This window comes from Castor canadensis, chromosome 5, assembly GCF_047511655.1.
Source record: "Castor canadensis chromosome 5, mCasCan1.hap1v2, whole genome shotgun sequence".
Taxonomy (NCBI): Eukaryota; Metazoa; Chordata; class Mammalia; order Rodentia; family Castoridae; genus Castor; species Castor canadensis.
The window spans coordinates 51,162,746-51,306,924 of NC_133390.1; the positions used below are offsets into that span (position 1 = coordinate 51,162,746).

Sequence of the window (144,179 nt, forward strand, 5' to 3'; positions counted from 1 at the left end):
AAAAAGGAAGGAACATTAGCAATACAGGGTTTAACCCTTGGAATTACTTTTATCACAGTAATTGATAGAACTATATGAGTCAATGCTATTCTTCCCTAATGTTACTGAAATTAACAGGAGTTAGGTGGAGACCTCTGATACGCCTTTTATCTCTTGAGTACAGTCTCCAGTACCTGTTGACATCAAACCCAGAAAGTTAACTCACAATTTTGGCCACAGAATCATTTGGGTTGAACTCAGTCCTGACACAATCTCTTTTCCCTGCAAAATGGCATTAGCAGAGTGAAAATTTCATGGTCATTTGACTTTGAGCATGTCATTCCATCTGTCAAGCCTTTGTGCTCTCATCTGTGAAATGTTACCTCCTGTAACTTAAATTGATTGATAATACAAATGTAAAATTTGTATTATCTGGTATACAATAGAGACAAAGCTACATATTTTTTTCTGGGGGAAATTACATTTTCATGATGATATTAAAAGTATTCTCCATCACTAATTGAATTCTTCCAAAATATGATAGACAGGAGACTTGACTTAATAGAGATCACTGAGAAGGAAAAACATAATAGGGCAGTATAGGCAAAGGTTGTTAAAAGACAACAACCTGGGGCAACTCTTTGAGAGCATTCTGTTTGCACTCTGGCAAAAGCATGTGTGGACAAGCAAATATCTTGTTTGACATTGTCCTACGAAGGTCAGGCTCCAAAAATAATGTTTGTTTGGGGGAGTGGAAAACACTCCCCCAAATGATACGTTCTTTAAAACATGTAGACACAAATTGTTATGTTTTGTGCAAACTGAGTTTTAAGTAAGTACATTTAACTTATATTTTCTTCACACAACTCTTCAGGTCCATGGTATTGCCTCTCTAGCTCTTTTTTCCCAGCCTAAATTTTACCCCTTACCTATTTGCCCCTCAATCCTTTCTACAACTTGGACAGTGCTTCCCTTTCTCTCCTCATTCTCCAGACTTCCACAGTATGTGTATTTTTGGAAGGCTATCCAGAGTTAGTCACGTCCCACTGTAATCATAACAATAGCACTTATACAAACTTCTTTATGTACTGATTTCACAGGCATGATTTGGTTTATCCCTCCTACTAATCCTGTGTGGTGGGTTATATCACTTTGGAGAATGGAGAAATTGAGGTTGAAAGAGGTAGCAAAGCAAATAAGATCACATCATGGCATTATTCCTTTCATCTTTTATTAATCATCTACTTTACTATCTTACAACATTGTCTCCTTTGCAAAGAAAAAATCTTGTATTGACCAGTTGGTCTTGTAATCTGTGTTAAAAAAATCTTGATTCTAGGCACTGTTTTAATTAGGATAGTACTTTGTAGAGACTCATATTCTATTTATATCTGTTAAGACGGTCAGAAAAGAGAAATTGTCTTGGTAGCTAAGAAATTGCTGACTATCAAAAAAAGGAGAAGGAAATATATTATTCAACACAAAAGAAAGAACATTTGTGTTACTAAAACAAAGCATGATTTGAATAATTATGAGTCTATAATCCACATGAGTTTACAATCTTGCTATTGAGATTCCCTGAAGGCTATTCTAGAACCTTGCTCAGCAACTAGCAGAAAAAAAAAATAGCTGAAAAACCGAAGACTATTTTGTCAGTTCCTTATTGTGGCTGTGAGATGAATTTTATGTAATAAAGTCCTATTTAAAGTATGAGCTGCAGTTTTATACAGCTGACTTTACATAATTCTAAAGAAAGAACATTGAATACTTTGGTTGAATCTTAAGGAACTACTATAGCTTTAGTCATATAAATTATTTAAATCTCACAAAGTCCCTAAGAGATTGGCAAATATTTTTCTTTTTATGACACAGAAGGCCAGATATGAATAATAATAATAAAAATGGTACTCTATAAAATCTTTACTTCTCCATAGTATTCTTTACAATTGGAATTCATTCCTCATATTAATAGAATTGAGTTGGAGAGGCAGTGAGGGCAAAGGCAGACTATATAGTGCTTCATTATTATTTCAAAAGTTTTAAATCACCACTCTGGTGTTAGTTGGTGACTGAATGAAACTCTTTTATCTGAAGTATATGAGGCTAGATTGCCAATGGAAAGCTATGAAAACTTTAGCACTTAACACTGTCTTTCTGCTCTCTTATCTCTATTTGACATTTATACATTTTCCCAAAGATTCATACACATTTTTACCTACCCATTATTGACTCTGAAGTAACGTGATTTCCTTTTTGACAAACACACCTAAACTAAATGAAAGCATTTAGTTCTGTATTATGTGATTTCCAATCTGTTGGGATTTCAGTTTTCTGGGAACTTTTTTTCATGAGTGTTAAGTTTTGTTTCTTAGAGTAGATTTGACTTTGAGAAACAGCTGAACAGTATTGGAAGCCAAATAACTAGATGACTGAGTAACATAAGCTGTGGCAAAACATAAGTGGAGAACATGAGCAATCCTGACTGAAAAGTTTGTTTCTTCTTGCTCTTATTTCTTTCACTGAAAGTTGCCAGAGTCAACTTTAAAAACTGAGCTCCAGTGAAGACAGTTTCTGCTTCTTACACCTCTTCTTTGTGAGCCAAAATGTCAAGGCCCTCTCTGATTGAACTCAATCTAACTTTACATACTCTTTCCCCATGATACTACCATCATTTTGGGTAACTTACTCCAAATCACTTGACTTTCATTATTTACCAACTCTGTGCTTTTGTCTATAACATTCCATATTGGACAGGCCTTCTTTATTCCAAATGACTTATATTTACTGCCTCTTTATTTCAGAAAAACTTTTAATGTGGTCTTCTTCGTTCTTGATGAATTCTTATTCATCTTTAAGGATGCATATAATGACAGCTCTCATATCTGCCTGATTGTAAATTAATTGCTGTTAACACCCATAGTATTCTGTATTGCCTTATATCTTACAGTATTGCTACTAGACTCTAAGCTATTAAGTGCCTTTGATTTTACAGAACTCACATCTATTGGTGGCTTGTACATGGTTCAATATTGTTTTTAGTATCAATCATGAAGAGCATTTCAAAAGGGCTTACAAAAGTAATTTTGAGTAATGGATATAGTTTTCTAAGAATGCTTTAAAGACAGTACTCATTGGGTGTATACATTATATATTCAAATTTCTTTTTTTAATTCCACAACTTTAGAAATCATTTAGTGGTAGATTATTTTCCCACTTGCCCATCTTACCATGTGACTTTGAAAATCCTACATATAGAAGTAAAAGCTATATTTCCTACCTTCACATTTGGACAAAGAAGTGATGCTGCATGATGTTTCTGTCTGGTTTTCTTGAGGCACTTAGGACTTTTTACCATTCTGTGAAGAAGCTGAAGTAACTGTGAAAAAGACCATGTAAAGAAAAACCAAGGCACCTGGCCCATAGTCCTGGCTGAATTCCTGATTGACAACCAGCCCAACATGTTGGTCATATGACTGAGCCATTTTGAAAGTGGATCCTTCAGTCTCTAGTTGAACCACCCCATCCAATGCACCATGGAGCAGAGATGAGGTGTTCCCTCTTGACTTGTTCAAATTATACATTTTTGAGCACACCAAGTATTCATTTTTTATTTTTAACACACTGATTTTTATTTTGAGCCATTAAATTTTGGAGTGGTATGTTATACAACAATAAATAAGCAATCCCTGTTGTACATAGCTCACAGATCACAAAGTTTTGATTTATAAATCTTATCCTCCTTGCTTTAAAGATGAGAAATGAATAGTTCACAGTTGAAGTTGTTTTCAGCTAAACTATTACTGTGTTCATCTGGTTGGAGGAAGGTGGTTGGAAGGAAAGACCCCTGGATCTGAAATTAGAAGGCATGGACTTGAGGTCTACTTCTGCCACTTACATGGCAGAAGACTTAATTTCCCTGAATCCAACTCATTCTCTTTTAAAATAGGAATTAAAATAAGAGCTGTATTGATGTTTCTTTTCCCATTCATTCATTTACTTGTTTAACAATGGACTAACATTATAATTAATTATAATGGTTTAAAGATTAACTATGTAATCAACGAGCATATAAAGACATGATAAATTTGTTGTTTTCATGGAGTTTGTAGTTTTTTAGGAGAGCCAGTGACATAATGAAGCTATTGTAAAACAGCTTAGTAGTGCCACTATAGAAATGAGGACAAGGTTAAGTTGTGACAAGAGGAAAGAGTGTCAATTCTGCCTTTGGGTGGCAGGGGATTGTTCAATAGAACAGGAGATACTAGATCTGTCTCGCAAAAGATGAATAGGTATAATCAAGTTGACAAAGATCAAAAGGGCATTTTAGAGAAGGAAAGATATACAAAGTCATAAATATATAGAAGACATTACATCTTTAATCAACTACAAAACCTTGATTTGTAGAAGGTAAGAAATAAATTACAGATAGGCCAGGGACAGATTTTTTATAGTGCCTTATGCACTATAGAAAGGAGTTCAGACTTTGTGTCTTGGGTGGGAACTGCCAACTTAATTAAAATCACAGAAGTAACATGAATGAAGATCAAAGATCTACATGTAATACCTGAAACTTTGAAACTATTAGAGGAAAACATAGGGAAAGCCCTTGAAGATATAGGCATAGCGAGGCCTTTCTGAATAGGACTCCAACTGCTCAGGAAATAAGAGCAGGAGTTAATAAATGGGATTGCTTCAAATTAAGAAAGATTCTGTACATCAAAGGAAACAATTACCAGAATTAAGAGACAACCCACATCATGGGAGAAAATCTTTGCCATTTATTCATTGAATTAAGTATTAATATCTAGACCATATAAAGAGCTCCAAAAGCTAAATGACAAAGAACAAATAATCTAGTTAACTAATGGGCAAATGAATTGACCAGACAGTTCTCAAAATGGAGAAGTACAAATGGCCAATAAATATTTGAAGACATGTTTAACATTCTTAGCTATAAAGGAAATGCAAATCAAAATTATATTGAGATTACAGTCTATCCTAGTTAGAATGACTACCATCAAGAAAATAAATAACAAATGCTGGCAAGGATCTGTGTGTGGGGAGTAGGAAGCCTTGTACACTGTTGGGGGGAATGTAGACTAGTGAAACTACTATGGAAATCTGTATGGAGGTTCCTCAAAAAATTAAAATTAGCTGGGCACTGGTGGCTCACGCCTGTAATCTTAGCTACTCAGGAGGCAGAGATCAGGAGGATTGTGGTTCAAAGCCAGCCTAGGCAAATAATTCATGAGACCCTGTCTCAAAAAAACCCTTCACAAAAAAAAAGGGCTGGTGGAGTGGCTCAAGGTGTACTCTTTGAGTTCAAGCCCCAGTACCACAAGAAAAACAAATTTATAGTCAGCCAAACTATGGACTCAGACTAGGGGTCTACCAACTGATGAATAGATAAAGAAAATTTAGTATATATACACAATGCAGCCATAAAGAAGAATGAAATTATGTTGTTTGCAGGAAAATGTATGGAACTGAAAACCAACATTTTTTTTTACCAATATAAATATTCGTAATGACACAGGTTTACAAAAAAATGCTCACTTCTATGAAATAGACTATTTAAAAGGAATTTCACAAAGATTAAAAAATAAAAAGAATTGTATGAATAATATAATTACAGAGTTGATAGGATTTTTGTGTGTGGAAGAATTCTTTTATTTGTCTATTTTTATTAGCACATATTAGTTGTACAAAGGAGTTTCATTGTGATGTTTTCATATATGCATGCAATGTACCAGATCAAACCCATTCTCTCTATCACTCCCCTTATCCTTCCTTCTCCTCTTCTTGGAAAAAATTCAACAGGTTCCATTGTTCTATTTTCATACATGTGTATAGGATAATCCAATCATATTTGATCCCCCACTATCTCCTTTCTCCTCCCCTCTCCTGATTGTACCTACCCCAAACAGTATCTGTTTTACATTCCTGCCATTCAGTAAATCATCATGTTAAGCAAAATGAGCCAGGCTGACAAAGACAAATATCATATGTCCTCTCTCATATGTGAAATCTAGACCTAAAAAAAAGTACTACATGAGTGTAAAATGTGGGGAATGTATGGGGGGGGGTGAGAGTCAATGGGGTGAGGGAGAGTGAAAGGAGAGAGTGAAGAGGGGTGAATACTTCATGAATGTTTTCATGTTTGAAAATAGAATAATGGAACATGTTGAAGTTATGTTAAAAGGGAGGAAGAAGGGAGGCAAGAAACAGTAATAGAGGCGGTGATTTTGATCAAAGTACTTTATGAACATGTATAGAAATATCACAATGAAACCCTTTTGTATTATTAATATATGCTAGTAAAAGAAGTAAAGGATTGAGTTATAATTTAGAAAAGATTGGATCTGTGTAGAATAGACTTTGCAGGAAGGTAATGGTGAAGGAGGAAAAAGCAAAATAGCATGCAGGCTGTCTGTGTGTTTAAGATGCTAACATGGAAGCCCAGGAGAGGATTGATGAAGGCCTGAACTAAGGTAGAGGCAGAAGGGTAAGGGGAAGTGGAGGGAGGTCTGAGAGATAAGTAGAGTACAGAACAGACAGAATTTTTGACTGGGTTTTTGGACCAGAACAAGGATCTGATGTAGTTTTCTATGTTTGAATACAAAATGCACATTTTACAAAGGTGAGGAATTATCAAATAATTAGTGATAGAATATGTAATATAAAACTTCTTACATATTACCTGGAAGAAATTTTTGCCAATATATTGGAAATCTGAATGTAACCTGCATTAGTCAGATTTCTATTGCTGTGACAAAATACCTGAGAAAACTGACTTAAAAGGAAGAAATATTTATTTTGGCTCACTGTTTCAGAGCTTTTAGTCCATGGTTGCTTGGCCCCATTGTTGTGGGCTTGCAGTGAGGTAGAGCACTGTGGCAAGGCAGAACATCATGATGGGAAGGGGGTGATGGAGCAAAGCTGCTCATTTTATGGCAGCCAGAATGGAAAAGGGACTGGGGACAAAATATATGCCCCAAGTTACATCTCCAAGGACTGGTTTCTTCTGACTAGGTCCCACCTCCTAAGTTTCCACCATCTCTCAATAGCCTATCAAAATATGAGCCCATCAATGGTCCAGTCTATTGAGTTCAGAGCCCTTATGATCCAATCACCTTCCAAAGGCCCCACTTCTGAACACTGCTGCGTTGGGAACAAGGCCTTCAACACATGAGACTTTGGGGGGATATTTCATATCCAAACTGTAACTATAACATGACACTAATGAAAATATGTGGAGAAAAATATTTAAATTATTTACAATTTTTAAAAAAAATTAAAAAATTTTTTTTGGTGGGACTGGGGTTTGAGATCAGGGCTTCATGCTTGCAAAACAGGCACTCTACTGCTTAAGCCAAGCCTCCAGTCCATTTTGTTTTGGTTATTTTGGGGATGGAGTCTTTGCAAACTGTTTACCTGGACTGGCCTCAAACAATGATCCTTCCCGTTTTAGCCTCCCAAGTACCTAGGATTACAGGCATGAGCCACCTGTGCTTGGCTTCGAGTTAAATCTTTAATGCAAGTCTAGTGGCCAGTAAACACTAATCTTGGGAGAAATGGTAGAGGAGAAGTGGAAAGGCAAAAAGGGAGGAAGTAATATCAGCATAGAACTCTCACAGTCCCCTGCTCTACAGTCATCTTCAGTAGGGTGGGTTCCTTTGCTATCTAAAACCTTCTGAGAAGAAAGTTCAGGAACATTAAGGAAAAGCACCATCTTAAATTTTCTATTATCTTCCTCTAGGCATATAGGGCTGACTATGATAGTTTGGAAAGAGGTGTTGCTTTATTCATTCTCCACAAAAATGAGATCTGGAGTAGCCTGTTAAGTTGGTTGCACATGACAACATTAAAATAAACAAAAACTTGCCTGTCCCTCATGGCTTCATTTACATGCCTCTGGGGAATTAGTCTGTCTTTGATCTAGGCTCAGGAAAACCCTCAGATTGGCCACACCTTCAGATAGTATTGGGCTCATCAGGGAGCCAACCCAACATTAGACATGTATGTTCAAAAGGCACAGATACAAGACAGAATTTTGTGTTGACTTTTTTGTAAGCATTTGAGATGTGGTATGATAGGAAATGAGACTGGAGAGCAAAATAAGGGCTGGATATTGGAGAGCCTTGTTTTTCAGATGAGTTAGGATGTGGGAGAGAGGGATCCCTCGAAATAACTCAGTCAAGGAAGACTGAGAATCTAGTTCAGAAAGACCTGAAATCTGTGTGGAAGATGGGTTATGGTCCACACCAATCTTGGGGAAAGGGAAAGGCAAGATTTCAAGTCTCTGCTTCCCCAGCAATAACACGCGGGATCTGATAAGGGTGTGTGTCTTACAATGCTGTCCAGGTTTGAGAGTTTGAGAATTGGTAACTCAGGGATCCCACCATAAGGAAGACAAACCTTCATGCTGACTTTTCCTCTCAGTTCTAGCCTGAGAATTATTGGTATTTGCCCCAGGTAGATACCAGGAGGTAGATTACCAGGAGGAGAGAACAGAAAGTTCCTGCAGAGCTGCATTAATCACCAAGGAGAGCCAGCTGGCTATAAAAACTCACATGGAGTGTGAGTTATGTTAAGTTTATAAGTGTGGCTGAAACCCAACAAACACTTCACTCTAATTTTGCCCTCCCAACCCCTGGGTGAAAATGAGTCAACCAAAGGAGTACCCAGGCAGAACATTGGAGCAGTCTGGTTCTTTACAGAGAAGGAGGCCCCATTGTCATTATTAGGGAGAAAAGAAGATTGCTAGGGGGTTCTGAGATTTTCTTATTTTTTCATTTTTTTCTGGTTATATGCTCAGTTCTTTAGCTTTGTTTCTAATTTAATTCTCTACACAATAAATTGGCTCCTGCAGAAAATCTACCCATTTTGAGTACTTAATAAATCCTGAAAATTTGCCAATGACTTTTTAAAAAGGTTATGTAAGAACAAGGAAGCAGGATTCAGATGTAGATGAGTTGATAACTGGAGGTAGAAGGACAATGTCAATAATCTATGATGCTATAATCATTGAGTCTCTGGTCTAAAAGGCATCTCTTGAAAACCCAATTTCTCTGACTTGATATCTCTTTAACTATAAGCAGCAGTTAGTCTGCCTTTGAGTAGTTGTACTGTAGCGATCGCCTTGCGTTTTTGTCCAGGTCTCTCACAGTCAGAACTGCTTTCCATAGTGGTCACCCTCTGCTCATAGTCCCACTCATCTACATGAAACAACTTTTACCTTTTGCTCATAGTAGAGAAGGGGGACAAACACTGGGGTTGAAATCACAGAGCACAGCAAACATTGTGGCAAAAACCAGGACCAGTACCATGTTTTGCAATAACAAAACATTTGAATTTGCTGCCGTTGGCAAATGGGTTGCCTTGTCTCCTCTTTGCTCTGGTATTTCCTTGCCTTTACACACTCCTACGCACTCTTACACGCTACACTATCCTGTGCTTCAGGTTAAGGCTGAGTTTTTAAGAATTGAATTTTGGAGAAATTTTTTTTCCAGATGAAACTGCAGCTTTGCTGAGGATGTAGTGGAGAGAAAATATTCAGACTTCTTGTCTCCTGACAGCAGAAGATTCTGAGAATCTTTGACAAACTCTGTTTGGATCTTTAGAATGTAATCTCCTTACAACTAAGGTGTCTGTCCAAATTATTTTAAAGCAGCAGCAAGTCCGTTGTGATTCAAAATGCAGTTTTTAAGGATTACCTCTCTTTGTGACCTCCCATCCTCTTTCTGTGGAACAAAGTGGTGGCTGGGTGGATGTGTACAGCCAAACATGGGAGGAAAAGGTGGGCTGGGTGGATTGAATTGTTTCTTAGTGTGGTTGAGCCTCATGTTTTTTCAGGGCTGTTTTGCTTCTACCTGTCTAGCTCTCTTGTGACCAACTAATTCCCCGCCTCTTCACCCTCAACTCCCCAAAAACCACAACTGCAGTTAAATAATTAAGTAGATGAAACAAATAAAACTGCCTCTGTGTGAATATGCCTCTCTTGGTCACGCCATCCCTGTGAGAGGTGCTTTCCTTGTAAACAGTAACAGGCAGAATTTCTCCAGTGGGGCAGGTATACAACTGACACTGCACCATGGAAGCAGCTGGGGGAGGGAGGCCCATCGCCTCTGGGCCAAGGCCTGTTGATTCTTGGAAGCCAGGGGAGGGTGGGGCAGAGGCACTCCCAAGAATCCTGGCAAACTCAGAAGGCAGAGGAAGAACAATCTCATGTTCACAGACTGCAGAACCATCTGTTCGTTCAACAGAATTTATGACTTGGTTGGTGTCTTGGGCTCTTGGCTGAGAGAAGGTGAGAGAAATTTCCTGGGGTCAGAGCACTGGTAGGACCATAAATGAAGCCTTTTAAAACAACTTTCTAGTGCAAACTTTTAAGGGAACCTTTAAAATTTAATTTGTCTCAGAATCCTAAAGCCCTCCCTTAAGTCTAACTAAAGAGTTAAGTTCTAAAATGATGTTTATAACTTATGCAAATTTCCTGTCCTTAGCACGAAGTGACAAGGTTACTGGTCAGCACTAAAACTGAAGTGGGAAATTTGGTTTTTCTTTGTGGTACTGGAGTTTGAACTCAGAGCCTACATCCTGAGCCACTCCACCAGCCCTTTATTGTGATGGGTTTTTGTGAGATAGGGTATTGAGAACTATTTGCCCCAGGCTTGGCTTCGAACCCTGATCCTCCTGATCTCAGCCTCTTGAGTAGTTAGGATTACAGGTGTTAGTGACCAGCGTCAAGCAGGGAATCTTTATTTTATTTTATTTATCTTATTTGATGGTACTGGAGTTTGAACTCAGGGGCCCATGCTTGCTAGGCAGGCATTCTACAGCGAGAGCCATTCTGCCAGCACAAGTGGGGAATTTTTAGAAAATACTTTTTTTCCAGAATCTGCCCACGACCAATGAAATTGGAACTACCATCAGATGTGTTTAACGTTTCCAGTGAACTTAATGAACAGCCAGAGTTGAGAATCACTGCATTAAATGAACCAAATCTATCAATCAGTATTTCTAGAGGTTTACTCAGTGTTAGTCTTTTGCTTCATTTTGGGACTAGAGATGAAGAGGTGATGTGGCCTCCCAGTGAGAGGAAATTACAGTAGTTATTAGACTCTAAGGAGGGGTCAGTGTGAGGAAGAAGGAAAACTAAGAGAGAACAGAGTCAAGGAAGGCAAAGGCAGATGAACGGTTCAGGGACCATAGCTGGTCAACAGGGCCTGTGCTATGGAGCAGCCCCATAACATAATTCTTTAGAATGTCTCTCTACTGGATGATAAAGGTATTTTTGATGACCTTGTTGACATCACTTTCACCAAGATTTCAATAAGCTGAGGCAATCAGAAAATGAACAAAAATAAAATTTTAACAATTCTGACTGTGAAGTGACAGTCTTAAAAGGGTTATAGGGTTTAGGAGTGCTTATTTTATTTTGCATTTATTATGTTATGGATGATATCTGAGTATACCTGCAAGCTAAGGGGAGGGGAATGGATGAAGATATATAGAGAGGGAAGGAACAGTTGCTGAGAACGTGGAAGAGATGGCACCCAGAGTATAGACTAGCCTTGGACAGAAAGAAAGAAGAGACTACACTGCCATGGACTTGGTGGTATACATGCAGATAAATGTTTAGGCATGGGCATTGATAGGGATATGAGATGTTTGCCTAATGGTTCTAATTCACTGAGAAGTAGAGGGGAGGTTGGTTATAGGATTTCTTAGTAAGCCATTTCCTCTGGAACCATTGACATAGATAGAAGGACAGCTAGAGTTGGGCACTGAGGTGGGGACAGTATGAGATCCTTAGTCCTAGTTGGATGACCATTTCCATCTCCTATCACCCCTTGCCTCCACCCTCAGGCATTTCTTCTGCCTCCTGCAAATGTAGAGCTATTCTGTTTTTTTATTTCTTCCTTGTTCCCTTTTCCCTTCCACTATGTCACAATATGGCCACCACCGCTGCTTTCCTCAAATATCTTTTTGGTTTTTTTTTTTTGTTATGAACACTGAAATTCTGAGACTTTACTAACATCATGGCTTAATCAGAGGATTTCTTTTCTTCCAAGAGGTTGACTCGTTGTGTGTTGGAGGTTGTTACACACAGAAACATTTTTAGCTTTCTTAACAATGGAGGCCCAAATTAAATGACGAGTAGATACAAATTATGAAGAGCTGAGTTTCTAGCCAATGATCTTTCATCTCATTTTACTGTTTCTGTCTTTGCTTCTCAAAGCTCAAGCCTGGTGAAGTTGTGGTGAAAGCCTTCAAAGATGGATTTAAACTATAGTATGCAATAGCTATCAAAGGGCAATTTGATATCAGTTTTCTTCTTTTCCTCCTTCTCCTTTTGGTGGTATTGGGGTTTAAACTCAGGACCTCACGGGCATGCACTCTACTTGAGCCACACCACCAACCCTCAATTTTTTTTTTTTTTTTTGGTGGTATTGGAGTTTGAATTCAGGGCCTCGAGTAAGTGCCTAGACACCTACACTTGAGCCACATCCCCAGCCTTTCAGTTTTCTTCTTAATAAGCTACAGGTTTGACTTACTTCCTGCTAGAATCAGGCAGTCTGTGGACTTGGTTCCAGGATGGCAATTATAATTGCTGGTTGACACAATGGTTTGCTTAATGGAGAAATCAAGAACAATAATATATTCACTTTTTTGTACAATCAATCTCCAGAACTCTTTTCATCTTGTAAACTAAACTCCGTACCCATTAAACAACTTCCCATTCCTTCCTCACCCCTACCTCCTGGCAACCACCATTCTACTTTCTGTATGACTTTGATGACCCTAGGTACATTATGTAGTATCTATATAGTATTTGTCTTTTTGTGATTGGCTTATTTCATTTAGTATAATGTCTTTAAGTTTCATCTATGTTGTAGCATGTGTCAGAATTCCCTTCCCTTTTAATCTGAATAATCTTTCATTGGACGTACATGTTACATTTTGTTTATCCAGCTGTCTGCTTGAGGGCATGTGGAATGCTTTCCACCTTTTGTTTATAATCAATAATGCTGCTATGAACATGGATATACAAATACCTATTTGAATATCTGCTTTCAATTCTTTAGGCTATATAGCAGAAGTTACATTGCTGGATAACATGGTAACTATTTTTAATTTTTTAAGTAACCACCATACTGTTTGCCATAGTGACTGCACCATTTTACTTTCCTATCAATAGTGCACAAGTTTCAATCTCTCTCTCTCTTTTCAACACTTGCTATTTTCTACTTTTGATAATAGCCATCCTGATGGCTATAAGGGGGTATTTCATTGTAGTTTTTGTTTGTTTTCCACACAGGATCTTGCTATGTATCCCAGGCTGACATCGAACTCATGATCCTCCTGCCTCAGCCTCCTAAATGCTGGGATTATGGGTTTGAGCTACCACACCCAGGTCATTGTGGTTATTATTTACATTTCCCTAATGCTTAGTGATGCTGAGGATTTTTTTCATGTGCTTATTATCCAGTAGTATATTTTCTTTGGAAAATGTGTATTCAAGTTCTTTGCCTATTTTTAATCAGGTTTTTTTTGTTGTTGTTAATTTAAGATCTTTGCAACATGCACTTAGACTAACATTGCAGGGTCTTAAGACTTTTAATTTTGTGAGTGGACTCTTTGAGGTTAATTCCATTCCTAAATAGCATTACATGTGGCTATCCCAGTTTTTAAATTCTAACCTATGATATTTGTGTTAGCTTTTTAAAAGGCAAATCAGATGCTATGTCTCTTGATATAGGTAACAGGAAGACATCTATTATCCTCTTTGCTCATGACATGGTCCTATACTGTAGGGTTGGTATCTATCAGCAGACAGAGCTCAGTATCATATGTACTATTTTTAGGATGTATTTTGTTAGAGTCACACAACTCTATTGAACACATAAGCATAGTTATGTTTTAGGGGTTTTGGGTAGTGGTAGGCATTTTGGGACCAACAGCATCCATTAGAGGATTAGGGATACATCTGCTTCAAATTAATGGCTCCAAGGAGTCACATTAAAGTTCATAAATGGCAGGTACAGAAGGTGACTAGCTTCCACCCTGAAAATCTTTCAGGACAAGGGTATCTCTTAAGTGCAACAGGTTCGGAAGTTTAGGGCTTGACTATACTTGGGGTCAGATTCAAAGTTGCTTTTTGCCTTTTGAGGATAGTCTTATTTACCTTTAGGTATTCTTAGTCCATTCCATTTAAGGCCATACTACTGGCAACAGCATAAATCAGACAAATTTCCTTAATGGTCTACATGTCTGGAGTTTCCTTTCAATGAAATATAAAAATTATAAGCTCACTAGTAAACTCAATTTTGGATTGTCTTTTGTGGAAACCTTATTAAAGCCCCAATGAGAAAAATGTTATGTGAGAGGTACAGCCAAAGAGAAACGAGATGCTGAACACTTATTCCTTCAGCTTCTCTGAGCTCTTTCCCGAATTGAGTTACTGTACCCTGACTCAGTTCTATAGTATGTTACCCCAACTCCACAGAATATTCTGAGTCCAAATTAAGAGCTAGCTGCATTCTCTCAACTTTTATAGAGGCTCTCTACTCTCTACAATGCATGGAACATGTAGTGTTTTTCCTCCCTTCCCTTCCTCTCTCTTTCCCCACCATTCCTTCTTCTTTCTTTGTTTTTGTTAGAGGTCATAGCCAGGAAAAAAAAAGTTTCTTTTGGAAGGAAGTTTTTCTTTCTTTCTTTCTTTTTTTAAAGGGAAGGTAAAGTTATGTAGCTCTATGAATTTGTTTGCCCCGTCAGAAAATCAGTTTTAAATTCAATCATTCATTACGATCCAATATGTTTTGATACTGATATTTGCTGAACTTTTTACTGGCCTTTTGTATTTTTTAAATAGATTTATTGATGAGATACAACTTATATACCACAAAAATCAGTTTTAATCAATCAATGATTTTTAGGAGTTCTATTGCCATCGACACAGTTCAATTTTAGACTATTTTCATTATTCCCAAAAGATCTCTTCTCTTAGCCCTAGGCAACCATGAATTTACTTTCTGTATCTGTAGATTTGTCAATTCTGGATATCTTTATTTTTTTGGGAGTACTGGCGTTTGAACTTAGGGTTTGCATTTGCAAGGCAGGTACTCTACCACTTGAGCTACACATCCAGTCCTGGATATTTCCTACAACACATAGCCTTTTGTGACTGGCTTCTTTCACTGAGCATAATGTTTTCAAGAAAAATCGATGTACTACAAAGAATCAGTACTTTAATCCTTCTTATTGATGAATAATATTCCATCATAGGATATGCCACATCACCGTTTATCCACTCACTAGTTGATGGGCAAGCAGATTATTTCCAGGTTTTGGTCTTTTTTAATATTGTTCCTATGAACACTCATGTACACATCTTACGTGGGTGTATACTTTTGTTTCTATTAGTAGATACTCAGAATTTCTGGGTCTTATTGTTAATTTATGCTTAACTTTTAAAGAAATTGCCTGTTTTCCAAAGTAGCCACACGATTTTATATTTCTACCAACAATGTATGAGGATTCCAGTTTCTCCTATGTCTTTGCCAATTCTTGCTGTTGTCTGCCTTTGTATGGTAGTCATCTTAGTGAGTGTGCAATGATATCTCATTTTGGCTTCATTTGCATTTCCCCAGTGATAAATGCTATTGTCTTTTCATGTGATTGCTGGCCATCTTCTTTAGTGAATTCTTTTTCAAATTCTTTGCATCTTATAAAAATTGGGCTATTTCTCTTCTTACACTGAATTATAATGCTTCTTTATATATTTTAGGTATTATGCCCTTATCAGGTGTATGATTTGCAAATGTTTTCTCCCAGTTTGTGATTCGTATTTTTCTTTTCTTTTTTGACTGTACTGGGGTTTGAATTCAGGGCCTCATGCTTGCTAGGCAGGCACTTTCTACCACTTGAGCCACTCTGCTAGCTCACCAATTCTCATATTTTTATTTTCTTAATGGTATCTTTTGCACTGTTTTTAATTTTGATGAAGTCCAACTCATCAATTTTTTTCTTTTATGAATTGTGCTTTAGCTAAGAAATTTTAACTTAAGCCAAGGGCACTAAGATTTTATCTTAGGCTTTCTTCTGAAGATTGTCTAGTTTTTTTCTTTTACATGTAGGCAAAAGCTATTAGGTCTGTGGTTCACTTTGAGTTATTTTGAGTTAATTTTTGTGTATAATGTGAGGTAAACGCTTGCATTATCCTTTTTCTTATGGATATCTAATTATTCCAGCACAATTTATTTTTAAAAAAATGACTTGTGTATTATTGCCTTGGCTTTAAAGTTTTTTGGGGCCTTTAAGGAAAAAGAAGGAGTATGTACAGCATAAAGAATTAATTTATGAACAAAGATAAAGATGCTCTTCTGTGTTGAAATTTTAAACACATGAGAGACTAAGCATCTGAGTAATGTTTAGAAGAATAACTTTAGCCACAATTTTGTTTCCTTCATCCCCCTCATGCCCTCCCCAGGCATGCACTGAACATCTGCTTCTCTCTTGTGAGAGGAAGTGAAAGATTTAGGTCAGGCATAAAAATAAACTATCTTTGCTGCACTGTTCCCTTTTAAGAAAAAAAAAAAAAACTCATCCTGCTATGTTAATTTAGCACTGAATTACCTTAAATCAACAGTTCTATAGTAATTTTTAGAAGTTAGCTTTTCCCAGGAAGAAGAACTGCTGTTGCTTGTTCTGGGTGTTATGAAATCAATCTAGCTGGTCGGTTTCAAGCAGACTGAGAGTCAAGAAAGACCATCCCTAGGTATCACAGGACTTTCCCTTATATGTGCTTTACTGATGAATTTCTAACAAGAAAATACCTTAAGAGAGAATCACTTGAACTGAGAACCCTCCATATTCAGATCATACCTATATCTATGGTGCTGGGTAGAGGTAGCCCCCAATGAAAATAGGTTCATTTGGCTAATATAATAGCATTCTTGGGGAAGTCTGTCTTTAAAAAAATTATCCATTCTGCTCAAGTCTTTGTAAAGAACAGAATTATTTCATCTTCCTTCATGGAAATTTCCTGGGTTCTTCAGCTTTATCATGCTGACTTAGCAGCTCCAACTAGAGTACTTTTCTGTTCTGGCTTTGCAAAGTTTCCTTACATTAAGGACCATGGCATTATCATCATCACGGTCGTAATTGTCACCTTTTTCAATAAAGTAATTGCTAATATGTATGTACATAGCTCTTAAATGCCACATGGTCTTTCCCACTTTACTTACGTTAACTCATTTGATTGTGCTGTGGGTGCATAAATTAAAGTGCATTCTTGGGGAAATTGAGTGTAGAGCAATTGAGCCGGTATTTGGAGTAAGGGAGACTCCTTTTCAGAAAGTTACCAGGTTTGCGACCAAAAGAGTTTTGAAGCCAGAAGGAAAACCTTACGATGATACTTGAGGAATAAAACTGAACAGCAAAGACCTTTTCTAGGCTTCATTTTTCTTCCATTTCTACAGTGCATCTAAGAGAGTCAGATTAGTACACATGGGAGTGAGCAGGGTGGGGCCTGGCGATACTGTGAAAACATACCTAGGTGGCTACCTCATTCATCAATGCAGTAATGCTGATGCTGCGGGTTCACTTTAGACTTTGAATGCCCTCCCCGCCAAAAATCCATGTGTAAGGGCTTCAGCACCAGCCTTTCATGTGACTGGGAGGTGGTGGAACCTTTAAGAGGTGGGGCCTCTTAAAGTGGTAGAGGTTAGCAGGCTTGTGCCCTTGAAGAGGGTAGTGGGGCTCAGACGCTTCCTATATCACTCTGCTCCTGGTTGCTATAAGGTAAATAGGCCTCCTGTGCCACGCTTTCCTGCCATGATGTACCATGCCACCAAAGGCCCAAAGCAACTGGGTCAAATGACTGAAACCTCTGAAACTGTACTGAAATAAACCTTTCCTTTCCTAGAGCTGATTATCTTAGGTATTTTGTCATAGTGTTGGAAAGCTGACTAACACATTAATCTGGATATATAGCCCAGGTGGCCTTAAAGTTTCTCTTAGCTTGACTAAAATTTAGGCAGACTTCTTTCTGAATACAGGCCCCTTCCTGACCTTTTTCTAGAATATGTACTTCAGAAAATTTGCAATTGTAAATTATTTCTCTGCCCCTTTGTGACATAAATCTTGTCCCAATTTTACAAGAGATTTTACAATCAAGAATATCTTTCTGTAGGGCCCCAGGAGGAGCTGAGCCTGGAGGCACATACCTATAATCCCAAAACTTGGGAGGCTGAGGCAGGAAGATTGCAAGTTAGAGGGTGGACTATGCAGTGAGACTGTGTTTCAAAAAATCCCAAAGAAAAAAGAGCCACTCCCTCTCCCAAAAGGGCAAGGAGGGGTCTTCTACTTGAAATGTGAATATTAAGAAAGAGAAGTAAGGCCTCTATCTCTGAATCTCTGTGGGAGGCTTGGAGGCTAATTTCAAATGAGTGCCAACCAGCAAACGTAGATGGCCAACTCATTTATTAATCTCCCCCAACCCAGGGTCCTCAGTATTTTTTCACTAGGTTAAAAACTCCAAAGCTCTCCTGCCTTTTGTTTGAAGGGAATAGAATTCTATCATTCTTCCTTATTGCAACAGATTTGATCCTTCTTGCAGTAGTCTTGAATAAAGTCTTTCTGTCCAATGCAGCTTTTTTTTTTTTTGATGTATGGAAATTTGCCCAGTATTTTACCTAAACTGATTCCCAGTCAGTTAAAAAAGTCATTAACACAGGACATTGGATAACTGTCACAGTATATTGTTAGTTGAACTCATTACTGTGGTTTTGCCACATAAAATATCTCACATGCTCCTAGTCACTTTTAATAAATTCAATACCAAAATGCTTCACATATTTCCTTTTCATGAAATATACAAGATCCAAATACACATATGCAATTTTATACATATAGACACATACACATATATACACAATTAGTAAATAGCTATCATTTTTGTAGGCCCAGGTACTGTTTACTTTCTGTACATAGTATTTTATAAACATTTCCTCATTTAATATTTATAGCATCCCTGTGAGTTAGGTGCCATTACTTATTTCATGGACAAGGAAGCTGAGGCTTAGGGAGGTTACATAACCACTATAACTCATACAACTGGTACATGTCAGAAGGGGGATATTAAGACAATCACTTAGTCTTTAAATTGTGACATCAGGCTTTAAATGGTTATCCTTCAAGGATATGCTGAGCTACTTCATTAGGATTCTTTCCAGAGGGAAATAATTATGTCCAAAGGGATCAAGAAAAGTTTTGGGAGCCAGTGGAGTGTCTTAAGTGGTAGAGTGCCTATTTAGCAAGCAGAAGGTGCTTAGTTCAACCCCCAGTACTGCCAAAAAAAAAAAAAAAAAGGAAGTCTTACTATTCCTTGGAGGAGTTCATCTCATTCATTCTCCTCCTTCCCTGTTTCTTCTTCTTTGTCACCTGTAATTCTGCTTCATGGCCTGGCCCAAGTTCTTGGAGAAGCCATTCTGATTTTGGTTCAGGGTTGCTCAGACTAGTACAGCTGGGATTCTCCCCTGATGCTTCCAGTATTTGGTATGTATTTCCTCAGTGGAGCTTGAAGATGGTAGTAGTTTCCTCTCTGACTCATGTATAGGAGGAAATTCCAACATGTTTCTTTCATTCTCAACCACTTGTCCTCTCAGCTGCACTTGAGTAATGAATACAACTCAAATAATGCACTATGATGTCATCAACTCACATCTGATGACTTCACAAGGCACAGTAATAACAAGAGCATCAGGAAGTAGACAGAGCAATGGTTTCTACTTATTTCAAAATATTGGCAATGACAGAGAAATCAATCAGTGTTTAAAAAACTTAAGTCATTTTAGCTTCTAAGTTTTAATTTTTTCCTAAGATGGAAATATTTCTATGCTAATTTCAGGAGCTTTTATAACAACCAACAGTTAAAAGCATTACAGACAAAATTTCAGAACTATCACAACTGCCCAAACAAACAAAGAACATCTGTGGAACTACAAACAGCTCCATGCACCAAAATAGGTGATAAACTATGTTACAGAGCCAAGCCCCTGCCATGTAGGGTGCTGGGAGGTTTTATCCCGGAAACCTGTGGAGAGCACTCTGAGGGTTTGTGAACCTGGGCCATTTGAATTCAGGGAAGCAATGAAAGGTGGCTAAGATGTACTGCCTCCAACGTTTCTGTTGTTGCCCTATTGAAATGACTCCCTATCACTAGGTCTCTAACACATACAACAAGATTTTATGTCTTGCATAAAATCTAATATCACTTCTATTTCTACTGATGTCACTGATATTTCAGTGTTAAGATGTTTTATAGAAATCATCAGATACTGTCCTAGACAAGACAGTTCAAAGATGTTAAAGAATGCTTTCCCCTCAATTATAAGCATTTTGTGGAAAATTTAGAAAGTAAGGAAAAACTTACATAGAATCTCATCAACCTAGAAGCAAACATTGCTAACTATTTATTTATTTATTGACAGTATTGGGGGTTGAACTCAGGGCATTGCACTTGAGCCACTCCACCAGCCCTTTTTGTGTTGCTTATTTTTGAGTTAGGGTCTCATGCCTGGTCTTGCTTGGACTGAGATCATCCTATTTGTGCTTCCCATGTAGCTGGGATGACAGGTGATGCTAATGCCTGTGCCCAGATATTGGTTGCAATGGTCTCATGAACTTTTTGCCTGGTTTGGAATGGTAATCCTCCTTATTTCTGTCTCCCAAGTAGCTTGAATTATAGGCTTGAGCCGCTGCAACTAACAGTTTTATATTTCTGAAGCTGTATTGTTTTCAAGTAAAGAGATATAACCCCTTGTCTCAAAAGAACTTGCAACTTTAATTGCCACACAAATAAGAAAAATTAAGGCAAAATAATATTGAAAACCAGATAACATGTATAATAATAATAATAATAATAATAATATTAATAATAGAATTCTGATCCTTCTATGGACATATCTAATTAGTTTTATTTTAAAATGAGAAGTTATAAAAATCCTCATGTAGAGTCAATTTTGAAAAATAAGGGAGTCTTTTTCAGAGACCCCCCAAGGGGGACAAGCTACAGTTAATTAGCAACTACACATTAATATGTGGATAAACTGAATGAAACAGCTTATGACTAAATTGGAGATTAGTTATGAGGCTAGGAAGTCAGAAAATAAATCTGAGATAATTTAGCAAATATTGCACTTTTGGTAGGTTTGCTTTCTAAAAGTTCCATCGAGACCCACATGGCCTAGAGTGAATCGATCACTGTGTATCAGTAGGCAAGTTACTTAACTGCTCTAATGTTGTTTTATCATCTATAAAATAGAGAAAACAGGATTTGTATAAGTGAAATAATCCATCTAATGTGTTCAATATATTTCCTGTTGCATAAGTGCTTAAAAATATTAAGGACTGTTATAGCAGTTAAGAGACTAAATGATGACCACAACACCTCTCCATTCTTGTGGCTGTTTTTCTATTTGTTGGTTGGATCAAATCATCTACCTTTATCTGAATTAAAAGATGAATCAGTTTGAATTGTTTTAAGATAATCATGGCATTATCAATCAAAAAAGGCATTTACCAAGTGCTTCTGGGAAGTCCAGGTTTTTCTGATGAGGACCTTTTTGCCATGAAAAACTCTTATAGGGCAGAAGATATTGACTTTAAAAAAAATCTTTTACAATTTTGTTATTTCACATCAGAATTAATTTTACTTCAATTATTAAGGATTTTTAAAAATGAGATTCAAAGTTTATGACCTTCTGAAATACGATGTGATAAACAATATTAGCAACACCATGAACAACAAGTGTTGGCGAGGATGCGGGGAAAAAGGAACCCTCATACACTGTTGGTGGGAATGTAAACTAGTACAACCACTCTGGAAAAAAATTTGGAGGCTACTTAAAAAGCTAAACATTGATCTACCATTTGATCCAGCAATACCACTCTTGGGGATATACCCAAAAGACTGTGACACAGGTTACTCCAGAGGCACCTGCACACTCATGTTTATTGTAGCACTATTCACAATAGCCAAGTTATGGAAACAGCCAAGATGCCCCACCACTGACGAATGGATTAAGACAATGTGGTATCTATACACAATGAAGAAGAACGAAATGTTATCATTCGTTGGTAAATGGATGGAATTGGAGAACATCATTCTGAGTGAGGTTAGCCTGGCCCAAAAGACCAAAAATCGTATTTTCTCCCTCATATGTGGACATTAGATCAAGGGCAAACACAACAAGGGGATTGGACTTTGAGCACATGATAAAAGCAAGAGCACACAAGGGAGGGATGAGGATAGGTAAGACACCTAAAAATTAGCTAGCATTTGTTGCCCTTAACACAGAGAAACTAAAGTAGATCCTTAAAAACAACTGAGGCCAATAGGAAAAGGGGACCAGGAACTACAGAAAGGTTAGATCAAAAAGAATTAACCTAGAAGGTTAACACATACGCACAGGAAATCAACGTGAGTCAATGCCCTGTATAGCTATCCTTATCTCAACCAGCAAAAACACTTGTTCCTTCCTATTATTGCTTATATTCACTCCTCAACAAAATTAGAGATAAGGGCAAAATAGTTTCTGCTGGGTACTGAGGGGGTGGGGGGAGAGGGAGGGGGCAGAGTGGGTGGTAAGGGAGGGGGTGGGGGCAGGGGGGAGAAATGACCCAAGCCTTGTATGCACATATGAATAATAAAACAATTAAAAAAAAATAAAAAAAATAAAACCCCTTCACATGTCTGTCAAAAAAAATGAATAGATTGTATCAAAATATATTATAATGTTTTCATTACATCACTTTGAATTTAATCCTATATACCATAATGGCCATTGATGTTATTTTAAATTAATTCTTTTTCCCAATTTTTATCAGGATATATTTGTTGTTCAGGGGAATTCCATTGTGACAATTCCTGGCAACCACCCTTCTGCTGTTTCTGTAAGTTTGACTTTTTTAAGATTCCATCTATTAATGAAACCATTCAGTGTTTGTCTTTCTGAGCCTGGCTTATTTCATTCAGCGTAGTGTCCTCCAGGTTCATCAATGTTGTCTCAAATGGCAGGATTTACTTCCTTTTTAAGACCAACTAATATTTCACATGTTTTTTTATCTTCATTTTTTATTAAGATGTATTCTTTGTACAGGGGGATTCATTGAGACAATTCTGAATAGCCTTACATTATATATTGGTTAGATCATCCCCACCATCTCCCCCTTGGCCCTTCCCCACACCACTTAAAGCAATAGCAAGAGTTTTCATTGTTCTGTTTCATACATGTATATGAAGTCCATCAACAATATTCCCTTACCTTCATCTCCTCCATCACCCTCCTCCCTCTCACCAGTATCCCCCTCCATTTTATAGCCTATATCTTTTACTATTAATTACAAAGTCAGTGTTCAAAGGGGTTTCTCAAAGTATCCCCAACTGTGAGTATACTTTACTTTGGTCAGTTCAGTTCAACCCCTTCTGTTACTCTCCCTTACTCCTTCCCTTCCACCCCCCTGATTATCCAACAGTTTTTAGTATATATCACTATATCCTCTGCCTGCACACGTGTTAGGTATTTTGATATTGTTGACTATTATTCTCTTTTTCTTTATCTCCTCCCTTGAGTTCCATAGATTAGTTCCACTACTACAAACACGTTCTATATATAAATTTGCACATGATGATGTTTATTTTGGATCTATCTTCCACATATGAGAGGATACATTCACAGGTTCTTCATCCATTCATTGTCAATATACACAAGTTCTTTCCATACCCTGGCTATTGTAAAAATGTTGAAATTGAACATGGTAGGGCATATAGCAGACATCTCTTCAAGACAGTGATATTTATATACATATACATATGCATATACATGTGTATAAAGTTGGGGTTGCTGGATTATATAGTAGTTATATTTTTAATTTTTTGAGACCCCTCCATACTGTTTTACATATGGCTGTGCCAATTTATATTCTTACCAACAGTGTACAAGTTTTCCTTTTTTTCCACATTCTTGCCAATTCTTATCTTTTGACTTTTTGATAATAGCCATCTTAAGGTGTGAGGTGATATCTCATTATGATTTTGATTTGCATTTCTCTGATGTTTAGTGATGTTGACAATTTTTCTATACTTCTTGACCATTTACATGTCTTCTGTGGAAAATTGTCTATGCCAGTCCTTGGCCCATTTTCAATTGGGCCATTTCATTTTTTGCTGTTGAGTTGTTTGAGTTCCTTATACATTTTGGGTATTAGCTCCTTATCAGATATATAATTTGTGAATATTTTCTCACATTCTGTAGGTTGCCTTTCCATATTGTTGATTATTTCCTTTGCTATACAAAAACTTTCTAGTTTAGTTCACTCCCATTTGTTTATTTTTGCTTTTATCACATGTGTCTTGGTGTTAAATTCCCCAAATCATTGCCAATAGCTTTTCAAATTGGTTATATTAATGAATTCTTCTGCCTTTTCTTTGATTTTTAAATGTTGATTCAGTTCCCTAAGTAATTATCAAAATTCTCTTACCTATAGTTATATGGAGAACTGTGGTATGAATTTTACTCTTAGGGTTTTTGGGTCAAAATGATGGATGATAACATTTATTTTTCTTCCTCCAAACTTCTCATCAAATGGTAATAAAGGGATTTTTGGGAGAAAGGTATAAACTTAAAAGGACAAAGAAAATGAGAGAGAAGGCCACATCAGCACAATTTAGAATACTTAAGAAAGCTGAATCTTATGCTAGTTTCTAAAAGCTTGAGGAACTGGCACATAGATCATTCTTGAAAGAAGAGAGGCAGTACTAAAAAGGACAGCAATAATTTAAAGTCTATATAAAAAGCATTTTGGGATCATTTTTCTCTTCCCCCATAGTCCCTCCTGCTCTTCATTGCCAACATGGACCTGGCAGAATGACTCCCATAGTGTAGAGAAGGGCCATTCTGCCATCTATGAGGAGGTGGGATGAGAGTACACTATGCTATTCATAAGTGCACCCATGGAGTAGGCTTCAAGAAGCTGCCTCTCTGGCACTTAAAGGGATCTACGTATTTGCCATGAAGGAGATGGAGGCTCCATGTATGTACACTCAACAAATCTGTCTAGGCCAAAGGAACAAGGAGTGCCCCATATTATATTCCTGTGTGGACTGAAATGAGGATGAAGAGCCACTAAACAAACTATACTTTTGAAACCCATGTCTCTGTTATCATTTTCAAAAATCTACAGTCAGTGTGTTTGAGAGCTAACCTATGATTGTCGAATAGTTATAAAGCTGAAAAAGAAAGAAAGAATATAAACAAGTGGTTTGATTCACTCTCCCAATCCACAGTCTTATAATTGGTTTCCACCTTAATCCATTGCTCGTTAGAGACATAGAGTACAGGGTCTCCATGCTAAGATTTGTTAGTCACAGTTATGGTGGAGCTACTGTACTGAAAATAGGGATTAACCACATATTTACATTCTGAATACTGAGTCCTCTGTCTGCCTCTCTAATCATGCAGCTCCCCAAATGTTGGCAGGCAGACTTAAATCTTCTAGATAGGAGACTGGAAAATCCTTCTGTAGGAACTTTTCCAGACCAAGTAGAAAGAACAAATAGTATTGACAGTAGGGGAGGGGACTCTACAAGGAAATGGGCCGGTTAGATCAATAAGTACAGTGAGGTTAATGGTAGATAAGCCCCAACTATAGGCTTAGAACTTCCAATCAGTTCCTTTAGGGCCCCAATCTTAAATATGAATTGGCAAGCAAGGTCCTCAGCTAGCTGACCAAAGATTTTACCATGAAACATAGAGACTCAAACAAACACAGGAAAAAAAGTAACTTAGAAGAAATGAGTGATTTTTAAAAACTACTTAAAAGTCATTAGTGTCTTCCAAGAGATAAAAGATTTATATTCATGAAAAGATCAGGATGCTCTAAAAAAAAAAAAAAAGGGCTAATGGGAACTAGAGGTTAAAAATATAACAGAAACAAAAACTCAACAGAACAGTGGGGTGATGAAATTGAGGACATTTCTGAGAAAGTTGAGTAAAAAGGAAAGATAGAAAATAGAAAAGAAAATATAATAATAAAACTAATGAATCAGATCATGAGATTCAATGCTTTTATAAGAGGAGTTCAAAGGGAGGGAAAGAAAAGAGGAGGAAGTAGGAGGAATCAGGGAGCTGGCTCACACATCCAGCTATTCAGGAGGCAGAGACTGGAAGGATTGAAGTTTGAGGTCAGCTTGGGGAAAAACATAGTGAGATACCATCTCAACCAGTAAGCTGGGTATGGTGGTCATGCCTGTCATCCCAGGGATCTCAAAAATGTGAGAACCTATCTGCAAAATAAACTAAAGCAATAGAGAGGTAGGAACTTGGCTCCAGTGGGAGATCTCCTGCCTAGCAAGCATGAGGTCCTCAGTTTAAACCTCAGTATTGCCAAAAAGAAACATAAAAGGAGGAAATAGCCACCTACATAATTAAAGAAAATTTGTAGAACTGAAGGTTAGGTTGAAAGGAGCCATGGGGTACCTCTCAAAGACAATTATAAAAATTCATTCTAAAGTGTGTCATTTTATAATTTTGCAATACTGAGGAGTTCAAGAAGTTCTTCAAACTTCCAGAAATGGAAAACCAAAATCAAAGACCCAAACAAGTCATATACAAAAGGTGAGTAATCATAGAACTTCTGAGTTTTTCATAGCAACCACAGAGGCTAGAATACTGCTTCAAAATTTTTTGAGGAAAAGTGACTCCTAACATAAAATTCTGCAGTCAGCCAAATTCATAAGCAAATATGAAGATAGAATTAAAAAATCAGATAAAGTCTGAATAATTTTGATCTCCCACTAACTTTCTCAGAGATCTACTGCTGGATCTGATCCAACAAAATGAAGTAAACAAACAAACAGAAACACATAGCATTAAGAAACGGGATTTAAACAAAAGGTTGGAAAGGAATCTTAGATTGAATGAAGCCCCCTTCACCACAGTTGAATGCTGTAGAGGACAGTGTCCAGAGTTAAGCAAAAGGATACTGAAGAGATTTTCTTAAGAAGATGATATTAGTGTACTGGCACTGACACTCTACTGATGGGAGTTCTAGCTGTTTAACAGTTTGGGATTGAATTGGTGATTAGTGAATGGAAACCATGCATATGAGCAAGTGAGAAAAAAAATCTAGCAGTTATTTTCTTCTCACCTGACTTTTGCCATCCTTCAACCCTCATTTGGCTTGTGAAGAAAATGAAAATAATTTGTAATGGACTGTAGGTCTCAGCTGTGAATGAGATTTACTTTGTCAAAATGTAAATGTGCAACAATGATTACATTACATTACATTAATGTACAATGTAAGCAATGAATGGTAATCAACCCTAAATTTCAATATGCTCTTTGAGGGATGAAAGGATGGTGGTCACTATTTACAATAGCCAAGTTATGGAAACAGCCAAGATGCCCCACTACTGACAAATGGATTAAGAAAATGTGGTATTTATACACAATGGAATTTTATGCAGTCATGAAGAAGAATAAAATCTTATCATTTGCAAATAAATGGATGGAACTGGAGAACATCATCTTAAATGAAGTTAGCCAAGCTCAGAAAGCCAAAAATTGGATGTTCTCCCTCATATGCGGACTTTAGATGTAAAACAAATGCAATAATACTATTGGACATGGGTCACACGCTAAGGGGAAAACACATACAGGAGGAATAGGAAAGATAGGAAACCCAAAACTTGAAAGTGGGTGACGTGCCCACTGCAGAGGAGCTAACACAGTAACCTTAAACTGACAGAGGCCACTATGGGAAGGTGTCCAGGAAGTAGTGAAGGCGTCTGGTAGAGATGAATCAATTCAGGTTGTAATACACATATACATGGAAGCAATGCTAGGAATCGCTCTGTATAGCTATCCTTATCTCAAACTATCAAAAATGCTATGTCTTTCTTATTATTGCTTATGTCTTCTCTTCAACAAAATTGGAGAATAGGGCAGAACAGGTTCTGCCTGGAAGTGAGGAGGGTAGAGGGGAGAGATGGCCCAAATAATGTATGTAAATGTGAATAAATGAATAAACCAAAAAAAAAAGAAGAAGAAAGGATGGTGGTGGTAATGAGAAGATATGTTTGAGGTAAGAGTAGAGGACTAAGCCTCATCTTCCCCAGCAGAAAATCAATAGATAATGACTAAAATTGAAAAATATGTGTATGCTATTTAGAGAAATAGTATAAATTCCAAGAGCATCATCTGAAGGAGAGGAAAAGTGTTGTCTTGAGGAGGAGGCTGCTATTTTTAATATTTTAAAATAAGTATATAGCTCTTCAAATCGGGTGAACATACACATCTGGTAAAAATAAAATGAATAAATTCTATTTTGATGGTATTGCTATAGCTATTTAACTTTCTTAAGGCTTATTTTGTTCATCTATAAAATGAACATTTTGATAATTAAAATACGTCTGATTTTGATCAGGTGTTCTGGTCTTTATTCTCACAGTGACATTTGCAGGTATCCTGAGGAACCTACTTGACAAGAGCGACTTTCCATTGTTTTTTTATCTGTATAGAAAGGTCTGGGGATCAGTAACAAGAACAAAAGAGAGATGAGAGGTGGCAGGAAGGAAGTGGACCTTTGGTTATCCCCTCAAGGGGATGATTAGTCTCTGAATTAAAGAGAGTCCTTGTTCCTGGACAATTCCAAATGAACATACTTCCCCTTCACTCAGAGCAAGAACAATGAGTTTCCTCTGGGTGGCTTACACAGTGACCAGTGTGGAGAAAGAATCTTGTAACATAAGTAAAGAGTCCTGGCCCTATAGTTGACACAGATGTTTAGGTATGAGTCATTGAAAAATGATCATCCTTACTATGAAATAAGACTTATCCAGGTGAGGCTGGTCCTGCAAAGAAGGAAAAGCCAACATGGTGCAAGATGTGCTACAGGTAAGGCAGTGGGTGTAATTTTGGGCACCAAGTTGCCTCTGGCTCAAGTTCCCTTGGGTTCAAGTCCCAGCCTGTTGCTTGTGAGTCTTCTATTTCTGGTGACTCTTACATAGAGCAGAGCTTCAATTTGAGCCACTGAATAATGTGAAGGGCTTGTTAAAGCAGCTATTATGAGTCTTATGTCCAGAAATCCTGAGTCAGTAGGTCTGTAGCAGGACCCAGAATATTCATTTTTAACCCATTTGCATGTGCTAGTGAGTGTGTTAGATCATACTTTGCATAGTATCAACTACAGAATTTTGAAAGGTTTGGGTGAAAAGCAGATGAGTTTAGTGAAAAGCAGATGAGTTTAGTGGGAAAGAGTATGTGTGTCAGATGTTCTTAGGGATTAGCTGGTTTTTAAAATCAACACACTTTAAAGACAGAAGTGTACAAAATGACAAAATGTATTTAAAGAAATATGTATGTGTTCAGTTCAAAAGGTAAAAGTTAAAAAAACCCAATGTACCCACAGCCAGGTCAAGAAATAGAATATTTATTATTTAATATTTAATATTAAGTACATTAGAGAACCTTCTGGAGTTCTCTGGAATTGATTGACATATTTTGTTTGGCTTTTGGTATCCATGTTCTTGTTTGAAACTGACCAGTAAATTTCCTTACTTGTACTTCTTTCTTCAGTGTTTGAAATAAACATTATGTGAGACTCAGAAACAGAGTTGAGGAATATTTTTCCTCTCTTCTAAGTGTTTTAAAATTATAATTGAATCAAAATAATCAGTTTATAGTCCTTCAGTTGTCAAGTATTATTGCACTAGAAGAGGAACAAATGTCTAGGGCTAAGGGTGTATTGCATGCATGAGGACATGGGTTCCATCCTTAGCACCTCTCTGCCAAAAGGAACAAATGTCATAGAAGCCTACACAAGTGGCTAAACTGTCAGATGGCTATAGAACTATTAAAGTTATCCTCTACTTGAATTTTTGCAAGTGACATTTTCTATAAAAATTTACATTGTAAGTTTTCAAATATGTTTTACTCTTTTAAATTCCTGATACTGGGCTGGAGGCATGGCTTAAGCCACAGAACGCCTGCTTAGCAAGTGTGAAGCCCCGAGTTCAAACTCCAGTATCACGTCCCTGCCAAAAAAATTAAATTCATGGTATTTTTTGCACTTTGCCTTTTTTCTTAATCCATTTTTACCAGAGGTTGGGCAGTTGTCTTAGTTTTTTTAATTAAAAAATTTTGGTTTTGTCAATTGTGTCTATCACGTATTGTCAGTTTGCCCACTTGTATTTAATTGTTCGATATTTCTCTTATCAGGAAGTGGGGTCTAAGCCTCCCACACTTGAATCTCAGTGGGCATGGTGAATGTTCTAACCAGTAGGGCCTACGGAAGTGATAGTAGGTGATATGTGACTCCTGAGCCTTGGTCACAAAAGGCAATGTGGTTTCTTCCTTGTTCACGCTAACGCTTGCTCGTGGAGACCTGAAACATCGCGGAAGAAGTCTGATTACCCAGAGACTGCCATGCTGGAACTCTGGTCAGCCTCGATTGAGCTTGTCCTTCATTCACTCTGGGCCAAGGGCCAGTGATGTGATTAAAGAAAGTGAGATTGACTGCATGTTCCTGTCACTACTATTCCAGACATACCCTTCAAGTCACTTCCCAGCTTTGGAGTCATTGTGGCTGGGGCCTGGATGTTACTGAGCCGAGATAAATCACCTTCTCTGTGTCCTGTTAAAATTTCAACCACCAGAATGGAGGAACACAATACACATTGCTGTTATAAGCCACTGTGCTTTCAGTGTAGCTAGATATGTAAGGAAATAATGCTGACTTTTCTTAGTCTATCACTGTCTCTTGATTTATTCATAGCCACTCATCTGCAAAGATCAAGAAATATAGTTGGCTAGAGAAAGGTGTAGACAGTAACCAGTATTCTCACTTTGACTTGAGTTTGGTTTAGGATCTTTGAAAATGAGTTGTCTCATCTTCCTGACTTAGCTGGGTCAACCATGTTAAAGAGTGAAGTGTCATCTCTGGTTATTCCCGTCATCATGGAAGGATATGATTGCCCCACTGAGGGGTTCATCTTTCAGTTAGATTTCCTCTTTCTGTTACTAAATGTATCTGGTGATCATCTAAGGAGACAGTGCCTTTAGCCCAAGCCTGTTCTATTTATTTGTTTCTGGAAAGCACACTGAATAGCACTTCAAGACTTTTTCCCCTTGACATGGACTATTCATTTTAAAATGTGCTCTGGGACAGTATCCATTTTCTTTTGAGGAGTTCTTAAGACAAAGGCAGTATTATATTCTGGCCAAACAGCATGCCTGCCAGATTCATATTGTGCCAAAATTTTAGCCTTGTCTTTTTCCACTGAAGTACTAGAGAGTATTGTACAGGAAGTACTTTATTCAGAGTAATTAATAGTGTTTATTTAATGAGGATTTATCTGCATGACTGTTATAAGACAGAACTTCAGTTTTCATAGCTTTTCTGGAATTATTTCTTCTTTGGTTTCATAACACCTTGCTACTCAGATCCTTGAATAACCTCATCAGCAACATGTATCCTTTTTATTTGTAGACAACTAAGCAGGTTACTCAGTACAGCTGTCTCTGAACATGGATCACTTAACAGGATTGATTCTAAGATGCTACAGGCTTTCATAGAGAATATTCTAGAGGGAATCAACTGAGATTTGGTAAGGAAAGAAAACTGTGACAGTAAAATGGGTAAGAGAGACCTGAGAATTCTACTTCTGCCATATCTTTGGCTTGCTTTAGCATCACCATTTTCTTTTTTTCACAGGCCACGAGAAAAGGCCACTATTGCCTTTTGCCTTAGATTTGACTCTCTACCAGTTATTTTCCATATGGCTGTCATGTTGGTCTCTAAGGCCCAGGGTATGTCTTATTTGTGGTTGAATCTCTATTGCCTAGCACAGGGCTAATGCATAGTTAATGTACAACAAATGTGGAATAAACAAATATTAAAAAATTACATTATTCTTTTCTGAATCCTTCATTGGACCCACATTGCATGAAAAATCAAGCATACTTTGGCATGATCCCAGTAGGCAGTACATACACTTGTGCAGTTGAGTAGCACTCAATGATTAGATATTGAGGTGACTTTGAGGGGAATAAGGTGGCAGAGTTGCTGGAAGGTTTAAACAAAAATACTCCTGATATACATAATGACAACTTACATAAACTGCCTATACATATACATGTATATGCACATAGACGCGCATATACCTGTGAGAAGTGGGGATTTTAATGATGATCATTTATATTATGTTTTATCTTTTGCATCAGGTACCTTTTTCTTTTATTAACTTAAAAATTCTTTTTGTTTCTATATAAATCAAGAGTAAAGTTTAAAAAGTATGTCCTTCAGGATGCATAATAAAATACTCACTGTAAAAAGAATGTAAACTCCACACAGCACTAGAAATTCTATCTGGAGTGTATTTAACAAAGAAATATTGAATTAGTTTTTACAAATCTGAAATAAAAGGTCTTTTGTTATAAAAACATATCTGCTTATGGAGAGTCCTCGTTCTTCATGAGAAGGAGGCTGGCTTCCTCATATTTCTCATGGTGAAAATGGAAGATTTGTGTGTGTGTGTGTGTGTGTGTGTGTGTGTATGCTTATGTGCATACATGCACAGCCTGGTGAAAGATCCAATTTTAAAATATCAGGAGATTATTCACAGTTTTTCTGATGGCCTTTCAAGCTCAAGAAGGTAAATTTTCAAAAGTAATTTTTCTTCCAGGTATTAGACAAACATTGCATGCATATTCATCACTTCAGAGTAAATTTCTGTCCATATTAAATATACATTACTTTATTACTAGAAATATTTATTTTTTTTTAAGAAACTAATGGTGAGATTTTAGATAATTCCAGAAATAAACAATTCATGTTTCAGATAATTTTTGTCACACTGTATTGTTAGGATATACTTTATTATTGTTAATCTCTCACTGTGCCTAATTTATAAATTAAACTTTACTATATGTATGTATGGGAAAGAAACAGTACATGCAGGGTTTGATACTAACTGGGGTTTCAGGTATTAAACTGGAGGTCCTGGACTGTATCCTCCACAGATAAAGGGGAGTAAAGGAAGTGAGAAGGTAAAGTCCATCATTAGAAAGAGGGCAGTGCCCAGTGCAGTCACCTGAATCCAGCTGGCTTATGGAGCACTGAAGGAGCTTTTATGCCAGAGCATAAAAAACCTTGCTTTCAAAGCCAGTTTCTGAACTGGCTTCACTGCAGGAGTTAGACAAGGGAGGAGTAGGGGGTAATGAGACTGTAAAAATTCCATAGTTTGTTAATAAAGCCACATAATCTTAATTATGCCACATAATTAAAATCTTTTTTCAATTTTTGTCTCTAATAGAAAAGCTAAGTTCTGGAAAACACAAATTTGAGACACTGAGAGGTGCTGGGGGTTGGAGGAGACTTCCTTCTCTGTTTCTGTCCTTCATTCCACACCACACACCCCAACTCTCTCCACATGGTAGCTGGAGAAATTCTTTAACAACTACCTCAGTTGATTATGCCACCTCTCTCTTCAAAATGCTCAGAGCTTAGGGCTTTGCACAGCATTCATGAATAGTCATTCTGGATTCTGGCCAACCCTCAAGCTCATCTCACATCATTCTCCCCTTTATCTGTAACAGAAGTGCCTTGCTGTTTCTGAAACTCTCTGATACCATTCTCTTGCTAAGTCCTTTACACTTGCTGCTCTCTCTGTTCTGAACACTGTTCTTCCAGATACTACCATGGCTCAACTCCTCACTTAGGTCTTTGCTCAAATGTCACTTTTTTTTCTCCAGAGCCTTGTCTGACCACTTTATCTCTTCTCTTCTTCCTCCTTTTAGCACTTGTACCTGTCTGAAAGTCTGTTAGGTATATGTCTTTTTGCTGTCAACTGGACTGGAAAGCAAGTTCCTTGGAAGCAGGAACTTGGCCTATTGTGAACACTGATGTATTCCTGATCCGTGGAATGGAGGCTGGTATGAATGCGGTGCAAACTGAGCATGTGTAGAGTGGATGAGTGAATGAAAGCAATAAAAAAATTGTGAAAGAGGCAAATGATTTTGTGAATTCTTTTTCAGCATATTCCCTCAATATAGAAGATTTTCATTTTAAGTAATTTATCTGAATTGAACCTTGAAATAAAAAGGAAGAGGAAATGTAAGAAGTGGGGGCAGGGACAGAAAGGGAGCGATAGAGGTAGGAAGAAAGAAAGATGTGGTGAAGGTGGTTAGCTGTGTGGTTATTTGTCCATTCTAAGAGGCAAAAGATTTAATCAAGCCTGAAATAGTCAACATCTTGGGTGAAAATCCATAGAAAGATTATATAAATGATTTTTAGTGTTTCCCTGACCAATAATAAAGATGTGAAACAGATTTTAAAGGGAGTTGGTAAGTGAATGGTGAAAGATTTGTTGATACAAAGTAAGAACTGGAAATTAAAAGCTCTAGAGAAACATTAGAGAAACTGATAAGATCACATACCAAAGACACTAAACTCTACAGGAGACATAAAAGTTTTTGAAGGGTAATTTGAATTACATGATTGTTCACTTTAAGGGCTGACTGGTCTCATATTGGAGTAAGATGTGGGAGGGCTAGGTGCAGTGGCACATACCTGAAATACTAGCAACTCAGGAGGTAGAGATAGAAGGATCCAGATTCAAGCCTGGCTTAGGTAAAAGCCTGAGACCCTAATTGTAAAATAAACTAAAAGCCAAAGGTCTGGGGACATGGCTCAAGCGAAGGTCCTGGATTCAACTGTCAATATTGGGGTGGAGGGAAGGGGAGGCTAGGATTTGATCTAGATATACATTAAAATTATAGGATTGAAAGAGGAAGATGTTCATAATTGAAGTATTTTACTCATTTTCTAGCTGATAAGTTTTTAGGAAGAACCTTGATTTTGACCAAAACCCAAGGACTAGAAGTTGTGAAATCCAAGCATCTCTATTTGGTTTATGGACATTTCTTCATTTCAGAAAATAAGGAGATTGAATATAAGCTGTTACTTTCCTTGTTTGTTGTAGGTCATGATTTGTTAGGGTTTTCCGAGTTCTACCTTAACTAAATTTCTTGCCATTATGCATATCAGTGTCATTGGAAGTTTTCATGTGGTTTCATATGTACCCTTGGCGCTGGACTCTGTGAAGGTTTTAAAGTTTTTGGCTGGTCTGTGTTTGTTTTTTTGGTGGTACTGGGGTTTGAATTCAGAGCGTTGTGCTTACTAGGCATTACCACTTGAGCCAGCCTTATGTATTCTTTACATAACTTGGCATGGCAGTCCTGAGTGCGAAATGCAAGTTCACAGCTGTAAGGGAGAGTGACAATAAGTGAAGGAAAAGAGTATGGAGGTGGAGATGACAAGATCATACAGATTTGTTGTGCTCTGGAATACACAAGAATGTCTTTGAGCTGGGCGCCGGTGTCTTATGTCTACAGACCTAGCTAACTGGGGGCCTGGGATTGGGAGAATTGCAGTTTGAGGCTGCAGTGGTCGGGGAGAGTCTGGGAAGGGGAAGTCTGGGAGGGGGAAGTTTGAGAGGCAGCTGTCTGTCATTCCAAGCTACTCTGGAGGCTAAGATTTGGAGGATCGGGGAAACATGCCAGCTTAGGCAAAAAAAAAGTTTGTGAGATCCCATCTGAATGGATATAACCTGGATTTGATGGGTGTGCACTTGTCATCCACACTACCACTGGAAGTTTAAAATAGGAAGATCCTAGTTCAGTTCCTCCTGGCAAAAACCAAGACCCTATCTTCTAACCACAGTAAAAGGGCAAGGTATGGCTCAAGTGGTAGAGTACCTGCCTGGCAACTATAAAGCCTGAGTTCAAGCCCCAGTATTGTTGCCCCCCTCCCAGACCAAAAAAGATGCCTTTGAAAAATGAGCTAAAAAGTTGAAGCAAAGGTGAATTTGTTTCTTTACTACCAAGGTGTACTTTCAGTCTCCCTGTCCTTTTGTGATATGTGGATTTATTTTGGTGCCAAGGTGGGGCCAATGAAATCTAATGAGTCTTGCTGGGTGATTGGCTCACACTGACTTGTGTTCTGACTGAGAAATCACCGGGTTTTTTTTTTTTTTTTTTTTAATTCAAGAGGAGGCTGGGAAACAGACAATCAGTTATGATATCAGCCATATAGCAGAGGAAATTACATTTGTGACATCTTCACAAATTCTGAGATGTGTGATTGACCTGAGTTTACTCAGGTCAAAGTAAAAGAATATAGACTTTTTTTTAAAACTTAGAATGTTTTATATAGCACACAATAAGGTAAAACAGTAATACAGGTTAGGCTAAGAAGCTAGCCAGTGTGGAAAAATTGTGATCAAACCTCTAATTTCCTGCATTATCTAGGCCAGTTAAGGAAAATAGTTTTCCCACTTTATTACACTTTATATAGAAAGTTGCAGATTTTATCATTATAACACAAAGATTAGCCATTGTGGTAATCATCAGAAAAGTTAAAATGAATGATAAAAAAAAAAGCCCATGATAAAAAAAAAAAAGCCCAAGAATACACAATGCAGCTTTAGTGATAGAAATGATTCAGTCAGTCTTTAAACTACTGGGGTTGAAATTTCATGGTCTCTGAGAATGACTCACAGCTCAGCTGTGTCATGAGTTTCATTTTGAAGTGAAATACACTGTGTGGTTTCATTTGAGGCTTCATGCTGATGCAAAAAGGAAATGAGTCCATATTGGGAAGTAAGGTTGAAATACATCTGTTAACAGTGAAAAAACCATCAAGCTGTTGTTCACTTATCCTCCTTACCTCTGTTCTGGCATTACCAGGCTGTTTTATAATTGTTTAATACTTCTCTGTCTCCCCTACTTGTCTGAGAATGCATAGAAGGCTGGAACTGGGGCAGACAAATAGAAGGTACTCAATGAATGGCTGTTGAATGAATCAGTGAGTGTTAGCTTTTTCTTTTCTCCTTTTTACATTTACTTACATGTGTACACATTGTTTGGGCCACATCTCATTTCCCCCTCAAACACTTGCTTTCGGTCAGAACCTGTTCCTCCCTCTTCTTCTATGATTATGTTGAAGAGAAAACATAAGAGATAAGAAAGACATATCACTTTGCTATTTTGAGATAAAGACAGCTAATACAGAGAGATTCCTATCATTGGTTCTATGCACTTGAGTATTGCAACCCACATTGGTTTGTTTCTATCAGACCTCTTCACTACTTTCTGGTCCCCTTCCCATAGTGGCCTATGCCAGTTTAAGATTACTTCATTTGCTCATCAAAAGGGAGCACATAAACCACATTCAAGTTTTAGGTTTCCTTTCCTTTCCCTATTTCTCCCATGAGTGTTCTCCCCTTAGTGTGTGACACATGTCCAATAATATTACTGCATTTGTTTTGGATCTGTGATTCCCATATGAGGGAAAACATGAGATTTTTGGCTTTCTGAGCCTGGCTAATTTTCCTTAAGATGAAGTTCTCTAGTTCCATCCATTTACTTGTGAATGACAAAATTTCATTCTTCTTTGTGGCTAAGTAAAATTCCATTGTGTATAAATACTACATTTTCTTAATCCATTCGTTAGTAGTAGGGCATCTTGGCTGTTTCCATAGCTGGGCTATTGTAAATAGTGCTGCAATAAACATGGGTGTGCAGGTGCTTTGTAATAACTTGAGCTGCCTTCCTTCAGGTATATCCCTAGGAGTGGTATTGCAGATCTACGTTTAGGTTTTTGAAGGATCCTCCATAATGTTTTCCATAGTGGTTGGAAAACATTACATTCCCACCAGCAATGTTTGAGGGTTCTGTGTTCCTTTTCCCCCACATGCTCGCCAGCATTTGTTGTTGGTGGTGTTCTTGATGATAGCCATAACAGGGGTGAGGTCGAATCTTAGTATGGTTTTGATCTGCATTTCCTTAATGGCCAAGGATGGTGAACATTTTTTCATGTGTTTTTTGCTCATTTGGACTTCTTCCTTAGAAAAAGTTCTGTTTAGTTCAGTTGCCCATTTATTTGTTCATTGATTTTGGGGGAGTTTAGTTTTTTGAGCTCCCTGTATATTCTGGTTATCAGTCCTTTGTCTGACATACAGTTGGCAAAGATTTTCTCCCATTCTGTGGGTGGTCTCTTCAATTTAGAGACCTTTTCTTTTGTTGTGCAGAAGCTTTTAAATTTTGTGTAGTCCCATTTGTCCATCCTTTCTCTTAGTTGCTGGGCCACTTGAGTTCTACGGAGGAGTCCTTGCCTATACCTATTGCTTCCAGTATCCCCTGCCTTTTTCCTGTATTAACTTCAAGGTTTCAGATTTGATTTAAGGTCATTAATCCACTTTGAGTTGATACTAGTATAGGGTGACAGGCATGGATCTAGTTTCAGTTTTCTGCTGGCTGATAGCCACTTTTCCCAGCTCTATTTGTTGAAGAGGCTATCTTTTATCCATTGTATGTTTTTGGTGCCTTTGTCAAAAATAAGGTGGACATAGCTGTGTGGATTCATATCCGAGTCCTCTATTTTGTGTTTGTGCTAGTAGCATGCTGTTTTTATTGCCATTGCTTTATAATGTCGTTTGAAGTTGGCTATTGTGATACCACCAGCATTGCTCTTTTTGCTGAGTATTGCCTTGGCTATTCACAGTCTGTTATGTTTCCAAATGAACTTTAGTGTAGATTTTTCAATCTCTGTGATGAATGTCATTGGAATTTTGATGGGTATTGAGTTTAACGTGTAGATTGCTTTTGGTAATAGAGCCATTTTTACTATGTTGATTCTGCCAATCCATGAGCATGGGAGATCTTTCCATCTTCTGTAGTCTTCCTCGATATCTTTCTTCAGTAGTTTGTAGTTCTCCTTGTGGAGGTCACTTATGTCCTTCATTAAGTTTACTTCTAGGTATTTTATTTTTTTTTGAGGCTATTGTAAATGGAATTCTTTTCCTATATTCTTTTTCAATTTGTTCATTGTTGGTGTATAGAAAGGCTACCAATTTTTGTAAGTTGATTTTGTATCCTGCTACATTGCTGAAGCTGTTTATGGTATCTAGAAGTTTTTTTTTTGTGTCTTTCAGGTATAGGATTATGTCTGTAAATAGGGATATTTTGACAATTTCTTTACCCATTTGCATTCCTTTTATTTCTTCTTCTTGCCTAATTGCTTTGGCTAGGAATTCTAGGACTATGTTGAATAGGAGTGGGGAGAGCAGGCACCCTTGTCTTGTTCCTGAGTTTAGGGGGAATGTTTTCAGCTTTTCACCATTAAATATGATTTTGGCTGTAGATTTGTCATATGTAGCCTCTGTAATGTTGAGGTGCATTCCTTCTATGCCTAGTTTTCTTAGAGCTTTTATCATGAAGTGATATTGAATCTTATCAAAGGATTTTTCTCTTTTTTTTTTTTCATTTTTCTTTTATTATTCATATGTGCATACAAGGCTTGGTTCTTTTCTCCCCCCTGCCCCCACCCCCTCCCTTACCACCCACTCCACCCCCTCCCACTCCCCCCCCCTCAATACCCAGCAGAAACTATTTTGCCCTTATCTCTAATTTTGTTGTAGAGAGAGTATAAGCAATAATAGGAAGGAACAAGGGGTTTTGCTGGTTGAGATAAGGATAGCTATACAGGGCATTGACTCACATTGATTTCCTGTGCGTGGGTGTTACCTTCTAGGTTAATTCTTTTTGATCTAACCTTTTCTCTAGTACCTGTTCCCCTTTTCCTATTGGCCTCAGTTGCTTTAAGGTATCTGCTTTAGTTTCTCTGCATTAAGGGCAACAAATGCTAGCTAGTTTTTTAGGTGTCTTACCCCTCCCTTGTGTGCTCTCGCTTTTATCATGTGCTCATAGTCCAATCCCCTTGTTGTGTTTGCCCTTGATCTAATGTCCACATATGAGGGAGAACATAAAAGGATTTTTCTGTATCTATTGAGATGATCACGTGGTTTTTGTTTTTGCTTCTACTAATGTGCTGTGTTACATTTATAGATTTATGTATGTTGAGCCATCCCTGCATCACTGGGATAAAGCTGACTTGTTGTGGTGAATGATCTTTCTGATATGTTGTTGGAGTTGGTTTGCCATTATTTTATTGAGGATTTTTGCATTGATGTTCATTAAGGAGATTGGCCTATAGTTCTCCTTTTTGGATGTGTCCTTGTCTGGTTTTAGGATGAGTGTAATACTGGCTTTATAAAATGAGTTAGGCAGTGTTCCTTCCCTTTCTGTTTTGTGGAAAAATTTAAGGAGTGTTGATATTAGTTCTTCTTTGAAGGTCTGGTAGAAATCAGGTGAGAATTTGTCAGGTCCTGGACTTTTATTTTTTGGGAAACTTTTTTGCTGCTTCAATTTCATTACATGTTATAGATCTGTTTAGGTGGTTAATATCTTCTTGATAAGGTTTTGGATGGTCATAAGTATCTAGAAATTTTTCTAATTTATTGGAATATAGGTTTCAAAGTAGTCTCTGATGATTCTCTGGGTTTCTGTGGTGTTTGTTATCGCCCCTTTTTCATTTGATTCTACTAATTTAGGTCTTTTCCCTCCTCCTTTTAGTCAGATTTGCCAGGGGCTTGTCAATCTTGTTTATTTTTTCAAAGAACCAGCTTTTTGTTTTGTTGATTCTTTGTATGGTTTTTTTTGGTCTCTATTTCATTAATTTTGGTCCTTTATTTTTTTATTTCTCTCCTTCTGCTTGTTTTGGGTTTTGCTTGCTCTTATTTTTCTAGGAGTTTGAGATGTAGCATTAGGTCATTTATTTGAGATCTTTCTGTCCTTTTAAGATATGCATTCATGGCTATATACTTTTCTCTTAGGACTGCCATTGCTATGTCCCATAGGTTCTGGTAGATCATGTTTTCATTTTTGTTAGATTTCAGGAAACTTTTTATTATTTCTACTATGACCCACTCATTGTTGAGCAATGTATTATTCAGTCTCCAATTATTTGTGTGTTTTTTGCTGTTGAGTTCTAGTTTTAATGCATTGTGATCAGATAGAATGCAGAGGGTTACTTCTATTTTCTAATATTTGCTGAGGCTTGCTTTGTGTCCTAAAATATGATCTATTTGGGAGAAAGTTCCATGGGGTGCTGAGAAGAATGTGTTGTTGTGGATGAAATATTCTGATGATGTAGACATTGGTTAGGTCCATTTGATCTATGGTGTCATTTAGTACTAAGATTTCTTTGTTGGTTTTTTGTTTGGATGACCTATCTACTGGTGGTAAATGGGTATTAAAGTATCCCACTACCACTGTGTTGAAGTCTATATGTGCTTTTAAGTCCTTTAGTGTATGTTTGATGAAATTGGGTGCACTGACATTTGGTGCATATAGGTTGATAATTGTTATTTCCTTTTGATGTATTGCCCCTTTTATTAGTATGAAGTGTCCTTTATCTCATTTAACCAATAAGTTTGAGGTCTACTTTGTCTCATATAAGTATTGCTACTCCTGCCCATTTTCAGGGGCCATTGGCCTGGTAAATCTTCCAGTCTTTCACCCTAAGCCATTTTTTATTTCTGTCAGTAAGGTGGGTCTCTTGTAAACAACAGATTGTCAGAGCTTCCTTTTTAATCCAGTTTGCAAATGGTGTCTTTTGACACCAACTTTTTGAGTTGAGTCCATTAACATTCAGTGCTATTATTGATAGGTATGTGGTGATTCCAGACATTTAGCTATTTTTGTTGTTTAAGGATTTGATTGTGTGCAGTCAAATCAATGTTACTCTCTGATTACTTGTCTTTTCTTCTCCTGTGGTTTGATGCTTCTCCTCCTCTTGTGGTTTTGTTTGCTTGCATCTTCTGTGTGCAGAATTCCTTGTAGAATCATCTGTAGTGGTAGCTTGATGGTCATATATCCTGCTCTGGAGGTGTAATTTAGTAAGAGCAAGTTCACAGGTTCAATGCCAGATCAGTTGTTAACATATTCTATAGAAAACCCCTTGATGATTGTATCTATAAACAGTCAGTTGGAGGAGGTAATGGTTATTAGGCTACTTACAGATTTTGGGGAATTGGTAAAGGTGGTACTAAGAAAAAAGGGGGTGGGGAGTGGGAAGAGGTGTGGGTGGGAGGGTTAAGGAGTATGGGGGCTTCTGTATTTTGTGGCCCTTATGTGTGTTTGATTGTATTTCTGTTGTTTTAGTGGAGGGTATTTGTGTCAGGGATTTCAGGGGGCTGGAGTTGTGTGCAGTTGGTACAGTAGGTTGTTGGCAGGTGGTGAGTGTGTAGGAAGAAGGGGTAGTGTGGTGACAGGTTGGGGGAGGATGGAAGGGAAGGTGAAGATAGGGGAAAGAGTGGATGAGAAGGGGCAGAAAGAGTAGGTGGGAGGGAGAACAATGGATTATAGTACCAGAGAAGAAGGGAGAGTGAAGTGGGTGAGAATAAGGATAAGAGAATAGTGATAATAATGCTAATATAGGAATAAAAAAAAAAAACCACAATAAAAAACACCAGGTTGGGTGGGTGTGGGAGGAGAGGGAGAGGGAAGAGAAATGGCCCAAACAATGTATGCACATATGAATAAATGAATTAAAAAAACCTCACCAGGTTCAGGAACCACTGAAAGTTCAGTCTATTAATAAAAGTTCTGGAGTTATTCCTTAGGTGTCCAATCCTGGTATTTGTGTTCAAGTGGAAGCTCTGATGTGGTGACTGGCTTGTGAGTGGTATTTGGACCTTCTGTCCACAAGGTTAGCTGGAGTTGTGAGGTGAGGTAAGACTGCCAGCTCATGCAGGGTGGTCAAAACTTGTTTTTAGCAGTTGGCAGCTGTGTTGTTCTTTAGCTGTAGCTTTGTTTGGTCAGCTCCTCCCCCAGCAAGGTGGGGCAATTTGGTTTGATGCTGCCCTCTGTCCCAGAGATTGACTCCAAGATCCACCTCCTGCCATGCTTTGGTAGGTTAGTTTGTTGCTCTACTCCCTCTCTCAGCCTTTATGCCTTTCCTGATATCTGCTGGGTGCTGATGGCTCCTCTAGGTGGTTGGCTTGTTGGCCCTGCCCCATTCTCAGCCTTTGCTGCTTTATGGCACATCACTGAGAGTTCAGTGCTGACAGCTCAGCAGTGAGAGATTGGCTCTTTGCCCCTCCCCCATTCCCCAGGGTGGGTTCAGTGTTCCACCCCCACCTCTGGTGTTGGTGTCAGATTACAGTTTGCTGTTTATGGTTGTCAGTTTTGCTGGGGGAGGAGTGTTTCTGTCTGCCTAGGGGCTATGCTGGATTATTTTCCTGGGGTGGGATGAGGTGGGGGGGGCTGGGTTGGGGAGCTTCATGTGGTGCATGATGCTCACCTGTTTCTCTCTTTAAATTGTTTATTCATTTATTCATATGTGCATACATTGTTTGGGCCATCTCTCCCTGCTGTCCCCCACTTGGCTTCCAGACAGAACTGGTTCTGCCCTCTTGTCCAATTTTGTTGAAGAGAAAACATAAGAGATTACAAGAAAGACATAGCATTTTTGATAGCTTAAGATAAAGATAGCTATACAGAGAGATTCCTAGCATTGTTTCCATGCACATGTGTGGAAGGGGTCCTGTTTTCTCGCCTTTGTTAGGGCAAGCTTTTTCTCTCTTGCTTCTGGTTATTACTGAACCTAATTGGGCTTAACTGGGGCTACTGGAGATTCAGAAAAGACACAGGATAGACAGAAAGTGGGGTCAGGTGTATTGGGAGCTCAGGTGGATGCCCAACCCTAATTGCTTCTTTCCTCTATCTTTATTCTTTAAGGTCTTACTCCTTGCAGTTCTTTAAAACCTTGCTTCTAAAGTCTTCTTTAAAACCTTGCTTAACAAGAGCACACAAGGGAGGGGTAAGGATAGGTAAGACACCTAAAAAATTAGCTAGCATTTGTTGCCCTTAACACAGAGAAACTAAAGCAGATACCTTAAAAGCAACTGAGGCCAATAGGAAAAGGGGAACAGGAACTAGAGAAAAGGTGAGATCAAAAAGAATTAACCTAGAAGGTAACACACACGCACAGGAAATTAATGTGAGTCAACTCCCTGTATAGCTACCCTTATCTCAACTAGCAAAAACCCTTGGTCCTCCTTTTATTGCTTATATTCTCTCTTCAACAAAATTAGAGATAAGGGCAAAATAGTTTCTGCTGGGTATTGAGGGGGTGGGGGGAGCGGGAGGGGCAGAGTGGGTGGTAAGGGAGGGGGTGGGGACAGGGGGGAGAAATGACCCAAGCCTTGTATGCACATCTGAATAATAAAAGAAAATAAATAAATAAATAAATTCTAAAAAAAAAAAAAAGAATGGGGGGAAGAGAGATAAATAGAATGATGGAGGGTGCGAATCTAACTAACATATATTATACACACTTTTCTAAATGTCACAATATACCCTCTGTATAACAATAATATGCTAACAAAAAACAAATGAAAAAATTCAAAGACAAAAATTATAAATTCCCAAAAAAAAAAAAAAAAAAGAATGAAAGACAGGACTGCGAAACAGGTACAGTGTATGTGGGAGAATACTAGATGGAAGGGGGAGGGTGAATGAGGATTAAGGTGAGGTATATGGTTGACGGATGTCATATACCTATATGAAATAGAACAAAGAAAACTCTTACAATTGCTTTAAGTGGGGTAGGGAGAGGGTTGAGGGGGAGAGATGATAGGGGTAATGAAACTAATGTAAAATAAAAGCCTAATGAGAATTTTCACTAAGAATCCTCCCTGTACAATGAATATATCCTAATAAAAAACTTTTTTAAAAAGAAAACAACAACAACAAAAAAACCTCTTTCCTTAGACTCACTCTGTCCCATGTTTTCTCTTAGCTGTTCCTTAGCTTAATTGCTCTTAAAGTCTTTTGCCCCAGGCTTGCAGCTTTTGTTTAGCATTCTCTCTTTAGCTTTCTTAGAGTCTTGGTCCTCCATCTTGCACTGTCCCATGTTCTCTTTGGCATTTCTTTAGCTTCTAAAGACTATGTTAAAGTTCTTTCTTTGGCTTTGCTTTTCCAAGAACTATGTTGAAGTTCTCAGTGCAGACTTTCTATCAACTCCTCTTTAGTCATTCTTTTCCCTTCAGCAAGTTCTCTTTAGCAATTCTTTTCTCTTCAGTAATTCTTTTCCCTTCCAAAAGCTTCCCACACCAAAAAGCCCAAAGGAAAAGCCAAAGCCCAGAAAACCTGCCAAAGCCCAAAGGAAAAGCCAAAGGCAAAAAGCAAAAAACCTCAAGCCCTCCTTCAGCAGGCCTTTTATAAACAGCAGCAAACAGGGTGGAGTAGCGGCTCTCAGGGAGGGGCGTGACATTGTAACAGGAGAAACCTGTGTTTCTGTTTCTCTGAATGCAAGCTTAGGAGATGCAGCTCTTCTGCTTTTTTCTGTTTTGTGCCTGGGGCTGTGCCTATCTAGGCCTACAGATGAAAGCAATTAAGCCACATCTCGCCTTGCTTATGTCCAGTTCTCATAGGCTTTTCACAATCTGCTGTCCACACACATGTATCACAGCCTGAACTGATTCATCTCTACTGGACCTCTTCACTACTTCCCATTCACCTTCCCATAGTGGCCTCTGTCAGTTTAAGATTACTTTATTCGCTCCTCAACAGTGGGCACATCAAACACTTTCAAGTTTTGGGTTTCCTACCTTTCCCTATTCCTCCTGTAGGCATTCCTCCCTTAGCGTGTGACCAATAATGTCCAATAATATTAGTACATTTGTTTTAGGTCTAAAGTCTGCATATGAAGGAGAACATATGATTTTTGGCCTTCTAAGCCTGGGTAACTTCACTTAAGATGATGTTCTTCAGTTGCATCCATTTATTTGCGAACGACAAAATTTCATTCTTCTTTGTGGCTGAATAAAATTCTATTGTGTAGAAATACCACATTTTCTTGATCCATTCATCAATAGTGGGACATCTTCATTATTTCCATAACTTGGCTATTGTGACTAGCACTGCAATAAACATGGGTGTGCAGGTGCCTCTGGAGTAACCTGAGTTGCATTCCTTTGGGTATATCCCCAGGAGTGGTATTGCTGGATCATATGGCAGATTTATGTTTAGTTTTTTAAGAAGCCTCCATATTGTTTTCCAAAGTGGTTGTACAGCTTACATTTCTACCAGCAGTGCATGAGAGTTCCTTTTTCCCTGCATTTAGTGTTGGTGGTGTTTTTGATGACAGCTATTCTAACAGGTAGAATCTTAGTGTGGTTTTGATTTGCATTTCCTTTATGGCCAGAGTTGGAAAACCAACTTAAGGGAGGGAGGAATTTTTTTTTTTTTTTTTTGCGGTACTGGGTTTTGAACTGAAGGCCTTGAGCTTGCTAGGGAGGTTCTCTACAACTTGAACCACTCCACCAGTCCTTGCTTACCTGTTTCTTCTGCAGATTCACGCAGGCAGCATTGTAGCCAGCTGGTGGGGAGCAAATGGTGCTATTGTTTTCATTCTGGAGAATGTTGCAGGGTTGGATTCTGATTGATGCTTTGTCTTCTGCTTGTTGGGAGAAGAAAAAAAAGGAAAAAAAAAAAAGGGAGAGAGAGAGAGAGACGCAGCCTGGACTTTTGTTCCAGAGCAGGAGGCTGAACAAGCCTTGCTGGCTGTCCTGGGCAGGATTTTCGAGGTTGTTAGGTGCAATTAAAGGCTGATTTAAGGGTCAATCTTTGAGTTTTATCTGAACCTAATGTGGTGGTGATTATTATTTTGGCTAGGAGCAATCAGAATTACTCAAGTGTGGCTCCAGTGTCTCAAGGAGCTTAGGAGATCTGGTTCCCTTAGTCGCCATTTTGGATCCCCCCTCAAGCGTTAGCTTTAAGAGGATGAAATTCTCTGCTCACGTCTTTCTGGGTCGTTGTTGATGAGAAGAATCTACATTCGTCTTTGCTGCATCCACATACTCGACAAGAGCAGTCTTGTTTATGGAAGTCACTTTACAGTGTTAGTTTTGCAATAAGAGATGCAATCTCAAACTTGGATATCCTTTTGAGATGAAGGGAACAGTTACAATGAAAAATGGAGGAAGATTGATTTGTGGTGTTGGAATGGAACCCAGGGCCTTGTACATGATAGACAAGTACTCCACCACTTGGCTACACCCTAGTTCCAAGAGTATTCATTTTAAAGTTGATTTTACTCTTATTTCAATTTATTCCATGTTTTTGAGTATATACAATGTTTCAGACTATTCTAAGGATACTAAACTTTGTAGCTGATTTCAGGGAATTTATCCTCTTAAAGTGAGGAACTAGGCAGAAAAGAGAGTTCTTAGATAATCAAATAATTTAGAGAACAAGAAAAACTATAAATAATAAAATACCCAACTAATTTGTGAGGTTGTTCAGCTTAGTCTTCAAATGCATAAGCTTTTAAATCAGATCAGGACTGATACTGGTTCTACCATTGCTAGCTCTGAGACTCTGGAGAAGCTACTTATCCTTGCTCTTGTTCACTTATTTGTAAAATGGTAATTATAATCTTGTAATCCAAGGGATCAGGTATGTCTTCCAAAAAAAAAAACAGTTTTGCTAGAGAGGAGGTAAGGACATTCCTGAAGTTTGTTAATTTTTCAAAACCAAATTTCCATTTTATAACCTATGCAAACATTTTTCTTCCTTTTAGAATATGAACTCCAATCTGTTGGGGGAGATCCTGTCTTATATAATGCCTACAGTATAAGGCTATTGTGAGGATTAAATAGTCTTTCATGCACATCATACTTTCAACATGGAGTACCAGATCAATGAATGTGAACCCTTAATGATTAAAAGTGAGAATGGAAGGGCACGGCTCAAGTGGTAGAGTATCTGCCTAGCAAGCATGAGGTACTAAATTCAAACCTCAGAACCACCAAAAGAAAAAAGAACAAACAAATAAAATCCCAAAACAAACAAGAAGTGAGAATGGAAATGGATTGGAAAATAGCTCCAGCAAAATATCTGTTGCTGATCCACGTAAAATATACTGCATTTATTACTTGTAGGCTAACTAAACTAACATGTAATTGGTAACTTTTGATTAGAAACACTGAGAGAAGTACTTGTGTAGGCAAATTGTATTGAAGTAAATATCTTGAATCTTCTTCTCAAAAGAACACAGAGAATGAAAATCCAGAAAGTTGCTTCATTTCTGACAACCAAGAAGACTGTTCATCTAAATTATAACCATGAAATCCAAGGGATCATATATGTGCACTTTTAGATAATAACAATTTTGATTCTGGATAAGTAGACAAATACCATAGAGAATACTAAGGAAATTCTTGAATTTTGATAAAACCTACATGAACTTTTTTTTTCCTTTTAGAATATAACTCCAATAGGTTGGAGATCTTCTTTATCTCTGTTTTATATTAGCTATTTTTCTTATGTTTTATTGAGAATGTGACCAGTCTTTGCGAGTCCAAGTGAACTCTTAATGCCTCTTGGAGTTTCCTCTTGACCTTTTTCTACCCCAGAAGACAGTAACTGGATCTCTTTCTTGCCAACGATACTGCTCTTAATTCTGTAATTGCTCACCTCCTCTCACTTTTGCTCCATTCTTTCTGCCCTATCTTTCTGCCATTTTCAATCTTTCTTCCTCTACCCAAAAATATGGTCAGGGTCCTCTCTATCCTAAAATAACCCTTTGCTGACCTTGCCACTGTAGCAGGCTACCACCTATCTCTCTTCCGTTCACTACCACACTTCTAAAAGAGTACAAATTCTGCTTTCACTTCCTGCTCACACATGCACTTTTAAGCCCTTGTAATATGGCTTCTATCATTATCCTTCTATTAAAATCTGAAAAGTCACCAGGAATTCTATATCCAGCAAATCTAGTGGCCTTTTCTCAGTTCTTATTCTTCTTGTTCTCTGTGAAGGAAGTTTACTTCTTGGAGCTTTGTCTTCCTTTGGCCTATGTGATAACCATAGACTGCAGGTTCTTTCATCTTTCTGAAGACTTCTCTTTCATCTCCTTCACCAGCTTCTTCATCTTTCTGTTCCATGATGAAAATATTCTCTTTTCTAAGGAGCTAAAAATATACGATGGAGAAATAGCAGCCTCTTCAACAAAAACTGCTGGGAAAACTGGTTAGCAGTCTGCAAAAAACTGAAACTAGATCCATGTATATCACCCTATACCAAGATTAACTCAAAATGGATCAAGGATCTTAATATTAGACCCCAAACTCTTAAGTTGATACAAGAAAGAGTAGGAAATACTCTGGAGTTAGTAGGTATAGGTAAGAACTTTCTCAATGAAACCCCAGCAGCACAGCAACTAAGAGATAGCATAGATAAATGGGACCTCATAAAACTAAAAAGCTTCTGTTCATCAAAAGAAATGGTCTCTAAACTGAAGAGAACACCCACAGAGTGGGAGAAAATATTTGCCAATTATACATCAGACAAAGGACTGATAACCAGAATATACAGGGAACTTAAAAAACTAAATTCTCCCAAAACTAATGAACCAATAAAGAAATGGGCAGGTGAACTAAACAGAACTTTCTCAAAAGAAGAAATTCAAATGGCCAGAAAACACATGAAAAAATGCTCACCATCTCTAGCAATAAAGGAAATGCAAATTAAAACCACACTAAGATTCCACCTCACCCCTGTTAGAATAGCCATCATCAGCAACACCACCAACAACAGGTGTTGGCGAGGATGCGGGGAAAAAGGAACCCTCTTACACTGTTGGTGGGAATGTAGACTAGTACAACCACTCTGGAAAAAAATTTGGAGGCTACTTAAAAAGCTGGACATCGATCTACCATTTGATCCAGCAATACCACTCTTGGGGATATACCCAAAAGACTGTTACTCCAGAGGCACCTGCACATCCATGTTTATTGCGGCACTATTCACAATAGCCAAGTTATGGAAACAGCCAAGATGCCCCAGCACTGACGAATGGATTAAGAAAATGTGGTATCTATACACAATGGAATTTTATGCAGCCATGAAGAAGAACGAAATGTTATCATTCGCTGGTAAATGGATGGAATTGGAGAACATCATTCTGAGTGAGGTTAGCCTGGCTCAAAAGACCAAAAATCGTATGTTCTCCCTCATATGTGGACATTAGATCAAGGGCAAACACAACAAGGGGATTGGACTATGAGCACATGATAAAAGCGAGAGCACACAAGGGAGGGATGAGGATAGGTAAGACACCTAAAAAACTAGCTAGCATTTGTTGCCCTTAATGCAGAGAAACTAAAGCAGATACCTTAAAGCAACTGAGGCCAATAGGAAAAGGGGACCAGGAACTAGAGAAAAGGTTAGATTAAAAAGAATTAACCTAGAAGGTAACACCCACGCACAGGAAATCAATGTGAGTCAATGCCCTGTATAGCTATCCTTATCTCAACCAGCAAAACCCCTTGTTCCTTCCTATTATTGCTTATACTCTCTCTACAACAAAATTAGAGATAAGGGCAAAATAGTTTCTGCTGGGTATTGAGGGGGGGAGCGGGAGGGGGTGGAGTGGGTGGTAAGGGAGGGGGTGGGGGCAGGGGGGAGAAATAAACCAAGCCTTGTATGCACATATGAATAATAAAAGAAAAATGAAAAAAAAAAAAAAAAAAAAGAAAATATTCTCTTTTCTGTATTCTTTGCCTTGGATAACTTCCTATCCATTCATTGCTTTACATGTGAATTCCTTCAGTCACTTCTTACTTTATCTCAAATTCTTATAAATCTCTTTCTGATTCATAAATGTAACAATTTCCAACTATTGTTAAGGCTTTCTTGCTTAGAATACCAGCCATGTTTTCAAACTCAGCATATCTAAACATGAAGCTCATCAACTTATGTCCACTAACTCCAAGTGTTATCTGATTGCTTCTGTTTTGTTTTTTATTAATGACACTGCTATTAATGAGTCATCTTTAAAAACTCCTAAGCAATTTTTCTTAATAAATTATACATAATAAATTTTTGTGTAAGAAGATTCTACAGGCTTTGTGGCCCACAGGGTGAGGAGGGTGTCTATTTTGGATGCAAGAAATCTGAATTCAGATCATGGTTTTGCTACTTACTGCCATCTTGGACTTGAGCAAGTTACTTAAGCTCGTAAAATCTTGGTATCCTTATATATAAAATAAAGAAAATAAGGTCTCCTACATGGCCAGTTGGGAAGATTGTGCATTTTATATATTGTTTTCAGTAACAGGTACTCCCAGTTTTTCCTCTGACCGTGGTTATGTCTTCATACCTATCTTTTTTATCCATTAAATGGAGTTATGTATACCAAGGGGCTTCAGTCAGCTCCTGAGATGTAGTTGTCCATTACATATTGTGTTTCTCTTCCTTTCATCTATTGTTTCCTCCTCAGTTCAGGCCTGCATTGCTTCTTGTCTGGACAATTGTTGTGACTGCTAACATGCTGGATTATTCACTCTCCTCAGGCATGCTTTAACTCCTCTGCCCAGAAACCTTCACTGCTTCATTATTTCCAAGAAAATGAAGTAGGAAGACATATGGTCTGAGTTATGTTTAGAGATGTGTGCATCATAATTTCCTTATGCATGACTTAGATTTTGGTTCAGTTGTACCATTCATGTTCTTTCAACATGTCCTTACTTTTCTGTTGTATTACCATTTTCCTAGATCTGGAATGATAGCTAAACAGTTTCCATTTTTGACATCAATTTCTACCATGATGCTTTCCCTGATCATTCAACACTTGGAACTTCTCGCTCCTTTGACTCCACAAAGATATTGTACTTTTAATCCTCACCTGCTCAAAAAACCCATGTAAAAGTTTACTTATCTATCTATTCATTTATTTATTTATCTATTTATTTATTGGCAGCCCTGGCTTTGGACTCAGGACCTGATGGTTAGTGGTCAGGTACTCTACCTCTTGAGCCATTCCTCCTATCCTTTTTTGCTTTTAGTTGTTTTTGGAATAGGGTCTTGCATCTTGTCCTGGGGCTGGCTTGGGCAGAAATCCTTCTATTTATGCCTCCCATGTATCTGGGATGATGGTGTGCACACCCAGCTTATTGGTCAAAATGGAGTCTTGCTAACTTTTTGCCTAGGTTTGCCTTAAAATACAAACTTCCCAATCTCCACCTCCCAATTAGCTGGGATTACAGGAGTGAACCATTGTGCTTGACCTAAAAATCCATTTTTGGGTGATTCATGTACTTGTTCACATTCACTCACTTGTCCCTCTAAGAGACTGTAAGCTTTTGAAGACAATATAAGATTAATGTATCTATTAAAATTTTTTTTGGTGGCGCTGGGTATTGAACTCAGGGCCTCATGAATGCTAGGAAGAGCTGTAACTCTCAGATGCATCCGCAGTTCTGTATCTGTTTTTTTTGCAGTGCTGGGGTTTGAACTCAGGGCCTACAACTTGAACCACTCCACTAGCCCTTTTTTTGTGATTTTTTTTTTTTGAGATAGGGTCTTTTAAACTATTTGTCTGGCTGCCTTTGAACTGTGATTCTCCTGATCTCTGCCTCCTGAGTAGCCAGGATTATAAGTGTGAGCCACCAGTACCCAGTATCTATTTTTTTGAGGTAGCCAGTCTACTAGGCCCCTAATAATTTTTGGCTTAACTAAAATAATAAGAATGATATGCAGACCCATTCTTTAAAACCTCACAGACAATAGGCCACTGTTTATGAGAGGAGAAGGGAGAAAACAAGAGGGATAATAATAAGAGGAAATCAAGACTGAAGGGCAGTTTGTTTGGGGTCTGAGGTCCTATTTGGATTAGCTAAGATAAGTAGGAAATATGAAGAAGCATATATTCCAAGAGAAGTAGCAATAACTGGGATTATGTTGATGGGGTAAGGGGAGTTTGAAAATAGTCTCTATCCCAATTCTTGGCATAGGGTAATAATTGGTATCTATAACAGAAGATAAGGTGGTTAACTGTCCTGTGTTTGAAAATAGAGTAAACACTTTGGAAAGAATCAGGTGCAGTAGTGAGAAGAAATGACAATATATTGAAAAGAGTAGCTCTAAGTCCCCACAGGGGCACCAATCTCAGCTTGTGTCAGGCAGACTGATGGGATTCTGGAATCCCTGTTGCCACTGTGTAAAAGCAGAAGAATAGATAAAGCAATCAAGTACATGGTGGAGTTTAAGGTTTGGGGACTACAAGTGTTAAGTTCATAATGGTGTTCAATGAAAGCTTGTTAAGTGGTGGACCAGAAATTTGTGACAAAACTCTTGAAGTTAAACTCTTCCAAGGTGGGATACAAGAGAAAGATAAACACTTTAGAAAATGGCTAGGTTTGCCAGGTCACTTAGTGTTATTGGGACAGTTAAGCTTGCCTAGACTAGAATTTAATCATGGTCATATCTTAACCTTCCAGAGCCATTTATTTCATAGCCTTAAATCATAATGAGAACTTGAATGCAATCTAATAAGGTCTTTGAGTAGTCAAATTAAGCATGATTTAAAAAAGTTCTTCAAGATGAAAAATAGCAGTTTAACCCTGATCTGCCCTTTCTTTTACTTAGCACATCATGTAACTATGCAGTGGAAAGACTGATTCACTATGAATTCTTCTAAAGTGAGTAATATTCAAAACTTATTTTAAAGCATACTAGAGTGTTGACTGCTCTATTGAATACACTTCGAAAATCAGGAGGCAAACTCTGAGATGCTGTGATTTTAGTGAGTTTTGTGTAAGTTTCTTGACATTCAGGCTTTGTGATAGTTTGGGTTATGATTGTCACCTCTTCTACAGCTTTGCATGTCTTAGATGTGAACACATGCCAATGACTCAGGGAAATTTTAATCATTATTTTATCATCAAACACACATTATAAATGTAGCAAGCAAAGACCAAAGAAATGACCAAATTACTATTGATGTTTTAATTCAAGTATTAGATTAAAAAAATCTAGTTAACTTCATTTATGAAACAGTTGTTTATGCTTTTAAAGCTATAAAAATGAATTATTTGAAATGATTATTTGTAAGATTTCCTTCCTCTGATTCACTCTAATTTCCATTGGTATATAGGCTTCCTTTTCTAAAGGGGTTCTGAAAATTCCATTTGAAGAAAACTTCAAGAAATTTCTATTTTGTTTTTCAATTGTGCTTTTCATTGGATTCTGATGCTCTTAAAATTTGCACTTTTTTTTCAATAATTTTGCTAATATCATGGTCTTACACAATTATTACTTCAGGATTTCTTAAATGAGAGTCACAAAATTTTATTAAATCTCCAAAATACTAAGGAAAGCCTTTCCAGTCAGCATATGAGAAGAGCCTGTGGTTGCCTTCTGTTGATTTACTGCTTGTTTGGTAGGGTACTATAATCATGCTCTCTGCTGCCAGACTGACATGGGAAAACTTAGGAACCACTCTATAACTGTCACAGCTGTGGACAATTTCAGACTTTTCTGAATTTCCCTCATTATCTTCTGCATTTTCACTCGTTTCAAGCTTACTCATCAAACTTCCTGTTTTTAACCTCTAATCCATGCTCCTAGTTGAAAGTATAATTTGAAACTGTTCACTTGAAAAAGTTAAGTGTGCTATAACTTTACAACCCAAAATTTCCTCAGATTTTGAGCTGTGTCTTCAGAGAATTTAGTGTGTTTAGAGAAGGAACTAAGCATACGGATGCATTTGTGAAGAAGTGTTTGATCTCACAAGTTTCAGTGGTAATTTGAGCTATGGGAATTGTGTGTGTGTGTGTGTATGTTTATGTACAAAACCAATTCTTTAAAAAGTCTTATTTTTTAAATTGATTGGTAAAAATCACACTGTTAATGAGACAGACTCATTAAAAAATGTCAGCTGTGGAGACTTTGTGGACTTGCCCAGAGATTATATTGATTAAGATTATTCTTCTACCAGTAGTGACATTTCTATAAGCTGTTCTCATCTTAGATATGTTTTTAACTTTTTCTATAGGAATCATGTTTTATGTATATTATGTCAACTTTGGAACAGAGGTAATAATTTGATTCACTTGTATCAATCAGATATTCTTTTCTGTAATTAGGAAGTTGGTATGAAAATCTTCTCGCTCAGTTATGTTTGCGGTATTGGAATTCTGAGATATTCCCAACCTCTCTTTAGTTGAATATTGTTATAGTTTGAATATGAAGTGTCTCCAAGAAGGGCTCATGTGTTGAAGGCTTGGTTCCAACTGGTGGTGCTATCAAGGAGTGACTGGATAATGAGGATGCTGAATGGGCTAGTAGAAGATGAGGCCTAATAGGAGGAAGTAAATCACTGGGGGTATGCCTTTGAAGGTTATATTTTGTCTCTGGCCCCATCTTCTCTCTCTCTCTCTATTTCCTGCTGCCATGAAATGAGAAGCTCTGCTCCATCCCGCCCTCTGCCTTGTCTTATACCCAAAGCAATGGAGCCAGCTGACTGTGGACTGAAACCTTTGAAATTATAAGCCAGATAAATCATTCCTTCTTTTTTTCTCAGACATTTTGTCACAACCATGAAAAGTGACCAACATAGATGTAATGCTAATTTGCAGTTATTTTGAAAAAGTACTGGCTGGTATACCTACTGAGATTCTCTGAGAATGGAAAACAATCTGTTCTTTTGCAAATTGAACAAAGGACACTATGTCTTTTTGAGTTCTTATACTTACTTTTATATTTTTCTGATTATTTTCTCAAGCTCTTAGCTATAATTTCTTGTTACTATTTTCCTGCCTATCTAAAAGGCAAATGAATAGTCGTAAGTTTGCTCAGTTCTGTTGCTTCTGGGTTCACACTCTATACTGGCCCTTATGAACTTTTTAGCTGAAAGTGTATATATCATAATGACACCTGGCCATTTGGAAAATAGTGATTTCCCAACATATGTTGGCAGGAGTGTAGCCTTTCCAGTTTAGCCAAGATAATGTTGGAATCTTCTGTGTTAGTCAGCTTTTCGTCACTGACAAAAATAACTGTGAGAAAAACAACTTGTAAGAAGAAAAGATTTATTTTAGATCATAGTTTCAGAGGTTTCAGTTCATGGTTACTTGACTTTATTGTTTCTGGGCCTAGAGAGTATGGCATGTGACAGTCTGGAAAGAAAGAATGAGAGAAAGAGAAAGAGAGAGAGAGGAAGGGGCCAAGGACTAGATTTGATCTGAAGGGCACACCCTCAATGACCTATTTTCTCCAACTAGGCCCCACCTCTGAAAGTTTCCACCACATCCCAATAGCCCATTAACTTATGAATGTATCAGTGAATTAACCCATTGTTGAAGTCAGAGCCCTCATGATTCAGTTACCTTCTAAGTCTCTGAACACTGCTGCACTGGGGACCAAGCCTTCAACACATGAGTTTGGGGGACGTTTCAGATCCAGATGATAACATCTTCCCAAGGTAACTTTGACAAAAACTAAGGGTAGAGTATGGGAGTGAAAAGATTGTAAGGTTAGAGACCCTAGAACTCAATGAAGTCACAAAGGGCAGGGTTCAATTCTGGATCTTATGTCCAGTTAAGATCTAGTTTGGTGAGGACAGTCTTGGGAAAAGCAGCTTCTGGTCTGTGGACTAGCTTTAATCCTATCTGCATTATGTATATATTTGAATGAATGCAAAATTTAAAATGAACACCCAAATCACAAGCTACAGAAGGACAAAGATAAATGGGATTTCATCAAAATTGGGTCTTATGCTTCTAGTGACAACATCAAGAAAGTAAAAGGACAACCAATAGAATGGGAGAAAATGTTTGCAAATTTTATCTCTGGTAAGGAATTTATCTTCAGGACATATAGATAACTTTCAGAACTACTAATAAAAAAAGACAATCCAACTATAAATGGAGAAAGGAATTGAATAGGCATTTCTTCAAAGAAGACATATAGAAGATTATTAAATGATATGAGAAGATGCTCAGCAACATTAGTCATTAGGGAAATGCAAATCAAAACCAAATGAGATAATACTCTTTTGCACTAAGATGGCTAAAATACAAAGAAAAAGGGGCACCAGACAATAAGTATGCATGCGCACTCTCATATATGTATATTTGCTGAGTTACTGCTTCTTTTTCATACTGCATAATTGAGGCACATGGAGCGTATTTGGGTTTCATTGCCATAGTACTTTTAAGTTTATTATGGGCTGTATTTTTGCCTAATTTGATACTTTCATCTGTATACTGTTGGCAAAGTAGTTCATTGTTTTCTTTTTTTGAATATAAAGAAACTCTGGCTCAGAGATAAGTGGCTTGGCTAAAACAGCCTATATAATGATTAAATTAGGATTATACTTCAAGTTTTCTCTACAAGATAGCATGCTACTTCTTAAAAGATGCTGCAATGTTTACATTGCTTAAAAATAGTACATTCATCTATATCACGCTATTTTAAACTTCATAGTCACCCTATGAGGTCAGGTAATGAGTAGGCAAGGTAATGTTATATCTGTTTTATAGGCAAGGAAGATGACATTCAGAATGATAAAAATCTTTATTTCTAGCTCTGTCACTTTCTTTCCTGGGACAAATTATATAACTTCTGATTATAAGCTCTTTTATGTACAAATTGAAGGCTCCTTCTAGATGATCTTGAAGGTCACTTCTGTGATTTTATCCCTTAGTATGTCCCTCAACTAGCACTATATATATTAGGATGTTTGTCAGCCATGGTGAATATTTCTTTTGGCTCATCTATGCTTGTTTACTGAATAATTTCTACAGCCTTAATACACATCTTTGAAAAAGCTGGTCAAGATCAAGGGAATAGGCTTTTGCTGCAGAACAGGGTTCAAGAAACTGAACAATATGAGAGTTGAACTTGCAAAGTTTGGGCTCTAATCTAATTGAAATACTTGACCCTTAGAAAGGAATAATTTAATTAAATTGGATCATAAACTCCTAAACCATCAGAATTAACCTTTTATGGTAAGGACTATGCCTAGTATTTTTATAGCAAAAAATTTCTGCTGTGCCAGTACATGGCAACCTGGTTATAGAAAAAAATATCCTTAATTTTTACCTCAGCAGGAGGACTACATCAGAAGATACCCCCTTTTATTTATCATGTACTTTCTGTACTATATATCATTTGTTTTTATTTATTTACAATCATAATACAATAATTATGGATGCTTAAAAGCAGTTTTCCTGTCTTTATATTTTCTTGGTAGTTACAAATGAAGCAATGAGCTAGATATTTTCAAATTGCTTCTAGCTCAAGAATTCTGTGACCTTTCCTTCATTGAAAATGCAAAGGTAAATTTCACCTTCTTTCCAGGATATTGGTTAAGGAGAATTGGTGGGCGTGAATGTTGCCTAACAGTTTTTGAGCTATCTGCATAATCTTTTGATAACAAGTTTCAGATTCTGTCAGTATTTCCTGTACCAACCAAGAACTGGTGATCTTATGGAATGGGAAAATTACCCTATTCCTTTTTAGCAGTTAAAATGGTTTAAAAATATGTTTCTTTCTCTCTCTCTCTCTCTCATTGAAATGGTATAAATGTACTTAAAATACTTCCTGCTCATTGACCATGTGGGAAATTATCATGCTTCCATTTTCTTAAGAACTGAAAAAAGTTTCCTCAAAGAAAAAGGCTCTTAGTAATTAGCTGAGTTAAATACAGAAAGTCAAAGTGTACAGGAAAATTTCAGTCTTTCTGTACAACTCCCTAGAGGTATTCTCATGAAAAGAAAAGAAAAGAAAAGAAAACAAAACAAAAAAAGCAACCAAACCACCACCACCACCACCACCACCACCACCACCACCACCACCACCACAACAAAACCCAGCAAAACAAAACGAAAAACCCAGGTGAGTCAGCTTCTGGACAACTTAACTTCAGTTTAATTTCTGGCATCTTCTCTTTGATAAGTATATAAAGGCCACCAACATTCAAGAGTGGTGATCCTCCCACCTAATGATAGTTTGAGATAAAGCTCATGTAAAGAGATAAAAGTGTGAAGTTTTCTCTGAAAAGTATGAAGAACTGATCACATGTATACTACTAATACAGCCTTCCAGGACAGTAAACTAACTTCAGTCCTTACAGAGCAATGGCTGTTTCTGATATATGTCTACAGATGAGAAGCACATTATTTAATAAGATAGTTAAAATTATTTTATCAAACCATATTATGAATTATTTATTTCAATTAATCAGACCTCATTTTATTTCATAAAATGTATGAATAAGAAAAAATTAAAATCTCATACTAAAAAAGTAAACTTAAATACGCAAAGGGGTATACTGTTTAAAAAATCTTTTAATAGGATTGTGTTACAAAGGTTGAAAACATAATGCAAGAATATGCTAACCTGGAACAATTAAGGCTGACCATTATTTCACAGTATCATGGGGCCTCAGGAAATTTTATAACCTGAGTTTCCAAAAGATAGTTTTCTTGGATCTCTTCCATAGAACATATTTCATTGAAGATAGTTCTAAACTATCACACTCGAATATAGGTCTTTATATTAATAATGTCTTCAATATACTATTATTACTATTTGGATTTAGTGATTACTTGAATATATGAATATATAAGACATTCTGATAAGCACATTCTACTGATTATCCTGTGTAGTGGCACCACAATCTTAATTGCAGATGATAAAACTGAGGCTCAGAAAAGTTAGCCAACTTGTCTAACTCTTGGAAAGAGTGCACACAGTATGGTACTAGGGTTTGAACTCATAGCTTTGGGCTTCCTAGGCAGGAACTCTACAAGTTGAGCCACATCTTCAGCCCATTTTAGCTCTGGTTATTTTGGAGATTGGGTCCTGCTTTTTGCCAAGTTAAGCTTGGACAGTGATTCTTCTATTTTATGCTTCTTGCTTTAGCTGGGATGACAGGCATACAATACCACACACAGCTTTTTTTTTTTTTTTCTGCTGAAATGGGATTTTGCAAAAAATTCCTTCTTTTAATCCAGATTGGCCTAGAACTGCAATGTCTCCTATCTCAGCCTCTGATGTAGCTAGGGATGACAGGGGCTTACCACCGCACTCAGCAATTAGTTGAGATGGGATTCAGAAACTTTGCCTTGGCTGCTTTGAACTGCGAACTTCTTGATCTCAGCCGCCCAAGTTGCAAGGATCACAGGTGTAAGCCACTGGCCTGTCTATATGACACTTTTAAATTTGTACTGGGAGGATTTGGCTTGTTTGAATACATTCACTTAATTGCCATGTATATGGGCCATTTACTCCATAGCCCAGTTTACGTAGGAGATACAGTGGTGTGCCACCTAGAGTGCCCATTTCAAGACTGAAGCACTTATGTGAGCCTTAGCTGTAGACAGTTTTCATTGAAGCCCCTTCTGAGAACTGTCCTCAGCTTAAGAGAGCTTTTCTGTTCAAGCCTATGCTTCCTATTTGGAAGCACCGTGCATCCAAGATAGATGCAAATGTCCTGGGCTCATTTGCCTCAGTTTAGAAGAAATCTGAAGTCTACTTTAGTCCTATGACATCAGCTGAGACCGCTGTTTTTTTGATATCACAGTTCAATCTCTTTTTCCCCATCCTTTATTCTTTTTAAAAATTTGTTAATTGTTTACTTATCAGTAGAAACTATTCCTTAGTCCACATATTTATGTCTCATGGCTCAGGAACACAGATAAGTTACAAACTCTTATGTAACTCAATCCAAAGAAATTCCTTACTTTCCAAAATCACTTTGCACTCCAAGGTACCAGTCTTCTTCATCTCCTTAAAATATTTTATGAGATCATAATTTCTGTAGAAATCTGTGTATCTTCTTTCTTGGTTCAGCCACAGAAAACTTATAGAAAGCTGCATCCCCCAGAGACACAATGAATGCCCCAGAATATGAATCCATAAATGCTTGTCCAGAAGGTCCTGCATCTGAGGTGTCATCACCGACACCAATGTCCTTCCTGGCTGCTGGAGAAATGCTCCCAAGGTCAATTCCAGATAAAATTCTGATGCAAATCTCCACAGGCCCTTTCCAAGGGAATGTGACTTAAAATAGTAAGGTAAGAGTTTTAAATGCAAAATAATTTCTTTTTGCCACTCATCCAGCATCTCGCTCTCTTTTTGACAATTGCATATTCTGGGAAATCAACCTTCTTGAAAGTTAGCCTAATTACAATAGAAGTGGGAAGGCAAGTGCACTAAAAAATAAAGTACAAAGGATTCTTGCCAATCCTTTGTAGCATTGGAATGGTTAGACCTTTCCACACGTTGGTATGTGACAGGAGAACTGAAGCCATTTATTCAATCAATATTTTAGGTGCCTACTGTATATGTCATTATGAAAAACAGAAAAAAATCCAAACAAGACATGATTACTACTCCCAAGGAAAATAAATATAACTATAAAATAAAGCAAGAAAAGGGAAACATTAGTGGTTCTAATAAAATATTATGAGTTCTGATTAGAAAGAAATTAATTTATTTTAGCTGGGGTAATCAGAGCAGGTACCTGGAAATTGTGATGTTTAATGGGCTTTGGAAGAAGGCTCAGTATATTTAAAGACACAACCTTGGTTAACTCAGGATTTTAAACCAGTTAACTGATCAACAACAACAACCCAAACCACTCCTGACTATCTGATATGTTTGTTAAATTGTGTTGGCTTAATCTTGAGTCAGTTGGAAGTTATCTGATTCTGTCAACGAATTAGGGTCAGTTAACATTTATGTGGGTACACACTCTCATCTTGTTCCTCTCATAAACCACAAGATCAAGCGACCTTTTTAGTAGCTTACATTTTCAGTTTGCCAAGAGTATTTTCACTGGTTCCTTGTAACTCTGTATGAGAGAAATCACGAGAAAACTTAACAAAGACTTAAGTGTATCCACTTATGTTAATGAGTCATCCATTCCTAGCTCCAGATTCCCCACTTCTTTTTGTTTTGTTGGCTCTAATTGCAGCTGCTCTCTTAATCAAAGTGATTTTGTCTGAGTTGCACTGAATGTAACTCTACCCTGGTGAGGATAGAAAATGTCATGGTAAATGGAAATGTCAATTGAAGTGAGAAGCCAAAGAGATGAATATAGATATCTTACTTCCTTTAAATTTATATCTGAACTTATTTCAAGATCTTCAATAGTCTATCTAATTTGGAAACAGAGCTGAATTAATGTTGTATTAAGAGATGTTGACCCATTTCAGAACAGGAAAATAGTAATTAAATAGTAATCTTGGGAGAATTTTTTCAAAGTGTCATTTTTTTGGCTTCTTACATATGTTTTAGAATTTATTTATACTGAAAGTAGCCTGACCAACCTAATCAGATTTGTGGATTTATAAATTATATTGTCTTGTGACTATAAACAGAAATCCCTAGAATCTATCAGTGAATTCATTCAGAGTTTGTGATTTGCCATCTAAAGGAACACATCAAGAATAAGCAACTTGTTAAAAAACTTGAAGATAGATGAATGGAGGTACCAACATTAATTATTAATTATTCATAATTAAGAACCATAGCAAAAGGTGCATTTATAATTAAGAACCATAGCAAAAGGTGTATAGCTGCATATGGAGGTGAGTGATTGAGAGAGAACACTAGGATTCAACAGCAGAGAAATGGAAACCTTGTAAAAATCCAGAGCCCCAAGGCAGACTTGTATCAAGAGAAACCCAACATCCATCATGTGCTACCTGGGCTCCACAGCTAGGGGAGGAGGAGTCTCCCCTCTATAGGGGTAAAGATGAAAGACAGAGTCCCAGAAAACACTATTAGCACAGATACTTATAATTCCACCTATCAGAAAGTTTCTTACCTCTTGTAGTCTTATAGACTACAAGATAAGAGGCTTGAAATCTGCAATGTAGCCTGGTTTTGGAAGGGGAATTCACTTTATTTCCCAACAAACCCTCAGTGTGCTGCAGCCCTGAGTCATCTTGAGAAGGTACCTATTGTCTGAATTTGGACTGCTTTAGGGGTCAGAAACCCCTGCATATTCTCATCTCTGGGATCCTTAGATACCAACTGCACTGGTTTAGCAGGTGGCCTCCTCATGAGACAGACTTGGTTTAGAGGAGTGACTCTGATACAAACTCATGAAGAGTGCTACATAGTGGGAAATCAGTGTTGAGCTGTAGAGGGGAGAAGCAGATTCTTTTCATAACACTCACAAAGCAGGGGTACAGCTAGTTGCATGTGGTTTCATGTGAATGCCAGGACTGAGGGCGGTTGCCTGAACAATTCCTGCCACCTTTCTACTGGAGCCACTCAAGGAACATGCTAATAAGGCAGAGAAAGAACTCTGAGTTTCCCCTGCACTCCTGCTCACAAAGGCATGCTGGGGCAGTTTTGAGGAACCCTACCATGGCTGTACACCACCCCAAAGCACAGCCCAAGAAGGTCTGAAGAGAAAATGCTGGAAATTGCTGTGTTCTGCTGTCCCTGTGAGCACTCCAGAGAAATTTTACCTACCTGTGCCTCAAACCACTCCCACTCCAAATGAAAGAAACTGAGATCAGGGTGGTGTTGGAAATACCCCAGCCCTCAGGGCACATAGCCTGAAGATCTGGAGAGAAACTTTGCCCAGCATCAGTCACATTCCACTTACACTCTGCCTTGCAAGTACCTCAGCTGAGAGACATTTTGTCGGTTTCAGCTGTGACCCACTCCTACTTGATCCCACATGGGCACTACAGCTGGAAGATTGGGGGCAGAGTAACCCCCAGCTATTACCCTGTTCTTTGGTGTACACAGCCAGGGAGGGTCTGAGATCCTGCATCTGGGAAAGCATGCACACAGTAGCAGCAGAGAATAACAAAACTTTTTCTGCCTCCACACATATGTGAGTTCCCTGCATCAATCATCCCTGTACTTTGCGAGGTCACATATTGTTGACAAGACTGTTGTGAGTGCTACAAAGAAGGTGCTGTGACTACTGCCCCTGCCTCTCACCCTTGCCAGACCACACATTGCATGATGTTGACACAAAAGCAAGCAGATAGGCCAATGGAACAGAATAGAGAAACCGTAAGTAAACCCATGCATCTATAGCCAACTAATTCTTGACAAAGATGCCAAAAACATATACTGGAGAAAGGATAGTCTCTTCAACAAATGGTGCTGGGAAATTGGATATCCACATGCAGAACATTGACTCATCTCTCATTTAGTACCAAAATCAATTCAAAATGTTTATTGCGGCACTGTTTACAATAGCCAAGTTATGGAAACAGCCAAGATGCCCCACTACTGATGAATGGCTCAAGAAAATGTGGTATCTATACACAATGGAATTTTATGCAGTCATGAAGAAGAACGAAATGTTATCATTCGCTGGTAAATGGATGGAATTGGAGAACATTATTTTGAGTGAGGTTAGCCTGGCCCAAAAGACCAAAAATCATATGTTCTCCCTCATATGCGGACATTAGATCAAGGGCAAACACAACAAGGGGATTGGACTTTGATCACATGATGAAAGTGAGAGCACACAAGGGAGATATGAGGATAGGTAAGACATCTAAAAGACTAGATAGCATTTGTTGCCCTCAACGCAGAGAAACTAAAGCAGATACCTTAAAAGCAACTGAGGCCAATAGGAGAAGGGGACCAGGAACCAGAGAAAAGGTTAGATCAAGAAGAATTAACCTAGAAGGTAACACACATGCACAGGAAATCAATGTGAGTCAACTCCCTGTATAGCATCCTTATCTCAACTAGCAAAAACCCTTGTTCCTTCCTATTATTGCTTATACTCTCTCTTCAACAAAATTAGAGATAAGGGCAAAATAGTTTCTGCTGGGTATTGAGGGGGTGGGGCAGAGAGGGAGGGGATGGGGCGGGTGGTAAGGGAGGGGATGGGGAGAGGGAGGAGAAATGACCCAAACATTGTACACACATATGAATAAAAAGAAAATTCAAAATGTATCAAAGACCTTAATATAAGACCTGAAACTCTGAAAGTAATAGAGGCAAACAATTAAGATTTTGGAACAGACAATGATTTTCTGGTTAGAACTCCATAAACACAGTAAGCAAAAACAAAAATTGCCAAGTGGGATTACATGAAACTAAAAAGCTGCTATACAGCAACTGAAACAATCATAAGAGTGAAAAGATAATCTACAGTGGGAGAGAGTATTTGCAAGTTATTCATCCGATAGATGGATAAGATCCACAATGTATGAAGAACTCAACTTAACAAAACATAATCTAATTAAACAATGAACAAAGATCTGAATAGACTTTCCTCAAAAGAAGAAATACAAATATTCAATAAATACATGAAATATGCTCAATATCTTTAGCCACAAGGGAAATGCAAATCAAACAAGGATGTGCCACCTCACTCCAATTAGAATGATGATCATAAAAAATGACATGCAAGTGGGAACGTGGAGAAATAGGAAGCTCATACACTGTTGGTGGGAATGTAAATTAGTGCAGCCACTATGGAAAACAGCATAGAGTGTTCTTAAAAAAGAAAACTAGAGATAAAACTACCAAATGATCCACCTATCCCATTCCTGTGTGTACCTCCAGATGAAGTCATCATGCAGAAGAGATACAAATATCCATGTTTATTGGATATCATTCATAATAGCTAAGAGCTAAGATATGGAATCAGCCTGGGTGCCTCAACAGATGAATGAATAAAGGAAGTATGGTATATATACAAATGGAGTTGTTTAACCACAAGAAAGAATGAAATCTTTTTTTTTTTTGTGGGACTGGTATTAGGGTTTCATGCTTGCAAAGCAGGTGCTCTACTGCTCGAGCCACCTCCAGTCTGAAATGTGCTTTGCAGAAAAATTGAAGTGTGTGTGGAGATATCATATTAAGAAAAATAAGTCAGACCAGAAAGGCAAGTATTGATGTCCTCTCTCATATACAGTGCCTAAAAGAAAAACGACTAAAGTCGAAGAGGAACAGATTAGAGGCTTGAGAGGGTGCTAAAGGGAAGGGGGGAAAGGGTAGAAGGTTGCTGGACACCATCAGTGCACAATATATGTATGTATGGAAATATCACAATGAATCCCATTAATTTTTACAGTTATGTTAACAATTATAATAAAAATCAAGACAAAAGAAAAATGAAGAGTTACCTAGTAGTTATTGTATATCCCTGATAGTGCTTGGCAGTGAAGGAGAGATTATACTCAATACATTTATTCATGAAATATTTGAATGAGTACTTTTATTTAAGTACTATAATCAATACAGGATACCTGACAGATTGAGAATACATTTTATATATTTGTGCGTATATACATGTCTTTATTATATTTATTAATTAGAAATTTATGGTTATATCATGATCATAATTGCAATGATGTTATCTTAAATCTTGAAGTTCATGTTAGAGTATGTTATTACTTACAAAAATTTTGAGTGTAAAAATTCACACATTCTGTCACATCTCACCATAACTGTTGGGTATGAATCTTAAGCAATGTTCTTAGTAAGATTAATGCCTGTAGTGTCAAACAGCAAAATATTTCTAGTTGCACAACCCTGATAAACACTAACTGGAAAAAGCTGCAGATGCAGTTTTATTATTGTTGAGATTAGAAATATACGTGCAGTATGGAATTACCATAACAAAATCTCCTTGTGTTATTAAGGTATACTAATTTAAAAATAAAATAAAAAAAAAGAAATACATGTGCATAAATTTGCCCTCTAGCTCGTTAAGTATTTCATTCTAGTAAAGTTTGTTCTTTAAACCAAGTGAAGGAATCTGTATAAGATCATTGATTTCAAGATCTTTCTTAAATCCTCCTTCTTAGCCACTTAATATAGAGGTTGTATTTTATTAAATTTTTTACAAATGTTTTCTTTCTGAATCAAATGTAAACTTCTTGAAAGAAAGAATAGTAAACTTCTTGAGAGATACTGATGAACTTTTTAAAATCAAGAATAAAATTGTCTTGACCATCTGGAACAAGGCTTTGAATAAAGTTTACGCTCATCAATTGTTGATCCGATTATTCACTGAATTAAATAAATTGAATTAAATAACAATACAATTAAATCCTCCTGAAATATGGATCATGTACTATTTATTATAGGGTCCCATTAAATAAGTTGGATTTTTTGTATTGTATGGTGGACTTTAGCAATCTGTTAAAATTGTGGCTTCCTTCTCCAGGTTATGTTTTTAAAAGAATTAAAAAAAGACACAGAATTAGGTGATTTCAAGTTATAGATGCCTCAAATTCTGCATATGGCTCTCCTAATTTAGGATTCCAGGTTATGAACCCCTGGACTTGAGGCATGGGAGTCTAATAAAATGTATACATCATAATTATAAAAAACTTGCTACTATGCATACAAATCCCAATGAAAATTTCATGTTTTACTTGTGGTAAAAATTGTAGAGTAGAATTATCTTTTCTAAAAGTATCTGTAATATAGGGCTAGTGGAGTGGCTCAAGTGGTAGAGTTCCTGCCTTGCAAGTGTAAGGCTCTGAGTTCAAACCCCAGTACTGCTTAGATAAGTAAATGCGTCAGTGACACTGTTGGTAACATTATGTTGTGAAATGTTTTTTTTGACATAAGTAAATAAAAGTATGACTAAGTAAGGAATGATTTGCGTAGATTCTTGAGGGAAAAGGAAAATTTACTTCCTTGAAGACACATTCTGTCTTTCTATGTATCATATACAAAATAAAGAGGAAACAAAGATTTACTTATAACTATTGAAAAAAAAAGAGCAAACAACTTATCTAACTCATGTGTTACTTTGACTCATTCTTCCATTTCACCTGAAATTTTACTGAGAATACAGTTTTGGAAGCCATGTAGGAATAGGGCACAGGTAGAGGAGCAGAGCACAGGTAAGAGAAGAAAAATCTCTGACTAAAGGTGGAGCTTCCCTTTATTGCTAAGTTCCTGACATGCTTTGATGTTGACTGACATTCCTCATCATTTTATTCCAGACAATAAAACCAGTCAGGCCAGCAGTGCTTTGTCTTAGACATTGCATCCTATTTTGACCAATATGTCATCAGATAATATAGCTTCTCTATTCTTTCCTGAAGCAATATTGCTTTATTATTGAAGCTCAGAAATCAACTAGAAGTAATCTCTTCAAAGAATCAAGGCATTTAAACTGCATGTTTGTTTGCTTTTCTGGTGCTGGGGTTGAACCCAGGTTCTTGCATATTGGTAAGCAAGCACTGTACCACTGAACTACATCTTCAGCCTCCAGACTGTATGTTTTATAAATATCTATTGTAATTTTTTTCATTTTTGAATTTAAGAACTTTTGTCTACTGTTTTGGATTATTGCAATAGTTTTATAATGCTCACATAATCTTATGTTTGGTCACTTCCTTGAAATTGACATGAGTCTATAGTGTTTCATAGCCTCCTTGCTTTTAGGTACAATAAGATGTTTCTGTGTAATTATACACATATTTCCAATCCTTGACCTTTCTGACATATTCCATCTTGCTAAGGATCCCTTGCTTCTTTTTGTGGAAGGAAGTGTTAATTGCTTGTAGGTCCCCAGTGCTTATAAACCATTTCACCAGGCATAGGAAATGAGATATTTCAAATTCAAATAAAAGACTACAGTTCTTTAAAGCATGTGTGTGTGTGTGTGTGTGTGTGTAAGAATGTTTGATTTGGATCCGCCTAACATAATGCCAATATCATCATTCATAAAAGACTAGTACAGGCAGATAGATTTCTTTGCCCTTCAGACAACAGGCCTATAAATATTAATCTTTAAAATATTTTACCATCATTTAAAATGGTTAATCTTTTCTTATTATGCCACCAACTAATGGCAGAACTAAATTCACTGACAAAACTGACAAAAGAGGATTGTTACTTTTTCCCTTTAGACTTAGTTTTTAAAGATGTTACCATATTAAACATGTACAAGGATCAAGTAAAAATATAATATATAATCAAAGATGACTACTTTCCATTGTTGCCCTCATTTACTTATTGCATCTTTATTTTTGGTTTTGGCTCATCCTTCCATCATTTTTTGAAAGTATAGGCATATATAGTATTTCTGTCTTCCTCACACAGAAATTGTCATCATATATGTATTTATTCTGTACCTAATACTCATTTAGCATAACTTGAAGAACACCCCAAAAACTACACAGTTGCACAATACTTCTTGTACATATATCTGATAGCTAATTCAGCCAGTTTTCTATTACTGTACATCTGAGTTGCTGTTGTATTTATAAGTAGTTAAATCTCTTTGTAAATATCAGAACTTTACAATTTCACCAGAGCATCACTAGGATGGAAGCAAAAGTGCTGGGTGATGTGATAGATGCACAAGATCACACATGGACATTGCTTAATTCCCTGCCATATAAGCTGCAGTGTTTTGCATTTTCACTAGCAATGTTAGAGGCTTTGTTTTTTCAGTCTTGTCAGTGGAATATTTTAATATCTTTGGAATTTTGTCCATCTGGTTGGTAGGTCTGTGTAATGTAACTTGAATTTTTCTTATGAGAAAGATGGAATGGCTAAGGTTTAAAATACACTAATTTATCTTTTTCAGTGAAATATTTAATTTATGTCTTTTGCCTATTCTCCATTAGGCTATGTTTCTTTCACAAATCAAGTTTTTAGACTGTACATGTGCTAAAGATATTAATCTGTCATGTAAGTTACAAATATTGCAATTCATCATTTTCTCTTTTCTTGGTTTATGTCATGTAAGTTTTACAAAAATTTGACTACCTCCTTATTTCTACAGGATTTTTGAGTCACAGTTATTGGTGTCACCATTCCAAGGTTACAAAAGAGTTCACCCATGTTTTTTTGTTTCATTTTGTTTTTACATTTAGGTCTTTTGATTTATTAGAAACTTATCCTGCTTCACACTGCCAGGAATGAATTGAATTTTATCTCTTTTTTGAGAAAGACCCAGATTTATTAACACTAACGATCAAAAAATTCTTTAGAAAAATAGTTCCAGTAGAATGGCTCCTGGGGAAATTATTCTGTTTCATCCTGCAGAATCCTGCAGGGCTCCTGCCCTTTTCCAATAAGGAGAATACAAGTGGTCGATAAGTGCTAAGTCCCTCTGAGGGAAGGTTGCTGTAGTTCTTCATCATCATGTCCGTGCACAAATTCCTCTGTTCCAGGTTCATGCACTCCCACTCCCTGGGGGAGAAATCTACAGCCACACTTCTGAACACCATCAACTGATGGTCCATGATTTAAAATTTCAAGAGTTGACCAGTCCTCTTTTGTCTTCCTCTTTTGAAAAAACAGAGTCCTGGAAAGCAGCAACTGACCAGATCCTAATAGACTCTTGAGAGTGTAGAAGTTCGATGGGGACTGTGTGATCCTCTATGGTGCCCAAAGAGCTTCAGGGCTGACCAGTCATCACTCTCCAGCTTAGGAAACTAGGCACAGAGAATAAGGAGGTTGTTAGAGATTCCATATATAGCAGGTGGAAGAGTGAGGATTTGTATCTAGGCAGCTGCTCTAGGACTGTGCTACAGGGCCTCCAGTAAGACGTCATTTTATAGATAATGAAATGGAGATCCAAAGACATAATGCAACTTGCTAAAATCATATGCATAGTAAGTGGTGGAATTGGGATTTGCCCTCAAGTCCCTTGGGATTCTTTCCCATGATTTTGTTTTTATTTCACGCTGAACTGTAGATAAAAGTTAAAGACTTTGGAAACATCGAGTCTAAGAAACAGCTGGAAGACAATTTGGATTTTTTTCATTATGCTAGTCAAATAGGTAAAAACTTTCTTACTTCTAAATACAATACAAATATATGCACAGCACTAGTTTTTCTTGATTGAACTTGCTTTGGGTCTTTGATCTATCTCCCTTTGATCAGTCTTCTTTGTTTCTCTGTTCTTTCAACCTCATCCCCAAAATATGGCACCATGACTACAAAAGTAAATGAACTGGGGTTCTACCTCACTGCTCATCTGTGTAGTATTAGTGGAGCAGTTCTGAACAGAGTCCTTACAAGTCCAATTTTGTGTTATTTCAGGTGACTTCAGGGTGATTCTTGTGGTTGTAGTTGTCATTGGGAATAGGCTTGAATTATAGAGGTCACCTAGAGGGAAAGTGACCTGTTTCTAATCAAAACCACTTCTTATTTTGCCTCCTGATAAATATGAAAATGACATAACATATGAAAATACTCTCAGTAAGTGAACAAAGCAGGATACCCAGTTGTTCTGATTATGGTGATAAGTTCTTTTTGAATTTTATGAATCTTTAAATGTCAAGTGAATTAGAGTATATTAATCATTTATTAATGTTTAAGGTATAATAGTAGATGCTAAGTATTTGTTTCTCTGCTTTACTTCTATTTCTTCCCTGTGCATGTATACAATGACCCGGTCAAGCAAGAAATATACTGGCTGGTCAATTATTTGGCAAACATTTTTAGGTACTTATTGTGTGCCCAGCATTCCTGGGCTTCAACCAGAGTTGTTGCAGAATGACAAGGCCCTTAAGAAATACACTTTAAGGGCTGGGGATGTAGCTCAGTGGTAGAGTACTTATCTACCATGTGCAAGACCTGTGTTCCATCCCAGCACCCCTCAAAAAATACAGTTTAAAAAGTAGCAACTTAAAATTACCATTCTGTACCACGTTAAGTGTACAATTCAGAGGCATTAAATATATTTACAATGTTGTATGATCATCACCACTGTATTCTTCCAGATCTTTTCATCATTCCAAATAGAAACTTTGTAGCCATTAGCCAACACCTCATTCCTTTCCTCCTATGAATTTGTCTATATTCTAGGCAATGTTCTCTGTATTCTCCTGCAAGTGGAATCACAATATTTGTCCCTTTGTGTCTGATTTATTGCTTTCAGCATAATGTTTTCAGATTTCATCTGTGTTATGGCATGTATTATAATTCCTTCCTTTTAAGGTTAATATTCCACTTTGCATATATGCTCCACTTGTTTACCTGATCAGATATCTGTTGATGGACGCTTGGATTATTTCTACCTTTTGGCTATTGTGAACAATGTTGTTATGAATGTGGGTATAGAGCATCTATCTGACTCCCTGCTTTCAATGCTTTCCAAGTACACATCTGGAAGTGGAGTAGCTGGATCATATGGTAATTCTGTTTATAAATTTTTGGGGAAATGAGAAGCTGTTTTCCATACAAGTTGCACCATTTTATGTTCTCCAACAATGCACAAGAGTTCAAATTGTTTCATATCCTGACCGGCACTTCCTTAACAAGTTTTTTTTTTTTTTTTGATAATCCTACTGTGTATGCTGTGGTATGTCATTGTGGTTTTCATTTGCATTTTCTTAATACTAGTGATGTTGACATCTTTCCATGTGCTTATTGATCATTCCTATATCTTCTTGAAGAAATATGTTTTTAGTCATTTACTAGCCCCAACCCTTTTTTGAGGCAGGATCTTTCTACATTGTCCAGGCCAGTCTTGAACTCTAAGAGTTCAAATGATTCTCCCACCTCAGCCTCCAGACTAGCTGGGACAGATTATAACTGTGTGCCACAATGCCTGGCCCTTTTGTCCATTTCTTCAATTGGATTGTTTGTATTTTCATTGTTGAATTGTAGGAGTTCTTTATAAATTTTGGATATTAATCTCTGATCAGATATATGACTTGCAAATATTTTCTCCCATTCCATGAGCTGTCTTTTCGCTCTTTTCATAGTATTCTTTGATGCACCAAAAGTTTTAAATTTTGGTGAAGTCAAATTTATCTTTTCTTGTGTTGCCTGAGCTTTTAGTATCATATCCAAGAAATCATTGCCAAATCCAAAATCCTGAAGAGTTCCCTTTATGAAGAAACATATTCCTTTTGTAAAGAAAAATCTTAAAGGAAACAGAGAACAATTAAGATCAATATACAATAATTTCTAATTGAAGATGGTAGATAATAAATATGTAGTTATTCAGAACAAAAGAAAACAATCAAAGTGCCTTGATAAAAATCTTAACTTCACACCAATTTACTTCTAACAAGAAGAAACAAAGTGCAAGCACAGAGAATTCATGGTTGCCCAACTCAAGAGGAGTTGCGGTCATTAAGCCACATACTTGGCATAAGTGATTGGTAAGTAATCATTTCAAAGAAATAATTTGGATTTATGTAGGACCTTGTATATGTGTGTTTACTGCATACATTTTTATCTTTCAAATCCATTTAAGCCTTTCAGAATAAGAGAAAGCCTGTTGAAAGGTGATGGACTGATGATAGGGGTTAGCAGTTAGACAACTTTTGTAAGCAAAGCAATATAATTTTGTAATCTTTGAGGTCCTTCATTTTCATTGAAAATATCTATTTGTATGGTTTTACATTGATGAGAAGCAAATATTTGTTATGGCATACATTTGTCCTGGTTTCCAGGGCACTTACAACTTCAGATCATTTTGTCTTGTTCAAAAAATAAAGACCTTGATACTTGGTTTAGAAGTAAGGATTTCCAAAAATATAGATAATTTTTAATTTCATAACAATTTAATGTCATAAAATTGTTAATTGCCTTTCACAAGACCAGTGCTCTAAACCCTGATCTATAGAGCCAACCAATTATTTGCCTTTCAAGTCAGAGTATGAATTTGCAGTTAAGTCCTAGGTAGTCCCCTGAAATGATTTCAGATGGAGGGGTTGGGGTTGGAGGGTGGGATCTGTTAAGAACTCCAAACTGACTTTTATTGCTACCTTAATTTGTAAAGCCTAACCCTAAATCTTATTGGTTATGTGATTCCTTGTTGGACTGGTATTTGGACACACATACCTTTATCTTTACCCTCAATTTCCTGGAGGCTTAATTTTCTTCTTGCAGCTAATTAATACTCAACTTTGGGAGAGGCAAGACTGTGAAGGGTCTTGTGTGTCTGGTCGATATGCATGAACATTATATGGGAAGCCATTGACGATAGGATCATAGAGGTTTGCTTGAAGGTTTACCAGGCATTGTGGAGGAAAATGATTTGGAAGCTGGTGTGATGGTGTTATTGATTTTTCCTGTCCACTTTTCTCTTCATATTTCAACCTGATTTGGAAAAGAAGTTGTTTAATGGGTATCATAATCCTATGAAGAAACCAGAAGAAAGGATTTTGCAAAATAGAAATGCAACCAAAACCCAAAACCAAACATGTTCTTATAGAGTTCTGTTGTCAAAACCCTGAGGTTACTTTTGCAGTGTTTAACAAACATCCATTTCATGAGACACTAGACACACAGACTCACCATTTCTAGGCTTTAGTTTTCATTTCTAGTGGACAGGTTTCCTCTCTTGCAATGTGCTTACCTTCACTGTAGAGCAACTGGTCAGATATTGAGAGATGGGAATTAGAACAGAAAATTTGTATTCTGAAGTGGTGGCTTTTTATTATCAAATTTCCCTAAAACACTCATGTGCTGAGAATAACTAGTAATATTTTGGCACACTTGTTTTATTACTAAACCTATAATTTTATGAATTATATTTTAATTATTAATATTTTTTATAGACAAACCATAATTGCATCCATTTATAGGGTACAAAATGTCATTTTGATGTATGTATACAATGTGGAATGATTAAATTGAGCTAATTAATCTTAATAATCTTGCTAACCTGTCATTTTTCTATGGTGATGTTATAGGAAACTCGAACAGAGACACGGGACTGAGGCGAGGAAGCAATACTTTATTGTGCTGGCACAGACTCAGCAGACTCATGTCCAAAGGCTGAGCACTGAGAACAAAGGGGTCTCACCTTATATACCCTTGCAAGCAGGTTACAGAAGCAAAAGGCAAGGTTTAATCCATTCATGGTTACACATAACTCTATTGGCTACTTTACACCCCAGTACTACATGAACTTTTTCACGTTTGAGATTTTTAAGTTTTTCTCTCTGTTATGCCATCCCTTCCTCCCTGCTACTTTATCAGAACACAGGCCTGTCTGTTTCTTTTTTGGCCCTCCTCCCTGCTACAGTGAGAACTTTGAAATTTACTCTTAGTTATTTTGAAATGTAGGATATATTATTATTGACTATAGTTACCCTACTGCGTAACAGATTTCCAAACTTATTTATCTTGTACCTTTTCATCAATGGTTGTTGATCATTCCCTACCACTTTTTTTTTAACCTCCAGATGCTAGTAAATATTATTTTACTGTTGTAAGAGTTCAACTTTTTGACTCCAATATAAATGAGATCATGTAGTATTTGTCTTTCCGTGACTGGCTTATTTCACCTTTTCCTAAGGTATCTTGAAGTGAATTCTAGATACAGAAAGTAGAAGGATTTAAAGATGAAGGAAGGAGCCACAAACCAAAAAATGCAGGTGAACACCAGAAACTGAATGGGGCAAGGAATGGGATTTTCTCCTACAGACTTCAGAGGAGCCTGGCTCTTCTCACTCCTTGATTTCTTCCCAGTGAAATTAATTCCAGACTTCTGACCTTCAGAACTTTAAGAGAATAAGTTTGCATTGTTTTAAGTCATATGGCAATAGTAACATGTTATAGCAGTCATAGGACTCTATGACTGGTTCAAAGATACTTATTTCTTTTATTTGTGGTGCTGGGGATTGAACCCAGGGCTTCATGCTTGCTAGGCAATTGCTGTATACTACCAAGTTCCCCCCAAAGATACTTATTAAATAGGAATATCATTCTATGTAGATGATGAGATAATTCAGAAGCCAGAACTACTGGAAAGGCAACATGCAATTGAGAGAAGAGTAATAAACTGGGAATTGGATTCTAGACCCTGTTCTGCCAAAGATGTTGAGCCAAGTCACTTGATTTTCTGAGATTGAGTTTCCACATCCAAAATCAAGGAAATGGGTGAGATAACTTGTCCCTGAGAACATTTTAATCACCCTGCCCTGTTTTATCAGATGAAATCAAGTAAGACAGACAAGGAAATAGAACAATGAAAGACACTGGATTCTTATAAAAGGTCTCATAGCTGAAGGGGATGCATGAAAGAGGGATGCAGGAAAGTAGGGAGGAAAAAGTAATGTTGCAAGGAAACCAAGGCAATCATTTCTTTTTGTCTGTGTTCCTGCTGTTGAGGGGTGTGTTTAAAAGTGCTGTGGATGGAAATGAATGTGTCTCATCTTATGGAGAGACATTCCTTCTTTTTTTTCCCCTTTTGTTTTTCTGTGTCAAAGTGTAACCATAGCAGCTGAATTCCAAATAAAGGATATAAGGGGTACCAAATCTAGAGGCTGATGACTTTAAACGTTCTCATCTTAGAGAACTCTCTGAATATAGAAGTTGGGAGTCTTAGGGTTTCTTATGTAATAGCTTTCTTACTAAACCTTTTAGGAGCCTCTAACTAGGAACATTTACTGAATATTTAATGGATCCTCTATTGGGTTATAAGTTTATATGTAAAATAATTCAATCTTCACAAAAATTTCTATGAAGTAGTTATTGGCACCTCTGTTGTGTTGCTGGAGGAAGTGGAAGTTTAGAAAGGATTTGATTTTACCCAAGATGACACAGCTGGTAAGTGGCCAAATCTGAAGTTGAATTTAGGCCATCTGGAACCAAAGACTTGAATATTCATGAGATGCTCTTCTCCTTGACAGGTAACTGGAAGTGACTCAAATGGGCCCTGAAGACTAAGGGAAGGGGTATAATGATGGCTTATTTGAGTCTACCTTTTCTTTAAACAGTCAAATGCTATTTTGTTAATGTAAAGAATAATTCAAGCATGGGTATTGGAATGGCTCTGGGGCAGTTTAGGTCACTCAGAGTCACTTTGTAAGTGCATAAGAGTTTGGAAAAATCTGAACATGTGCTGTTCTAGAATTCTGTTACACATACTTTATATAACATATGCTTTAATATTTACCTAAATCCATGATTCTTTTTTCTTGGATAGTGTTCTTAATTTTCCCTTAGATTATATTTTTAGTCCAAGAATGGCTTCATTGTTTTTTTTTCCTATTAATTTCCTATGCCTTAGGCCACTGTTGAGCATGTTTTGTAAGTAAATACCCTTTTTATTTGAAACTTTCAGTGAATTGTATAAGGAACATGGAAGTGTATGGGATAATGATGCTCACCTTACATGGTGGTTGAGAGATCTCAAGATACCACTTAGTTCAATGTTTCTTAAGTGAAATATATATATAAATTTTTATTTTGATGATGAAATAAAATTATTTTCTTAATTATAGAGACTAGTTTCTTAGGTCAGTGTTTCTGAAACTGTAGTCTCTGGACATACACTTTAGGATCTATGAAAGTCATTTCCTTTAAAAGAATTCTTTCCTTTCAACCTTGAAGTTGAAAGTTACTTAGTGTACCCATTTCTGGGACAACTTTGTATACCCTATAGTTGATCAAGGCAGATCTGTGCATACACACACACACACTAGACCCACACACTTTTATTTTTCTGAAAAAATTGTGTGCAGCTTTCAGACATCATGTCCTTTATCACTAATTGCTTCAATGTATATTTAAAAAGAAGTAGTTTTCTTATGTAAAATGTATAGTTATTAAAATCAATGGATTTTTTTTTTTGGTGGTACTGGGGTTTGAATTCAGGACTTACTAGGCCTATGTTCTACCAATTGAGCCACCCCCCAACCCTTTTTTGTTTTGGTTATTTTTCAGGTAGGGTCTTGTATTTTTGCCTCAGACAACAATCCTCTCACTATGACTTCCTGCATAGATGGGATGACAGATACGTGCCACCATGCCTGGCTTATTGATTGAGATAGGGGTCTCACTAAGTTTTTTGCCTGAGCTGGCCTTGAACCACAATCCTCCTGAGTATTATAGCTGTGAGCCAGTGGGCTCTGTCATATCAATGGATTTTATATATAATCACTTATATGATCAAAGATACAGTGCTATTATAAAATAGTACATTTAATAATACTTAGTATAAGGTACTGTAAATAAGCACCTATTCATAGTCCTCTAATTGTCTTACTAATGGTTTTTGCAGCAAAGGAAAAATTGTTATTTTTGGTTTAGGATTCAATTCAGGATTAATATGTTGCATTTTCTTGTTATGTCTTTTCTGTCTTTCTTAATCTGGAACTGCTCCTCATTCTCCCCTAATCTTTTATAACCCTATCATTATTATCATTGTTATAGGCCATTTGTTTTGTGAAATTACTATCAATTTATATTTGTCCAATTTTCTTCTCAATTTGGCTCATGTTATATGTTTTTAACTAGGCATACCACAGAATGTGTCTTTTCTAGTACTTCATATCAAGAAGCAGATGATTTTTTTTTGTCTATTACTGGTGATGGTAACTTTGATCATGTAGGAGTTTTTATATATTCTGTATATGATTTCTTTGTTGGCTACAGGTTGCATATATTGCTTTTCACCCTGTGGTTTGCCTTTTCATTCTTTTAATCTCTATCATGGGACAGAAGTACTTAATTTCAATGTTGTCAATTTTATTACTACTTTTCTTTTTAGTATGCCTTTTGTGTACTACTTAAGGAATGTTTACCAATTCCCAAGATTATAAAGGTATTCTTATATAATCTTCTATAAGATTAATTTTTTTTTTTGCTGTTCACATTTAGATCTGAAAGCTACTGGGAATTGATTCTTCTATATGCTGTGAGGTAGAGATTGTATTTCAGTTTTTTTTTTTCTGTATGGATATCAATTCTCCCACTATTATATGAAAAGCACATCCTAACTTCTCTGCAGGGCTTTTGGTCACAAATCAAATCTATCTATTTATTTATCATTTATCTATTTATCTATCAATTATCTATCTATCTATCTATCTATCATCTATCATCTATCTATCTATTTACAGCTAGACTGTTTCTGGACTTGGTATTCTGTTCCATTATTCTATTTGTCTACCTCTGTGCCAATATCACACTGCCTAAATGTTTCTGGTAGAGCAAATCATAGCAACTTTTCCTTTTTGAGACTATCTTGGTTATTCTTTTTTTCTTTTTCTTTTTGCAGTACTGGAGATTGAGCTTAGGGCCTTGTGTTTGTTAGGGAAGTGCTCTACCACTTGAACCATATCCCCAGTCCTTTCACTTTTAGTTTGTTTTACAGACAGGGTCTTGTGCTTATTTTGCCCTTGATTTCATGGCATTTATTATACTAATTGAGAGATAATTGACATTTCTACCTCACTTAGTTTTTCAATTCAAAGCTTAGAATGTTTCTCCATTTTTTCAGGTTATTCAAAATTTTTCTCAATCATGTTTTATAGTTTTCTGTGTATGTGTATTGCATATCATTTTAAGATTTATTAATAGGTATTTTATATTTTGTTGCTGTTGCAAACAGTATCTTTTTAAAATTTAATTTTGATTGTCATCACATAGAAAAACTTAATTTTTACATATTGATATTAGGAAATTCTGCTAAACTCACTTATTAATTCTAATAATTTATTTGCACTTTAAGTTTGCATTTTCTATTATACAAAGATACCATATACATTTTAACTATATATCACTCCCCTGTTAATCTCCTGCTCATATTTCCATGGCACTTGCCCTTGCCACACACACTGATGATTTTCTACTGCAATTACCTGTGATTCTTTATCTGAAGGCTTTGTCTTAGCAGAAATCAATGTGCAGGGAAGGCAGGTCAGAAGTTCTGGGAAGTGGATATCCCAGTAGCACTTCTTACCTAGTGATAGAGGACTACTGGACAACAAATACTTTAGCTTCATCACCTATTGGGTAGGACTATGAGATAGTCTATATCACGTCTTAGAGGTTCTGAGTGGGGTTGAGTCCTAGGTGCTCATTGTGGTAACCTGCTTTTATCACCCTTTCCCTTTCCCAGCTCTCCTATTAGTGGAATCATATTTGCCTATGTTTCAGAGGGAACCCAACCAGAGACTTTTTAAAAAAATGTTGTGCATTTCCTTTTTGTTTAGATTTGTTTTTACAATTTTAATGGTTTTCATTATGCTACTTTCATACATGTGTATAAATGTACTTTGATCATATTCACCCCATCTCCCTCTCCTTTCTCTCTCCACTGGTTCCCCCCAAACAGGCCCCCTTTTATATTCATGCAGACAATTTTATGTGTTTTAGTCTTTGTATAGTTTTTCTTTCTCCATCTCTTTATCTCCAACATTTGTGATCCTTTCATTTTTAAATATATCTCTAGGGAGAAGTTTACTGTATGTTTTATTTTCTTTAATTGGATCATCTAGTTCATTTCTATTGATGTATTTCCACTGATATGTTTGTCTTTAAGTCTTAACCTATACTTTCTCTTTCCCCTGTGTACTATCCTGTTTGCGTCTTCTTTTTTTAGCTTTTTGTTTTATATTGATTTAATGTTTCCATTATTGCATTTCCCCAGCTACTAGTTTAATATTCATACATCCTCTGATTATTTCAGTGATTAGAGATAGTATATCTGTCCTTGACTTATCAAAATCAACTCACTAGTTGTAGCTGTGACTCATTGTTCATCACTGACATTCACAGTTTTGTGGGTATCATTCCTATGAGAGGCTCATGTCAACTCTTTCTTAGCTTTTGTTATATTTTTCTTTTGACTTGGGCACAGATGACCAACAGTCTTATGGGGCCCTTAAAAGCAAGTGGGAGTAGTGGTGAGAGTGACAAGGTTGGAAATCAGGGGATGTATCATCATGGAACCAAAGGAACTATTTTTGGTTTTTGGTGACCTTGCCTTTTTCTTTGCTCCAGTTGTTGCCTTTAGAGTTTCAATCTCTGGTTTTTTGCCACTGGCCTACCTATAACCTTCCTTCCATCTCCACCCTTCCTGTTCTACTGGCAGCTCTTTGTCTACTTCTATGGTAGTTTACTAAGATGCCATAAGAAAGTACCACAAACTTGGTAGCTTAAAACAAAAATTTGTTTTCTCTCATTTATGGAGGATAGAAGTCTAAAATAAACATGCCAGCAGGGCCATTCTCTCTCCTAATGGTCTAGAGAAGAACATTTCTGGCCTTTTCCTAGTTTCTGGTGGTTGCCAGCTATCTTTGATATTTCTTGGCTTCTAGCTATATCATCCCAATCTTGGATCCATCTTAATAAGATATTCTTCCCTGAGTGTCTCCATGGCATTCTCCTTCTCATGTATTTGAATTTAAATTTCCCTTTTCTCATGAGATCACCAGTCAATGGGATAGGGCCCATCTTAACCAATAAGTCTTCATTTTAACTTGATTACACCTGTAATAACTTATTATTGAATAAGATCACATGCTGAGGTTCCAGGTGGACATGAATTTTGGGGTGATATTATTCAACTCAGTATGATTTCACTACCCTGGATAGCGAGTGAAGTATAAATAGCACTGGTCTGGATGTTAGAAGTCCTTTGCTGGACCTGAGGGCATGCATCTACAGTCCCAGTTACTTCAGAGACTGAGGCAGAAGTGTGCTTGAGCTCAGGAATTTGAGGCCAGCCTGGGTCCTGTAGTGACACCCTGTCTCCCAAAAAAATAAAGCAAAATAAAATAATGCTGTATTCTAAGTAAGACTAAATAGGAACATCCCTTTTGAATGTGTGGCATAGCGCTTACTACATGGAAGGTACCTAACAAATGCTGGCTCTTTCTCACTCACTCCCCCTTGGTTTCTCTGCAGTGAAGTTGATTTATTTTTGAGGCCCTTCTAGCTTCAAAGTTCTGAAAGTACTTTTGGACAATTTCTTTTTCTAGCTTTGCTTTACTCATCTCTCTTTTCGCTTTCCTCTTTGTTCCAGTGGGCCCTCCTCACCATTCCTCTGTAATCTTTTTCTCCCCATTTTTATTCTTTATAAGAGGACATTCATTTTGGTTTGTTCAGGAGTAGTACCAGTTTCTCTCCACTCTCTCCGTGTGATTATCAATACTGCTGCCTTCCACTCTTAAGTTCTCTGGTTTGCACGATGAGTTATATGCTCAGCCTACTTAGAGGATTAGACCTGCCCCTACCATCACATGATCCACATTGTATCATGTTATGTTTTAATTGCCTTTTGGGTTTGTCTCCCAGGCAGGATTTAGGGCAGTCATTTGGAATGATTCCAAATGACTATAGTATATATTTGATGCATGGGTAGAGCTGAGCAATTTTTGTTGAACATGATAATGTTTTTGAAACTTTGCTTCTTTCATTCTGTGCATAACATACATCTCTAAATTAAAGTAGATTGCTTCCCTTTGTGAAAATGAGAAACGAACCAGACAAGAACTCTGTTCCTCTTTCTGACTTCCTTTATTTGTGGTCATTAGCTCAGAGGTCTCATTTTACGTCCAGATTAGTGACTCATTTCTTCCTCTTGCCTCACCCATAGCTATTTTGATTTTTGAAAACTGGAGTTAGACTTTTCAATACTCCAGTGGGTGCTCTGGTGACCTGCTTTCCAGTTGCTGGGTGCTTGCTTTGGGCATGTGTATCTCTATGATTAAAATCGCCCTCTCTGCCCCAAGCTCCTGAGGCGTTCTCCACTGTGTTGTCTGTTTCAGACGCCTGTTATCTGCCATCTTGTTTCTGTCTTTGAGGCCACACCCTCTGGTGGTTACTTTATACTGTGATTGTGTCTATACAAGTGAAATTCCGTAGGTAATTAAGTTGGTGATGGGTTCAATTTAGGCCTCAAAGCTACTTTTGTTTGGTATCTCTTCCTGTTGCTGTCAGCTCACTGTTTTAGCATCTCACTTTTGTTTTTGTTTGTAGATTGGGATCTGCTATGCCACAGGAATATTTCTGAGCCTTGTCATTCAGTAAAAATGGTGGAAAACACTTCCCATTTTTGGGAATTATGAAATCTATTCCCCCTGAATTTAGTAAATGGGTTGCCTTTCCTGCTGGTTGCTAAAAGCTATCATTTTTACAGCTTTTAACAATGATTAAAAATTTACAAAGTATAATGCCAACAGTTATTGTCTTTAGGAGGTCTGCAGGAGCCATGGAGTGTGCTGTTCAGATGAGAAACATCTGTGAGGAGTGTAGTTAGAACTGAGAGTCTACAACTACAGCATCTTTGGATCTGCCTCTTCATTTACCTACCAACTACACTCTTCCTGGACTCTTCTAGCCAGTGACTAAATTCTGTAGGGGCCAGACCATTTCTTCCTGACATGGAACTCCTCTAATGGGTAATCTTTATTTGTGTGCTCTCAGGTGGCCTCGCTGAGACTTTCTCAGAGTTGCACTGCATTCTGACTCCTACTCTGTTTCTTTTTCTCCTTTCCCCAGTGTCAGAACTACATCACAGCCTGAAGCTGTCCCTAGTTGTGATGGCTGCCTCTCCTCTTGGTCCTTCACAGGCATTTCTTTCAAGAAATCTCCTGCATGACTAATTTCATTGTGACATCGTCTGTTTTGAAGAATTGAGCTGACACAAGTTCCCAATACAGTACTGTAGATGAAACATGTGCATAAAGAAGACAGAATGCTCTTCATTCCATCCCTCTCTAGGACTAAGTGTTAGGACTAAAGTATAATAGGAACCACACAATCTTAGACTTAAAATGTATATTTTATATTTCTTATTGTATGTCATTTCTGTGAGGTCAAGACTATGTCCGATATACTTCTTCAGTTTTCAGGACATAATGACAAATCTTAAGAGAATAAAAATAATATTTGCAAAGTTGTGGTAACCATAATTTATTGAGGGCCCTCTCTGTGCATTAGCTATTTGGCATATATTTTTTTCTAGTCCTCATAAGCAGCCTGTAATGAAGGTTTTGTTATCACCTTCATTTTAAAGATGAGGAGAGTAAAAAGTGAGAGAGGTTAAACAGATTGCTTAAAGTCATCCTGTAGCTAGTGAGTGAGTGACTGTAACAGGGTTTGGGTTCATGGGCTTCTGATGCTATTATGTTTCCTATCATTCCATGCTCAGACTTAATGGTGATCCAGACTCTAATAAGACTAAGGAATTTGAGGAGTGTTCCTCTGTATGGGTTGGAGAGTCTACAGGGTAGGCCAGGTCATAGCCCATGACTTCTAAGCATTTCATACAGTATTTTAAGGAATTTCCAAAAAAGAAAGATAATAAATCTCTCCTTTCTTATTAGACCTTGTGGCCTAAGGTTTTAGAGCAAAAGGCAACACAAAAAGAAGTCAAAGGTCATGTATTATTTATACTCCATTTATATGAAGTATCCAAAGTGAGGTAAATCCATATGCAGAAAGTAGATTAGTGGTGGCTGGGGGGAGGGGAGAATGCAAAGTGATGTTAATGTGAGGTTTATTTCTTGGGTGATGAAGCTGTTTTGAAGTTAGATAAGAGTTGCACAACCCTTAACTATACTAAAAGTACTGAATTATAAGCATAATTTAAAAGGATGAATTTTGTGATATGTGAGTTACATATCAATAAAAATGATATCTATAAAAATATATATGTAGCTTAGTAGGCCTCCAGATGTCTCTTAAAAAACTCAAAAACAAGTTAGATAAAGCTTCTCACGTTACAAATACTTAACGTTTAAGGTCGGAAGTATGGTTCAAATGGTAGAGTACTTATCTAGCAAGTGTGAGGCCCTGAGTTCAAACTCCAGTACCACAAAAATAAAACAAAAGAAAATCCAAAGTATTTAATGTTTAAATTATGATTCACTTTTAAGTTTTCTTCTTGTCTTTTGAGAGGCTGATATCTTTCTGACTCTAACGTGTGCATACTATCGACAAAGATCTTTGTCTCAAAGCAATCTGTTTGGATATAGCTCTCTAAACCAAGTGGCTAATCAAATTCTCAACTCTGGACTTGGTCATGGATCTAGTTGCTAGACTCTAATGATGCCCCAGTGATGCAGCCAGCATCACTGGATGAAACTCCTCTTTTCACTGGTGGAGCTTGAGCAATTTATGTTCCCAGTTACCTGGCAGGGACATTGGTTAAGACATTCCTATGTGTCTTATCAGGAAATCAGGAACTGTGGTTGTGCTGATGGCCAACACCGTGCACTCAGTTGGCTCCCAAGTGTGGGGAAACTTCCTGTTCTTGGCAGAGGACAGAGAAGCTTTGATTCTCCCTATAATTTCCTTGCCCCACTAGATGTGGATGCTTCTGCAGGGCTAGGTTCCAGACAGGGAGCCTTCCCATTCATGTTCCACCCTGGCTGTCTTAGCTGGTTGCTGTAATGTTCTGGGATTAGTTGGTCGTAGTGTTTGTGTTTCAATTTTTTAACTGTAGAATGAGGTTAATGACAGTGTATCCAGATGTGCTTATGTGGAAAGATTTTAAAGAGACTTTATGAATCATTGTTTCCAATACCAGACGTAGAGACAGGGAGTAACATAGGCAGTTAATGACAGAGCTGGGAGTAAATCCAGGTCTCTAAATTCCTAGTCTGGGATTCTTTCCACTTTGACTCCTCATAAGCAGTTATGTGATTGCAGAACTGGAAATAAAAAGGATAGAGACTGATTTATGAACCCAGAAACTTCTGCTTTGCTATATTAAATTCACAGCAACTCTTCAGTCTTGCCCCTGTATTTCCTTCCTTTGGTCTTCTCTGTAGGGTGTTTCCTACCCATTTTAAGGATAATTCTCCAGGCATATCTCATGTAAAACCCCAAACTTAAAATAATTTTATTTCTAGCCTATTCTACAATCACTTTCTGAGTATGTTTTTGGTATGGTGGTGATATTTGGGAGATATAAGATGAATAAGACGTTGAATCTACCCATAAGGGACTTATAGCATAGATGAGGAGACAGATGACAACACTGACTGATGGTCACTACAGCAGAAATATGCCTAAAGTATGGAGCAGAGAAAATGGAGCAAGTACTTTCAGGGTCTGGGTCATGGAAGGCACAGAGATGGAGCTCAGCTTCACAGAGGAGGTAGCATCTAAGTTGGGATTGAAAGAAAAGCAGCAATTAGAATTTAAAAAAATTATAGATATATTACTTCATGCTTTTACTCAGGCACTATTTAATTAATGTAGCATAGCTAAAATTGTACCACAATTGTTTCTAAAAGATCATGGATAGGCACAAGTTGGAATGTAGGTTTCATGGTGAAAGTCTCACCAGGAAAACTTAGGACATAGTTCAGATATTATTTCAAAAACATACTATAGTTGAGTGGGCTTAATGGCAAGCATACTATGCCTATAACCAGAGAAAAGATGGATGCAATATTATCTATCATTAATAAACATTTTTTATTAATTTACCATGTGCTATAGTTTGTGTATTTTATAGGTATTGAGTTATTTAATTCTTACAATAACCATATAAAGAAGTTAGCAGTATTACGGGTGAGGAAACAGAAGCTCAGAGAAGTTAGGTAATGACTTGTCTAAGATCAGAGAGCTAAAAAATGGCAAGCCAGAATTTGAATCCAGTAGCGTCTAACTCCAAGAACTGAATTTAACCCCTACATTGTGCTGAGGAGGGAGGAGAATTGGAAAATAACCCAGAATTCATCTGAATTCTTTGAGTCTGCCTGTAGAAATTCCAGCCTTGAGAACATGCTGGGTTCATAGGGTTAGACTATCAGTGAAAACTTGCTGAGTTTCTACAAGGTGCTTAACTTGTGTGAGGCCCTGTAAGGAGTGCAGAGAAGCATGAACATCTTGGAGGATGACACTTGAATGAAAAAAACTGAACCCATGAGAGAATGAAGTCACATGATTCATGAGTGAGACCCACAACGTGAATGCAGGACTTCAAACATTAGAACTAGTGCTCTTTCACAATCCTTTTGAATAGGTTTCCTCATTTGTTTGTAAGAAAGGTAGCTTCTGTTGGACCAGAACCTAGAAAACATCTTATACAACTTTTTGGTGAAGGTTTCATTGTATTTTTTTTTCCTGACGTGAAATGTGCTGTCTCAAAATCTGTAACAGTGGTGATGCCAGAAAAAAGATGTTTGAGACTGAGAGCAAGAAAGATTTCTAAGTCTCCTTTTGATGTGATCCCTTATTTTCTTTTATACTTTTCTTCAACTTTGACCCATGAGCTACTTGACTTTTTTAAAAAGTCCTTCCTAGCTTATTTTAAAAATCATGCTTGTCTTTATTCTTTCCATATTTGAATAGCAATACATGTTTAAAATGAGCTAGTTTTCATGTAGGAAGAGTTTAAAATCAATGGTTTAAAGATTTGAAATAGTACATATTGCCTGACTATGGGAAGAAAAGTTAGTAACAGCCTTGGTCAACAAAGAAAGGTAAAAAATAACTTGAAAGCTATGTTAAGAAGCTAGAAAAGGAGACTGATGTCATGTGAGATTCTGGAATGCTGGTGGGACCATTTGATTCATGTGTTCAGAGCTGTGACAATTATTGTATCTCATTTCATGGTCATGCAACAGTATTAGGCGTGGCCAAGATTGGCTTTATTAGTAGGTGGTTGTGATAGGAGGGACTTCAAAAAGATTATCTGAACAAAACCATTCTCCATTCCTAAATATTTTTAAGAATATTTACATTTTTATTAGCATCTATTAGTTAAAGGGGAGTTTCATATATAAAAAGGTTTCACATATATAAAAGTGGGTTTTATATATGTGCTTACAATGTACCCTGATCAGATTCACCCTTTCATTGTTCTCCCTCATCCTCCTAGTCCCCTTCTTTTTTTCTTCTTACTGGGGCTTGAACTCAAGGCCTACACCTTGAGCCACTCCACCAGCCTTTTTTTGTAATAGGTTTTTCTAGATAGGGTCTTATGAACTATTTGCTGGGGCTGGTTTCAAATAGCTAGCCCCCTTCTTAAAACAATTTTGAGGGATTTCATTGTTCTATTTTCATTCATGTATACAAAGTACATCCACTATTGCCACCCTCTTTCACTCTCTCTTCACGCTTCCCCTCCCACTAGTGCCCACCCCTGAAGATTTTTTAAGTGTTAATAATTGCTCAAAGGGCTTTCACTGTGGTATTTCACACATGCGTATATTGCACTTTAATCAAATTAGCCCCATCTATTATTCTCTCGGTCTCTATCACTTTTGCCTCTCTATTATTCAGCAACTGTTGGTGCATTTCTTTATGCCATCTTCATACACAGACGCAACAGATTTTGAAATTATTTACTCTCTACCATTTTCTTGACTTCTTCTTCATCCTAGTCTCCTAAAACAGTCTTAGTATAATCATGCTATGATCTCTTTCTCATATATAAATATATACACACACACACATATAAATGTATATATATAGAATAATCTATCATCACATATGTGTTTGTGTACACATTGATCTTTTAGGTCTAGTTTCCACATATGAGTCCATCCCTAAAATCTTATGGGTAGAGTCTCATTCTCCTGAGTCAAAAAGGTTTTTTGAGAGTTTTTCTCCTAAAACATACTTATTCTTTAAAGTAGTAGCATGTCATGTGTTGCTTAATATTTCAAAGATTGGGCCCTAATTCATCTGCCATTTTATTGGGTTATAAATTAATAGATAACAGAGTCACTTCTTGGACTATTAAGCAGGTATGACTTTATACATAAGGAAATTGAGGCCCTAGCAGGTTAAGTGATATTCTCAAGGTCAGTTAGTTGAGCAGGAATGAGAACTCTGAATTTTTTATTCCTATTCGTTCTTTAGAAGGAGTTTTTTTGTATTTATTTCTTGTATAAGAACAAATGAATATGTATGTGTGGCCACATCTGTACATGTTCTTTATAAAAGTTTACACAGTATGATATCACAGAGAGTAAAAAACAAGGTCTTCTTTCCCCCTTTTCATTCCCCTATAAGAAAACTGTTGGAAGCTTTTCTATGCACATATGTACCTGGATATATACAAAATAGTGGATTTTTACATTAGTAGAGATCAAATTGCATGCATTGTTCTGTAACTTTATTTTGTTTTTAAATTTTGTATTTTCTGTGTGTAGATTGAGGGGCTTCCGATTTAACAGTAAATGTTTATGGATTGGCAATTCCCAGTTGTAACTGGGTCTGTTTTTTTTTTTTAGTTATGTGTGGCCACTGTCCAGTTGAACACCCTCTAATAGATGCTAGACGTAATTCCTTTGAAGCTTTGTGGCTTCATATTGAGTTCTCAGAATATAAATGTTACAGCACAACTAATAGTAATCACTGTGGAAGAACAATGCAATATGGTAAATTTATTACTGTTCCAAATTACTTGTTCAATAAAAATGTTATACATCCCTAAAAAATAAAATTTTTATTTTGTGAATAAGCAATATGTATACATATTAAAAATTTAAAACATAAAAATCAAAAGTTCCTCACCTACTTCAATGTCTCAATTATACACTTTTCCCTGAAGACAACCAGTATTACCCATTTCTTGTGTGGCTACCCACACATATTCTTTGCACACAGAAGTCTTTAAGTCTCTGTTTTAAAAAAAAAAAAAGACTGTAGCATACTCTAAGTCTTTATTTACACCTTGCCCTTTAAAAAACACAACATATCTTAGAGATTATCCTATAATAATGAATAAAATGTCTCCTTTTCTATAGTGGTTGTAGCAATAAATATGTCATGTGGTTTTGTAATAATGCATTTTAGTGTCTTTTTTTTTTTTTGCAGTACTTGGGATCAAACTCAATGCCTCACACATGCTAGACACATGCTCCACCACTGAGCTACACCCTCAGCTCCAGTAATACTGGATCATATGGATTTCTCATCATTTATTTAATGTGTCCCTACTGATACAATTTGTTTTCAGTAGTACTTTGTTTAAAATTGTGGTAATAAATAACTTTATATATAAGGAATTTCATATATATGAGAGGTCATTGTAGAATAATTTCTGGAATTGAGATTTCTGGGTTGAATGTATGCATTTGTAATCTTGACAGCAAAGAAATTAGAAAGTTACCACTCTGGCATACTAAGTTAAATATAGTATGTGCAGAGATCACTCCAACCTTCTTGCTATTTCTTAAAAGCAATGAAATTCTACATGAAAGATGCAACACTCTTGTTCTTCGGGACATGAGATTGAGATGGAGGGAATTCTATGCAGCCCTTTTGATAATAACTTTTTTCTTTTAAGCCTCCCTACATAATTCAGTTTCTTCTTTACAATTTGCTATTCTTTGTTCAATTCAGGAGATATATGATCAACTTTAACTGCTGTTTTGGGTCTTTAATTCCTTATGAGGTCTGCCATGCCATGCAAGACTTGTACTAAATAAATTTGTATGCTTTTCTCTTGTGAATCTGTTTTTATGTTAGCATGTTATACTTGTACAGGTGGTACATTTGTAACATTGTTAATTTATCTTCTGTCAATTTAATATCTGGGTCCCATTGGGATTCCAAGAGGATGGAGGTAGAGTTTTTCTAGCCCCACAAGAGGTATTGCCAAATTGCCTGCATGGTAGTTGAATCAGTTTTTCTCAGGCTAGCAATGTATGAGAGCAACTTGCCTCCTTATGATCACACATAGAAATTAGCTTTATTCTTTTTCACACTTTCTTGGTCTTCCAAAGAATGGCTCAACCATAATTTATTTAGGCACTTCTTTTAGATTGGATACTTACTTTGAGTGTTTCAGTTTTATAAACAGTGGTGCATTGAATATTCTTGTGCAACTTTGTGAACATCTTTCTGGGAAATATCTAAAAACAGAAGCATTATTTCAAAGGTTATGCACATCTTATATTTTTGTGGATAATACCAAACTGCTCCATGAATAGGTTAAAGCAAACCATATCCCAACCAAAGCACAACTACCTATTTCCAAATATTCTTATCAAATTAAATCTGATCAATTCAATTTTTCCTGCTTCATGGTTAAAAATTTAATTCATGTTTTAATTTTCATTTCCCTTATATTAGTGATATTCAGCATATTTTTGTGTATTTATTTCTAGAAAAGGGTAGTCATTAAGAGGAATGTCAACTAAGCATGGTAGACACACCTCTAAACACAGTGCTCAAGAGGCTGAGGCAGGAGAATCTCAAGTTTGAGGTTTTTTAGGTGTCTTACCTATCCTCATACCTCCCTTTTGTGTTCTCGCTTTATTAGATGGCTTTTAGCCATCTAATTTTTGACAAAGTTTCCAAAACTACATGTTGAACAAAAAACAGCCCCTTCAACAAATTGTATTGGGAAAACTGGATATCCATATGTAGAAGGCTAAAAGTAGAACTTTGTCTCTTGTCCTGTACTGAAAATTTTCAAAATGGATCAAAGACCTTAATGTAAGATGTGGAACTTTGAAACTACTACAGGAAAATAGGAAAAACATGGGAATATATAGGAATAGGCAAGAACTTCCTGAATAAGACTTCAATAGCTCAGAAAATAAGAACAAGGATTAACAAATGGGATTACATCAAGCTGTGCTTCTGGACAGCAAAGGAAACAGTTGCTAGAAGGAAGAGACAGCATACAGAATGGGATAAAATCTTTGCCAGCTATTCCTCTGACAAGGGGCACGTAACTAGAATATATAAAGAAAAACCACAGAAGAACAAACTCCAGTTACTAAGAGGGCAAGTGAATTGAAAAGATAATTGTCAAACAAAGCACATATGGTCAATAATTACATGAAGCAATGTTCAGCATCCCTGGTTGTAAAGGAAATGTAAGTCAAAACAACGTTGAGATTTTATCCCATTCTAGTCAGAATGGCTATCATTAAGAAAACAAATGCTGGCGAGGATGTGAGGAAAGAGGATCCTCATACGCTGCTGATGGGAATGTAAATCAGTACAACCACTTTGGGAATCAGTATGTAGGTTCTTCAAAAAACTAAAAATGGAGCTACCATATGACTTGGCCTACCATTCTTAGGCATATATCCAAAGGAATAAGCGTACAATAGAGGTACCTGCACACTCATGCTTATTGAAGCACTAGTCACAATAGCCAAGCTATGAAACAGCCTGTGTGCCCATCAGTTTCTGAATGGATAAAGAAAATATGGTGTATATATACACAAGGAAGTATTATTTAGCCATAAAAAAGAATGAAACTATGTCATTTGCAGGAAAATGGATGGAACTAAAGATCATAATGTTAATTGAAATAAGTTGGGTTTAGAAAGACAAATATCACATTTTCTCTCATATGTAGAATATATGTATATGTACAAATTATATATATATATATAAAATATGAATGTAAATGGGGATGAGCAGGAGTGGGAAGAGGGAAAGAGGATGGTGGGGGATAATAATAATAATAAAGTTTATTATGTCTATGTAAGAAGATGGTGTAATGAAACCCATTAAAAACTTAAATAATAGGGAGGAGTAGGGATGGGGATAAGAAAGAACAGAGGGTGTTAATTTGACCAAAATATAATACACACACACACACACACACACACACACATCAAAAACAAAGTGATATAAACTCCAACTGTGTTACCAATGACTTCTTTCTAAGTAACCACACATGGGCAATTACTTAATTTCTCTGTGCTTCAAGGGGTAATGTAAGAATTTCATGAATTAATACTTGAGAAATGCTGAGAAAGGTTTCTGGTTTATATTAAGTACTCACTAAATGTTAGCTATTATTACTATTATTGTTGCTAATATAATTATTCATATATTCCCTTTTGTGACTAGCCAATTTGTACCTTTTTATTGTCATTTGAGATGGATGATGGCACCAGACACCAGTGGCTCATGCCTGTAATACTAGCTATTTGGAGGCTAAGATCAGGAGGATCATGGTTCAAGGCCAGCCCAGGCAAATAGTCCAAGAGACCTTATCTCCAAAATAGCCAGCGCAAAAGGGACTTGAGGTTTGGCTTAAGTGATAGAGTTCCTGCTTTGCAAGTGTGAAGCTCTGAGTTCAAACTTGTGTCCCACTAAAAAAAAAAAAAAGAAAGATTATGTCTTGTTACATACATTCTTTAATACTCTGTTACTAAGTTTTCCCTTTTGATATCTATGTCATCCACATTTTTCCCAGTTTATTGCTTGTCTTGTTTTGTTTCTAAAAAATAATGCAGAAGGTTTATTTATTTATTTACTTTTTCTTGTTTATTTAGAGACTAAATTGGGCTGAAAAGAAGGACACAGAGTGGAATGGGAATATTTAGAAGTAATTGGTTGGCATATTCAGGAGGACTGTGCAAGATATCACTGTACAGAGCAGGTGTAGAGTAGAGGGCACTATGTGTTCAATTACAACTTTAGAGATGCTGCAGTTCTCACTACTCATATACAGAGGAAAGAATTGTAGTCCAGAGAGCTTCAGTGACTTGCTAAAAGCCACACAACATGCATAATGGGATTTAAAACATCTTTTCTTACTTCTTCTTTTCTGGAAAGGATGAATCCGGCAAGTTTTCAGGGGACTAACAGACAAAAAATGTGGGAGACAGATGTAGAAGAAACAAGAGGCAGCCCCTACCTCCAAGGGCTTCATTATTAATTTGAATTATTTAAGATACTGCAATTGCATATCAGTATATAATTAACAGCCAAAATAAATGCTACAAATTACTTGATCATGTCTCTGTAAAAAGGTCAAAGTTCATGAAAAGGAGAATGACTTATCTCCTTAATCTTCTGTCCCATTTCTGCTAGACTTTCCTCCAAAAAGTCTTCAAGATTTTCCTTGTATCCTAGTTGGGTATGCTGGCCCTTACCAATAATCCCAGCTGCTCAGGAGGCTGAGAAAGGATTATAAATTTAACGTCAGTCTGGGCAACTTAGCAAGACCCAGTCTTAAAAAAATAAGGCATTTCTGGGGATGTGGCTCAGTGGTAGAGAGCTTGCTTACCATGCCCCAAAGCCCTGGTTATGCAATTTTTTATTCCACTGTTAGGAATTTATCTTGTTTCCAGTTTTTATGATATCATAAAACATTCTGAAATAAACCTCTAAAATTCATGAATTCAAACTTTTTACATAATTAGCCGTACTTAATTTACTAGACAATCTCAAAAGTGAGATTATTGAATGAATGTGCCTGAATGTTTTCAAGACTGTGTTTTGCTAGACTGACTCTACAAATTATTGTAAAACCCAGAACTTTTATGTGTCAATTAAAGGGGACATTTTCTCAAAAAGCAAAGGTGGGTATAATAAAAACAGAACATAAATATAAAATAAGTAAACTTTTCCCAAAAATTACCCACATATCTCTACCCTAGAGTGAAGTGAAACATAGTCCAGCAAACAAAAAATGATTCTGAACTGTTTTTATTTGTATTTCTGGAGTCTGGAAGGTGATACATCACTCAGCAACATGTCTTACTGCTCTCCCTCCTTTCCCATCCTCCTTGCACCCTGAGGTAATTCTCTTCAGCTCAGCTCTGGAGAAAACTTATTGCATCATTCATGGTGCCTCTCCCTTGCCATTTCTTTCCAATTCTGTATCACAAAAGACAGGATGCGTCTGGATATAGCAGGGTTGGAGAGCTGGGAGCCCATATTAATAAGAAGGCAGAAGAAATGTCAGAAATATTTGTACTTTAACAATGTGTCTTTTTAATACTTAGGAATCGCAGCTTTCCTATGACCAGGTTGTTGTGGGCCAGTGTTGAGAGTTCGTGCCTCCATGGGCCAAAGAATTGGCTTGCGAGACAGCTGATTGACTCATGAAACAACAAGGTCAGCACACAAACTAGGATTTATTAGAGAGAAAGGAAAAGCTGTCCCTAGAGATCATCAGGGAGCTGGGAAAATTGGTAGCTCCCTATTGTTTACATAGGTTTTTTTTATTCGGTCCTTTTTGTTGGGGAGGGGAGTCAGGAGTAAGGGATGTAGTGGTCTTTTAACATATCTCTTCAGGAACATATACACAGTTCTGCAAAAGCCTCCTGGTTATCAGCTTTGTGGCATTTTTGAGGCATCCCCAGGGGGCCATGACTTGTGAAGCCGCCTATCCCTTTACAGGATGTAGGGTCCACAGTGCTTTCATGGGGGATGGGGACCCCCAGACACAACAATGTCATTTCACCTATCTGGGCTAAGTTTCTCTACTATAAGTAAAGAAATTAGATTACACTGTGTTAAGATCCCTTCCTACTCTAAAAGTTTATTGGTGTTCATATTCTAAAAGAGCCTAATGGTTAGAGCCTAATTGTTGGTCGAGGTTAAGTTATCACAAACTTTTTAGAAGGAAATCTTGTGAATGAAGGATACAGTGAATAAGAGATTAAAAATTTATTTTCCCGTACCTCATGCTTTCCAATAAGATGTGCACTTTTCTTTGGGAAAGTTAGTCCTCATTTTCTCCCATACATTCATGACCAGTGTATACTTCAGAGACCTAACTCAAAGCTCTTCTGTGGAAAGAATCCCTTTAGGAGCCTGCTTTGATCAGCAAGTGTCACCTTGGGCAAGGGAAGGTTTCCTTTCTCCCCCATTCCACTATAAATCTTCATACAATAGAATGTTGGAACCCCAATGCAGTAAGGAGGAAACAGAATCTAAGACAGTTTAAATCCCAGGAAAACTGGAAGAGGGCTTGAAATAAAATGCCTCTGTATGACACTTGGGCCCATGAGTTTTTACTGGATGGTTTGGTCCAGTGGCTACAAATATTAAATTAACCTAATGTAGAGGCTTTTATAAAGAGAAATATTGGAGAAGTAGCTGAAGAAAGTAATAGTGGGGCAAGGATGTGACTCAAGGGTATGTCTCCTTTGGAAGAGAAACTTCTATGTCTTAGGGAAGTTGTAGCAAAAAATTAGTTGCTACAAAAGCAGGGATGTGGTTAGTTTGGGTTTGCTATGGGCAATTCTGTGTTCTCTATTGAGCTCCCTTAAAGCTAGAGACAGAAAATGGTGAGTCCCAGTTAGGTGAGTTCCAAGGGACAGAAAGAGGCAGAATAACAGGGCAAATAGGAGAGGTGATACAAGTCCAGAATGATAAGGCACACCTGCTGAGGTGACAGAGGAATGGGGAAATAAAAAATGCCAACCTTTGGTGGGACCACATATTTTTTAATCAACTTAATAAATGTTCTTCTTGGAGTGCAGGCTAGATATTATCTAGTTAGTGACTTGCCTTTTAACTTTAAGGTGAGCTTTTTCACTTTACCTTCTCATACCTTTTGAGCTTTATTTATTGACTAAAAATCTCACATTTATATACCATCAAAAATGTGTTTCTGTTATTGCAATCTGTGACCTAAAAGAGTTGGTGATCATATATTCAACAAACCAGAGCAGGATGATTCAAATACAAGTGCCATAATACTGGATGAGGAGGGAGTGACATAGCAATACTAAAGCTAGAGCCACCAAATAAGATACTGAAAAGAAAGTTAGAACAGCTGGTTTCCAAAATCCTTTCTAGCTCTTAGCAGTGTACAATTTTGCTTCAGCCTGTCTTTCCTTTTCAGGCCTCATAATATTATGCATTTATTAAACAAACATTTAAAGTAATGGGTTGGTACATTTCACGAATTACAGATGCCTGCTCACTAAAGTTCATAATGACTCTTTGGAGTAGATTCTATTGTCTTCATTTTATCTATGAGGAAAATGTGCCCCAGACAAGTTAAGTAACTCTCCCAAGGGGACGTGGCTGGGAAGTGGCAGAGCTGAGATTTGGATCAGAGACTCCATCTCCAGAATCTGTGGTCTTTATCATTTTACCATATTGCATGGTTTCAATTTGAATAGATATTTGTTCTTAAAAAAAGAGAAAAATAATTGAGTGATAAATGCAAAATCCAATTCCTATCTTTTTGCCTGTTGAATAGGAAAAAAGCTCATCTCGCGACCCTATTAAAAATGAAAACAAGAGCCAATCATTTAAAATAGTTTTTGATCCCATGTCATTTTAATTTTTACAGTGCAAGAAATGAAAGCGCAGGGTGAAGCAAGGGTATGAAGGCTCAAATTTTATCTTTGTGAACCCAAAAGAGGCTGTTCGAATATTTACTTGGCTAAAGTGACTCTCAGATCTGCTCTTCTTTAGGCTTTTCTGATCTTGCCCTAATTAAACAACTGATGGGGTGCTATATAAAGATTCATGCTGTGATGGCTGAGATGAGTGTACATGGAAATGTAAGCTTGGTATCTTCCATTAATGAGCTTATAATTTAATTGGGAAGACTAAATACTACTGCCCCCTTTAAACAATCTTCATAATCTATGTAATCAAGGGATTCAGGGAGCTGAGAGATCAGTGGGCAGGCTTTGTGGGTGGGCTGGATTTGGTTAGGTGGGTAGAAGGCATACTGAACATATTTATACACCTCTGTGGATTCTTTTGGCCTCATTTGTCTCGAGAACCTTTGCCTTTTCCACCCACTTTCTCTGCCTTAGCTGCTGTCACAGCACAAGATAAAATCTCAAGACAGGCCCGTGAGGTTCTATGACAAGAGAGTAGCCAGCTCCAGGCCTGGAGTGTCTGGTTCCTCCCACCACTTTGATATTTATATGTTATACCTCATTGCTAAGCATGAGCTGTGGCTTCCAGGAAACAGCTTTCAAATGGTCTAGAAAACTCAACCTAGAAATGTGGCTGAATAAAAAACTAGAGGCTAGAAAGATCAGGACAGCTAAGTACTCTTTCCCTTTCTTCCTTTAATGGATTTCTCTTAGGTATAGTTTCTTTGCTAAGCCTGTCCAGAGACATCCTGGGTGACTGAGCAGGTGACCTTCAAGTGAGTGGCTGAGACTCAAGGTCATTGTGAATTATAAATCATTGTTATCATGCATTAGCTACATTACTTAGTATCTTTCCTTATCTCTCTTTCTTTTTCTTTCACTCCTTTGTCCACTGTACCTTATGGAATCTTTTCCTCAGCTTCTGTATTCTAGAAGTCTTTGAATAAGACAGAAGAGAGGACGGTGTTTAGAGTATAGAAAACACAAAGCAATGATCTGGGCTGAGAACATTTATATTGGAAATAGCCAGAGTCAAATTTTGGAGGGCAATACTCAGGTCCATGTGGATTCTGTGAAGGCCTTTGAGAAGATAAGGACATGATGGAGACTGGGACTTAGAAAGGGAGATCAGGTTGAGGAAGAGAATTGAAGTGGTGTGAGATGGGAAGAACTGAAGGCAGGAAGACTCATTATGATTTCAGAGTGAGGATGAGGTAGGATGAAGCAGTAGTAATTAAACAGTAGATGAATCATAGGATGACTTTAATCATTTTGATAAAATTGATGAAAAGTGAGTGAGAAAAAGGGAAAATTGCAGAGTTGGGGTGTGTGGAAGGAACTTTATGTTCCTGAACATCCAGAGTCCAGATGGGGGGGGGTCACATTGTTTAGTGCTGGGTCTGGCTGTGTGGCTCTAGGTCTTTCTGCTCTGTGCCAACATGCTTCTAGGACACCCACAGAATTTCTCATTTTATGATTAGCTTGTTTACTACAAACAGATTACCATATATTTACATGGTCTATTTAATTTGGATTTTGTTAATTAAATGTTGATAATTTTATAAATTAATTTGTCAAGAAATTAAAATTAATTTAATTTTTGTTAATTAAAATTATGATCACAGAAACTGTTATTTATAGTACTTTTAGCAAACAAACAGCTAAGCCCTGTGATTGTCTAGTGATTGGCTTTTCTTCTGGTTGTGAATTAAAAGTAACCACAGAAGAATCATAGAGTAGATGACTTTTGTCTAGATCTTGCTGTTCATGAAAAGGCAGAAGTAGATTGAACAAGACACATATTCATTTTGGATCTGAAATGTGAAAGTATGTGTTCAGTTGGTTTAATTGCAAAAAAGCCTCAGCTATATTTTAAAGAACTTTGAGTAGCATTTGAATTTTTGAGTACTTGATACACTGGCCAGTTATTGAATTGTTATTTGTTTTGAAGTTATTTGTGTTCAAGATTATTTGTTTTCCTACAAGAGAGAAAAGTTAACATTTGAAAACAAAATTTGAGTGTACAGGGAGGCAGAGGTAGGCTACAAACTAGAGGAGATAGTATATCTACAATAGCTTCTGAGTTGAGAAAATTTAAAGAATTCTTAAGTTAAAAAAAATACCAGAAACATGGAAATGGGTCCCTTAAGGGAAAAAAATTGATTTGTGCATGATACTGTAGTTTCCAGAAACTTAAGTGTTGTGTGGCTAGTGACTCAGGTGAGGGTCTGCTTTTGACATGTACCAAGGTGGGTCCTTTCTCAAGAATGGTATTCTAGTAGTGGTGCCTCACTTGTCTTTAGAATTGAAATAGTGATGTTGGTATTGTTGAAGAGATGGAATTGCCTTTGATCCCCCACAAATGCTCTTGCAGCAATCAAACCTCTCCCAGAGATGAGTGTTTTAGGAGCTTTTTGGATATGCTTATTGGTAAAGAGTCAGCTGCTTGTCATCAGTAATAACAGGTTTCAGTTTCAACATAAGATCCAGGAACAGTGTTAAGAAAATCAACCAAAAGAGCTGGGTGTGGTGGTGCATACTGAAATTCCAGCTACTTGGGAGGGGGTCAAGGCTAGCCAGAGAAAAGGTAGAGGTGAGACTGTTTCAAAAATGAAATAACAACAAAAGTGCTGGGAGCATTGCTCAAATGGTAGAGCATTGCCCAGCAAGTGTCTGCACTGGGCACTGGTTCTAATCTCCTGCACTCAGAAAAAAAAAAGAGAAATCAACCAGAAGTTGCAGGAACAGAAACAGTATCATGAGTGGAAGGCCAAACAGGGTTGGAGGACTTTCAGAAGTAGGGAAAGAATCACATTGGAAGGAAAGAGAATGGGAAAAACATAGCCACCTCAGAGGGAAGTGAAGTGTGAACAAGGAACATATGGAGGAAAATTAAACACAACACAGAGACTTTTATTGATTTTTCTTAATGTCTGCATATAGGAAAGTGTGTGCTATGAATTGGCTCCTTTAACCATGTGAGATGCTTATGCTAGAAGCTTTGAGCACTGCTTAAAATGGAGCTGTTCCAGACCCACCTTCCCCTTAGTTCCTTTCAACCTTTTCACAGTCGACTGACATGCTTAGCTGTCTCACCTTGCCAAGGTCCAGTGGGCTTTATCACGGTTCTGACTTGGTCACCTCCTAGGGTGCTGCCTGTCATAATTGTCTCTTGGCATTATGAATCTCTTTCACAGTTTAGTGGTTTCCTTGGTCTGATCTGTCCTTGTCCCAGGACACAGAGGCCCATTGTTTATTCCTCCATTGGGGCTGTTGAGAAAGCTTTCTTATAGAAAAGAAAAATATAAATGCAAAATAAACTAAAACTTGACTAACCAACCAACCCACTCCCCTATTCAAATCCCTAAATCATCCCCACATATTGAGAGTGATTGTAATGACTCCAAATAGGCTTTGTGGATTCCCAGAGCGATAACCCACTGAAGGAGTTTCCCAGGCAGCTAGCACCACTTCAGATAGAGGTGAAGAAGGTGCAAGGGAGCATCTGTTTGCATCACAAATGTCCAGTTGGCTTCTAAGCCTTGTTAGTGACAGCTTGTTACGGATCCTGGTATTGTCTCTAAATTTACAGAATTGATATCTGCAAGATGTCTGAGAATGGCCCTACAAAGTACTGGCATTTGCTTTGAGTTCTTTCTTTCCCTTCCTTCCTTTCTTTCTTTGTTTTTATATAGGCTAATGAGATAGAAATGGGGTCAACCACCATCCCTTCAAAGACAATCAATGACTTTGCCAAATCCAAGGTGTTTGTTTAATCCCCTCCTAAACACCTCCATGGGAATCTGTACCATGTAGACCATGGTTTTCATTGACCTTCTTCATTTCCTTCCTTGTGGTATTTCCTGAAACTTGTTCCTAACTACTCAGCTATTATCTTTCTTTACTATCTTTCTTCCCTGAAGTATTAGTAAGTTTAAGGTCTTCCCTCTCATTGTTTTGTAGTTTGCCTCCATTTCTCAGGACCCAGATTTCCACCTGAGCTCTAAAGCTCTATTTTTTATCTGCCTTCACTGTTATTAAATCACTCAGGAGCCATTATGTCCAAGCCTGAATTTATCTTTCTTTAAAATCTCCCCAATTAGCACTCAGTTTTATATTTCTAATCTTGGAATAAATTATCTTTCAGTCCCATATTCATTGTGTTGTTCTATCAAATTTTCTTTAAATTATATTTTACTTTGTTTTCTCTTTCTTCCCATTTTCACTACCACCTTCAAAATCTGTTGTTCTCAAATAATTACCCCTTATCTTCCAGTTTCTAGATAAATTCATAGTAGAACATCATTTCTACTATGAAACTATTTATTACTTTCCATATTGAAATGGAGAACGTGGATTGTGGGTTTCCCACAGATAGCTCAGGTCAGTAAAAGAGAAATGGAGCATGTTATAAAGGCAGGTGTTACCAGTGTGGGTTTTTCAGGTTTCATATTCAGCTGGGTCACTGCTCCATCAAAGTTTGGATTGAACCCAGAGAACTGTGTTAAGTAAGCCTGGTGCAAATTTCAAATACTTGGTCTCTGTTCTTTTGATGAATGAAGTGAGAAGATGGAGAATAGAAATGAGGTTATGTTATAGCAGGCTAAATTTAAATGAGAGAAAGGAGAGAAATCTGAAGAGCTGCAGGGCCTTGGGACCAAGCACAGGTTATTTTCCCTATTCTTTAAACTAGCTCTCAAGCCTTTTCTGACCAGTGTTCCCCCTTTCTTGGTTTATTTTTCTCTATAGCAGTTGTTCCCTTTTGTTACACTACATTTTACTGGTATATTATTTGTTTCCCCCAACTAGCATGGAAGCCCAATGAGGGCAGGGTATCTTGTTTACTGCCGTCTCCCCAGTTCCGTAACTGGCAAGAAGAACATGCTTGATATTTATGTACATATTTGTATGTGTTTATACACATTTGTTGAATGTCAGATTCTCTAGTATAAAACTTTATTTATTTATTGGTCAGTTTGATTACTTCTCCCTTCAAGCATGTTAAACTTATTTTTCTTCTAAATAATTTCTTGTGCTATTCATTTGAGTAGAACATTCTACTTTCTTTTCAACTACTCAAATCCATCCCATTTTGGGTCTTGGTCAGATTTCAGTACTGTTGGGAAAGTTTCCCCACAATCTCAGACTATGGTAATTTAATATCTTCTCTACTGAGGCTCTTGTGGTTTGTACCTTTTGTCTTTGGAAGTGTCACAATCTCAAAGGCTGGTGTGCATTGCTATTTAAGGCCTCCTTCTGACCCAGGCCTCATCCTTTCTAACTTCATCTTCTCTTTTTACCAGTATTATACTCTTTTGACCTTAACAGATGTTGGCTTTAGGTGTGTGGATTTTGTTCATTCATACATTATGTAATCATTCCACACACACTTGTCTAACTACTTTTGGGTGTTACACCATGGAAAACAAATAAATGAGGCCTGATATACACGCTTAAGGAAATAATAGTTTCCTGTGAGCTAGAGCAAAAACTAATAAAATTTAAAAGATTTTGAAGGTACCAACATTTAAAAAACATATTTTTTATGTCTTCCCACCATACTTTAATGTTAGGTACTTAGTGTGCTTAATCAATGAACAAAGTTATTGAAAACCTTTAGCATTGGCAATGATTTAGATTATTTGAGTCTAATCACTTTATTTTATAGGTTAAGATAAAAAAAGTGTGGTTCATAATTTGCCTGTCACATAACTAACAGAAGAGGATTTGGCTTGAGGAGTAAGCAGGGTCCTTGAATCCTATGTCAAAAACATTTTGTTACATCTCTGTACCACTGTCAGAAAGATGGTGCTGAAAACAAGGTGGGTTCAAGTAAAAATAATTTGATTAAAAGACACTGGTAGAACTTCTAGAATCTGATATAAAAAAGATGAAATAATCTAATATGGACTGCTTAATATTCCTTGGGTGCTCTCTTTGGTTAGAATTAGAGATTCTCTAGGGACAAAGGCATCACACCAAATGTAAAATTTTGTGGTCACCAGTGTGTGACTGAAGTCTCCAGTAGTAACCAGCGGTTACTGCCAGGAGTATTGCTTGAGATATCTAGAAACACTCCAGGGTTCTACCTTGACTATTCCTGTTTGTAACCCACTGATCCCCATCTCTTGACTTATTCTAATATTTTCTTCCATTTAGTTAATAGGGAAGAACACACTGGACCCTTGGGAACTCAGCTCTTTTATTTTTCTTGGGCCACCTTTATTTTTATTTTTTTTCATTTTTCTTTTATTATTCATATGTGCATACAAGGATTGGTTCATTTCTCCCCACTGCTCCCACCCCCTCCCTTACCACCCACTCCGCCCCCTCCCTCTCCCCCCCCCAATACCCAGCAGAAACTATTTTGCCCTTATTTCTAATCTTGTTGTAGAGAGAGTATAAGCAATAATAGGAAGGAACAAGAGTTTTTGCTGGTTGAGATAAGGATAGCTATACAGGGCATTGACTCACATTGATTTCCTGTGCGTGGGTGTTACCTTCTAAGTTAATTCTTTTTGATCTAACCTTTTCTCTAGTACCTGTTCCCCTTTTCCTATTGGCCTCAGTTGCTTTGAGGTATCTGCTTTAGTTTCTCTGCGTTAAGGGCAACAAATGCTAGCTAGTTTTTTAGGTGTCTTACCTATCCTCATATCTCCCTTGTGTGCTCTCGCTTTTATCATGTGGTCAAAGTTCTTGGGCCACCTTTAGATTGACATGGCAGCAACTACAAGAATGGTGGTGATTTTGATTAACACACTCAGTCCCCTTTATGGATCTATGTTTTTTTTAATGTCTCAGATGAAAATTTATTTATTTTATTTTTGTTATCATAAATTTTTTTATTAGGATACAATATACAGGGGGGATTCATAGGGACAATTCCAATTAGACTTATATTGTACATTATTTACATTGCCCCCATCGTCTCTCCCCTTTATTTTTAGCAAGTCTTAGTATATACTCACTCTATTCCTTTTTAATTCTGGGGGTATCTCAGTTGGTACATGAAGAAGGGATGGTTTGACAAAACAGAAGATGTCTTCCAAGGTGGAGATTAAGGCTTAGAAGTGGATTAACCCATTATTAGAAACTGACTAATTTGGAGCTCCAGGTTAGTTATAGTATGTCTTTGAATGTGTTTAATTTTGGCAGAGCCTTTCTTCGGGAATCTTGTGTGGATAAAATCAGTGTAAGACAAATGTAAATATACTTGCAAATATGAGTTATAAAGTGTTACTGTGAGCTGTCTGTTTATCATTAAAGAGTGGCATTAAAAAATATAAACTGACCAGAGAGGCCTGGGAATAGCAGGTGAAGGAGAATTCTGGGGGAACCACATGCAAACTAGAGAAAGTGATTTCATTTTTCCTTTTTTCCTGTGTCTATCACATACTATGTGACAAGTAAAGACTGACTTCCACACAGAGATGGAGCAACTTCTAGTGCCATTAGGGAGATTGCTTATGTTAATGTATGATTAACCAGTACTCTTCCTACCTTTATTCAATTATTAGGAAATGGTCTGTGACTTTTGTCTTCACAGATGTCTGATTACTTTCCATGAACTATAACATGCCAGGCCAGATTTGGTTTAATGTTGGAAGAGGGTACAGCTGAGGCAGAGATTGAAAACTCTACCACTTAATGGTATTTTAGGCTATCCTAGATTTGAAGAACAGAAACAAGGAGCAGTTTAAGAGCAGACACTGAGGTGAAGTACTGATTTAGAAGTATGATTGCTGTATGGGTGTTCCTATCCTGGCTTTGTCAATTAGCTTCTGGGGCAAACTTCATCCTTTTGTTTTTATGTTGTGCCATACCCTGTAGGTGGCTTCTTTTCTAGACAAAGAGAAATTGGTCAAAAAAGCCAGCCCACAATTCTGGATACTTTAGTTATGGTGGTGAGATAAGGAGAAAGGGAAATGCTTCATGTATTGAGCACCTCTTCCCCCATACGCGATCAGCAGCAGTTTTAAAACCTGAGTCTCTTTTGAATCAAACACTTGCAATTTCACTTTCATCCTGGGGCCAATTCCTATTCCTTTTTTTCCTGTTTTAATATTCTAAGTGCTCAACCAGATTACATAAAACTGCCATTAGTAATCTGTAAATTTCTAATCTGGGAAGAAATTACAGATCTGGGAAGATTGGTTTTTGCTGGTGCTCAAGGACAGTAGACGTATTCTAGATTTAGTTCTTGGATGAGCTAGAACTAATGGTGACTCTATAACTACACTGAAAAAAACTGTCTTCATCTCAGCTAATCTTTTATATAAGATGTCTATGCATATTTCCTTCATTATTAGAGTCCATAATTGAGTTGGAAGGCAGGACAGGCATACTTTTGCATATTGTTGATTGAAGAAGCAAACAGTTGACCTTATCCTTATGGTACTTGGAAAAGCAATGAATGCTGTGGAATCAATGGCATAAAATCTGTTGTCCTATAACCTATTCAAAGCATTTATTTGTGATCGAGGTCCAACTCAGACAAAATTTGAAGAGGGGAGTCATTGTCACTCACTTTCATTTTTTCTTCTGGCACTCATATACTCAAAGATTACTGAATCTAAAAGCAGGACTCTTGTTTGAACCTGGGATCTTGTTTGAACCATACCCATTATATTTCTATACAGCAAGTACAACAAGTTCCTGGGTGGTTATGCCAAGTGGATTACCCCATTCTCCCAAGAACGGGATTGATTCACAATTCACCAAAGCTTCCAAATTTTCTTCTTTCTAGAGCAGTGATAATTCCTGAGTTCAGACATAGGGTTTTAAGTCTGTAAATCCCAGGTTTGGCTTGATTGCTCCTCTGAGGTTGACAGAATTTATGAAGCTGAAAAAATGATGGTGTTACTCCACAAAAATTTGCAGTTGTACATATTTTGCCCGTTGGTATTCAATTTATGATTGTTATATTCCCCTGGGTCATGGTGGGAAAGTTTCCCTAAGTCAGAGTGGAAGAGAATCACAATGATGAATGCATTGCCAAGAGTTTGTAGAGGTGAAAGGAGGACTAGCTTGTTAGCTGTCTTCATAGCTTCCCCTGTTGTTTTTGTTTTTCCTTGAAGATACCTTTTTTACGAATAAGTTTTGACAGGAAGGTTGGGAGCTACAATAGGCACAAGAAAAATGAAACCAAACAACATGGAAATGTGTCACCATTACTGGGTTTTTCCTTGATCTACATTCAGTTATCAACATCATTTCAAAGTGCTGGGAACTCATTCAAGAAACAGCATTGTTTCTTGAATGTTCTGACTTTGACGTGATGGATGAACTTTCATGTGCAGTATATGGAAATAAGTGTTATTAGTTTCTTCTCACACCATGAATTCATGAACTTGCCCATCTATTCATCAGTCATTTATTGAGAGCTCAGTATTGTGTTAGGCAGTAGTAGGTACTACAGGTTATTGATCACATATTTATTAGAAAATTGTAATAATGAACAGTTTGCTTTTATTTTAAAAATTGGGGTGATTTTATGACTCAAAGGCTTCAAACCAGAGATCCTTGAATGAATGAAAAGTTAAAGATAATTGTGATTTATAAGTTTTGTAGCTTTTTATGTCCATATTTCAGTGGTCAAATAAAGGTACTGCCTTACTTGTTATTTGCAATATTATGTCTTGTTATTGCAAGGCAATTATGAGTGAGAGGAGACATGACTGAGTGGAGATGCCTTAGTTGTTGCTCAGAAGTAAAAGTAAATACTCTCCTATGTGCTTACTTTTCTGTATAAATAGCAGCATCTACAGCAATTAGACTCTCCTATTTTCAGGATGGATTTTGTGACTATCATTAATTACTATGTAATGCTATAGTGATACATCTGTAAATTCACAGTCACAAATGTGGGAGATGAGATAGGAAAAAAGACAAAAGATCAAAGAAAAACCTTTGAGATAAGACAGAAAGTTGCTGGCTAAGAACATAGGAGACATACATGTTATTATGTTGAGGGAGGAAAAACAAAACTGTGACTATCCACAAAAGGAATGTAGGTGATTAGAGCCTCCCATGGAATGGAAGCATGATAGGCAAGAGTCAGCAGTTGATCTATGCCCTGTATTATCTGGGAAAGAAGATCAATGCCTGAGCAAACAAAGCCAGGGTCAGTGTTAGTGGTGAGGAAAGATAGTGGTGTAGTTGGTACTCCAAAAAAAGGTTTTCTGGCTACTTCCAATGCTCAGTGTTTATTGTGTAAGAAGGTACCCTATGTAAAAAATGGGTCAGCTTCCCATTAAAGATGTGGTTAAGATGAGTGTGGGAAGAGATCGAAGATATTATTTGCAATAATGTCCCAAGAAAGCTAGGAGGCTGAACACAGGAGTATCTGGGTCTTTTATGTCTGGCAGGGAAAGAAAAAATGAATCACTAGTTGTAACTAAGGAGAGTGAGTTTTATGTATTTAGGTTACTCAGGAAGTTTTAGGGTTTATACACAGATCATCACTCAATGTTTGATTTATGCGATAATTTGAATTGTAGTTAAATACCTAAGTGAAACTTCATTATTAAAACTTCCTGGCAGGAGAATTGTCCCATATTTCAAATGTTTCCTACTGCTGAGAAGTGGAAAATTCCAACCTGCAGCATTTTATGATACTGATTAGTCAGGAAAATTAGGATAACAAATATAGTGATTTAAGTTTTATTTTGGAATCATGATCCCCCTTCTCTCTGAATTCTCAAGAGTCATTTTCATAGTGATTGAGTTTCAGTCTAACTTGTTTATTAATATTTGTTTTGGAGAAATCCCTTTTCCATCACTTCTACATTTAAAGATCAGAAAAGCAGAAAAAGAGCATCTTAGTTTGTGCTACAGTTTGGATCGGTTGAGTGTGTTTCCCAAGGGTTCATGGTGGAAGCTCTAAGAGGTGGAACATAGTGCAAAACAATTAGGTCAGTGAGGGTACTGCCCTTAGAAGGGATTAACAGAGTCCTTGGGGACCCCAGTTACTTCTCTCGAGAATGGGTTATGAAAGAGTAAGACTGGTTCCTCTCCACTCCCTGGTTTCCTGTCTCATCATGTGAATGTTCTCTTTCATCTGTGTTCCTGACACGATGCCATCTGCCATGGCCTAATACATTTGGAATAAACTATCAAATCTCAAGTGAACCTTATAGACTTTTGGGAAATACTCTGTTGTCCTTTCTTCAGAGGTGCATTTAATGTCATGGGCCCTCTCTTGACTGTTGGCATCATGGTGTTGGAATAGTAACAGCAAATACCTTACCAGTCGGAGCCATGGAGATATGGAAGCCAAAGAAGACTTAGGAAGACCAGTTTATGAGGGAAAACAAATTAATTCCCAGTCTTGTTTGGTTTGGAAGAAATATAATCCAATAACTATACAAGATGGAAAAGACATGCTATTAGCCCACTCTACATGGTGGGAAAAGAAAAAAGCAAAGTGCAGAAGTGAGAAAAATAGCTACTGCAAAAACTACACTGATGGGTGACCTTTAGCTGTGGAAAGATACCATTCCAATGAACCATGAAATGAAAGAATATCTTCTGACAGCTAATTTACATTTTTTTCAGTTTTCAAAGTATTATAGTAGATGTATGATTCTACATGGCTAGGGTTTTTTTTTTTTTTGTCTCTTTGGTAAAGAAAAATGGGTCATCTTGACACACCTGGATAAATGCAGTCAGTCAGATGATTCCTGTGAAATATGTGATTAAAGCCAGAATCAAACCTTGTTAGGACAGGGGGCAATTTGGGGCTTGCCCTGAGGTGATACTTTATGATTTAGCTGTGGAGGGATTTCCCTCCAAAGCTCAGCATCACTGTCACAGAACTTGCAACAGAGGAACAGGACTTTTAACAGACAACGAGGACATTTGCCTGGTACCTGCAGTGGTACTTGACCAGCAGGCATTTGTTTGACAGAGGACAAGCTCCCCAAAGAGGTCCATGTCCTAATCCCTGGAACCTATACATGATATTTTACAAGTCAAAAGGGGCTTTGTAAATATGATTAAGGTTAAAAACTCTGAGATGAGGAGGTTATTTTAGATTATCTGAGTGAGTCCAATCCAATCACATGAGTTCTTAAAAGAGGAGAAGCTTTCTTAGCTGGGTTAGAAAGAGAGAGGTGATGACAGAAGCAGGGTTGGAGAGAAGCAATGTAAGCATACCTTGAGCCACTGCTGCTGGCTTTGAGGATAAGGAAGGCAGACATGAACCAAGGAATGTGGGAGGCTTCTGGAAACTGGAAGAAGTGTGGGAACAGATTCTCCAGAGACTCCAGAAAGGAACTCAGCCCTACTGACACCTTATCTATTGTTCAGTGAGACCAATTTTGAACTTCTGATTTCTAGAACTACAAGATAATAAATTTGTATTGTTTTAAGCTACTAAGTTTGTGGTCATTTGTTATGGTAGCAAAAGAAAACTAATGTTGCAGTGCATTATGCTAACACTATCTCTTTATTGTCTATTACTAGTTTTATGAATTTTGTGTAAATAATGTTAGAATATTAAGTCAGCTCCCTAAGGAAAATCTTGAACATAGAACACAATTAAAAGATTGAATTAAGTAAGTAAACTATCAGTAAATACATTAGAAAGTTAGTTAGTCTTTTCATTTACAAATACTTTTTAAACCCCTGCTATTATCCAGACATTTTATTATGCTTGGGGAAGATATTCTGTACAACATGGTGACTAAAGTTAATAAAAATGTTTTCTTGAAAATTGCTAAGAGGATAGGTAGATTTTAAGTGTTTTCAACTACAAAAAAATAAGTATTTAATGCATTCCATTCCTGGAATAGTTTTAACAGTTCTCATTTTTCCATTTATATACATGTGTAAACAGTGTGTACACAGTACTTGCACTATATTCACCCTCCTATACCCTTTCCCCACTCCTCCCCCCAGCCATTGGTACCAACCCCCCGCCACCCGAACTTGTTCTGCCCTCCTGTTCTCCGATTTTGTAAAAGAAAAAAATGACATTTTGTTTGTTTAAGATAGCATTACAGGGAGATCTTCAATATATAAATTTCACAGCATCATATTGTACTACATAAACATAGAATTTTTGTAAGTAAGCCTCAATGGAGACAGATTCCATTCTGTCCTCCAGGAGATGTTTTAAAGCAGATGATTCCAATGAGTAGGTTGGATAGACTTGCTTCTTTTTGTTGTTCTCACTATAGGTATTTAGAGTTTCCCCTTATCTACTAAATTAAGCCATTCGCCACTCCCTCATTCTGTTTTCATCTTCCACAAATTTGTTTGAATCTGTGGCCTGTTGCCTCTTGTTCTTATTTTCTGTCCCTGATGGGTTATGTGACTTATTTTGGTTTTCTCTTAGGAACATTGTACAACATGGGCCTGCCTTATCACCAGGAAAATAAACCCTAATATAATCCTTTCCTATACTAAGTGCGCAGTAGGGGAAAAGAAATAAGCCAGTTTCCTGAGTTATACCTGTATTTCCAGGAGGTGAGTTGGATATACCCAGAGTTTGCAAACAATTTACACTTCTTTTTGATGAGATAGTTCAGAATAAATTGGAGCAAACAATGACTAGGAATGATGCAGTAAATAAAATAATAGTTTAGGTTGTAATTTTTTTATTACCACCCAATTATTTTCTAGATTACAAATCTTAAGGGCATTGGGAGAAGACATATCTTGGTGGAGATATGTCTTATAAGGTGATTGGCTCTCTAAGTATGAGAGATACATCTGTCCAGGTAAGTGTCTGGACAAAGAATAACTAGATTAATTCCCCGAGAGTCTTTTTTTCTCCATCTTCTCTTGTAAAGTATATGAATAGAAGGATAGTATCAGGCAAAGGGAAAATCCAAGTATCACCAAGTAAAAGGCAGAATTCTCGCCTGTAAACATGTTGTCAAATATTTTTGTTTGGTGGGTTGGTCTTTGATTCCCTTCCTGTGTTCTAAAGTGATACCTTTTTCAAAATGTGGCTCTACTACACACAGATTCAACAATGCTAAACTGGCAAGAAACAGAATGTGAAAATGGATAAACTATAGCTTCATGTTTTGTGTTGATCTTCCATTTTTCAGTTCTGACATGGTATGCCTCTGTGGAAAGCCTAGTTTCTTTGGTTAACCTTTGGAAGAAAGGCAGGGTGATTATTGGAGTGGAGCATGCAAAAGTGGCAGAATAAATGACAAAACGTGTGTCTACTCAGGGAGTTGATTGTGACCATGTGATAAAAAGGTAGATGTTAATTGCTATTCTTTCTTTCACACAGGACTGCTTTATTACTGAATCCCTCCTGTGTGTGTCTGCATAGAGCACATGATTGAGGTGCTCAAAAAGGGTGTGGTGTTAGAACAAAGGTGCTGGGAGTGTACAAGTAATAGATCACAGGAAGAGCTGGTGGCATGCCTGGGCAGAGAAAAGCAGGAAGGCTTAAGAGGACAACAATCAAAGCCTGAGAATATCACAAACCCCCTGCCCTCTGCTAAGCAAGCTATGAACATGATATGGGATTTTCCTGTCTTCTACCTTATACACCTATTCTGAAGTCTCAAGTGTCTAACCAGGAATTGCATTTGGAATGGGAAAAGTCAGAATTATTTCCTACTCTCTGATTTGCTTATGGCAAGTTCCACACTGGAAGAATGCAACAACAGACTGAATGAGCCAGCAATGGAAAGAGAATGTATAGGATGTAGTCCTGGGGCACTTCAAATTTAGTTATCCAGAGAAGACAAGGAGCCTGCAAAGGATACCTAACAAGAGAGGACACAATGGGATTGGAGAAAAACCAGAGAAGAGTGGTCTCAAAACCCAAAATGGATAATTTCAAGGAGTGAATTGTAGACCAGTGGAGAAATAGAATAACGTATGGAGAGATGTCTATTGGATTTGGAAACACAGAGAAGCTTCATTGGCATGATGTGGAAGGAAGACACTTTAGAATTGATTTATTCATTAACTGATTCTTGATATGATTATTAGAGGGGAATTTTTTGGTGAAAAAAATGATCTGTACTTCCATGGTGGCTTGTGGGAAAAAGATTAAAAAAATCCCAAACAGCAGACTGTGATGATGTTCCATGAGATCATAGCATGAAGAATTTTTAGGAATCATCAATTGCCATCTCAACAAATGGGAGATTATCATTTTTCTATGAGAGTATGGATGAGGGGCAGTGGTGCACTTATAATAAATGATGCTCACTGTTATGGACTGAATTGTGTCTACCTGAAAATGCGTATGTTGAAGACCTAGTGCTCGATGTGACTGTATTTAAAGATGGGGCTTTGAAGGGGGGAATTAAGGTTAATGAGGGCAAAAGGTGGGGCCCTGATCAAACAAGACAGGTGTCCTTAGAAGAGGAAAAAACACCAGGGATGGAAGATCATGTGAGGACACAGTGAAAGAGCCATTGGCATGCCAAGGAGGGAGGACTCAGTAGAAACAAATTTGGTGACACCTAAATCTTGAAATCCAGCCTTCAGAGCTGTAAGAAATAAATTTTTGTTGTTTAAACTGCAAAAAAAAAAAATCCAAACAGCAATTACAAAAGTAAAAATGACCTTGGCACATTGGGGAAACAGACAGAAAGCTATTTTATCTGTGGCATGGTAAGTAAAATGAGAAAATTAAGAGAAAATATGAGATGGCTGGGGGGCAGATCATATAGGGCCTTATAGACTATATGGTAAGGGATTCAAATTTTATACCATATGAATAAGAGCACTTTAAGAGAGTTATTTTTATATGAATGAAATATTATATGATTTTTATTTTGAAGAGCAGTTGAAAGGTGAAGAAGTGGAGATCACAAATATGGTCAGCTTCCTTAAGATTTTGTGGTGGACATTGTACAAATTAACATTTATTTAGTACTTCCCTTGAACCATGTAATACTCTTTACACATAACTAACTTAATCCAATACTATAGGAGCTATTATTAGTCTTTTCTTATAGTAGAGTAAAATAAGTCATATAGAAAAGATCTAGAATAAAAGTGGACTTTTTTGGCTTTTGCTTGTTTTTTTAAATCTCGATAGGAAAAAAGTAGAGCTTTTAATTTAATAAGTATAAAATGAAGAATCTGGGTAAAAATGCAGGTAAGTTTGTAGAATTGTTAGAGCTGTGAGTTTCCTCTGTCGGTCTCAATTTTCCCAATATTCATCAGCTGAGGAAGAAAGAACAATGAGGGGTGGGGTTAAAAATGGGTAGGTGGGAAAGTATGATACTTTTGTGTTGGGTAAATATTTAATAATTTGTTTTCTTCTGAAAGCTTATCTTTTATAGTCATATTTGCAATCCATATGGATTTTTTAAAAAGTATGACACAAGGTAGGGATTAAAATGTATTATTTTCATATGTGTATTAATCAGAGTTCTGCAGAGAAATAGATCCAATGTGACTTATAGATACATGCAGAGGGATTTGCTATGAGTAATTGGCTCATGCAGTTATGGAGGCTGAGAAGTACTATGATCTTCCAACTGTAAATCAGAGTCACAGGAGAGCTGGTAGTATAAATCCAATGTAAGCCTGAACACCTGACAACCAGGGAGCCATGGTGTAAGTCTTGATCCACGTGCAAGGCCTGAGAACCAGGAATGCTGATGTTCCTGCTTCAGAAGGGAGACTAAAGAAGCCATTCCTTTGAATCTAGACCTAAAAAAAATAGTATGGCATGACTGTAAATGGGGGATTGTTGTGTGTGTAAGACCAGTGGGTGGAAAGAGGGAGAAGAAAGAGCATGACAAGAATGCATATTATGGAAGTACATTATACATATGAATGAAAATAGCAGAATGAATCCCACTGAAAACTGTTAAAAAAGAGGGGGGAAGGAGAGAGGGTAGTTAAGAAAGAGTAATATGGATGGGGTAAATTTGATCCAAGTACATTAAACTGCTTTGTATAATTACTTTGTGCTAATAAAAATTTTAAAAAGCTGTTTCTCTGTTTTTTTTTTCTTCCTAGTCAGGTTCCCAACTTAAGTTGGATGATGTTCATTCTCATTGGTGAAGTCCATCTTCTTTACTTAATCTACCAATTCAAATGTTAATCTCTTCCAGAAACACCTTCATAGACACTCCCAGAAATGTTTTACCAACATCCGTTATCTCAGTCAAGTTGACACATAAAATTAATCATTGCAATATGGAAATTCAGTTAATCTAGCTCTATTTATTAAAATGACCATACTTTTCTACTAAACTACAGTGTTAGTTCTGTCAGTAAGTAATTGATTTTATATGACTGGGATGGTTTCTGGACTTCCTACTCTGTTCTATTGGTCAGTTAAAAACCTCTGTCTTCACCAATGTTTCAATATCTACAATGAAAGCTCAAATAAAACCTCTTGGCTTTACTTTTACAACTATTCAGAATTTTACTGAGGTTGAGTGCAAATATCTACTTACAAAATAGAAGGTCTTTTCATAATCCTCTTCAAATAGAACATGAAGTGAAAAGGAACTAGGGCAAAGCACTTCCCAGTTTCTCCTATAGGAAAGAAAGTCTTATTTGCTAACTTCTGGCAATGCTGCACAGCCCTCTTCACGATTGCTGAAGAGAACCATCTCACCAAAGTCACATTGCCTCCTGGGGTGTACATGAAATGACTTCTAACCTGTTGAGACCTGGGAATAAGTTGCTGAAGAGTTTAGGAGACAGGGGCGCTGCATAGATGAATGGGATTACTACCCTGTCTCCTTATGGAAATGTTATCACTTTGGGAACTTAAATCTCTAAACCTGCAGATCCTTGATTTGCTACAACAGGAGGCTTTTCCTGGAGGGTTTCCAGGAGTACTGGCAAGGGGGGCCACATCTGCTTTCATTTCTTGGTTCCTTGACTCATGTATTCTATCTACAGATTGGTGATGCAGAACCATATAAAGGTCAGTGATTTAAAGTACTCATCCTGAGAAATGGAACTCCTATCTTTGTAAGATGTGGTTTCTGGTCTGGGATATTAGCTGAGTTTGCTTGGTGTAATATGTCACATTTCCTTTGCTGTGGTTTCCTTGATATGAGGTAATGTTATGTGAGATGCTGAGACAGTGGACTGAATACTCTCCAAGCCCTCAGGCTTGCAAATAAAAGAGGCAAACCCTTTTATTTATTTCGGAATATTTGCATGTTACTCACAAAATGAATTGTTGCCTTTTCCAAGGGAAGAATCTAACACAGCCAACTTGCTATCAACTGGCTGGTTAATCTTTGCTGTGAAATAAGTTACTTTAACACTAAGTGCCTTTAATGAAATTAGAAAATAAAAAACTTAAAAATCTCTGATACTTGGTTCAGGGATTCAGGAAGACTCAGTTGGGTAGCATGTCTTCAATATACATTCCATCAGTTGGGATGTCTCAGGCTAGAGGATTCACTTCTGCAGTGGCTACTTCATTTGTTGTCAAATGTTCCATTGTACCTTGGCCTCTGTCTCTTTACATAGACATCCCATTCTTTCATGCCTTTCCATATAGTTTAGTTTTCTCATAGCATGGAGGCCTCAAAGTAGCCCGGTTTCTTATTTGGTTTCTGGTTTCTTTCATACAAGAGTTCCAAGAGAGAGCTTTCCAAAAGGATCACGGGACTGTAATTCTTCTTACAAATTAGCCTTAGAAGTCCCAGGATGATTGTATTTACATTGGTTAAATGAGCTACTGAAGTTCAGCCTGGATTCAAGAGAAAGGAGAAATAGATTCCTTTCTTGATGGTAAAATGACATGAAAAAGAAGGAAAGAATTGATGGTGGCAATTGGAGATAAGCTACTACTGACCGTCTCATTGAGAGTGCTGAAATTGGGACTTAAGATTGATTTCTGTTGTTTGTAGGTTGGACATTTGGTAATAGAAGTATCTAGATTATAATACCTAGATCAGCCTAGATAAGTGTGATCCTATGCTGTTGGACCCTTGCATAGCCTCATTCCCTGACATCTTGGCTACTTTATTCATGTATTGCAAGCAGTGGTCAATGACAGAAGCTGCCTGATGTCAGTCTATGTGCTTAGACACTTTTCTGTTGTGGATATTCTCTGGTAAGGATCATACACATAAAAGCTTCAGACTTTAGTTCTGCTTCCATATTTACATCTATATGTTCCTATCATAGATTTCTTTCACTCTAAACTTCCAATAATTCTCCTTTCAATAACTTGACTAGATGTGCTAAGCCATTCCATACTTTCAACTCTATTTTCTCAAGCGGATGACCAGATGTACCAGTAAGCGCTCTAAAACACTGGAAGCATTTTCTCTTACTACTGTTTTTCAGGGCTGTGCTTGAGTAGGGATTTAGTTTAGTTACTGTCCACTTTGGCTTATACTCGCATTCTGAGCTGATGCATCCATAGGCCAAAGCACTAGATTTTCCTTTTGCATGTATCAGTCTGGGTTCTCCTGAAAAACAGAACAGGACACACATTCAAACACACACTGAGACACACATGTAAAATTACATGTGTACTATATAAATTGATATAATAAATAAAGCATACACATTCATTTAATACAAATTTCAGTTCATGATGGGAAGGTACATGTTAAGTTGGTGACTCATAGGTGAGAATTCTGTCTCTACTAAGAGCCAAAGCAGTCCAAGAGCTGTTTCTCAAGAAAGAAGGATCCGCAGAGAATGGAATTTGCTTTAAAATCTTAAGGGCTTATGCTGTAATTCATATATGGGGGCTTGGAAAATGCATTAAATAGCATCCATATCTGACACTGCCACTTCTGTTGAATCTTATGACCCAGTCTGCTTGCATGGCAGATGGACCTGTTATAGAGCTTTCTTTTATTCTGTGTCCCAATCAAAACTAAAAGAATAATACAAAAGGCCAATAAAACAAAGTATTGCTTCTTTGAAAAAGATAAACAAGATTGACTAATTCTTAGCAAAATTAACCAAAAGAGAGAAGATAAAAATTAATAAAAGTAGAGATAAAAATAGGGGTCTATTGTAAAAGATACCAGTGAAACCCAGAGGATTATCAGGAAATATTTTGAAAACTTATATTACAATAAATTGGGAAATCTAGAAGAAATGGATAAATGTCTAGATACAGAAAGGGAAGCAACTCTACCAAATTCATTCTACAAAGTCAGTATTACCCTGATACCAAAACCACCACCACCACCACAACAACTAAGAAAACTATGGGCAAATTTCCTTGATGAACATGGACACTGAAATCCACACTAAAATATTTACAAAACAAATTCAACAACATATTAAAAAGTTCATATACCATGTTCAAATTGGATTGATTATAGGAATGCAAAGATTGTTCAATACATGCAAATTAACAGATGTAATATAGCACATAAACAGAATCAAGGGCAAAAATCACAATCATCTCAATAGATGTAGAAAAAAACTTTGACAAAAATGAACATCCATTCATAATAAAAACCCTGAAAAAACTAGGAATACAGGGATCATACCTCAACAAAATAAAGCCCATAAAAAAAACCCTATAGTCAACATTATACTGAATAAGGAAAACCCAAAGCCTTTCCTACAAAATCAGAAATAAGGCAAGATTGTCCACTATCACCACTCTTATACAACACAGTGTTTGAAATCTATAAGGCAAGAGAGAGAAGTGAAAGGGATGCACGTAGGAAAGGAAGAAGTCAAATTATCCCTATTTGCAGGTGATATAGTCCTATACTTAAAGGACCCTAGAGACTTCACTAGAATTCTCTTAGATCTAATGAACACTGTCAGCAAAGTACAGGACACTGAATCAACATATAAAAGTCAATAGCTTTACAGCATATACACCAACAATAAATTTACTGAGAAGTCAGAAAAAACAATCCTATTTACATTAGCTTTGAAAAATATATCTAAAAATAAACCTAACCAAGGATATGAAAGATATCTACAATGAAAATTATGAAACATTAAAGAAAAAAATTGAAGAAGACACACAGCATGGTGGAACTATGTCCCATGTTCACATACTGGCAGAATAAATATTGTGAATATGACTATATTACCAAAAACCATCTACAGATTCAATGTAATTCCAATGGGAATTCCAGTGACATTCTTCACAGAAATAGAAAACACAATCTTAAAATCCATATGAAACCCCAAAAAATCTAGGCTAGTTAGAGAAATCTAAACAGAAAGAAGCAATGCTGGAGGTATCACAATAGCCAATTTCAAATTGTACTTTGGAGCCATAGTGACAAAAATAGCTTGGTACTGGCACAAAACAGATGTGTAGACTAGTGGAATAGAATAGAAGACCCAGAAATAAGCCTACACAGCTACAGACATTTGATTTTTGACAAAGATGGCAAAAACATACATTGGAGAAAAGATAGTCTCTTTAAAAAGTGGTGCTGACCTGCACATCCATGTTTATTGAGGCACTACACACAATAGCCAAGTTATGGAAGCAGCCAAGATGCCCCAGCACTGACGAATGGATTAAGAAAATGTGGTATCTATACACAATGGAATTTTATGTAGCCATGAAGAAGAACGAAATGTTATCATTCGCTGGTAAATGGATGGAATTGGAGAACATCATTCTGAGTGAGGTTAGCCTGGCTCAAAAAACCAAAAATCGTATGTTCTCCCTCATATGTGGACATTAGATCAAGGGCAAACACAACAAGGGGATTGGACTATGAGCACATGATAAAAGCGAGAGCACATAAGGGAGGGATGAGGATAGGTAAGACACCTAAAAAACTAGCTAGCATTTGTTGCCCTTAACGCAGAGAAACTAAAGCAGATACCTTAAAGCAACTGAGGCCAATAGGAAAAGGGGAACAGGTACTAGAGAAAAGGTTAGATCAAAAAGAATTAACCTAGAAGGTAACACCCACGCACAGGAAATCAATGTGAGTCAATGCCCTGTATAGCTATCCTTATCTCAACCAGCAAAACCCCTTGTTCCTTCCTATTATTGCTTATACTCTCTCTACAACAAAATTAGAAATAAGGGCAAAATAGTTTCTGCTGGGTATTGGGGGGGGAGAGGGAGGGGGCGGAGTGGGTGGTAAGGGAGGGGGTGGGGGCAGGGGGGAGAAATGACCCAAGCCTTGTATGCACATATGAATAATAAAAGAAAAATGAAAAAAAAAAATTAAAAAAAAAAAAAAGTGGTGCTGAAGCAGGAAGCGAGGGGGGGAGGGGGGAGAAGGAGGAGTGGGGCAGTGGGGAGAAATGACCCAAACAATGTATGCACATGTGAATAAATGAATGATAAAAAAAGTGGTGCTAGGAAAACTGGATATCTACAGGTAGAAGACTAAAATTTGATTCCTACCTCTAATCCTATGCAAAAATCAACTAAAAGTGGATCAAAAACCTTAACACAAGACATGAAATTTTGAAACTCTAGACAGAAACACTTTAAGATATGGGCATATATAAGGACTTTTTGAATAGGATTACAGTAGCTTAGGTAATAACAAGAATTAACAAACAGGATGGCATCAAAATAAAAAGCTTCTCTACACCAAAGGAAATAACTACTAGAATACAGACAACCCACAGAATGGAAGAAAATTTTTCCCAGATATTCATTTGGCAGGGTATTAAGGTCCAGATTATATAAGGAAATAAAAAAAAAATTAAACATCAAAAGAACAAGTAATTCAAACAATAAGTGGGCAAATGATCATAATGCAGTTTTCAAAAGAAGAAATACAAATGGCCAATAGATTCATGGAAAAAAAGTTCAACATTTTTAGCTATCAGGGAAATGCAAATCAAGCTTCAACGAGTTTCCATCTTCCCCTAGTCAGAATGGCTATCATCAAGGAAACATAAAACAGGAATTGCTGGCAAAGATGTGGGACAAAAAGGACCCTTATACCTGTTGGTGGGAATGCTACTATGGAAATCAGTATAGAGGTTCCTTAGAAAACTAAAAATAGAACTATAATATGATCCTGTTATACTACTCCCTCAGTAATCAAAGGCAGCATATAGTAGAGATACTAGCATACCCATGTTTATTGTGGCACTAGTCACAATAGCCAAGTCATGAAATCACCCTAGGTGCACCTCAATAGATGAACAGATAAAGAAAATGTGATATATATATATATATATATATATATATATATATATATAAAATGTACTATTATTCATCTGTTAAAAAGAACAAACTAGTGTCACTTTCAAGAAAATGTATGGAACTGGAATTAATCATGTTAAAAAAAATAGTCAGGCTCAGAAAGACAAGTATTGCATGTTTTCTTTCATATCAGAGGGTGTGAATTCAAGTGTGATGTATTTGATATATTGTAAGAACTTTTGTAAATGCCAAAATTTACCTTTACCCAGCACAATAATAAAATAATAAAGTAAAAAACACAAAAGTAGAAATGGCACACAATTGACATAATTTCATTTTTCTTTATTGCTGAGTAATAGTCCACAATATATACATTTCTTTATCCATTCATTGATTATGGGTATCTTGGCTGATTCCACAGTTTGGCTATAAACCCAAGAATTGTGCAGAGTTGCAATAAACCCAGGAATTGAGAGGGTATATAAAATTAAAGTATCTATGTACATGTGTGAAAATATCATATTGAAACCTATTATTTTGTACAATAAATATACACTAATTAAAAAAACTTAGCTGTGTGTGAGGTCACTCAGTAAGTGGGCCTGGGGATTAGCCAAATGAACAATACCTTACTTTCAAAATGGAAAGACTCTAGAACCCTATCTCTCAACAAAAATCAACTTTAAATGGATCAAAGTTCTTAATGTAAGAACTAAAACTTTGAAACTACTACAGGAAAAAAATAGGGAAAACTCTGGAAGATATAGGTAAAGGTAATTTTTTTCCAAATAGGACTCTGCCTGGGAAATGAGAGACAGGATTGACAAACAGGACTGTGTCAAATTAAAAGCTCCTGCATACCAAAAGAAATGATTACCAGAATCAAGAAACAACCCCCAGAATGGGAGAAAATCTTCACTGCTGTTCACTTGATAAAGGGTTAATATCTAGAATACACAAGTAGCTAAAAAATTAAACATCGAGAGGAATTGAGTGAAATTTGTAGATTATTTCACTGTTGAATAAATGACTCAGAGATTATGAATGCATAAAAGTGAAAAGGTTTAGAGGAAGTTTGAGTCATAGACACACTGATAATTTTTGAAAGAAATAAATAGGCAAAACCTCCTTAAGTAAATGTCCTAATACTCAGTAGCTCAGTAAGCAGATTTTTTTCCCTCTGGTGAGAACAATGTTCTTCATGAGCTACAAAGTAACTTTGCCTAGAATTTCTATTCAGGGACTTTCTTAATAAAATATTTCTGTTTTTTTTTAACCCCCTTCTCTAACTGATTTTAACAATTCATGTAAGAAATTCAGGAATAAGATATATAGCTCACATTGTGATGATTCACTTGAATCCCTCCTTAGGGTAAATAAATCTCTTCTCAGTTTCTGGGAGTACTGCCAGAAAATACCCCTCAGCTTTCAGTCCACGCCAAGGGAAATGCCTCAGCTGAGATGTCACCTCTCTCAAGATCATCTTCCCTTCCTAGGAAAGCCAACACTGAAGTATAAAGGCCTGTCACCCCATCTTGGGACAGTCATGGCTTCAGAAGTCCCTATGGTTGGAAGAGGTTTTCTTTTGGTGAGACTATTGTGGTATAACATATGTTCAGAAGACTGCACAAAAGTAGTGTGTAGATAAATGACTTACCGTAAACTAAACACACCCTGGTAGCCATAAGCTTACTTCATGTTTCCTGTCCAGTAATACTCCCTTCCTCGTCCAAGTTAACCACTAGCCTGACTTCTAGTGCCAAAGATTAGTTGGAGGTACAATTTCTACATCACGAAGTGCTCAGACATTAAGAATATAGTTAATAAAGTTTGGTAAATGGACATGCCTATGAAACTCACAACCTTATCAAGATAGAGAATATTTTCCTCACCCAAGATAAAACCTCACACCCCTTTTCAGTCCATCCCTAGAGTCCTGCAGAGCTGGCCAGTATCTTCTGGTTTCCCAAGATTAATTTTGCTTCCTCTAGAATTTCAGATAAATAGAAGTATAGTGTATGAACTTCTTAAGTTTATTATTTTATTAGCATATACTAGTTATACAAGGGGATACATTTTGGTATTTACATATGTGTTTACAATATATCTTAGTTAGATTTACCTCCTCCATTGTTCTCATGATTTCTCCCTCTTCCTTTCTTAGAAAAATTTTAACAGGTTTCATTTTTCTGTTTTCATATATGGATATAAAATTCATACACCATATATACCCTCATTCCCCTTTCTTCCCTTTGGTACCCATTCCTAGAAAATACCCATATTTCTCTCCTGCCTTTCATTTTTTTAAAAGTATATATTGATAGTCCAACGTTTTGCCTTGATAATTCAGGCCTGTACATATCATGCTTTAATCAAATTCTCCCCCTCCCCCATTACTTACTCATCCTCTATCACCATGTTCCCCTAATATTCAACAACTTACAGTGCAGTGAATTATACTATATTCATATATGGATAGGTTGTTTCAGTATTTTCTTTTTTTATTGTTGTATTAAGTGGGGGTACATGGTAGTATTTACAAAGGTTCTTGCAATGTATCAAATATATCATACTTGAATTCCCCTCTTCCACTGCTCTCCCCCATCAGTATTTTCAATTCTCTAACATTTTCTTTCCTTTCCTGCCCTGTAGTCCCCTCAGACAGACTTACTAATACAATTTTGTTGTCTCTCTCACTGTATATGTGTGTATATGTATCATATGTATGATCATATATACATCTACTTATACATTTAATGTACAGGTCTAGCTTCCACATGTGAGGGAAAACATGCGACCTTTGACTTTTTGAGCCTGGCTTACTTTGCTTAATATGAATTTCTTCAGTTCCATCCATTTACTTGCAAACAACATAATTTTGTTCTTCTTTATGGCTGAATAAAACTCCATTGTGTATATATACCATATTTTCTTTTTTTTTTTTTTTATTATTCATATGTGCATACAAGGCTTGGGTCATTTCTCCCCCCTGCCCCCACCCCCTCCCTTACCACCCACTCCACCCCCTCCCGCTCCCCCCCTCAATACCCAGCAGAAACTATTTTGCCCTAATCTCTAATTTTGTTGTAGAGAGAGTATAAGCAATAATAGGAAGGAACAAGGGGTTTTGCTGGTTGAGATAAAGATAGCTATACAGGGCATTGACTCACATTGATTTCCTGTGCGTGGGTGTTACCTTCTAGGTTAATTCTTTTTGATCTAACCTTTTCTCTAGTACCTGGTCCCCTTTTCCTATTGGCCTCAGTTGCTTTAAGGTATCTGCTTTAGTTTCTCTGCATTAAGGGCAACAAATGCTAGCTAGTTTTTTAGGTGTCTTACCTATCCTCACCCCTCCCTTGTGTGCTCTCACTTTTATCATGTGCTCATAGTCCAATCCCATTGTTGTGTTTGCCCTTGATCTAATGTCCACATATGAGGGAGAACATACGATTTTTGGTTTTTTGAGCCAGGCTAACCTCACTCAGAATGATGTTCTCCAATTCCATCCATTTACCAGCGAATGATAACATTTCGTTCTTCTTCATGGCTGCATAAAATTCCATTGTGTATATACCATATTTTCTTAATCCATTCATCAGTTGTAGGGTATCTGGGGTGTTTCCAAAGCTTGACTGTTGTGAATAGTGCTACATTAAACATGGATGTGCAAATGGCTCTATTGTATTTTGGCTTAAATTCCTTTGGATATATGGCCAGGAGTGGTATCACTGATTAGTATGGGAAGTCTATTTTCAGTTTTCTGAGGAATCTCCATACTTCTTTCCATAGTACTAATTTATATTCTCACCAACAATGGATAAGGGTTCTTCCCCACCCCCACTCCCCCTTTACCATCCTCACCAGCATTTGTTGTATGTGTTATTGATGATAGCCATTCTGACTGGAGTGAGGTGAAATCTTAATATTGTTTAGATTTACATTTCCTTTATGGCCAAAGATGTTGAGCATTTCTTCATGCATTTATTGGCCATTTATATTTATTCTTTTGAGAATTGCCTGTTCAGTTCATTTGCCCATTTAGTCAATGGGTTGTTTATTCTTTGCAGTATTTGTTTGTTGAGCTCCCTGTATATTCTAGTTATTGATCCCTTGTCAGATGTACAGTTAGCAAAGATTTTTCTCCCATTCTGCAGCTGTCGCTTCAGTGAAGTAGCTGTTTCCTTTGCTGTGCAGTAGCTTTTTAGTTTGATGCAATCCCATTTGTCAATTCTTTTCTTAACTGCTGAGCAGTTGGAATTCTTTTCATAAAGTTATTACCTATGCTTATATGTTCCAGTGTTTTCCCTTTTCCTTCCTGTACTACTTTCACAGTTTCAGATCTTACATTAAGATCCTGAGTCACTTTGAATGGATATTAGTACAAGGTGAGAGATTGGGATCTAGTTTCAGTCTCCCTGCACCATTTGTTGAAGAGTCTATCATTTCTCCAACTCATGTTTTGGGCTTCTTTGCCAAAAATCAGATGGCTGTAGCTGTGGTTTGAAGTTGTTAATGTCCCCTTGGTTCAATTTTGATAGGTCATATATGTCAAAAAGGTTACCTCTTCCCTCTTAATTTTCCTATTTACTGGAGTATAGGTTTTCAAAATATTCCTGCATGTGATTTTCCTTTCTTAACGAGTTTTTTTTTTTCTTTTTTGGTTAGGTAGAAGTGTCTTTTTTTCCTTTAGTAGACCCATTTTTTGTGTGTCCTTTTAAAGAAATCTTTGCCTGAAGATCACAGGATTTTTTTTCCTAGAAGTTTTAGCTTTCATGTTTAGGCTAATGATCCATCTTAACTTCATAATTGTCATGGTATGAAGTAGTGGCTTAATAAATATGAATTTCCAAATGTGTGTGTGGTGGCTCATGCCTGTAATCCCAGCTACTTGGGAAGTAGAGATAGGATTACGACTGGAGGTAGGAGGATTGCATTCTGAGGCCAACCTAGGAAAAATGCATGAGACCCTATCTGGAAAATATCTTCTATTCAATTGGAGATTTTCTTTCCTTCTTTTGTTTCCCTTCTTCCTTTCCTTCCCTTTCCCTTCCTCCTTTCCCCAAATTTTGATTAAGTTGGGATTTTTATTATTCAGTTAAAATATTTAAAAATTTCTGGTGGGGTTTCTTATTTTGCTCATTCTTTATTTATAGACATGTTAATTTTCAAATGCTTTTAGATTTTTTAAGCACTTAAAAATTATTGACTAATTTAACCCTGATATGAGCAGAGCATTGATTTTAATCCCTCAACATTTATTAACACTTGTTTTATCGCCCAGGATATGGTCAAGCTCGGTGAATGGTCCACATGCACATGAGGAAGATGTGTTTTCAATGTTGATTACATTCAGGTGGATGAAATATTCTTTAAAGTATTCAGTATCGTTATTGATTTTTGTTTACTTATTCTTTCAATTATTGAGAGACAACTTGTGTTGATTAGAATTTAGTCAGCAAAGTAGAAGTAGTATAAGTGATAGGGAATATAGGAATTAGATCTTATGCAATTAAAAAAAGACTTTTTCTGAGCAGTTTTAGGAACTTACATAATGTTAAGTGCTGGTAAAGAAGTCTATAGAATTTTGTGGCCTCTTTTGTTGGTGGTGGCTCTGACATTGGCACAGATTAGCATGGCTGGTGGTGTGGAATAAGAAAAGATGCAAACAGAGAACAGAAAGGAAAAAATTAATACTTGTGATGGGCTGGGTGTAGTGGTGTACACATGTAATCCCAGCTACATGGGAGGAAGAGATGATAAAAGGATTGTAGTTTGAGTCCAGCCCGGGTAAAAGGATAGTGTGACCCTAGCTCAAAAAAAAAAAAGAAGCCTAGCATGACAGCACATACCTATAATCACATGGGGGGTGAAGGCAGGAAGATCATGGTCCAAGGCAGGGCTAGGCAAAAGAATGAGACCTTATCAGAAAACAGTTTTAAATGTCTATTTTGAAAATGTCTCTTTTAAACAAAATATAGTTCTGTCTTCTATTCTTTTGGACATACCTGCTTTTAAATTAGGGTTTAAATTATTTATATGTTGTGCTTAATTCTACTACATTTTTTTTGGCAGTACTGGGGTTTGAACTCAGGGCTTTCTACTTGCTAGGCAAGCACTCTACCACTTGAGCCACTCTCCCAGTCATTTTTTGCGTTACTTATTTTTTGGGTAGGGTCTCACTGTTTTGCAGTCAGTGTTGGCTACAGTCTTTTTACCTATGCCTCCTACTTAGCTGGAATTACAGTGTACACTATCATGCCCAGCTTGTTTGTTGAGAAAGGTTCTTGCTAGTTCTTTGCCTGGGCTGGCCTCACCATGACCCTTCAATCTCTACCTTCTGAGTGGCTGGGATTATAGACATGTACCACTATATCTGGCTTACTGTGGTTTTTTGTTTCATTTTATGCTTTTTCTTCTGTTTCCTTTTCTGTATCTTTTTCTAAATTGAGTATTTTAATTCTGCTATTGGCTTTTTGGTTATGTTTTGTTACGTTTATGCTTTTTAGATGATTATTCTGAAGATTACTGTGCATACATATATACTTTATTACTGCTTACTTAAAATGTTCTGCTATTTCAGAAACTTTGTAAGATTTTTATAGCAATTTCTACCTTCTGACTTTTTTGCTCTATTTCATTTATATTTAGACTATAAACTCTACAACACAAGGACTGGGGATGTAGCAAAGTAGTAGAGTGCTTGCTTGGCATGTGTGAGGCCATGAGTTCAATCCCTAGACTTGCAAAAACCAAACCAAAATAAAATAAACAAAATACACTAGCTCCCAAATCCCCAACAACCCCAAAACTATACAACAGAGAGCTATTGTTTTTACTTTTAAGAATAACAGTCTTTTAAGAAGATTTAAAAGTGTCTGTTTGAATATGTTTTTAAAAAGTAAAATATTTTCCAACACACTTATTTTTATTTTACTTATGTAGCATGTATGATACAATATAATGAGTTACATTATAACATTTTAAACAGGTCCATCTCTGAACTCCCCGTGGTTCCCTTCCTCTTTCCAAATAGTTCCTCTCCTACTTTCACGTCTTATTTTTATGTATTTATTATTTTTTCATGTCTTATTTTTAGTCTAGATTCTGCATATGAGAAAGACACGTGATATTTGTCTTTCTGAGTCTGGCCTATTTGGCTTAACTAGATAATCTTCATGTCCATCCATTTTGTTGCAAATGACTTGACTCTGTTTTTCTTTATGGTCTGATACACTCCATTGTGTTTATTTATTTTTCAACCTACTTGCCCTTTCAGGTGTTGTTCATTACTCTTTGAAGAATTGAGTTTCTATTTGGTATCCTTGCCCTTTGGCATAAGAAACTTATTTTAGTGTGAATTCTACCAGACCATTAAAGAGTAACTAACATCAGTGTTCCTCAAATGATTCCACAAAATAGGAAGGAAAGCAATGTTGTCAAAAATATTCTATGAAACCAGTATGATCTGGATAAGGACACAACAGTAAAAAAATGGTTGAACGTCACTAACCTAAACCTAACCCTAAATATTGTGACATCCTATATTTTATATTGGAAGGAAGATATAGGCAGCAACTTTCTCAATAGGACTCATGAAATACGAGTAAGAATTGACAAGTGGGACTGTGTCAACTTAAAAAGCTTCTGTATAGCCAAAGAAACAATTACCAGATTGAAGAAACTGTCTACAGAATGGGGAGAAATCTTTGCCAGATACTCATCAGACAAAGAATTAATATATAGAATCTATAAAGAGCTCAAAAATTATACAACAAAAGAACAAACATATACCTCAATTAAAAAATGGGCAAATGAACTGAATAAACAGTTCTCAAAAGAAATACAAGTGACCAATAAATACATGAAGAATGTTCACCATCCTTAGCCATAAAGGAAATGCAAATCAAAGCAACACTGAGATTCCATCTCATCCCAGTCATAATGGCTATATTCAAGAAAATAAACAATCACAAATGCTTTTGAGGATACGGGGAAAATGGGACCCTTATACATGATTGGAGGGAATGTAAATTAGTGCAGCCACTATGGAAATCAGTATAGAGATTCATTAAAAAACTGATCCTGTTATTCTACTCCTGGGCATGTATCTGTAGGACTGTACTATCGAGATACCTGCACACCCATATTTACAGCAGCACTATTCACAATACCCAAAATGCTAAATCAGCCTAGGTTCCCATCAATAAGTGGATAAAGAAAATGTGGTATAATTTATGTGAAATATCTTGAATAGAAAAGTATGTAGAAAGTAGATTAGTAGTTGCCTATGGCCATGGATGGGAGGATGGGAAGGATGAGGATAAGGGATGATGAAAATAAGATTATTGTGATGGTTGCACAAGTCCTAAATATAACAAGACCATTGAATTTCATGCTTTGGATGATATTTGGGCATGTGAATTATATCTTAAGCATTTTAAAATTAAAAAGAATATGTGCTATGTATACACAATGCAGTATTACTTAGCTATAATGAAGAATGAAATTATGCTGTTTGCAGAAAAATGGATGGAACTAGACATTACCATGTTGAGTGAAATAAGCCAGCCTGAAAAAGGCAAATATTGCCTGTTCCCTCTCATATGGAGAATCTAGTCCTTAAAAATGAATGACAGGAATATAAAACAGGTTTTGTTTGAGGGTAGGTGCCAGCAGGTGGGGGAGGGCAGAAAAAGAGGCTGAACATGGTGAAAGTACTTTATACACCTATGTGAAAATGAAATGATGAAACTGCTAAGAGCGCCGGTGTGGTTTTGTGATCCGAAGATTTCCAAATTCTTCATATCACACCAGAAAGAATTCATGGCAGGACATGAGGGGGTAAAGGGAGTTTATTAAAAGTTAGGGAAGAGAAATACCAAGGGAAGTATGGTGGGACCCAGGTGGAAGGCAGAAGCTGAGAGCATGTGTTTCTGCTCTTCAGGTACTTTAAAAACCTATCATACCCTATGGGAAGGGGAGGAGCAGGTGATTCTCATTCAATAATTGATGAGTGGGGAAGGGCATGAGCAGTTCCTGACCAGGTGAGTGTGGTTCCTGAACCAAAGCATGGTTAATCTGAGATATAGTTATTTATTTATTTTTTCTATGAGTCCTGAACTTTCCCTACTTTAGCCTGCCTCAAAATCCATTGAAATTGATTTAAGAAGGGAGGAGGGGCGTGAGGGAAAGGAACAGAGGGGGTAAATTTGATTGGGGTACATTGTATGTGTGGAAATATCACAATGAAACTCCTTTGTACAGCTAATAAATGCTAATAAGATGTTAAAAAACAACCCAAAAATCTTCTTTTAGCATTTATTGTAATCTAGGTATCCTGAGGAATCATTCATTCAACTTTTGCAACTCAGAAAAATTTAAGTTCATCTTTGTTTTTAAAAACATTTTTGAGACAGTCTTGCTGTGTAGTCCGTGCTGGTGATTCTCCTGGTTCAGCTTCCCACGTGCTGCAATCGTAGGTATGCATCAGCACAAGTGGCTCTATCTTCACTTTTGAAGGATAGTTTTCTGGTTATAGAAAGTTGACGGTGTTTTTATTTCAGCATTTAAAAAATCTTCCATTATCTTCTGGATTCCATTATTTTGGATGAGAATTCAGTCATAATATTTATTATTGTTTCTTTGTATTGTATTAATTTATCTTGTTGCTTGCAAGAATTCTGCTTTTCTTTTTTTTTTTAGCAGTTTGATTATAATGAGATTACTGTGGTTTTAATTTAATTATTCTGCTTGAGTTCACTGAGTTTCTTAGATTTTAGGATTGATGTTTTTCAGCAATTTTGAAAGATTCTCATTTTTTAAAAAATATTTTTCTGTCTGTTCTTTCTTTTCCTTCTGAGCTTCCAATTACTTCTGTGTTAATTTGATATCATCATACAAGTTTTGAAAGCTGTGTTCCATTTTCTTAATAAAAGTGTGACTAATTTTTTGATATTTAGTTTCAGTTCATTAATTTTTTCTTCTAGTATATCCAGTCTCCTGGATAAGCTAGTTGGAAAGATACATTATTTTTCTAATTTTAATTTTGATTTCTGGCATTGCCATTTTTAAATATAGTTTCTCTCTCTGCTGAAGTTTTCCATCTGTACATGTATTTTGTTTACCCTTTGCATTAGGTCCTTTAGTCTATGTATTGTAGTTATGCTAAAATTCCTCTCTAATGATTATAACCTCTGATTAGTTATCTGAGTCTGGTTTTATTGAATGTTTCCACTCTATGGTAGTCAGCTTGACTGCACTAATAAAATACCACAGACTGGGTGGCTTAAATAACAGACATTTATTTTCTCAAAATTCTAGAGGCTGGAAGTCCAAGATCAAGATGCCAGCAGAGTTTGTTTTCCTGTCTTGCAGTGTCCTCTGACATGCAAATGCAGAGAGAGGGTGGGAGAGAGAGAGACAACAGAGAGAAAGTTCTCTGGTATCTCTTCCTATAAAGATACCTATTCTGTTAGATTAGAAACCCACCCCATGACCTCATTTAATCTTAATTACATAATTAAATTCCTAACTTTAAATATAGTTACATTAGGGTTAGGGCTTTAGCATGAATTGTGTGTGTGTGAGACACAATTTAGTCCATAATAAGCTCCTTAAGGATGTGGCATATTATCTTGACTTTGTGTGTCTCATAGTTTTTTATTGAATTTTGGACCTTGAATGTTATGAGTGAGCAATATCAGGAACACAAACAGACATGATTGTGTCTTTCCACAATGTCAAAATTTATTGAATAAGAATAAATTCACAAGCTATGTCAAGTTTTTTGGCTTTAATATGCTAAGTACTTCTGATTTCACTTGATAGCCATGAGCCATTACAAATACAGATTCTTTTATTACAATTTGAATTACTAATTTTAACTCTCAGATCACAAACTACACTTCACACAAATATATTCCTGTTACACAATGGTTAATAAAGGCTTAAAACAGCTGTAAGGTTCAAAGAGGCCTGATCGAGGCAAGAGCAGAGAAGTGATACAGATGCAGAGAGTCACTGTGGGTGGTTAGGTAAGATATTAACTTAACAAACTCAGTCACAGAGGTAGGGGTAAAATAGTGTAGTGCTGGTTATAGTCTTAGAGGTTCAGTGGGAATGGTATGATCAGTGATCAAGTACTGGGATCATGCTTAGCTGAAGTCTCAGGGAGGAGTTAAGAGTGCCTTTCTTATAGATCTGTGATGCCTACACCAAATGGTCTGATGATGGGTCTGTGGGAGGCTTCTGAATCCCATTGTTAGGTGCCCCTTTGCCCTCCTTTCATATGATTCAGGTCAGATGAGGAGGTTGCATCATTTCTTGGCCTGGAGTGCTTGATAAGCTCATGGGCATGGTTTTTCTGACATGGTTTTGATATGCTCATGTGTCCATAAGTTCTTGATTTAACTTGATAAGTTTATAGGTGGTGATCTCTATTTGCACAAATAAATTATTTATCAGTCTGTCTCATAGTTTGTGCCAGACAGATCGTGATTGTTTACTTGCACATACAAGATGCAGAGTCACACCTAAAAAACTAGCTAGCATTTGTTTCCCTTAATGCAGAGAAACTAAAGCAGATACCTTAAAAGCAACTGAGGCCAATAGGAAAAGGGGACCAGGACCTAGAGAAAAGGTTAGATCAAAAAGAATTAACCTAGAAGGTAACACACATGCACAGCAAATCAATGTGAGTCAATGCCCTGTATAGCTATCCTTATCTCAACCAGCAAAAACCCTTGTTCCTTTCTATTATTGCTTATACTCTCTCTACAAAAAAATTAGAAATAAGGGCAAAATAGTTTCTGCTGGGTATTGAGGGGGTGGGGGGGAAAAGGGAGGGGGCGGAGTGGGTGGTAAGGGGCGGGGCAGGGGGGAGAAATGACCCAAGCCTTGTATGCACATATGAATAATAAAATTAAAAAAAAAAGATGCAGAGTCACTCTGCATCTGTATTTGCACTTGAAATGGAGCAAACTGCTGTTTTATAAAGTGGAGTCATGTAGGGCAAGGCGCATCCTGAAAGCTAAGGTTCTGTACAACACAGAGAAACTTTGAAGCAGCTCACAACCTGATCTCAACACTGCATGCAGAAGAACGATAGATATTATAGTAGATATTTTTGCATCTTTTCTTTTGTCAGGCCACCAGGCTACTGAGTTAATCTAGTTTATATTTGAGCTGGGTTGGGATTTAGTTAGATTCAGTTTGCCACTGGTTCAAATTATTTGAAGATAAGAATCTTTCCTCTAGCAGGCATGGTTTCTAAATGCCTGTATATTCTCTGGTTCTTAGCATTCAGCAGGCTCCAGAAGCCTTGCCTTTTTCTCTTGGGTAAACTATTTTCCTCCTCAGCCATAGGTGGATGCTACACTGTACTTAGTTGTAAGGCCTAGAGTGCTCATTTCTCAAAGTTCTCCAGCCCTAGGATAAGATTTCACGGGTTCCTTCATTGCTGTTTCTCAGAGGTGGTCTTTCTTGGATCTCCTGTCCTTTCCCTAGCTATGGACTGCAGCTTTATTCTTACTGGGTCTAGATTTTCTGAAATGATTCTTCCAGTTCTCCCATCTGCCCTCAGACTTCATCAAGCCACACTTGCTTGTGGCTCATGGGGGGACTTGCTCATCTTTTCTTTTTTTCTCCTATTCCAGCTACAGGTGATAATTTCTTCATACTTACTGAGGGCCTAGGGTGCCAGGAAGCTTTCCCTTAGTTTTCCTGCCTTTTTCTCAGATGCCAGTGGGATTTTTAATGTGGTCCACCACTGATGTTTCTTGTGAGCACCTGGTGATGATGGGTTAGAGTTGGAAGGTGGGGGCAGATTGCCTTTATTTCTGGGAATCTTAGGGATTAGAAACCATCAGCTTTAAAAGTTTATTAAAAGTTCAGCTGGGTTTACTTTTTACCCATTTGAATGGCACATGGGTATCATTTTTTCTTCTCCTTTTGCTATAAGGATGAGAACAATTATAGATTTCTTCTCTCCTAGGTGTGAGCCAAAACAAAGTGCTAGGTTGTCAAATTAGATTCATGAGAATCTAATAGAGGTTGTAACCACTATTATGTTTTACTTATTATTTCAAGTATTCAGGTAATAAAGAGGCTCAAAAAAAGAAGAGATTGAGATAAAGAAGGTGGCTCTTAGGTCCCTCCTTTCTGCATCAGATGCATACACTCTTGTTCAGATATATAAGTGAGGTGTTGGGTTATTATCTCACATAGTGGGAATATTTAATATATGATATGTCCCATTTTATACCCTGTTTATGTGATATTTTCTAAGGAGTCATGGCTCATAAATCCATAGATTCTGGGTTTATTTTAGTAATCATTCCTTAACCAGGTGTATGAATATTCTTATTTTAAGAATATTCCACAGATAAGAACCCTCCTCCAATTAATGTATTTATTCCATTTATAAGGACATTGGACAGGCTCACCTGCATTTATTTATTTATAAATATAAATATAAAAGAAATGAATGAATTACATGTCAGCTGCTTTAACTCTTTCCTCTATAGAAGGACTTATTCTACATTATTAGTTCCAATGGCTTTTTTCTTACTTTTTATTGTTGTCTTTAAGTGTGTGATGGACTTAAAAAACTATAATTTCAAGGTTACCCAGATTCTTCTTATTAGGGAAGGAGTGGTATTCTTCTGGGCTCTACATTTTATTTTATTTTATTATTATTTTTTTCTTTTTTCATTTTTCTTTTATTATTCATATGTGCATACAAGGCTTGGTTCATTTCTCCCCCCTGCCCCCACCCCCTCCCTTACCACCCACTCTGCCCCCTCCCTCTCCCCCACCTCAATACCCAGCAGAAACTATTTTGCCCTTATTTCTAATTTTGTTGTAGAGAGAGTATAAGCAATAATAGGAAGGAACAAGGGTTTTTGCTGGTTGAGATAAGGATAGCTATACAGGGCATTGACTCACATTGATTTGCTGTGCGTGTGTGTTACCTTCTAGGTTAATTCTTTTTGATCTAACCTTTTCTCTAGTACCTGTTCCCCTTGGGCTCTACATTTTAAATTGTGCTTTAACGTGGTAATTGATATTTAGTTTGGGAAAAAATTCCTGTGTTAATTTATTTCATAATATCCTGTTTTTCTATCTTATATATCTTTTAATTAAATTTCTTCAATTAATTCTTATCTTTTCTTTCCTACTGCCCATTTTTTTCTTATTCTTTCAAGAACTTCTTGAATTTTTTTTGTGGTGCTGGAAATCAAACGCAGGTCCTCATGCATGCTTATTAATCAATAAAGGAAGTCCATGATCCACAGAAGCAGCAACTAAGTACTTCATAACACAAGCCACAGCATCCATGCTACTACTAATAGCAATTGTAATCAACATACTAGACTCAGGCCAATGATCAATCATCTATATGCAAAACCCCATTACATCATTTTCTAAGGTAGAAAACCTTAGACAAGTTCTCTACCACTGAACTATACCTGAAACCCTACATGTCCATTGTCTGTATCTGCTAACTCTGTATCCCAAGACTTGCTTTGCTTTGCTCTTCTCACTACAGGAAAATGAAATCTAAATAGCTGTAGTATATGCTAAGCTAGTTGTTTCTCACTTATCCACTTTCCATTTTCTATGGATTCATTGAAATCAGGTAATGCTGCTACTTCTATTGCTCTTTTCTTCCTTATTATTATGAAATTAAAGACTATGTTTTTTCCTTTAGTGACTTAATTTTCTAATTTTAAGAACCTAAAATAGCATGAGTGACAATTTCTTATTCTGGGCAAAATGAATCACAGAAACCTCTACCTGCTTTGGTTTACTTGGTCCAGAGATCACCATATAATTTTAAACTCTAGAAATATGCTAACTTGGAGAAAATTTGACAGTATCACTTCTAATGTTTTATAGTCATTCATATTACAATGAATATTAAGCTTGACATCAGTGGCTACAAGTTTATTCTCTGGGAACTCTGGCAGATTAATTATTAGTGTGCTATGGCCTAAACTAGACATATGTATTGTGATCTTCTCCAGGATGGAGGTTGTTCACTATAGGTTCACATTGTGGAGAGGTAGGGTTCTATGTAGGACCGCAGTGTCACTTACAGTGTGTATAGGACTGTTGTACTCTAGTACACCTAGAGTGTGTGCTAAAGTGAAAGAAATTTTACTTCAGAAATTCTAGTATTTTTGCTGGGCCTGTTTCTCAAAAAAACACTTTGCACCATTGGAACAATCCAGTAGGATACAAATGGGTATTCTCTCTATACCATTCCCCTATTACATATTTTCCTTTCAGCACTCATTAAAACAAATGAAGTTGCTCTTCAGAAAAGATTCTCTAGCTATTCTTGTAAGTGGAAAGAGGATGTTGAGTATGAAATTTGCCGTTGCTGCATTTGATTTTCCACCTGATAGCTCTGTTAGATCTTTGGGCAGGCTCCTCTGCTGCCTTTAAAAAAATGTAACTATTATATAAAAGTGTTGACATTAATAGGAAATAATTTCTAAAGAGGAAATAATGAAAGGAGAGAGGAAGTTGATGGGCACCAAATGAATGATGTCAGCAGTTTCATTTCAGAATAGTAAACTTAATGTCTTAAGCTTCTGAGGTCACAAAGAATCCAAGGGAGAAAATCCGTTATCCATTCTTCTTCCTCTTCCCCAGAAGTACAAAAAATAAGTTGAGAACATTACTTCATAGTTTGTGGGCTGAGTTAGAGGTAGGGGGAGATCTTAATTATCATTTACAGTAACTATGTTCAGAAAAAAATCTAAATAGTGTTCTTGGGCCCAAAATTGCTAGAATTTCTTGGTTAAACAGTGTCTGAATACTTCAGGGCATTCTTCTAGTGGAAAATTGAAGATTATACTTATGAGTAAAACAATTCTGGTGTTTTGCTTCAAGAAGATGCTGAGTAAATATGTGACTCACAAAGATGTATTACTGTTGGGGGGAGTTTTTTTTTTTTTGAAGTGCTTTTGTTAAAGTAAAAATAAAAATGTAAGTTCTGGGGTGAGATGGCAGAATTGAAGTATACTTTGCATGCCTTTGTGAGTGAAAAGAGTTGGGGCAACAAAGGAAAAACTATATTTCAAGGAGAAAAAGAGAGGAACAACTTTGGGGATTAAGAAAGAGATGGCAAGAAATCTAAAACTCACAGAGAAGCAGAAAGGCAAAGGAGAGAAAAACATGAGGCAGCCTGTGACTCCAACACAGGCTTCCTAGATGCCTGTGATTCCATGATGCCAACAAGCACAGGTAAGCCTGGAGACAGCAGGCACTCCCAAGGACAAAAATAAGCTTGCAGTCTTAGCTGCAGAGAAACCTATGGTCCTTGCAAGCTTTAAATCCAGCATGGAGATTTTGGTCTGAAAGTTGCTCCTACATGACAGGTTAACATTTGGAGGAGAAAAATCCATTTCATTGCTCTCCATCTCTCTGAGAGCTATAATCCATCTTGAGAGGTGGCCTGTTGTTTGGAACTGAGCTATTCTGGGGATCAGAAAAAAAAAGTGAAACAATCAATTCAGGGTCCCTGTGGACAACCTGCTATAGTGACTGTGGTGGGAGATGGTTGTGAGAAACATTAGTATAGAGGAGGAGAGTCTGGTGCGGACTCACTGACAAGTTTTTACTTTTTAAATTTTCATTTTTGGCATTAATGGGGGTTGAACTCAGGGTCTCCTTCTTGCTGGACAGGTGTTCTACCACTTAAGCCACTCTCCCAGACCTCTTTGCATTGCTTATTTTTGAGATATGGCCTTGTTTTATGATGGGTCCAGCCTGCACCACAATCTTCCTCCTATTTATGATTCCCACGTAGCTGGGATGCCACGGAAAAAACCTTAACAATCTTGACCCAGTGGAAGATGCCAGGGAGGGCTCAGCCTATGTAGATGCCAACTTGTTTGCTCAGAGAAGAGAGGAATTATACCAGGTCTCAGCTGTGGCTCATATTACATAACTGCCCATACCTGATAGATTTTAATATTACAGAATCTAGAAAGAAACTTTGACACTACAAGTATCTTGGTGAGGAGGAATTTTTGACTTTTCAATAATAACTTTGAATGTAAATGTTCTTAATTCTCCAACTGAAAGATACAAACTGGCTTATTGATTTAAAAAAACAAGACCCAACAACTTGCTGCCTACTGGAAACTTAACTCACCAGAAATAGACACACAGACTGAAAGTGAAAGGGTATAAAATGATACTTGAAGCAAATGGAATTCAAAAGCAAGCAGGAGTAGCTAAACTCATATGTGACAAAAGAGACTTCAAGCCAAAATTAGAAGACACAAAAAAGATTACTACATATTGATAATAGGATTCATCAGGAAGATATAACAATTGCCAATATAGGTGCACCAAACATCAGAGCACTGAATTTTATAAAACAAACATCATTAGCTAGAAAGGGAGACAGAAGCCTCAATACAATAAAATTGGGTACCTTCAATACCCAAATATCTCTAGTAGATAGCTCTTTCAGACCAAAAAAATTCATAGAAACATGAGTTAAATTACACTACCAATCAAATGGACTTAACAAACTTCAATTGAATAGTCCCTGAAATGGTGATAGAATACACAGCCAAGCTAGTTAAAAGAAAGAAAGGCCCAGAGAAATAAAATTAGAGACAAAAAAGGGACTATAGCTACAGGTATCACTGAAATCCATAGAATCATTAGGAAATGCTTCAAAAAATTATATGCCAAATAATTTGGAAAATCTAAAAAAAAATCTCAGGAAGAATGGAAAGAATGACCCATAGCTCAACACTCCCAATCCCTCACCCCTGAAATCACACAGCTTCAGGCTACACACATGAACTCTGAGCTCCATTCTCTCCCCTAATATATGACCTGCTACCCTCACCCTGAAATGCCAGGGAAACCAACACCCCTGTGTAAGTAGGTCCCACAGCTGCCATTATTCTGCGGGGTAACAGAAGTTGCAAACCAGCAGGCTTAGTTCCCTGGCAACAGCACTATAGGACTGATCTCGGGCTGGGAACTCTGGCTGTAGGCTTTGTTCTCCTAAGCCATGGCAGTACCACGGGACTGTGCTTCCAGAAGTCCATGCAGGAGATCAAGCCCCAAAACTCCCACTGCCTGCTGACTAGGTTCTCCTGAGTGGGCAGCAGTTCAACAGAACTGCACTCCCTGAGGCCCATGTGGGAAATCAGGCCCTGGAACTCTGGCTGCAAGCAGACTCTGTTCTCCTAAACCAGCAGCAGCTGCCATGGCTCCTGAAAGCCCAAGCCCCAATGTAAATAGACCCCAAGGCCACCACTGCCTGGTGGGCACCAGAAGATTCAAGCCCACTGGCCTTTCTGCCCCACTGGTACCCTCAACTTGCTACACAATGCCAGGAGTCTGCCACCACACACCCAAGTGAACCCCAGGCTCCAGGCCTTGCTAATCTCCTGGTGCCATGAAGCTTCCCTTCCCTCAAAGCATGGAGGCCCAGCACTCCCTACTGTCCCTGACAACAAGAGAGACCTTGCTCCCTCATCAAAGAGCAAGAATGCCAGATTCTGCAATGAGAGGAGGAAAGCTAAAACCTGCTACTCTGCAGGCAGCACCAGAAGCCCTGTTCCTCCAAGGCATACAGAATCCCGACACTTCACACTGCACCTTCCTGCAGGAGAGTCATGTTTCTCCTGTCCAGGAGCTGGAACCCCAGATCCTCCACTGAGTGGAAATCCACTACCTTGCTGGTGCTAGGAGGCCTGACCCCCACAGTGCACAGAGACTCAGTGCTCCCCACTGCAACTGCAGGAGAGCCCCTATGCCCCCGTGCTCCCTGTCAAAGAGCAGAAACTCCTGCCCCCTCACTGAGGGGAGAAAGGAGGCAATTGGCACCACAACAAGAACCCTGCAAAGGGTAACTTATCCAGAATACCACTCTCTGAGGAACACTGCTGGAGCTCCAGGGGGGAAAAAAACTCAAAACACCAAGAGATTAAAACCATAACAAAAAAGAACTTCATTCTGCTTTCATCTCAATGCAGAATGAAATAGCAAGACAACTGCTCTCCATCAATAGCCAATTCTACTGCTAAGGATCTGCATAGAAGAACAGCTACCAAATAATGAATTCCAAAATCCGATAGTAAAAATGATTAATAATCTCAAAGAAGAAACACAAAAATTAGCATTTGACCTCAAAGACAATGTGAACAATTAAATGAGCTCAAAGAAAATGCAAACATATGAATGAAATTAAGCAGACTATCCAGGATATGAAAGAGGAAATCAATAAAGATATGGAAACCCTGAAAAACAATCAATCTGAAGTAAACAACTCAATATCCCAAATAAATATTACAATTGAAAGCTTGGCAAACAGAGTGGAAGAAGCTGAAAATAGAGTATCAGGAACTGAAGACAGAGTAGAGGAATTAGACCAAACAGTAAAAAACCATGAAAAAATGCTAAGAAAATATGAATGGAACATGCAAGATATCTGGGCTACTATGAAAAGACTAAACCTATGAATCATGGGTGTAGAAGAAGGAGAGGAGATATAAACTAAAGGGATTGACAACCTACTCAATAGAATAATAGCAGAGAACTTCCTAACCTCAAGAAAGAGAGAGTCACCCAGGTGCGGGAAGCTTACAGAACATCAAACCATCAGGACCAAAAGAGGAACACCCCCAGACACATCATAATCAAAATATTCAGCACACAGAATAAAGAAAGAATTCTGAAAGCTGCAAAAGAGAAGACAGGTCACTTATACAGGCAAACCCATTAGAATAATAGCAGATTTCTCAACTCAAACTCTAAACTGAAGAAGATCATGGAAAGACATAGTCCAGGCCCTGAAAGAAAACAACTGTCAACCCAGACTAGTCTGTCCAGAAAAACTATTCTTCCTAATTGAAAGAGAAACTAAAACCTTCCACAACAAGGAAAAACTAAAGGAATTTGTGACCACCAACCCAGCACTACAGAAGATACTTAAAAGACTTTTACATATAGAAGAAGAAACTAGAGTCAGACAGGTAGACTCAAGAAAGAATAAACCCTTTTGAGCAAGCAGACCAATAAACAAGGAATAGGTAAAACTAAACAACAGGGAAACAAAAATGACTGGAAACAACGGGCACTTCTCAATATTAACACTGAATGTAAATGGCCTCAATGTCCCAATCAAGAGGCACAGAATAGCATGTTGGGTTAAAAAACAAGACCCAACCATATGTTGTTTATAAGACTCATCTCACTGAAGAGAATAAACAATGGCTCAGAGTCAAAGAGTAGAAAAAACTTTTCCAAGTAAATGGACCGCATAAACAAGCAGGAGTAGCTATACTCATATCTGACAAAGTAGAATTCAAAATAAAATCAGTCAGAAGAAACAAAGAAGGTCACTTCATATTATTGAAAGGAATAATTCATCAAGAGGAAATACCAATCTTTAACATACATGCACCAAACACAGGGCACCCATCTACATTTAAAAAAACATTAAATGGCCTTGAAAGCACAGATAGACACTAACACAGTGACAGTGGGAGATCTGAATACCCCACTGTCACCAGTAGATAGATTATCCAGACAAAAGATAAACAAAGAAACTTCAGAGCTACTACACACATTAGACCAAAGAATTATGGTTGACATCTATAGAGTATTTCACCCAACAAGTAGGAAATACACATTCTTTTCTGCAGCTCATGGAACTTTCTCCAAAAAAGATCATATTTTAGGATAAAAAGCAAGTCTCAACAAATTCAAGAAAATTGAAATAACCCCCTGCTTCATATCAGATCACAACAGAATAAAATTAGACCCCAACAACAAAAGAATCCCCAGAAAATACTCAAACACATGGAAACTGAACAGCACATTGCTAAAAAACCAGTGAGTGACCAAAGTCATAAGAGAAGAATTAAAAAAATTCCTAGAATCTAATGAAAATGAAAATACAACATACCAGAATCTGTGGGACACAGCAAAGGGGAAAGTTTGTAGCTATAAGTGCCTATATTAAAAAAACAAGGACCCCCCCAAATAAATAATCTAATGATGTACCTTAAGCTCCTAGAAAAAAAGAATGAACCAAACCCAAAACCAGCAGATGGAGAGAAATAACAAAGATTAGGGCTGAGATTAATGAAATCGAAACCAAACAACCTATACAAAGAATCAATAAAACAAAAAGTTGGTTCTTTGAAAAGATTAACAAAATTGACAAACCCTTAGCCAACATGACAAAATGGAGGAGGGAGAAGACCCAAATTAATAAAATCAGAGATGAAAAAGGGGACATAACCACAAATACCAACAAAATTCAGAAAATAATTAGAGAGTACTTTGAAAACTTATATTCAAGTAAACTGGAAAATCTAGATAAAATGGTTAAATTCCTAGACCATGCAACCAACCAAATTGAACCAAGAAGATATTAACCACCTAAATAGTCCTATTACATGCAATGAAATTGAAACAGTAATAAAGAGTCTCTCTAAAATGAAGAGCCTAGGACCTGATGGATTCATAGCTGAATTTTAAAACCTTGAAAGAAAAACTAACACCAGTACTCCTCAAACTTTCCAGGAAATAGAAAGGGAAGGAACAGTATCAAACTCATTCTATGAAGCCAGCATTACATTAATTCTGAAACCCAATAAAGACATAACCAGAAAAGAGAATTATAGACCAATATCTTTAATGAATATACATGTGAAGATTCTCAGTAAACTACTGGAAAACAAAATTCAACAACATGTCAAAAAGATCATACGCCATGACCAGGTAGGTTTCATTCCAGTGATGCAAAGATGATTCAACATAGTAAATCCATAAACATAATACAGTATATAAACAGATACAAAGACAAAAACCACATGATCCTATCAATAAACACAGAAAAAACCTTTGACAAAATCCAACATCCTTTCATGATAAAAGCTCTGAAGAAGCTACGAATAGAAGGAATGGTCCTCAACATAATAAAGGCAATATATGACAAAACTATAGCCAACATCGTACTAAATGGAAAACAACTGAAACCGTTCCCCTTAAAGTCAAGAATGAGACAGGGCTGTTTGCTTTCTCCACTTGTATTCAATATAGTTTTGGAATTCCTAGCCAGAGCAATAAGACAAGTGCAAGAAATAAAAGGTATTCAACTAGGGAAGGAGGAAGTCAAACTATCCCTATTTGCAGATGACATGATCCTGTACCTAAGCGACCCCAAAAACTCTACCAAAAAACTACAAGAAATCATAAACTCTTTCAGCAACTTTTTAGCAGATACAAAATTAACATACAGAAATCAGTAGTTTTTCTATATACCAACAATGCACAGACTGAGAAAGAAATCAGGGAAACAATCCCATTTACAATAGCCTCAAAAACAATAAAGTACCTAGTAATAAATTTCACAATAGAAACCAAAGACCTTTTTAATAAAAACTATAATCCACTGAAGAGAGAAATCAAGGAAAACTTCAGAAGATAGAAAGACCTTCCATGCTCATGGACTGGTAAAATCAACATTGGGAAAATGCCCATGCTACCAAAACAATCTACATGTTCAATGCAATCAAAATTCCAATGACATTCTGCAGAGAATTAGAAAAAGCAATTGTGATGCACATATGGAAACATAAAAGACCTCAAATAGCCAAACCAATTCTGAGCAAAAAGTCCAATAGTGGAGGCATCACAATACCTGGCCTCAAAATATACTACAGAGCCATAACAGTAAAAACAGCATGGTATTGGCACAAACACAGACAGGAAGACCAATGGATCAGAATAGAAGATCCAGACATAAGCCCACACATCTGTAGCCAGATGATCTTTGACAGTGGAGCCCAAAACACACAATGGAGAAAAGACAGCCTCTTTTTTATTTATTTTATTTTATTATTCATATGTGCATACAAGGCTTGGGTCATTTCTCCCCTCTGCCCCCACCCCCTCCCTTACCACCCACTCTGCCCCCTCCCTCTCTCCCCTACCCCCTCAATACCCAGCAGAAACTATTTTGCCCTTATTTCTAATTTTGTTGTAGAGAGAGTATAAGCAATAACAGGAAGGAACAAGGGTTTTTGCTGGTTGAGATAAGGATAGCTATACAGGGAGTTGACTCACATTAATTTCCTGTGCGTGTGGGTTACCTTCTAGGTTAATTCTTTTTGATCTCACCTTTTCTGTAGTTCCTGGTCCCCTTTTCCTATTGGCCGCAGTTGCTTTTAAGGTATCTGTTTTAGTTTCTCTGCGTTAAGGGCAACAAATGCTAACTAGTTTTTTAGGTGTCTTACCTATCCTCATCCCTCCCTTGTGTGCTCTCGCTTTTATCATGTGCTCAAAGTCCAATCCCCTTGTTGTGTTTGCCCTTGATCTAATGTCCACATATGAGGGAGAACATACGATTTTTGGTCTTTTGGGCCAGGCTAACCTCACTCAGAATGATGTTCTCCAATTTCATCCATTTACCAGCGAATGGTAACATTTCGTTCTCATTAAGACAGCCTCTTAAATGCTGTTGGAAAAACTGAATATCCACATGCAGAAGACTGAAACTAGAGTCCTGTATTTCACCCTGCACCAAAATCAATTCAAAGTGCACTACAGGCCTTAATATAAAGCCTGAAACTTTGAAACAACTCCAAGAAGCTGTAGGAGATACACTACAACAGACAGGTATAGGGAACGATTTCCTAAACAGAATTCAAATGGTTCAGCATCTAAAAGAAACAGTGAACAAATGGGACTGCTTTAAACTAAAGAGCTTCTGCACAGCAAAAGAAACAATAGCAGACTCAAGAGACAGCCCACAGTATGGGAGAAAATCTTTGCCAGCTACTCATCCAACAAGGGTCTAATATCCAGAACCTACAGGGAACTCAAAAATCTCAGACCCCAAAGAATCAACACTCCAATGAAGAAATGGGCACATGAACTAAACAGGGAATTCTCAAATTAAACAGAGAATTCTCAAAGGAAGAGATACAAATGGCCAATAAATACATGAAGAAGTGTTCAAATTCCCTGGTTATAACAAATGCAAATCAAAACCACACTTAGATTTCATCTTACCCCAGTTAAAACGGCCAGAACCAAGAGTAATAACAACAACAAATGCTGGTGAGGATGTGGCAGAACAGGAACTTTTATACACTGCTGGTGGGAATGCAAATTAGTACAACCATTATGGAAAACAGTATGGAGATTCCTTAAAAACCTATTCACAATAGCCAAGCTCTGGAATCAACCCAGATGCCCTACAACGATGAATGGATCATGAAATTATGGTATATATGTATACATATACACACACAGTGAAGTACTACTCAGCCACAAGGAATAATGACATGGGGTTTGAATGAGTGGATGCAACTGGAGGACATCATGCTAAGTGAAGTTAGCCAGGATCAGAAACAAAAAGGATGCATGTTTTCTCTCATATGTGGAAGATAGATCCAAAGATAAACATATAGACAAAAACAAACATCATATAAAAACTCAGTTGTAAAATATGTTTGTAACAGTGTAACTACTCTATGGAACTTGGGGAAAGAGAGAAAGGAAAAGAGAATGATAGAGCAATATCACGAGATGTGAAGGTAGAGGATATAAGAATGTGTATTGAGGGATTTTGCGGGGTGCAGGATGGAAGGTGAAGGTGTAAGGGAGAGTATTCTAAGGGATTCAACCAACCAAAGTAAAGCACACCCAGAGAGGGCA

At 37.1% G+C, this 144,179-nt stretch overlaps 1 long non-coding RNA gene across 5 annotated transcripts; it reads left to right on the forward strand.

Moving 5' to 3' along the window:
* Positions 1-10,017: 10,017 nt before the first annotated feature.
* On the forward strand, positions 10,018-113,415 carry LOC141423235 (uncharacterized). 5 transcript variants are annotated; one of them, XR_012447925.1, is made up of 5 exons: positions 10,018-10,288; positions 22,876-22,941; positions 53,385-53,437; positions 109,773-109,903; positions 110,685-113,415. It is a non-coding gene; the product is annotated as an uncharacterized lncRNA (long non-coding RNA). The 5 variants fall into 5 exon arrangements; XR_012447926.1 differs by lacking the exon at positions 109,773-109,903; XR_012447929.1 differs by lacking the exon at positions 53,385-53,437.
* Positions 113,416-144,179: the final 30,764 nt, after the last annotated feature.